Source organism: Homalodisca vitripennis, unplaced genomic scaffold, assembly GCF_021130785.1.
Source record: "Homalodisca vitripennis isolate AUS2020 unplaced genomic scaffold, UT_GWSS_2.1 ScUCBcl_1864;HRSCAF=6016, whole genome shotgun sequence".
NCBI lineage: Eukaryota > Metazoa > Arthropoda > Insecta > Hemiptera > Cicadellidae > Homalodisca > Homalodisca vitripennis.
This window is the reverse complement of record NW_025777989.1, coordinates 1-120,429: the sequence shown is the minus strand read 5'-3', so window position 1 is coordinate 120,429 and position 120,429 is coordinate 1. Positions and strand designations below refer to the sequence as shown.

The window sequence follows — 120,429 nt, the reverse complement described above, 5'->3', positions numbered from 1 at the left end:
TTTCCCAGGACGGGAAACCAAAAAAACCCATTCAAGCGGATGAACCGGAGGAAGTATATGTCAGCATATTTAGAAAGAATCCAACCACGATAAAATTGTCCACATGGACAAAAATAAAAGACGCGAACAATGTCCAATCGGTGAAAACCCCCTATTAACCAAAACATGCAGCCACTTAATAAAATGGATAGACGTTACAGAGGGGGGGGAGGAATGAAGTAAAAAGGTTTCTAGGCCTCTTTGCATGTTTAATGGGTAATGTGCGTTTAACCAACTTTTAAAACCCACTATTGGTCTACAGATCCATTAAATATGCCCACCCCAATTTTTTTGCAAATACAATGTCTCGAACAAGATTTGAGAGCATTTTTTGTTGCGATGTTTTATGCTTTTAAATGAACATCTGAGACAGATTGCACTGAGCAAAAGTTGCATAAGATTAGAATCAAGTCCTAACCCAGCATTTAAGAGAACTGTAACAAAAGTATTCAGTCCTGGGAAATCCCTCTCTTCGTCGACGGAGGCTAAGATTTATGTTTCGCGCGGAAGACTTTCATTTCCGTCAAATATATAAAAAAAAAGCTACATAAGTACGGAAATAAAGTTGTAACGAACTTTGCACATCTGATGGCTTTATTCTGAACATTTTAAATCTATCAAGGGAAAAAAGGTATCGATAGTTCATGAAAATCAAAGGCCACACTTATCAAGTTGTCCATGAAACTGATATGGAAAAATTTCGTTGGAGAAAAAGGGTCACACAGTTTATTTAGATAACTTCTACATACACAGCGTCGATCCTATCAGAAAAACTTGATTCAGTGCAAAAAAAAAAACAAATATATGTTGAAAAACGTTACAAGTCCGATAGAAGAGCAGGTAACCCGCAGGTAGTAGTAAAGTCAAAATTACAGAAGGGAGAGTATATTAGTCAGGCAAAAGGGTGAATGTGACGGTGGATGAAAGTGGTCGGGTGATAAGAAGAACACGGACAACCATTTCAACTACACACATGGTCCTGAAATGGTCCATGTAACTAACAAAAGAGGTACTGATACAATGGAACCACGCCATGGGTCGTAGATTAACAATAAAGGGGAAATGAAAGCGGCAATTCGATCGAAGCGAGACCCAAATGATAAACTTATTACTCAACTCCCCACGTAAGTCACTCAGCTGGGTACGTTTAAAATCTTTTTCCATCTTATAAGATGGTTGCACTATGGAATAGTGGTTTACCTTCATTCAAAACTAAAATGGAAAAATGACTTTAAACCTTGAGTATAGGAATATTCATCATTAGGAACTACATCCAGTTGTCGAGCCTGTTCACACGTACTCCTTTCGTAACCAGTCCTGCAGCTCATTTACCACAGAAGTTTGGAGAAGAGGGAGTAAAGTGCTATGTTTTGCCGGAGTAGAACGTAACAAGAGGCAGAGACACATTTTATATTTGTAACAACTTTGCAAGAAATCAGATGATAAGCCGTTTGTTTTATTGTATGGGCCAAGAAGGGCTGTTTTCAAACTACCACACTAAAAAATGAAGAAACATTTATCTGTTTTTTTTATGTAAGATATTTTTTACCAATAAGAGTAAAACCTAATTATTATGTTTCAATAAAAATATTATCATGGTAAAAACCTTTGTTGTTTTGGTGCTAAAATTTGTAACTAGTTGAACTAACATAAGTGACAAATGTACAAAGGACGCATGATCATCATCACCTGGCTTCTATTTGAAAAATAACTTTATTGAATTTTTTAAATTATTATTTTCCGTGCTAATAGACCCAGGGAAGACCGCATATATGCTTCGTCAAAAACAAAATTGCTTTAATTTAAACAAAAAACAAGTACTTATTATTGTTTAAACATATTTTTATGTTTATTAGGAAGTTATTAGACTAATTGTTAACAATATTACCATTCATGGTCTAGGTTTAAGTCAATCATTGCGAGTCCCATCTAAGAGTGGGGTTATAATTTTTATAAGCCGCTGGTCCCGTGAGTGTCGGTCCCGCGAGCGAACGCACAGATGTGCTTCGCTCGGCTATCTAACGGGTTGTTTAAAAATATTTACCAGTATTGTTTGATAATTGTCATAACATAAATGGTAATGAATCTGCCACCATGTATAAAATATAAATCATAAAACATTTTTTAAAAATTATGTTTAAAAGATGTTTTATACTAAGACATGAATAAAGACTATTGCGGGTTGAACTTGTTTTGCCTTTGAAGTATACAAAACCCAAACAACTATTGGGTAGATAATTACTGTCCCTTTTCTTACTCTTATTAAATAATATTGTGGGAAAATAAATTTACCTCAAGCAGAAATGGTCAAATTTCAAATTTCCATCCTCCAGTGATTAGGAACATTGCTAGAAATTTTTTTTAAAGTAAGCAGGATATGCGGAGCTGCATGTCGCTTTCAAAATGAAATCAGCTTTCTTGGGCCTTTTCCCCATTCCAAGCAAGATTCCCAAGTCTACTTTAAATTCCCACATTAGCATTTGATGGCCGCAAGTTTAGTGTAACGTGGGACCTCTGCTCATGACTTTCCCATGTTTATTTTTTTCCATGATGATTGTCTGGGCTTTTCATAGAATTCGGCGTTGTATTTAAAACAAACTTGTTTTCCCCATTCCAATAAATGGGCATTTGGGGTTTGCTTTATGATCTGAAACATTGAGTATATGGATTAAAATTTAGTTAAGAAATATTAAAAAGACTATCAAACTGTTTTTTAAAAATGGAAAACGAAAACCATCTAATACCAACATAAATTATCCCCCTTTCTAGGAACTAAATAAATTTACATAAATTTGTTTTTCATTTCACAGAGCCTTTTAGGGGTTTTTCCTCTTGTAGAAAGAATGCACAGTCTAATTTATTTTGGGATTTATTTACAACTAATAAAACAATATGGAATAAAATTTTAACAATATAATTATGTGGGAAAATATTGAGTTGAGCTCCAGTTCACTCTTCTTGTTAGTGCAGCGCCTAAGTGTGGAGCAACCGAGTTATTTTTAAAAAGGGGTTAGACTCACTGGTGCTTTTTGTAATCGTGTCTTAAAACATCACAGTGCCCACTCAATTGTGCATCGCATGAGGGCAAATGGAGAAAACTCTTCCACTTAGATTAGACTATTTTTTGTAATCTAGGTGTCCCTTCGATGTCAAAACGATGTGCAGAGTATTGTTTTGAGCTTCCCTTTATCTTTTTGGGGTCTCTTCAGACGAACATGACTTCCATTTCATGACAAGTCCGTGACAAGCAAATCAAATTTCGGGACGCGCTTGCAACTAAGAGGAATGTGATCTGTTTGCTAATTTCAACATTCAATTTCAATCAACCCTCCACCACAAAATTTGCTACATTAAGTTTAAAATTATAATTTTTATTAGTTATCAGATCTAAAAATAAAGTATTATTTTATATAAATTTAATATATTGATTTTTTTGAGTATGTTGATCAATTTGAGGCAGGTTAAAATTCAAATTTTTCATATCAAATCATGCTGTGAAGTTCACCAAATATGAGAAGCCGTGTAATGAAAAAATCCTTTTTTGCAAAGAATCTCAGTACTAACAAGACAGTATTCAATCACAAAAATATATAAAAAATACCAACTTAAGAGTGATTTATAACCTATAAAATTTCAAAAAAATGTTTTTAAGAACCCTCTGATTTTCATTTTTAAACAGTATTAATTAACAAAAAAAAATTTGAATTTCACATTTATTTCCCATACATCATCCTTTATGTAGCAATTAGTTTGTTTTTTTAAGGACAAAACAACAATCAAAAGAGCACTTTTTAAAATGAGATACCTAAAAATTTGTAAAGAAACTATAATAGCTACACAACTGTACCCTTCTTTCCAGTACTTTCTTTGCTGATACATGGAGCTGCTCCATTAGACCTGGACTGATCTCAAGGTCAGATGGTATTTGATTCCTCGATGTCGTTATTTTTAAGTTGTCGCTGTTTAATTTAACCCATATGATACCACTTCAATTTTCATGTCCACCCTACACCTTCCAGTTCAAAGTCATAACAGTTCAAACTTTCCATCAATCTGTCATCCGTCCCGTGAGCAGCTGTTCTGTTTATCTCTGTTTCAGCTTTGGCATGTATCGGGTGTTTTCACCATGGATTTCCAGTTACCTGAGGCTCCTTTAAAACAAAATTCGTATTGTGTTAAGCCTTTTTTTCATAAGAAAAATAAAAAAATTATAAACTAAGATTCAAACATAAATTTGTTAGTGTTTTTTTAAGTGTTTTAAAAAATGAACTGTAACAATATAAATTCTTATGAAATTTGGGATTTATAGTGGTATAGATGTAAGCGTTTTTAAAGCTACAAGAAACATGATTTATTTTTTTAATTAAAACTTTAAATTTAAAATAAAAATTTTGCGGGTCGAAATATTTTTGGGACTTAATTTTAGATAGATTGTGAAATGTCATGGGTAAAATCAAACATGTAATTTCCCTTTTGGCAAGTTAAGCACTGGTTAGTTTTAAAATTTGTTAGGAAGGCAGGGTTGACTGCCTTGAATTGTTTAGAACTTGGGTTCTAAAATTGTGAGGTATTGTTCTCCCTCTGGTTTGATACAGCTGGACCAATAGAGAGCTTCCCAACGGATGTCCTGCAAAGGTGATTGGAAAAAGGGAAGTATTAAGGGCGCCCGCTCCAAAATTTTTTCTCGCCCTTTCTTTATGGTTATTTTTTCGTGAGTAAAAATTTTAAATTGCAGTGTGCCGTTTTTTCCCTTTAAAATTTTTTTCCGCGAGTGATTTTGGAGGTAAAGGGGCAACCACTTTTATTGTACGTTTTTAACATTGAAATAGTCATCCTGATCTGATTTTTTAAAATTAAATTTTTTGTTGTCCCTTTTTATAGGAAAAAAAAAATTAAAAATTCATAAGAAACTAAACGCGAGCAATCTGAATATCCCTTATTCTCGGAGAACAAATTTGACATAATTAGAATCATACAAGTTACATTTGGTTCATGCTTGCAAGAGAAAGTGAATTAAAATTGAACTTTGTAATAATAAACTTTAATTGGATTTTGAAAAAGTAAGTAAATTTATGAATATTTAAACTGGGAAACTGTTTTTTATTGTTACTTATTAATTGAAAATTTTAAATTGAAACTTTTAAAATAATTTGTTAGAGTAGAGAGTTGTAATCTGAATTGCAGAGACTTGAAAGTTAAGGTTCAATAGTGGTAAAGAGAAGTTGAAATTTTATTTTGATTTGAGTGAACTAGAAGTAAAACATTTTTTAGTTTTAGTTATTTCCCCCAAGTGGTATTTCATTCTATTTTAATACTTTATTATTTTATTTTAGAGAGAGGCTCCTGATTTTTAGTTTGAAAGATTTGGATTAATATTTTTTATTCTTGCCCAAAAGGGGAAATTTTTTAAAATTTACCAAAAAAGGGTTTGTCAATTCTTTGTGGAAAATAGATAGTGATAAAACTACTGAAACGTTGAACTTATTAAAAATTTGCCAGTTAAAAATAAATCCATTGTTTTTATTTTTTAGAACTGTGATTTTTATTTTTAGACAAGACCAGATAATATTTAATAGTTAACAAATTTAGTAATACATTAGTACTGTATATTCACTAGAATCTTTACTAATAAAAAAATTATTTTATATCGTCTTGGATGGATATAAAATATGAAAAAAAAAAATGAGGCATTTTTTTTCAACAAGCTCCTCTACATGTAATTAATACTCTGGAATATTAATAACAACAACAATTCCAAGTCAGTTATATAGTATGAATATCCGCTTTCATGTAAATATGAAAATTTGTATTTCTTCATATATATTAACAATTAATTGTAATATAACTTATTTTAATAATTTTAAATTGATAATTTCCAATGCAAGTTTTACATACAAATTGATGGATTCTGACTAAAAATTTTTTCTTTGTCCCCCTTTTCAGTTTGTAGGCTGTCAAAAATTCAGTTCTAAATTTGGGCCAAAATTTTGTGGTTAATATGTTTATATCTGTAACAACAAAACACATTGAACACAGTTTAATGACATAGAAAATAATTTTAGTAAAGGGGAAAACAATGGATTCGCAAAATTTTGGGTTTAAAGCCCTAACCTCAAAAAACCCCCTGACTCCATATGGTTGGATTACTGATAGAATAAAAATGATTTATGGCACAACCTGTGTTATAAAAGAATAGATCTCAACTTGAGAGGTTTTTTGCAACTGTTCTTTTAAAAAATATAATATTGGACATCAAATTTTAAAAAATAAATATCGGAACTTGGTCAAAATAGTTGCATTTAATTTATTGTTACTCTGATGTTTTTTGTATAACACAAAAAAACACGATAAACATTTGTACATGGAGAAAAAGACAACTTCGTTTAAAACCCATTAAGCGATTATTAAGATTGCATTGGTAAGATCTAGACTACTCAGCAGACTGAGATTAGAGTGACAAGTGTTTTCAAACAGCCTAGAACCGTTCTCTAAACTACTCGTATTATGTAATATGCAGAAAGACTCAATAACTAAGTACATAAGATAGATAGTAAATGACGTAATATTAATTATGGAATCAAATAATGGCTATAATTTGTAGTTTGTTTAAATTTTTTTCTTTTACTTATAAAATTAGTTACCTGCCCAGCGATGATCCATTTCTTCGCCCTGAGGAACCTCTTTGCCTACAAGTGTAGGATGAGGTCCTCCTCAGTTTAGGTGTCCATGTTAGGTCAGGTCCACTTTGTCCCGTCAAAAATGAACTTTTTCAGGTATGTGGTGGTCTTTAAACCAGCCAAGTTCATTGTCAGTTTTACGTGGCTGTGCACACCCCTGGAAGCATAGTTCTGCAGTTCCCAAGTTTTCCCTTCAATCTTAATTTCCTCTGGAGACCAAATGAAAACTCTGTCAACTTTAGCAGTTACAAATTCTGCCAGACGGTAGAACAACTTGCAGCTTCTACTTTAAAAGAGGGTTTCCATCAAGCAAAGGGCCCGTCCATAGTTTCCCTTCAGGTTGTAACTTCCGCTTGTCCTCGCAAAATTTGCAGAGTGTCCTATAAAAATTTGTAATTTTAGCTAGTTATTTTAATGAAAACTGATTTACTATTTTAAATAAATAAATGGGGCTTGCCACTGTTTAGATTCATGTAATTAGTATAAAAGCTTCTAAATTAGTTAATAAAACAATCCTCCCCAAGGGGTTTTTAAATTTGTAACTTCTAGTTTAAGTTGTTGTATATCAATCTTTAAATTGTTTAAGAATTTTTGGTGTAATATATTATACAGAATACACATACTGAATTATTATAAAATCTAAAAAAAAAAACATTTCTGTTAAAATGACTTTACCTCCAACCGTAAACAACACCAATACAGACAAAAAAAGAGAAAAGTTACAATACCCTGCATAACAACACCCTTGAAGTTCCTTCATTGAAGGGAAATTTCACATTTAAAAATTCAATAATTATACTTACTTAGTGTCAATAGATTTCCCCTTTAAACCGTAGGTGTTCCTGTTTTGTATTTTATTTTTTACTTGGATTTTTTTACTTAAAGGGTCTTTTGAAGCATCCCCACAATATTCAAACCCAATGGCCCGTAAAACATGCGAAGAGGTCTTGGTCAATTCACCTTTAACCCCTCAAATTCTGAAATAATTAAAAGTTAAATTGCAAGATTAGGGGGAATAAAGAAGAATAAAATAAAGAACATGCAATTGGCCACAGTTCTCCTTTTGTTTTGTAGTTAAAAGTTGATAACAATTAATGGGTTACAAAAATTAATGAATGTTTCCAATAATTTAACTCGCTGACAGAAAAAAGCAAGCTTTTCAAAATATTATTGCTTTTGACAGAGAAATAAAAACCCTTTTACTTTTGGTTTGGGTTAAATGATTTGTTTTTTAAACTAATAATTTATTAATAAAAATAAACTGTACTCCCTTTTCCACCTTCCTACCCTGTCTTCACAACATTTATATAAAACAGATCCAGTCCGCCCTTTTTTCCAGCTTTTTGTATCATAAAACCCTTGACTGGTCAATATACTTTGGTAACAAACAACAATTTGAACTTTTCCAGTGGATCAGCTTGTTTTGTTAAAAATTCCAAATTTCCCAAAAATCAACCAAATGTTTATTTTCCAGCAATCCAACGTCAAACTCTACATCATTCTCTTTGTTGTTTTTGTTTAAGTTCAGCCTTAAACATCTGAAATAAATAACCAAAAATTGAGTAATCTAATTTTAAAAATGGTTATATTCCTTCAACACTGGGGTATTTTTAAAAATCTAGATTTAGAGTTTCAAAAACAAATGCCATCACATAAATAGCCCTTTGACGTGACAACATCTTAAATTAGGTTGGGCTCGGAGTCACTCATGAAAAAAAGTGTAACCAGCCCGTAACGATAACGATGCCCGTCCGGATTGGTTCTCCCGCACGGGATCCGCACACGGGAAAAAAAGCAGATAACTGTGGGTCCCCGCCGCAAACGGGATAAAGCAGATAACTAAGTTTATTCGTGGAAAATGTGGAGTGCTTTAAAGATTCGTCATTTACAACAACTTACAAAAAACAAATAAAGTAAATAATTATAAACATGATATTTCATTATCGTAAACTATGAATTTGATTGATTAATTGTTAGATTGACAACAAAGTTGAGAAACCTGAGTTTATAGGTTATGTCATACTATTTGACAAAATTGGGTTTGATAGTGTTTAAGTAAATTATTATGTTTAAATCACTCTGCAATCAATCGTAAATCAGTCGATTGAAGAAGAAACAGCGCGTATTGCTAGTCAAACATTTAAATAATAAAACAAAATTATAACCTCCCTAACCTGTCATCCACTACAACATGCGAAACCAAACAAAACGAAACTAACCGACCCCAAAACACCACGCGCGGAGTTAGAATTTAACTTGTGTTTAGCAAGCATTTCAAAAATTTTCCCAAATTTTAGTAAATGTTTTTTATTCAACTTTAACCATTTACAAATAACAAATTTTTTAAATTAAATTTTCAAATTATGTACAATGTTTTAGTTAAACAAAATATATTTTCCCTATAGTTTTTAAAATTTGTGCAATTTCCCTTATTTTCATTTCAATTCCTCGTCTTTTTCCTATTGTGCAATTTTTTAATAATATTCAATCAATAAATATACCTACCGAGAATAGCAATAAATCTTCTACCGAGAAAAAGACGTTTGTTCCACGTAAAATCTTCCGCCCGTAAAAAAACCGACTTACAGCAAACCAATAATTTTTTAAAAAATAAGTTTATAATAATTACGTTTTTAAGTATGATGACAAGTATCTCGTGCTTCTGAGGTAATATAGCTTACTAAAATATATTATTTGTAAACGACATGTATTTTGACTATATTTATTTATATAGTTATTGGCGGTGATTATTGCTATGCTACCAGATCCATCAAAAATTTGTTTTATAAATATCTAAACTCCAGTAATCATTTTTAATTTTTCATAATTATAAAAGTTTTTTAAATTTTGGTATGAAAAACTATTGGGATATATTTTAAAACCTTTGTGTTAATAATTTTATACTGTAGTCCCTGTGCACTTTTGTGAGGAATGCTCCCATAGTAAGTAATTTTAAACATGTAAATCTTACAGAAATATAATTATGTTTCAATAGAACATTATTTTGGGAAAACTTCTCTTGCCAATGGTTTATGTATCGAGGTGCAAATCAAATATAAACGGTAATTTTCAAAAATTATATTTATTGAATAATATTATAAACCGAAACTATAACCTTCAACATTTTTTTAATGTAGTCCCTCCTGCATTATCTACACACATCTGTCCACCCGATTGGGAAGCTTGAATTTCCCTGTTCATAAAAAAGAATTGAAAGGGGGCGAGTTGTTACCCAATCGCGCACCAGGTTGTCATAGTGCTTTTTCAACGTCTTCATTGGGTTTTCAAATCGTTTTCCTCCAAGTGATTTCTTTCAGTGGGCCGCAAACAAAAAATTAGTCCACAAGGGGACAGGTCCTGGACTGTAAGGGAAAGGGGGTTTTCGAGAGTTTCCCCAAAGCCCATTTCTTCCCAAATTTTAAAGATCCTTTGGGGTCAACAATGCGTTTGTGAGCCTTGCGTTGTCATGGAGATGGATGACATCTCTAAAAAGGGCAACACCTCCGTCTTTTGTTCCGGTAAACCTGGTTTTTTTGCTGACTGTAGCACCTGTCATAAGAAGCCGCATTCACTGTTTCGTTGATCGTGAAGAAAATCAATGAGTAGAACTCCCCCTTGAGTCAAACAAAAAATTGTATGCTAAGAACTTTCCCGGCAGAGAGACTAGTTTGGTGGCTTTCAATTCATCAACTGGGCAGCCTTCATCCTTTGCCTTCGCAACTCCTTACCCTTGCCATTTTATCGACTTCGGGATGTAATGGTGGACCCACGTCTCCATCACATGTGACGATGCGCCTCAAAAATCTTAACCTTCTTCTGAAATCGTTGCAGGAGTCCTCCCAGCACATCTCCGACCTAGGAAACCCTGTTTTTTTGATTTCCCCGGTCAACAAAAACCACCTCCCGGAACCCAGCCGAGCACTAATTTTTCTGAAGCCAAGGTGTCTGTTGATTTCAGACTGAATACCTACTCCCCGTAATCTGATACCAAATTTTACCGACGAGATTCTTGAACAGTTAACCGGCGATCCCTCACCTCCAGTAAGGCTGTCGACGAACCGCCACTAAATGTTGTCATCTTGTAAGAACTTGACTTTGGCGTCAACCGTGAGTTTCGTTTTCAACACGCTTCTCCTCACGGAGGCCATTTTCCCTAAAATTCTCTGCCCACCGTATACACTCGATTTTGAGACAGAGTAAGCGTCCCAAAACTGTGCCTGCAAACGAGTTTAAGAATTTCGAAGGCTTAAAACAACCCTTTCAATTTGATAAAAATTTTATGACGATGGCGTTGCGCAACAGAAAGGATTACCTCCTCATCGCTCGGTCATGGCTGTAACTGAAGGCAGAAACACAACGCTAGTGTGAAGCAAGCAGTTCCCCCCACCTTTTCCCTTATTAAGCAAAACGACAATCACTCCCACAGCGCCATCACGCCAAGACGTGTTTGGTACAGGTCAACATAGCAAAAATTACAGTTTATATTTGATTTGCCCTCGTAAATAATTTTATTTATTTTTTATTTATAAATTAACAGTTGAAACCATTGCTAAGTTAAAGTGGTAGACAAAATTTTCCAAATAAAATATGACTTATCAGAACTAATCCAAAGGGGGTTTAAAAGAAAAAAAATATTCTAAATTATTTAGAGAGTTTATTTAAAAATTTGTTGAGGTGGTTTATTTAGCTAACATGTTCATGACAACCGCCTAATTTTTCCCCCAGACTTTCTATGATGCCTTAACAATTTTTGTAATAATAATGGCAAAAATTTCAATAAATTCGTTATTTTTACTCGTTTAAACAATCTCAGTTATAATAAAAAGTATATTTGCTTTGCAATTTTTAGCAAAAAATATTTTTATTATATAACGTTTTTGTTTTTTTTTTTTTTTTTTTTTTTTCAATTTTTATTTTTTAAACCATCTGTCTACCTCATAGGGGTAACTAAAATTATTAAGTAAAATTTTTGTGCACTTCCCCGATGGTACCCTGACCATTTGTATGAGCAATTTATTTACAACCACGATAAATTCTGAGTGTATTTTATTTAAGCGTGGCATAAAAATTTAAACCCAAACCACTAAAAAACCAGCCTAAATTTTAATAAAAATGCAATAAAGGGGAAATGCATAAGCAACCCATGTACCCCTAGTCGGGGGCCCGGGCACAATGTTTTTATGAAGCCCCTCGGCATGTTACCCGATCTCGATAACAATAGCATTGTGGGAAAGATTTTAATGAATACACGTCATAATGAATGTGTTTAAAAATGACTAAAATGGACAAAAACTGTCAGGACCCACAAAAATTAGCTGAAAACCACGTAAATTTTTAAAACCTCATTTTAATAAATTTCAATGAAAAAAATAACTGAGAAACTCTATTAAATTATTTCTTTGTTAAAAATTTATTAATGAAGATCTATTTTTATTATTTATTTTTAAATTTATTTATTGTATGAATGGATGATTACTCAATTTTATTCTTATAATGATAGAATATAATAATTCAGATTATATAACTACGTAATTGTGAGTGTGTATGTATAAGCTAACTTACTTGACAGATTTTAGGATTCTGGTGGCATTTTGAGCTCAGCATTCCATCCAAGGACTTATGGGATGTCACCTAGGCCTGACATTGTTTTCCCTCCACCAGAGCATTCAGTTGGGGTACTTTGCCCCCTAAGGTTTTTTCATCTTATAAGAGAGAAGTTGGTAAACTTGGACTTTAGTTGTTGACACACAAAAACGCTCGAGCTTAAAAGGGAAAAGGGGTCTACACTGTTTTCCTAGAGCTTTTGCCTGGAAAGAAAAAAATAACAAAGATCTTCATGTAAAAAAAATCTAGTTTTAGTTTAAAAATTTAAAAAAAAGTGTATTGTAATTTAAATTTATTATGTGTTTAATTACCAGAACAACCATACAGTCTATTACTACGGGGTTAGGCACTGACCACACATCATTACAGTGTCACCATCTGATTTCTCACTCATTGACATGAGACGGTTTTATAACATTTACAACTGAAAAGTTGAAAAGGTGAGGCAACTGAAAAGTTAATTATACTCGCTATTATACACTGAACTAACCATACAAGTGAAACAATGACTCTTTTCCTCTTATAACAGTCTACTAACTGAAATGTACTAGAAATGTTTGTTAAAGACATCAAAATATATATACCCAGACGTCTTTTAAAAAAACAGCCTGAACTGAATCTGTCCTGCCACGAGGGTTTTCAAACCCCATCCTGTGGCCAGTCACGCAAAAAATTTAATTTTCTGTTAATAATAATTGAAGCAACAATTTATTAGTACTGTGAGTTGAGAGATGTTAAAACCAGCTACACTTCTAGCTGAGCTGTTTCTATTGATAATACTATACCTTAATATTTTTCCTTTGTTTATATTATTAAACTATTAAAGTATATTTTAATTTAAAAATTTTGATCACAAGCCAAAAAATTATAAGCCTTCTTGGGAGTATATTTTTCTTTACTATCTTTAATAACCAATTAAGTTCAGAGCTTATTAGTGAGAAAAATTTTGGCTCAACAAACCATAAAAAGGGGGAAAGTAAGTTATTCCCAGAAAATATACTAAACAGTCCATCAGAAACTGCTGGGTTTAGGGGAACATGCCTGCAGCTCTGTACTGCCGCCTAATATTCTTTGTAACAGACTGAGCCTAGCAAGGTGAAGTCTTTGAGCAGGGAAGGAGACAGCTGCACAACACACCCTCCCACAAATAGCCAACCACTCTTTGGCTGCTTCCAAGCCGAGTATAGACTGAGCCAGGCAAGGTGAAGCCTTTGGAGCGTGAGAAGGGTGACAGTCTGCAACAACAACACCTCCACACAAATAGCCAACCACTCTTGCTGCTCAAAACCAGTATAGAACCTGCGTCCACAGTCCCCTTGTGTCACTGAACAACACAAATGCACTTCAAATAGAGGCAACATTAAGTTTGACATGGATTGTAACTATGTACTCTCATGACTTCGAGAGAAAAGGGTTGGTCTCATACACATAAACTTAATTACAATTGGAGCTTAGGTTTCTTACTATGTGTAGAGCCATGAGTAAGTTGTTGTTGCCAAAAAAACCCGCTATATTTACACTGACCTAAGCGTTACTTTTCTTACTTTTTAGTAAGCGTTTCTGTCCTGCTGTTACGAGTGACTAAAGCGCTGCTTCCCCCTTCCCTCAGTTTTCCCAGTCCAGCATAAACATTGTTATTAGTTTTTGAAAAATATTTTTTTTCCTCAGTTTGGTGTGCCAGAACGCTTTGATTCAGACAATGTTCCCCCTATAGTTCCTCAAGTGTTCAAAATCTTTTGCCAATGAGTACAATTTCATAACTGTGGACAAGCAGTCCCCCATATTAATCCTTAGAAGTAACGGTAGATTTCAGAAAAAGCTGTTGCAATATTGCAAAAATTCTTTTGCGACGGGCCAAGGATAGTGGTTAAGGATATTGAGTTGTTACTTTTTAGATTAGCAGAAAATACTGCTCTTAGTAAATGTGGGAAGATGTCAGTCCTCGCACAATTGTTTTTTGAATAGAGTGGTTTAAAGTCAAAAATTGCCTGTAAATACTAAAATGACCTCAAGACCTAAAATAGTTAATGTCAAAACAGAATAAACCTAAATGAAAAATCTCAAAAATTATTTATGACAGAACATCAAAGTCACTTTGGTATTTTTTGAAGAAAGGTGATAATGTTTTTTATGATTCAAATAAGGTACAGAGGTGACTAGGTGGTATAAAAGTAATTGAAAAAGTTTAAGCTTTCCTCTCCCCCAACGAAGCGATGTAGTTGGAAGATAATTATGGCAAGTGGTAATCGATAGAAATAGAATAATGTTGAGAAAATGTTATTATGAAGTTGGTAAAAATAATTATTATTAATTTAAATTTAGTAGAAAACGATGTTGGTAGGGGCCAATGATAACAATATAGAAAATGTTGTTGAAAAAAGACCTAATGTGTTTTCCTGATAGGGCCGAGTGCAAAACCAAAACAACTAGAATGGTGGAGGTCCGGGCTAATCAGAAAGCCTGCTCATTTGAATGACTTTGTTTAGAGATAACTTTTGTTTTGAAAGTATTTTGGTAACATCCATTTTCATGGATTTTATATTAAACTTTTTAATCTGTTTGTGTTTGTTTTATAAAAATCATTTTTATTAAAAAAAAAGGAGTGATGTTACATATTGGTAATAGTGTTGTATAATTTATATAGTACAATATTCTATATTGATATGAATGTGGCAGTGTACCAGTATTTGTAAATGGCACACAGCTCCACGTAAGAAAGATTTTTAAGAAGTATGCTTAGAAAGAAATACATTGTTTTGTGAACATGTGGCCGTATATTTTTAAATCCTATTAAAATCCTAATTAATAAGTAATAATTAAATATCAATCACCTAAGTGATATTAAACAGTGTATTGTATAGTTTTAAGTTTATGTCTTTGTTTAAATATGGAGAAATGTTTGAAAAGTGCGTGACCACATGTTTTATATATGATCACTGGAATGGTGAAGGAAACAGAGGATTTTCCCTCTCGGACATTTTGCCCTTCGTTTAAGTTGAAACAAGAAACCAGTTAACACTAACGTAATTATGTATTAGTGTTAGTTTTCTTTACAAACCTGAAGAATGAGATCAGATTGCAGATCTCGCGAAACGTAGTGTTACTGGTTTTTTCGCCCCCTGTTTCACTTAACGATGGCAAATGTTCTCGGAAGAAATCCTGTTTCCCTTCCCAATCCTTCCATCTGTCCAAAAAAAAAAACAACCTTCCAAACAAAGAAGTCACTGGAAATGTCCTAATACTATTATGGTTTAAAAACATCATAATTTATTTTCGTTTTGATTATGTAAATAAAACTATCTGGTGTTAAAATAGACAATTGAGAAAGCAAATCATCCCTCAAATAGGTCAGTCTTCTATAAAGGTCTTTGAGTGATGGTTTCAAGAAAACAAAACTCTTTCTAAGTGAAATTTTTTACTTGTTTAAGTTCAAACATTATATCTGTGAAAAAATTTCTAAAAAATGACTTTTTGTCAAAATCCAGTTATGATGGAATCCTAAAATCTGTTTTGGTAATTGGTGGTGTCAAAGTTTTGAGCTAAGCATGGCGTGACATATTTTAGGATAAAGACAAACTTTGCGTAAAATCTCAAACAGAACAATAAGACGAGAACAATATGGATTGTTCAACTGAAAAATTGAAGATGTTTTGTCAACAATTGTAAGGAAAATAAATTTTAGTAAATAAATTAATGTGTTTTTTAATGAAAATTAATACAGAAAACTGAGTAATAAAATTAGTATATGTATTACTTAAAAAAAACTCATTGTTCCCAATTCCATAAATATGTTTAATAGGATTTAATAAAACTTAGCAACATTTACTGAGAAGCAATTCTTAAACACTCGGTCCCCCTCTCCATTAACCATAGCAGTTAATTCACCCATTAGCATATATGGATGGAAGACCAACTGAGCTAGAAGACAATGTAGAGGAAAGCTGTTTAAGAAGTAAGGTTATATATCTTCCTTTTGATGTTTAGTTATAAACTTTTTCAGTAACCAGCCATCCTAAATGACAGGACTGGTCCTGAAAAATTTCCCCCCTGGTATAAGAATTCTTAAGAGAGACGCTTATTTATAAGACCTAAAATTTAAAAGGGAAATTTCTATTTGTCTCATTCCCAAAAAGTGGATATTAAAAACTCACCACAAATAACAAAATTTTTCCCCAATTTACAATCTCATAGGTACTCGACAGCCTCATTTGAATATATCAATACCTCTATCTGGAAAATCATTGTAAATTGATAACATTAGCCAAATTTAAGAACTTATAACTGATTTTCAACCATAGTAGACTCAAAATAATGATGCAGGGACTGACTATTTTCCCTAGCAACATTTTAGTCTTTTTGCAATGTAGGATTTCTATTTTTGTTGTGTAGCTTCAAATTACCTTTTCCCTTAAAAAAAAGGCAACAAGAGTGTGTGTATAGTTTCCTAGACCCAGGTCAGAACTCCAGAATGTTACAAGAAAAAGAAAACAGTTGATGGATCTATGTTTTCCTTTTCTGTTGGAGTTTCCATTACTTTTAAACATCAAAGAAATGTACAGTAGACAAGAATAAAGAGAAAAGAAAGGCTCGTGTTATTTTGAAAAAAAATTAAGTGGCAAAATCCCACATATAACTGCTGAGTATTCTAAGATGAAATAAGGGTAATAAATATTTAATTGCTCAAATCAATTAAGGACTAACTTAGTTTTAACTACGCTGTTGGCACTAATGTTGTTATTCAAGCAGAATCAACTTTTACATTCCTCGCAACTGAACCTATCTTAAAAATTTTTTAAAGTTTCCAAATCATGGGATTTCCTGTAAGTGGTATTATTTTAAAACAAAAAACAACTTTAAAAACAATTTGATAAAACACACCATCCTTTTTCAGATTCAACAGGAAATAGGAGTAATAGAAACTATCACTATCATTACTTTGGGATAATATTTCCTATTTTCAGGAATCCCAATATCAGGTGTGTTTTTTATGGAATTTGCATGGACTCATAACTTAAATTGGTTTGAACAAAATAATAATTATTAATTATATGTATCCAGACCACTAAGTGCTGGTTATTTTTAGGATTTGTTTTTGTATTGGATATATGACCTTCACTTCTTCTGAGCAACAGTTTATGGTAAAAAAGAAAAAAAAAAAAATAAAAAAAAACAAAACAAAAAAAAAAAACAAAAAAAAAAAATAAAAAAAGAAAAAAAAAAACACAAAACAAAAAAAAAAAAAACAAAAAAAGAAAAATAAAAAGTCAAAAAAAAAAAAAAAAAAAAAACAAAAAAAAAAAAAAAAAAAACAAAAAAAAAAAATAAAAAAAACACATTTTTAGTTGGAGGAAAGATTTCTTTAACTGTAAAAAACAGTGGTTTTCACACACTGATGTGTGGCCTAGATTAATGGCGTGCAGTAGTCAGAAAGTATTTATTAAAGAATGAACCTGCCAATGCACTTTCATACATTTTATTGTTTATATTTTCCCCAACGTTCAGTGTTGCTTTCAACCAACCGTCAGTCTTTTCTCTAGACAACTAACAATTAGTGTAGTTTCAATGTTTTAAAAACAATATAAGCTAGTGTTAATCACCTATAATTCAATCATAAATATAAGAATAAAACTCATCTTTTTACCAGCTTTGGGTTTAAAGATATATTTAACTAGGCATTTTAACAAACACAAAATTTTAAACAAATCAATGCAAAAACAAGCATTATATTCCCCTGATAAAGACAAATGCCTATTGTAATGATGCAAATTTCTAATGCTTATTAAATCACGGTACAGAGGAAAGTGTTTCCCATGCAAAAGTACTTTATTTTTTCAGAGAGAGTGTCCCGAAATACGGTTCTTCCCTTCAAATTGAGCTTGCTTATATGTGACAAACAGATGATAATTTTGCATTATGAAAATTGATTGTTAAATTTAAACAATAAACAACAACCTGGTTCTTAGTTTTTTTATTTCCTGTAGTTAACTACTCTAATAGAAAACAAAAACATGAATGTATAACTTTTCATATTAGTACTGAGAGTTTATGACATAGTTTAAAAAAACCTTAGTAGTGGGGCCAGTGGCCTTTTCCTGCAGGAGAGTATACAGAGAACAGTTTCCTTCTTTTGCAACCTCACATTCTTTCTTAAGTAAAAATGTTTTTATAGCCTCATGAAAATGTGATAAAGGGGGAAATAGGGGAGAGTGCACAAAATTGTAAAAAGGTGGAGGCTTAAACCCTCAAAATCTATGCTGTAAGTCCAGTTGGAGACTTCATACCCCTCTTGGGGCATCCAGTTTGCCTCCTTTACTTGATGAATTGTCGAAGTTACATCAAACATCATACATCACACTCTTTTGGGAGCCACACTTCCCTTTTTCAGCCAAGCCAGAGAAGCCCAGCAGGGGGATATGAACACACTTTGCAAAATTTTAAATATTGTAAAAATTAAAGTATTTCTGTCTTACTGACTATTTCCATAATCAAATTTTTAAAATTGAACAACTGCCTTTAAAAAAAAATTTAGAATTTAAAAATCTTGTATATTATTCTCTTATATACAATATTATTACAACATTTTATACAGTATAACTATTATGCGATATAGAGACTATTATGCCTGGTGGTTTCCAGAATATTCCCCAGAATGAATTATCTGATATATGAATGGTATATTTCTAGACTTTGTCACTTTTAATGCCCATTTGACTAATCATTTAATTACTTTTGATCCGAACAGTCTGGAGGAATCCTACTGTCCCTGAGTCTATAAAAGACTTATGAAGAAATATGATGAGTATCCTATAATAATTTGAAACTAAAGAAGGTGTATTTCAGGTACATATTATTTCAAACAACGTTCAGTATGAAAAATATTATAGAGATTTGAAATAATACAAGTGGCTCTTTTTTTAGGTGCTGCACTTGTAAGAGAGCTCTTATAGTTCAAAATGAATTATATTTCCGACATTGTAAACACATTAGCATTATCCCTCGAGATAAAAAAGAAAATGAATATACAATATTAGAACAGAGAAGATTACTACAGTCATAAACCATACACTTTCGTCTGTGTAATCTGGAGGTTTGGGGCAAATCTTCTAAGAGGATGTTACCAGTTTGCAATTAGACTCACCTAAATTTTAAAATGGTTTTTTGTTAAAAATATCCTGCCAAACGTTTTAAAAGTGCTGTCTTTTTTTTTGAGGGAAGCAATTTGTAAATTTTGGGTTGTATTCTGATGCAAGACTACTTGGTTAAGATTAGGGTTTACTAAGAATGGCTCTTCACAACCCAAAGCAAAAAATAAATTTTTTTTTTAAATTGTATAAACAATCTTTCTACATGGTGAGAACCATGGAACAGACTTATGTTAGTAAAGTAGAATCTTAAGATAACAAAAAAAAAAAATATTCCATTTATTTTAATTTTTCCCTTATACCATCTTCAAATGCAAGATGAAACTGACAGTAATATACCTATTTCACAGATGTAAAAAAGTAGTAATAGGCAACTGATTCCTTTTGTGTAAAATCATAAATATTAACTTTATTTATTGTGGTAAAAGTAAATAAAGGAGTGTGCTCAGGGAAACTTTAATTTCCTCTTTTTTACTTTAATTGTAGCACAAAAAACGTGGTCTTAAAATGTCATTAAATCTTTCAAAACCATTTTTGTTTACTCGTGTATACCAGGGTTTTTTAAAACACTATATAAATTTAAGAAGTTTTAGAGTAATGTTATTAAGCTGAAAACTTAGTATGGCCACTAAATTTTTAAAAACTGGAAGTGATAATTTATTTTTAAAACCTTTTTTTTTAAATATTGGATCCTTTGCTATACTAACAGGTATATAAATTTTTAAGTTATTACTTTTATGGATTTTCAAATACACCCCAATGTCCCTTTTTGTGTCGGGGGCCCCCTCCCCCCCCCTCACTCCTCAACCCTCACCCCCCCCCTACAACATACCAACAAACTCCCAAAAGCAATTTTTTCCACAAAAATCACAATCCCCCACACCCATATCCTACAAAATCATCTCCATACCAACGATCCCTACCCCCCACACACACACACACCCACACACACACACACACACACACACACACACAACAATCCATTCACCCACGCCCTCCCCCAAACCTCAACCATTTCCCCCCTCCCATCCTCAAATATCTAAACCCCCGTAAAACCTCATTCCCAATTACCATCTTAAAATCCCACAACACCTCCCCAGAAAATCCCCACCGCCACAAACCCCTCACGCAACACACCACCTGATACCCCTTAAAAAAGTCTGCCTGAAACAACCCCCACCCAAGCTACACATTTCCCCCCCCAAAAACCCAAAGTAAACAACACAACCCCACCTTTTCCCCCGTATTTTACAAAGTCATACCAAACATGCACCACTACCCAAAACCACCACTACATAATCACACTTATGTGAATTTAACCAACCCCCCACCCAACCAAATCCAACCACCAACCACCCCCAACCCCCATCGCCCACCACAAAATCACAAATTTACACTTATTTAATACTAGCTTTAACAAATAAATTGTAAACCATATCCCTAATAAAACCACTAACACCAAACTAGCAATTGAAAATTATTAATAATTTTTTTTACCAATCAACTGGGAACAATTTCGCATGTAATTAATAACATATAAAAAACTAAATTGTTCTTCGAAAATTCCCCCTTCCACCTTATGACATTATTTTTTATAGTTGCAGGTGCTACTATTGTTTTATCGCTACAAGGCAGCTGATGAACATAACCAACAATGATGGATACTACGGCGTCTCCCTGTTTATCCCGCATTTCATTTCTTTTCCAAATATAAACAGTTTAGAAAATACAGTTCAAAACTGTTTAATCTCACCGCACTCTTAAAAATATTGACCATTTATTTGTGTTCTCTTTTTCACCGTCTTGAAAAATAAATAAAAAGTAGTTTGTGAAGAGTCCCATGAATGGTGAGAACCTTTCTATTTTTAATATAGACTACTCCATTTGAAGTTTGGTCTACAGTTGTAAGACTTTTACCATATTTGATTCAATATTTTAAAGTTTCAAGACTAGCTCATTTAACTACCAGCCTATTTCAATTTTTACAAATCCAAGATTCAGTTTAAATTCCCATAAAAAAATTCATTTTTGTAATATATTTTTTATTTTTATTATTATATATATTAAAGAGTGAACCATCTACAGACTTTTGTTGAGATTTTAATCGACCTCGAATTAACCAATTGGGTTTTAATACACTTACATTTAATTTACATGCTAATTAATACTCTAAATTCAAATCCAAATTCAATTATAATGGAATTATATTATTATAACTGGACTTTAAAGATAATTTAAATAAAACTTCCACTACTCTCGTGAAAGAGAATTACGTGTGGCGTAGCACCAATAACTCCCTCCCTGGTGAAAAAATTTAATAATTTTCCCTCTGATACTAGATCTATGTCTGTCAAAATTATTTTTAACAGACAAAATGGTCATTTTTAAATCCCTAAATTATTGCCCAATCCCCAAATTTGGACTAAGATAGTTTTTAGTCCTTTTACAACAACAATTATAAAAATGCTTCATTAATACAATCTTTTTGATAGATAATCAACAACAAGGATGGAAGTGACAGTTTACAAAAAATAAAAATAGGTATCTAATATATATATATATATATATATATATTATATATAAATATATATAATATATATATATTATAGTATATATATATATAATAAATAGTGATGAAAGCCAGTATGATTAAAAAATTAAATCAACAATCTGAATTTTTCAGTGTGGAAGTCGAAATCGTTCTTCTACAGAGACTCGTACTTTGTAAGACAACAACTGGGGCAATTGATAACGTGAACACTTCGCTCCTGAGATCTGAACCATGTACAAATAAACCAAGTTGTTTCTCAATCTGAAATCACAATGAGCCTAAATTACAGTTCATTCACCATAAATTTGACTAATAAATATTTAACCTTGAAAAACATGCCACATTAAATTTATTTTAAATTTTTGTACTTTATAATATAATGACTATACCCCGCCAAGAAAAATAAAGTTAAAAGTAAATATTCCTAATGTTTCCTTTAAAAGAATTATTTTACCTTGTTATGGGTTTCACTCATATTCCCATTTTAACACTCCGCCTAAATCAGATACTTTGAGGGTAAAATGTCTAACTCTAGCTATGATTTTCTTTCAACCCAGTTTCCTTTTCCTGATTTTTGAGTTTATGTTAAAGTGTTCCTTTTCATATGATGCCTTGAGATCATTGCGATAAGGGTTTGCAGGTCGATAGTGAATTGTTCCGTCAACAGTCAAAAACCTTTTTACATTGGGCGTGTTTTTCAGTGTTACAGATTGCAGTTCATATTGTCTGAGTAAGCTGGTTTCCAAGGAATTTTTTTCCACACATATATAGCTTCTAAATCAAAAATAAAAATATGAATAATAAAACGCACACATCTGACAGTAAGTCTAAACCCCACTATAACACCAGTAATAGTTTGTTTTATAGTATTTAAAGTCACTAAAAAGGTAAAAGTATTATGAGATTAACTAATTTACAAAATAATAAATTTTTGCATTGTCCTATAAAAATTAGCTGTTAAATAAATAAATCATAATTATTTTAGATGTTAATTGTACACTGATAGTTTTGAATAAACTTCACACTTATATGGCATAAAATATTACTTGAAAGAGGGGGGGTTTAGGTGAACTATTCATTATATTAATTATAAATATTGAATCCTGTAATGTTGAGTTCATAAAAAAACACAACCCATACACACGAGTGCGTGCGCAAACTCGTGCGTCCTAATATATATATAAATTAGCATGTAAGTTATGTATGTCCAATGTAAAACCAAAATGTATAGTCTAATTTTCTTCCTTGGATTATGAATGTAAACTCAAAAACACTATTGTTAATATTTTCCATATATTATATATATATATATATATTAATAATATATAAATATATATATAATATTACAATAGTTGTTTTTGAGTTGTACATTTATTATTTAACTATTGTTAATATTTTATATATATATTTATATATATTATTATATATATAATTATATTTATATATATATATATATATATATATATATAAAATATTAACAATAGTTTGTTTTTTTGAGTTGTACATTTATTATTAACTATTGTTAATATTTTATATATATATATGAATTGTTAATGAATGAAAAACAATTTAAAAGTTATCATCAAAGGTCAAATTAGATAACATGTACAACTTATGAGCAACTATCAGAAGCTTAATAACTTTCAATATATTTTGACTAAAACCTGAAATCCTTACAGCTGACTGTTGCTGCTGTCCCCCACCCCCCCCTTCCTCCCTTTACTTCCTTTTTCGTCCAATCCATCCTTTATCAGACAATGCAGGCCTGTTTTTTCTGGGAAAATTTGGTATTACAAGAATAGGTTCATACTTCTGCCGATTTTATGGGGTCACCGACAGAAATGTGGCACCAATCTTGATGAAGTAATGCTGCCGTATCGGAAGTCAACAACTTAGCAGCTAAGGCTTGCACCAATTCAGTATCAATTGACCACACGCTAAAAAAGAAAAACACTCAATGTATAAAAAAATTTGCAACTGGCTGATCTATTTTGGTTTTCAACCGAACTAAACAGTAAAGCTGTTACATCCATCTGGAAAGTTGTTTAAAAAAGTATTGTCCTTGGTGATGTACATTACATAATGGATTTCAATCACCAAATTTAACTTTAAATGCAATCTAATAGCTATTAGTAAGTAATTTTTCAATCTTAGAAACTAAACAAAAAAAAACCCACAGGCTTGTGTTTACATGACATTTTAATGCAATTAATTATGTTTACTGGTGGATATCGTACCTTACCTTTCAAAGGGTTGTGGGAAAACAGTTTAAAGGAGATTCCATAACAATAAGAGTTGTTTCTGGGGTTTCATTGCTAACCCGTTTGGCGGTCCAGAAGAAACTTTCGTTCTGTCTTTTTCGAGTTGGGAGTATCCAAAAGCACCTCCAGGGATAATTTATCAGTCTCTGCAAATAATTTGTAACTTTAAAAAGTTAACTGATTTAGATAAATGCTGATATCAGTGTAAAGAATAAACAAAGAGCAATTTAATATTTCAGAACTATGTTTTAAAAAAAGGTTTTAACTAGACACTATTCTACGTTTATTGTCCATAGAAAGGGCTGCTGAAGTGATAATCAGTAAGTGACTTCATCCTCCTATTCATGCGGGAGGGAAGCCTTTGCTAGGCTCCGATAAGGCAGGACTGAGAGCGCATTTTGGAAATCATCCCAAGGGGGCCACACTGAACTTCTCCACAGACGTCCAGTCCAGTCAAGGTGTTTAGCTGGTCAAAAACATCCACCGTGATCCTCCCCTATAATACCAGTGCAGGTTTTTTAAAGGCAATGTCCAAGTAACAATTTGTCCATGAAAAATTTGAAATGACTTAACTCAATAGTAAAGTGTAGAAACATCTCTTACAGAAATATTTTATATGGCCAGTTAAAATATGTGGTTAAGCTGAGCTAAGCACAAAAACATAAAAGCTGCATTAAATGAGATTCAGTTGGGTGAAGTTATGGGTAGAATAAAATAATCCAATTTGTAACTTAGAAATGCAACATGACTAGAGAAATTCTCAATTATATATACATGTCAGTAATCTCAGTACTGGGCTTCCTATGATTGGAAACAGTAGCAGTTTGTTGGGAGATATAACACAGGAAATATTTATGTCAACAATGGTTATTCCCCTTCCCTGAAACTACAAGACCACAAGTCACATGTATATTAAAGTTCATCTTAACTGCCTAATTTTTTGCTTACTAAAAAATTTAGATTAAACTTTCTCAGAGAAGACCAATTTAAAATTTTTAACAAGCACTTAAATATATTAAAAAAATACAAAAACCCTCTTTCGTCAAAAACTATACTCAAATCAAAAGGTTCCCCAAAAACTGACATGTTTTTAGAAACAAATCCTTTTAGGATTGTCTGATTAATCAAATCTCTAAAGCCATTTCAGTTGTGGAAAAATTTGGGTTGCAAAAATTGATTAACAACATATGCACATAGAGGACATACTTTTAAGGGGAAAAGAAAAATCAACTTGAAGAAGTTTGTTTTAAACACTTATTCATCAAGTAAAAGTACTGTTTACTTTCCAGAGATAAAACTAGCGCCCCCCCACTAAGATCGTCTGATTATCATTTTTACTCCTAGTGAAAAATAAGTTTTGATATAGGTGTTAAACAATCCTAAATGTAAACATCTTTAGTTTAACTTGATTTAAAGGTCAGGGTAGGATGAACAAGAGACTTCATGTTTTAAAATCTACTCTCACTCAATATACCCTTTCAAAGAAGAAATATAGAGAAACAATGGTATGTTTTAAATAAATTTAAATACACCCGACTCTCAACACATTTTTAAACATTTTTTGGGAAAAATCACACTCTCAGTATTTCCATTACCCGTCCTAAATTGAATTTAACAGGTGTTTCTTCTTCAGAACGTGTCCCCTTTCCTCTCTGAAGATACTTACTGAAAACGTCAGAGTGGGGAAGTTCAAGTATTTTTTCCTGTTTTCTGACGGCAAGGCCCAAAGCTTGACAATCTACTCTCCGTATCCATCAAGTAAACCCTTCACTGTCAGATCTGTCCCAGTGGGAGGAAATGGAGATTGGCAGAGACTTTCATAAACCACATTTAAAAACATCAGCATCGACCAACAAGGTTGGGAGGGCCCGCTCCAAACTCACACTGGAAAATAAAAATTAGCTCAAGTAACTGTTGTTATTGAAAGTTTTTAATTTGCAAAATTAAAACTTAGAAGTTTTTCAGTTATCTATTGCAGATTTTATACAATATTGCCTCTAAAAATCAAATTATCTCTATAGAACTTAATTTTTAAATTTAAATATGACATTTTCAGATCCTAGAGTACAACATATGATGTGCTATGTCTATTGATGCATGTAGCTTTTCTTTTTCCTCGACCAATTTATATTGTGTTTTCACAATAATATTAAAATGACACATTTTTTAAAAATTTAGGTTTGTATTTTCTTGCACAAAGTTTTCCGGCTGGTCTTTCAGTTTTAAAACCCATCTATTTACTGATGTGGTTTTTCAAAGCGAGAAAACCGAAATAAATCCTCAAGATTATAATTGTGTTTATCAATATTCTGACGGTAACGGGTGAACTTCAAAAAAATTTAGAAGATATTAGAAATTTTTTAAATTGAGTAGCAGTTTTGTTTGGCTGGTACTAATAAATATTAATGATTATATTTATATTTTCATTATCTTATACGTTTGTGGGTTTACTTTACCTTGGCACAAAAACTGTAAGGCAACATGTGTGTTTTTTTTTTTTTTGGGTTGTTTCATGGATTGCTTATCAAATCAGCTTTACCATGACCCTTTATGTTCGCTGCATAGTTTACCAATTTGCTTTGATTTTCCAATCCAAATCCAAGTCCAGTTTTGGATTATGTAAGTCCCTGCATCCCGAAGAATGTCCCCTTGAGCTTCTTATAGTCGATCTAAAATATAAGTTCATAAGTTATTTTTTATTCATATCAATGTTGACACAATAATCTAAACACTTTAGTTCTTAAAATAATTTTTTCTGAAAAGTAACTATTAGGTTTAGAAGACTGAGTTTAAATGAATTTTAAGGGTTTTTAAATTGAATATAGGAAGTAATGAATCAAATATAGATAACAATCAGAGCTAATGATTAATGGCTATAACTTTTATAAAGAATTTTAAAGATTGGTTAGTGGAAGAAAAGGTATATAAAAATTGTGTGTACTAACATCATAATTAGAATAGAAATAGAATATATATTTTTATTATGGTTTTAGACAATGTACAATATTACATTGTATTGTAAGTAGTCAATATACAAATTGTTTTTAACAGTATTTAATCTTTTAAAAACTAAATCCATTCACCCAACTTTCCACCATTTGCACGCAGTGCACACATTTCATTACACCATAAAAAAACAAATCAATAATTCGTGGGATTCAACCTCCCAGGATTGCAACACCCGCCGCGAATATCACAATCCCAAGGTGGTGCTCCATGAACTCGGGCCCAACTGATAAAAAGCACAAGAACACCAGTAGGTATTTTTTTAAATTGGGGTTTTTAAAATTTTTTTTATTTGTTTCAATAAATAGTGTTTTCAGGGAAGATGTTTAATGAATTTGATCCCAGCTTTGAGAAGGGGAGGCGTTCAAATGGCTGCTTTTCTAATGCTATCCGAGCTCGAAAGCGCGCCCCGAGCACTTATAGAAAAAACTAATTATGATTTTTTAACTAATATGGTGTGACAGAAAAAACCCTCTACCTAATTTCAGATATTTATATTTTTTAATCCATTATTGATTAATTTAGGAACTACTCTCAACATTGTTCTCTGTCAATAAAAACATATTAGAGTTGTTTTGTACTTCTTTTTTTACCATGGGTATTTGAGTGAACAATTTTATTCAAAATGTATTTTTACAAACTATGAAATAAAATAGGATCTTTAATTAATAAAATGACTTACTCTTTTAAACTTATGTTAACAAAAACATATTAGGATTATTATTTAGAAACAAAATTAACCTAATAAATTATATTTCTTAAAAAATTGAAATACATGTCACAGCCTAATTAATGAGTTTAAACAAATATAACATGGTTGTAGTGGAGATGGAGCGGAGATTGCACTCTAGTGCAAAATTTTACGCTCCGGTAAGAGTTTTGGAAGATGGGACACATGCTGCCATGTTGAAGCTGTATGAAAACCGGTAAGCATACTGACTTGTGTGAGTGTTACTGTATGGGGGGGGGGGGGGGGGGTGGGGGGGGGGGGGGGGGGGGGGTGGTGGGGGGGGGGGGGGGGGGGTTGGGGTTTGGGGGGGGGGGGGGGGGGGGGGGGGGGGTTGGGGTTGGGTGGGGGGGGGGGGGGGGGGTTGGGGGGGGGGGTTGGGGGTGGGGGGGGTGGGGGGGTGGGGTGGGGGGGGGGGGGGGGGGGTGGGGGGTGGGGTGGGTTGGGGGGGGTGGGGTGTGGGTTGGGGGGGGGTTGGGTTTTGGGGGGGGGGGGTGGGGGTTTTGGGTGGGGGGGGGGTTGGTGGGGGGGGTGGGGGGGGGTGGGGGGTGGGGTTTGGGGTTGGGTTGGGGTTTGGGGGGGGGGGGGGGGGGGGTGGGGGGGGGGTGGTGGGGGTTGGGGGGGGGGGGTGTGGGTGGTGGGTTGGGTGGGTGGGGGGGGGGGGGGGTTTGGTGGGGGGTTGGGGGGGGGGGGGGTTGTGGTTGGGGGGTGTGGGTGGGGGGGGGGGGGGGGGTGGGGTGGGGGGGGGGGGGTGGGGGGGGGGGGGGGGGTGTGGTGGGGGTGTTGGGGGGGGGTGGGTGGTGGGTGGGGGTGTGGGGGGGTTGGTTGTTGGGTGGGGGTTGGGGGGGGTGGTGTGGGGGGGTGGGGGGGGGGGGGGGTGGGGGTTGGGGGGGGGGGGGGGGGTGTGGGGGGGGGGTGGGGGGGGGGGGGGGGGGGGGTGTGGGGGGTTGGGTGTGGGGGGGTGGGGGGGGTTGGTGTGGTGGTTTGGTGGGTTGGGTTGGGTGTTTTGGTTGGGGGGGGGTGTTTTTGGGGGTGTGGGTGTGGGTTGGGGGGGGGGGGGGGGGGGGGGGGTTGGTGGGGGGGGGGGGGGGGGGTGGTTGGGTGGGGGGGTTGGTGGGTTGGGGGGTTTGTGGGTTGGGGGGGGGGGGGGGGGGGTGTTTGGGGGGGGGGGGGGGGTTTGGGGTGTGGGGGGGGGGTGGTTGTTGGGGGGGGGGGGGGGGGGGGGGGTGGGGGGGGTGGTGTGTTGGGGGTTTTGTGGGGGTTTGGGGGGGGGGGGTGTTTTGTGGTGGTGGTGGGGGGGTTGGGGGGGGTTGGTGGGGGGTGGTTTGTGTGTTGGGGGGGGGGGGGGTTTGTTTTTGGGTTTTTTTTTTTTGGGTTTGGTTTGGGGGGGGGTTTTTTGTTTTTTTGTTTGGGTGTTTGGGGGGTTTTTTGGGTTTGTGTTTTTTGGGGGTTTGGTGGGGGGGGGGTGTGGGGGGGGGGGTGTTTTTTGGTGTTGGGGGGGTTTTTTTTTTTTTTGGTTTTTTTTTTTGGTTTTTTTGGTTTTTGTTTTTTGTGGTTTGGGGGTTGTTTGGGGTTTTTTTTTGGGGTTTGGGTGGTTGTGGTGGGGGGTTTTTTTTTGGTTTGGTTTTGGTTTTTTGGGTTTTGGTTTTTTGGGTTGTTTTTTTTGGTTTTTTTGGGGGGGGTTTTTTGGGGTTGGTTTGGGGGGGTTTTTGTTTTGGGGTTGGGTGGGGGTTGTTTTTTTGGGTTTGTTTTGGGTTTTTTTTTTTGGGGGTTTGGGGGGGGGGGGGTGTTTTTTTTGGGGGGGGGGTTTTGGGTTTTTTTGTTTTTGGTGTTGTTTTGGGGTTTTTGGGTGTTGTTTTTTGTGGGGTTTGTTTTTGGTTTTTTGTTTTTTTTTTTTTTGGTTGGGGGGGTTTTTGGGGGTTTTGGGTTTTTTTGTTTTTTGTTTTTTTTGGGTTTGGGGGGGGTTGTTTTTTTTTTGGTTGTGGTTTGTTTTTTTTTTGGGGGTTTTGGGGGTTGGGGTTTTTTTTTTTTTGTTGGGTGTTTTTGGGGGGTTTTTGTTGTTTTTTTTTTTTTTGGGTTTGTTTTTTTTGGGGGGTGTTTTTGTTTGGGGGTGGTTTTTTTTGTTTTTTGGGTTTTTTTTTTTTTTTTTTTGTTTTTGGGGGGGGGTTTTGGTTTTTTTTTTGGGTGTTTTTTTTTTTTTTTGTTTGGTTTTTTTTGGGGGGGGGGTGGGGTTTTTTGGTTTGTTTTTTGGGGGTTGTTGTTTGGTTTTGTTTTTTGGGTTTTTGTTTTTTTGTTTTTTGGGTTTTGTGTTTGTGTTTTTTTGGGTTTTTTGGGGGGGTTGTGGGGGGGGGTTTTGGGTGGGGTTTTTTTGTTGGGGTTGTTTGTGGTTTTTTTTTTTTTTGTTTTTTTGTTTGTTTGGTGGGGGGGTTTTTTTTTTGTTTTTTTTGTTTTTTGGTTTGGTTTTTGTTTTTTGGTTTTGGGGGGGTTTTTTTTTTGGGGGGGGGGGGGGGGGGGGGGGGGGGGGGGGGTTTTTTTTTTTTTTTGGGGTTTTTTGGTTGGGTTTTTGGTGGGTTTTTTTTTTTTTTTTTTTGGGTTTTTTTTTTTTTTTTTTTTTTTTTTTTTTTTGGGGGGGGGTGGGGGTGGGTTTTTTTTTTGGTTGGGGGGGGGGGGGGGGTTTTTTTTTGGGGGGGGGTTTTTTTTTTGGGTTTTTTTTTTTTTGGGGGGGGGTTTTTTTTTTGTTTTTTTTTTTTTTTTTTTTTTTTTTTTTTTTTTTTTTTTTTTGGGGGGGTTTTTTTTGGGGGGGGGGGGGGGTTTTTTTTTTTTTTGGGTGGGGGGGTTTTTTTTTGGGTTTTTTTTTTTTTTTTTGGGGGGTTTTTTGTTTTGGGGGGGGGGGGGGGGGGGGGTGGGGTTTTTTTGGTTTTTTTTTTTTGGGGGGGGGGGGGGGGGGGTTTTTTTTTGGGGGGGGGTTTTTTTTTTTTTTTTTTTTGGGGGGGTTTTTGGGGGGGTTTTTTTTTTTTTGGGGGGGGGGGGTTTTTTTTTTGGGTTTTTTTTTTTGGGGGGGGGGGTTTTGGGGTTTTTTTTTTTTTTTTTTTTTTGGGGGGGGTTTTTTTGGGGGGTTTTTTTTTTTGTTTTTTTTTTTTTTAAACATTAATCATCCACGTTGTTTAAAATCAATGCTTGTGTAATAATGGCAAGACTAGCCAGAAAATGGTAGGGCTGCCTTTCTTTCCAGGGAGGTCCATAAAAATTTTAGAAGTGGGTTTTCGACTGTTTTCCCATAAACAAATATGACCAATAAAAATATGCCATTGTTTTTTTAGTGAACTCCCTTAAAGAAAAAGAAGGTACTAAGGAGTTTTCTCCATTTTGATTGATGAATTCTCTGGAAGTTTCACTTCATGTGTACATAATTCTTCCCAATAATGTCACTGCAGTATAGAGAACTGAAGGATGCTTGCTTTATTTCACTTATCTATATTTTTGAGAAACTTAGGAACAATCCTCCAAATATAATTGCATGATGTTATGATGAGGCAGAAAATATGAGTCTATTTTTCTTTTCTTAAATGAAAAGAAATTAATATTCAAATTAACTGCTGTTGTAATGGCAAACTAAATCAATGACCAAAACATTCAAGTAAAAGATTTTTATATTTCTGATATTACTGAATAAGATTTAACTAACCTCAGCTAAGTTGACAGGAATGGCCGAAGAGTTGTGTTGTCAAGTTCAGTGACACAGATCTGGGAATGAAAGATTTTTGTGAGAAGATTCGGTTCATTTCCCCGACTGCTCCTACATTCCAGCGCATCAAGGCTGTAAGACAATTCAAGGTTTTTGGAGAACTTGCGCTGGTCAAAGGGAAACTTCTTCTTGCTAATTATATTAATTACCGAAAAGGTTGTTTGGCTGCTTCTTTTTCAGGATTGGGTTGAAGCTCGGATGTTACGCAAATGAGAAACAATGAAGCTGCCAACTGAAAAATACATTTAGAAAATTATTAATAGTAATACGTAAATATAAATTTAAAACTGTAAAGAATACATCCAATTCAGAGGCATTCTCAATTATAATTCTTTTCAATTTTTAATTTTTGTCTGCCATTTAACCCAGTATGCTCAGTACCATTCTTAGATTATCACCACCCTGGGGATGTAGATAGACTAGCCATTCATGCTGTACCTTCATACATTACCACACACATTACGCATTCAACTAAACAATAATGTATACATAACTAAATTTACTTCCTTCTTGAACCAACCCCTCTTAACTTCCAATGCCAATTCTTTATTTCACTACTTCCCCACACTATCCAATAGTCCCAATTTTGGACTCACTGTGTACCAGACACAATATTTGAAAAATTACTTACTATTACTTATGAGTAATATATACTCTGTACCTTGATTGACAGGTTCCTTGTCAATTAGTTTCCTTCACTATGTCTGCAACTTTAGGAGTAGGGGTTTGCAACTAAGGGCCAAGTAGGCTTGAATTCGTAGCTCAGAGTCTTTCTTCAACATTATACAAAAATTATAGTAGCTGTTTGAATGAACTGTAATCATAAGAATAAATATAGACTTTACAAACCAAAATAATTATTCAAAAACAAAATTATATTTTCATTAAATAACAAAAATAATGTTTATATAGTCCTGTTAAAGTAAATTAAGTCCTGATACACCTGGATATGTCCCAAAACAGATTAAGATATCAATGTAAAATCTTCAACAATACGCATTAAATTACTTTTTTTGAACTTTTTGAAGAATACAAATAGTTCCCTCCCTTTTCTCAAAGGAGGGTAGAGGGGGTCAATTTTAAATTTTAAAATTCCAACTCCTATCTTGTGACATGTCCATTTTAAAAGGTCTAGTCAATGGAAACATAATGAACATTAACAAAAACATCTCTACGACTATCTTAGATAAAAGTCATGGACAAATCCCTTACATTGTAATGACACCTAGAAAAAGACACCTCTTACCCAAACTATATGCACACCAGAAACATTAGATACTACGTAAAGGGATAAGCTGGGATATTTGAAAAAGGGAGGGGAAATAATTTTTACCCTCCAAAACTTCCAAAAAAGATTTTTGTAATAGTTATGGTGTAGATTTTTACATCAATATCTCAATCCGAATATATCCAGTTGTATCATGACTTAATTTACACTCTGAATATAGATAATTAATTATCTGTATGTAAACAAAAGCTTTTTTATAAGGAGTAAAAACTTTTGGTAAAATGAAGAGATCCTACTTTTTAAAATAAAGTAAAAATTAAATTAACAAATAAAACTATTACATAAATTTAACCTTTGTGGTTGGGGGGGGGGACAGAGTCGTGTTCTGGCTTACCAGGATTGCCGTTAACATGCGCAACAGTAGTTTCCTTTATTTGCCACAGTACACGTACTAAAGAGTCATATTTTCTAAAAAGAAATACACTGAAATTAATATTTTTTTGCTTTACATAAACTCATTTATTTGTTACAATGGTTTTTGGGTTTGGTGTGTAAATAACTTCAATCAGTAATAAATTACTAAAATATGATACTGAAAATGTCAGTCATATGTATCAAACAAATTTACTTAATAAAAAAAGTTTCAAAAAATTATTACTTGATCTAATTAAGAACTTTTTCTGTGCTTATTATTATTGTAATGATATGTTTTAGTACTTTTAGTTTTGACAAACAGTCTTAATAAAATTTGATACTTTCAAAATTGATAATATTGTTTTTGACTAGCAAAACGCCTACTAAATAATAAGTTTAACTCCATGGATTTAACTGGAAACAGTGCCCCTTAACACTTAAGTCAATGACCATAGGAAAATTTAAAAATGAATTAAAGGACTGTTCTTATTGACAAAGCTATATATGAAATAGATGAACTACAGCTAAACCTCCTTTAGTTAAATTCTAAATAAAAATCAAGTGTTTGTTATTTTTTTACATGACTAAAATTTTAATTGTAACGTTAATAAAATTACTATAAGGCTTTAGTATTGTATTTGTATATTATGACATGTACCAGTTTCACTATTGTAAAAAAACATGTAAAGAACGTTTTGTACAAATAAATATCTATGTCTATGTCTATGTCATGGTGAATATGATTTGTGAAAAATCCTTCTGGCCAGCCAGGTTTGTCCTGAGCATCTACTCACAGGCAGCCTGAGTCAAATAACCACTGATGCCAAAGGGTTTAAAAGTACTTAAACTAAATTTTATGAAAATCCGGATGAAAACACGTTAGGGTTTATATATATATATATATATATATATATATATATATAATCATTGTGAAAACGGAAAATTATTTACATAAATACTACTTGATTTCAATAAGATTTTTGATTTCCTGAGGCACAATCATATCCTCTTATACTTAAAATTATCTATAGATACAATTAAAAATGAAAAACCTTTATTTCAATTGTTCATACATATAATTTTATTATTAACTTAATTAAAACTGCAACATTGGGGGTTTTGCCTTAACCCTACATCGGGCGCCTAAACGGAGTTTTCCTCCGTGTATTTTTTATTATTTAAAAATAGTACTACTTTTCTGATATTGGCAGTCGTTTCCCGCAGTGTACTTCACGACCATCTTTCGGGGAAGCGAAAACAATAGCCTCCCGCTTATCTTTGTCAAAATCTGTCAGAATGACGTCTACTTCCGTGCGAGGACTGGACGATCGTTCCTCCGTGAGCGCCCAATGTTGTGTTTGTAGTGCTTGGACGAAATCTCTGTGAGCGCCTTATTGTGTTTAGTTTTTATGAAGTTAATAATCCAGTGTGTGCGCCTAAAATGTGTGACCTGTGATGGTTTCTTTTTAAGTTTTTACAATATATTTTTATTTGAATTTTGTGAAATGGAGAATGAAGACGAGAGACTTATCAGTACAAGTACCAGTGTGCTAGGGAACATTTCAGTACTGTTTATGGAGTAGAACATTGTCGTTTATAATAACCAGAAGGAAAATGTTTTGAAAACTTTGTGTAGTATTAAAAAAATTTTTTTTAGTGAAGAATAAATTTTTATTTCAGAGTAATAATTGACATTACATTGTATAATAACTCAAGAATTGAAGTAAGTTGTTTTTTGTAAGAAGTTAAAAAACTAAATTAATTTCAATATATTATTACAGTAGGTTAAACGTTTTTGCAATTAATTGCATTATTCCTTAAATTAAATGATGTTGTTACTATACAATAACATTTTTTTAAGATTTTGAATTTCTTATTTGAAAAATTCATTACATAAGAGAGTAATTTTTATTTAACTTCTAAAAAATGAATTATATTACATTGTAATTTAAATCCGTATGAATATTATAACAAAATAAAAACAGTTTTAAAACGACTATGATATCCATTATTCGCTAACCTGGAGGAAACCTCCGTGAGCGCCTGATGGTGTTTTCTAATTTTAAGCGCCTGATGGAGGGTTAAGCATCGTTGTCACAGAATTTTGGAAGCGTACACTGGGCCCCTATAATAAACTACGAGGTAACGTGGGACCTTTTTCTGGAAGGCAAGGACTTAAAGAACACTGCCGGGAGCTATAGGGAGCAGGGCAGCCAGGTTTGAAGAATGAAACAAATCTCTGTCCACGGAGGTATTTGACGTCTTTCACCCAGAGACCGATGATGGAGAATATAGAGAGATAAAATCCTCTTGGTAATCACAAAAGCAACATATAATCACTAGTAAATCAAAACAGCTGATATAGCAATGAGGTTAACAACCTAACCATCGCAAAAAGACAAGACCAGTCCGTGGCCGAGAGAACAGTTAAAAAGGGGTCGGCATAGCTGCTTGCCCGATCACTGGCCAACAAAATAAAAGTGGCAAATACCACAAAACCACTGGTTATGTACTTTTTTAAAATATCTAACAAACACACTTACCTACTTACTAAAATACAATAACAGAAATAAACTGAGTATTTTGCCATGGTTGTCTTATATACAATAACTAATCTTAACTTACAAACTGGTTTGCTAACGTCAGCATGGAAAGCTTCAAGAGAGCAGCAACACGCACTCTAGACCTGGCTGACCTGTCAGCTGCACATTGGCTGATTTGTTGAGCAATCTCAGCAGTCAGGTGACGAGTGTTGCGTAATCCCTTCAGGCTGGCAATAATCTGTGGTAACAACAATCAATATTAAAACGAAACCTATTATTATTTTATTTCTTCTGTACAAGAACCAGCCAAAGGAGTTTTAGTTTACCTACTGTGGTGGAAAGAGATTTTCTCTCTCCTTTTCATCTTTTAATCTGTCATCAGAAATATTTCTCCTTTTTTAAAATATTTTTTTCATTTCCTATCTCCCCTCCATCAGATATTTTTCCTCAGTTTGCAACAATATTCTTCAGAAAAAGGAAAAAAAAAAAATATAAAAAGAAATGAATTCCTATAACAAGAAAGTTTTACGGTAGATCTGTTTGCTTTTGAGAGAAAGCAAACTTGTGATAGAATCAGGACATTAACATGTCTAGGATGAGTACATATCATGGAATACAGAAAGGAAGGCACTGTTAACCTAAGAAAATGGATTAAGTGGAAAATTATTAAGGAATATTGATACTTAAGCCAGTTTCTCATTGGCTGTAGATATTTCTGAGTTTACAGGTTACAAACGAGCAAGTTATGAAACTTGAAGTGCTCTTTCATACACTTGGATTATGATAAGGCCAATCTCAATTTTTCTGCTGGAGATGATAAAAATAGATAGAAACAACAGGTGGATCTGCTAGAGTATTACCATTTTCTCCAAAATAAGTTATTTAATAGTATTATAATTCCAACATGTTCAACTATACGATACCATAGTTTATTAACTTAGTTTTCTCATAATCACATTTAATTTTGGATCATACATTCCATATTCATAGCTTACCTGAGTAAAAGTAAATTTTAAAACTATCTATTTCTAAGACAAAAAGGCAGCCTTCTAAATAAAGAAAACTCTTGAGAAGAATTGGTTTTGAACTGATTACACAGACCTAAGAGATAAGAACAATAGTGCCCGACTGCTGATTTATATATTTTACTATTTTATGTACTTTTGAAAACAATTTTAGCAATATAATTGTGTTAAAATTTAAGAATTCAATGTCTGTTAAATAATTCAAGTTGTGTATTGCAACTATAAGATTCAAATTATTTACTTCAAAATTAAAGGCCCAAATTTTTGTTGATTCAACTTTATTTAAATTACTTTACCAAAGTATATATAAGTATATATATATGCTTTATACATCTTTTCTTTCTTTTTTCAATATTATAGTAAAGTATAGTATATATTTTTTATTTTATCATAACCAACTATTATTATCACAAATAAGTTATATTTCGAAACCTTTTAAATGCATAAATTAAATTTATGAATAAGTCACATTAATAAAAAAAATATATATTTTTAAAACATCACTTACATTGTTTTCCTTTTCATGGGAATCAACCTTACAGCCTCCAGCCAAGGGAGCAGCCAGACTGGCCAGAAGTTGTTTGTATTCCTGAGAGGTCTCACAGAACTGTGGGTGCTGCAGGCAGAACTTTCCAGCAACAGATCCAATTCCCAAGTATGCTTGGTAAGGTACTTTGTTACCAGAGAGCAGGGGCTTCACAGACACAACAATCAGTGTTGAAGTATGATAATTATAAACATTTATTTGAAGATAGCTGAAGGTTAATAAAGCTATGTTAGACTTGAAACAACTAAATACTTTAGATTTAATACTCTACGCTATGTTTCACTTTCTATTTTGAATAGTCATGGGTAATTTTTGTCTTAGTAAAATAGTACTTTTTGTCATCCGTACATTTTGGGGGAAAACCTATAATTTTCTGAATATAATGTCATGTATAACTTGATAACATAAAAAGTGCTAATATCTGATCCAATAAATGTGACGATAATAATTTCATAGTAGGGGAGAACAGAGTAGCACCAATCAGCGGGTAGCCCCAATCACAGCTCTTGAGAAAAAACTGGTTAGTTAGTTTAACGCAATGTCCGACTAGTGCTGCAACCTTGCTGCAACCCTAGAAACTATATTATGAGTGTGCAAGCGCCTAGCACCATTGCCTCCTTAGACTGTAACAGGTGGAGTGTTTTTTATCATTTCTTTGTAATGTTTTGCAGTTTTTGAAAAGAGGTAAGTGTTTTAACAAAAATATTTGCATTTAAACCTTAGTACGTAGTTAATAGTAATATAGGTTGCCTTCAGAATACCGCATAGTTTATGAATTTGAAACTACTAAATTTTTCAGTAGTGTCACTTGATGTTCCTTGGGGTGGCAACGAGTACTCAAGTGGGGAATTGGGGAATGACTGATCACTTGATTTGGTACTACTACGCTGTAACAGGTCAAATTACGACATTTGAATATTCGCGGGGAATTGGCAGACTGTGACGTCAATGAATCGGCAGACTGTGACGTCAGTGAATCACATGTCGGAATTGAGATTTATTTAATAACGAAGAAATTTATTGAACTTTATTCGGGAAAAGATTTGATTAATTAAAAAGAAGTAAACATAACCAAAATTCGTGTTTTACAAAAAACATTAAATAGAAATTACGCAGAAAAAGCCAATTGTGGTATGAATGACTTGTATATTGATGACGTCATAAAGCACATGTTGCTAAAAATTTAAATAAAAAGCTTTGAAAAAATAATAAAAAGAAAATAGAAATACTTAAATTGATTAATTATAGTAAACGTAATAAATTTCAACAATAAAAAAAAAAAGAATCAAATTAAATTTATTTGTGAAGACGCTGATTTGAACGAGAGAAGGGATGAGTATTGTTTTGAGTCGGTATCCGTCGTTTTATACGGAGATTCCTTCTTCTACCACCAGACTCGAAGCAAGGAGGTTGTGTTAGTTCTCCTGGGATAGTAATGATCTGTTGTATAGTATATTGAAATTTAATCAAGGATGGGATATTGTTTAGACTTTTAAAATTATCAAAGCACTGCAAGGTGAGTGAAATTATAATATGTGTTGAGAGTGTGACATTTAATAAATTAATCTCGTGGTCACTTGGTTTGACTTTCTTTAAATATCCCTTTTATAAAAAGTGTGGAGTGATGTTAAATTTTGTAATCATTACTTAACATATTTTGGAACCCTGACATACACACAGACTTGTCTCTGGTGATAACACCAGAGACGTTCAAATCTAATAATTTTTGAGTAATACCGAGGGGAATACAGCTAGCATTGGGCAAGATGGCGACCGATACCATGATGAGGAACATGGTTAAAACAACGTGCCACTGGTGACAAGGGGCGTACAACTACATGGTGAGTCAATAACTCTAAAGAACTGACTTTCAGCAAATTTATCGCAACCAAAGTGAAGGTGACACACAGCAAATTGGCGTTATAACCTGGGACTCTCATCAAAATTGACATCACTTCAAATTTACATACATCAAAAAGTCGCAGCAAACGAGGGCCTTACATCAAATCTGACATACATCAAATGGCGCACCAACTGGAGGGCTCGAACTTCCACAACTAATTTAAGTAGGTTAGTGGTAGCATATTTTAGACTAAGTGAAAATCACTGTTTTTATATAATTGTAAATTGTATTTTCAGGTGTGTGTCTAGAAGAAGTATGACAAATTATTATTAGTCTATAAGTTTGATAACTTTGAACAACCTAGTTATAATATAAATTAGTAAAATTTTCCTAGTAGGCTAATAAAACAAAAATAAGGCCTAAATTAATAATATAAATTTTCAAATTAAACATAGGCTACAAAATGGAAGGCGAACAAAATAATGAAGGGCCCGCACCAATATTTAGACCAATAGAAATAGATCTTCATAGCTCAGGAGATACAGGGTTTTTAGGTTGGTCATCCCCTAATACAGTAGAACAGGAGGTGTCGACAAGAGATGACAGAAATTCATTAGAGAATGAGGTTAGCAGAGTCAGTAGTCCAGTAGGAGTTGATAGGGATGAAGGTCTTATTGCATTCATGAGGACTGTGATGAATAGTCTGAATGAAAAGATAGATAAAAATAATGAAAAGATGGATAAAAATAATGAGGAGTTGAAGAAAAATAATGAGGAGTTAAAGAAAAATAATGAGGAATTAAGGAAGGACTTGAATGAAAAGATGGATAAAAATAATGAGGGATTAAGGGATCTGAATTATAAAATAGATCAGAATAAAGAGGAACTAAAAACGGAAATTCTAAGAAGTAATGAGCAGTTAAAACGAGACATGGAACAGATGAGAGGTGAGTTAAACAATAAAATAGTAGAGATTACGGAGGTTATGAGAGTAGAGATAAATAAAGACTTAAATACTTTAAATAAAGACTTAAAGAACTTGGAGGAGGGGGGTCAGACTTGAAATAAACGAACAAGCTGAGAAAAACAAAGGTGAGAGGAATAAACTTAAAAGTCAGGTTAGAGGAGAGGTTACAACCGAGATAAAGAAATTAAAAGATAAAAGAGAAGAAGATATGAGGGAAATTGAGAAAAGGTTTGTACACATTGAGGATCATAAAAAGAAAATAGATCAAAGATTAGAAAAGATAAATAAGAGATTTTAAAACAAGATTAGATGAATTAAATGGTAGGGTAGATAGGGGACAGAGCTAACTTAGAACTTGACCAGGATACAGAAAATGGTAAGGCGAGTAGGGATGTAGAAAACAAGTCAGTAACGGGCAGTAGTTTACAGGAAATAGAGGACATGGGAAATAGGGTAGAAAAATCCCTGAATAAGAGATTGGATGAATCTTTAGGGAAATTAGAAAACAAACAAACACAACTAGAAAATATGATGAGAAATCAAAGCATGGTGGGCATGAGAATAAGCCAACCAGCAAACACAGAAAATATTCTTATTGGAATTTGATCCAATAAAAAAATAATGTACATCCTATGGAATTTTTGGAAGCTTGTAAAAAAAATATATAGAGAAAAATGGAGAAGGATGGGACTTCCAGGTATTGATAATTTTAAAATATATGAAAAATGAAGCAGGAAAGTGGGGGCGACAGCATATAAATAATTGGAAAAACTTTGAACAATTTTATAGGAGTTTTAAAGGGAAAATATTGGTCCATAGGAGAACAGAAAAAATTTGAAAAAGAACTAATGGGTAACGGTACATACAGGGTTGGATTTGATAATCTAGTAACCTATGTATTGGAATTTTATAATAAAAGCCAGTATTTAGAAACTAGAATTGACATGGGAACATTCCTAGCATATATAAGCAAACATGTTCCTAGAACTATAAGTAGTGCAATTGCTGCAGCCCAAAATGTTGAAAGATCAGAAGATCTAGAAAACCTGTTGAATCAACTTAATATACTGAATAGTGACACACATAGAAGTTATGACAGATCATTTGATATGAGAAATGAGACAACACTCAATAAAAATGTAAATCAATACAAGAATTTAGGACATAGAGATGCACCATATAGAGGGACACAAGTTAGAGGGAATATTAGAGGAAATAATTTGACTAGAGTAGGCTCATACTACAATAGGAACACATATAATAGGGAGAGAGTAGAGTTTGAGAATGATAGGAGAAGACAAAGTAATAATAGGGGTAGAGACACAAATGATTATGGAAAGGAGAAAGAAAGGTATGAAAACAACGAAACGAGGCATCAGAGAGATCAATATGAATATACAAGGGGAAGAGGAAGTATGAGAGGTAATAGATGACTAGAGGAAAACAGGATGGAAAACAAATGGGTAGGACAGGCTAGAATGAAGGAAAACGATTGAGAAAAAGGAACCTAATTTTGAGGGATACCAAATGATAGGAGATTCTCAACTTAGGAGATTTGGGGAGAAAATAATGAATTTAAGAGGTGAATATAGAGAGAAAGGAGGGAAGAGAATTAACTTATGCATAGGAGGTCAGACAATTGAACAGTTGACCAGAGAGCTAAAACATGCAAATAATTTAGAAAAACAGCTAATAGTAATGATAGGTACAAATGATTTATTAAGGGATAAAGAAGTAAAAAATATTTGTAATGATTATGACAAACTAGTAGAGGTTTTACTGGAGAAAGCTGATAAAATAATCTTGGTAACCATTCCACCCATACCAAAGTTAGGTGAGAATGACAGATATCATTTAAATAAACTTGAAAGAATAAATGAACATATAAAAAGTAAAGAAAATAATGAAAAAGTTACGGTTTTAGAAGTGGCAGAGAAGTATTATGATAACTATGATAGTACAGACTGTAATGTGAAATTATATGAAAAGGAAATATTCTATAAAGGAAAATGGTGTGAAGATTTAATACATCTGAATAAAGAGGGTCTAACAATTCTAGCAAATGAGCTTAGAAATCTGATAAGGTCAGATAAGAAAAAATCCGGACTAAGACTAGGGGTGAATACAGCTTTTATACCAGAGAATGACATCTTTGATGAATTGACCAATGAAGATAATTATAATAAAATTCCCATAAAACCAGTAGCAGAAGCACTACCTGAGATACTTGGAAAAATAAATAAAGAGGAGTATCACATGATAATAGATTCAGGAAGCCAGGCGACAATAATGTCAGAAAAGTATTATAATGAGATAAAAGAAAGAAGTGTACTTGAAATTTTAGAGCTGCCGGTAACAAATTTAAGTATAATAGGAGTAACAGGTATTAGAAGTAAAAAGATTGATAAACAGGTCATGATAGAGGTGGAAATAGAGAATAAACTATTTCAAATAAATTTTCTAGTAGTCAAAGCAGTGAACTTGGGAATAATACTAGGATGTGACTTCTTTAGAGAACACAATGCAAAAATTGACTTTGAACATGGTAAGATAAAGTTGGAGGTAGATAAAGAAGTATTAAATGTTGAATTTACTGAATCAAACTGTGAATCAGAGGATATAGTCAATGGTATAAAGTTAATTAGGTGCAATTACATAAATACATTAATAAGTGAAGATGAGCTGAAAAATTCTTGGAACAACATAGAATTTCTATGTAAAACACATAGAGAAAATATGAAGGACAAAGTTAATGATGAGAAGGATAAACAGGTTTTAGAAATATTAGAACATTGTGAAGTAAAGGAAAATGAAGATTTAAATAAATTAAAAAGTATACTGATGAAAAATAAAGATATTTTTTCAGATGAACCAGGCTGTATAAAGAATTATGAGGCCAAATTAAATATAACAAATGAAAAGCCATTTGTAGGAAGATCCTATCCAATACCTTATTCAAAGAGGGAAGGTGTAAGAAAGGAAATAGAAAATATGTTAAAAAAGAGACATAATAGAGGAGTCTGATAGTCCATATTCTAACCCATTGGTGTGTGTAGTTAAAAAGGATCTGTCATTAAGAATATGTCTAGATAGCAGGAATTTGAATCAACACATAATACCAGATAGGGAATCACCAATAAACATAGATGATGTATTGAAAAAGTTTATAGGAGTCAAATACATGACATCATTAGATTTATCACAGGGATTTCTACAAACACAATTAAGTAAAGAGTCCAGAAAATATGTAGCGTTTGTCTTCGAAGGGAGGAATTTACAATATAAAAGACTACCATATGGTTTGAATGTTAGTACTGCGTTGTTCATTAAAGGGTTAAACAAAGTATTAGGTCATGACTTGACAGAATTTGTAACTACATATGTGGATGATATATTAATCACTTCAAACACATATGAAGAACATTTAAAACATGTAGAACAGGTCTTAAGTAGATTAAAAGAAGGAGGAATAACAGTCAAATTAAAAAAATCACAATTTTTAAGAAAAGAGATAAATTATTTAGGATACATTATTTCAGCTGAAGGAATTAAAATGGATAAAAAATAAAATTGAACAGATAGTGAATTTTAAACGACCTACAAACATAAAAGAACTACAAATGTTTAATGGATTATGTTTGTATTATGCAAAGTTTCAAAGACATTATGGCAATTTAATAGGACAGTTAAATCATTTATTGAGTAATAAAATAGAATGGAAGTGGACAGAAAAAGAAGAAAAGGCATTTGGACAAATTAAAACTGAATTTTTAAATGCAGTCATTTTAAAACATCCAGATTTTAACAAACCATTTTATTTAAATACAGATGCAAGTGACCTTAACATTAGTGGAATATTATATCAGTTAGATGAAATCGATGAGGAACAGGTGATATCATTTTATAGCAAGGCTTTAACACAAGCGCAAAAATTTTACACGATCACAGAAAAGGAACTGTTAGCTGTAGTATTAACTTGTAAAAAATTTAGATCATATTTAATAGGACATCCCAAAGTGATAGTGAGAACAGATCATAAAGAATTGACATTCTTAAAAAGTTGTAAATTAACAAATGGTAGATTGTTGAGATGGGCTTTAGCATTACAAGAGTTTAATCTTGAAATAGAATTTGTTAAAGGGAAAGAGAACATTCCAGCAGACATACTGTCAAGGATTACACAGAAGGATAGTCAAAATTCAGTAGAAAAATACAGTATCAAGGTTTTGTACAACAAAATTGATTTAGGTTTTAAAAATAGTGAGATAAAGGAAATATTAAAGAATCTAGATAAAAAACAAGAACAGGATGAGTGTTTTGAGAAATATAAAAAATATCTTAAATGACAGTGAAGGAGTTCATTATGGAAAAATAAATAAAATATTTATGGAGTATAGAGGGATAATTTTTAAGAGAAAGGATGAAAATAGTGATGTATGGAAAGTATGTATTCCAGAAGGTATTAAAAAGGATTTAGTTAATTTTACACATTTAAAATATGGACATTTAGGAGGTCATAAAATATTTAATATACTTAAAGAATATTGTATTTTTAAGAATATGGAAAGAAGTGTAAAGGAACAGTTAAAAAAGTGCATATTGTGCCAAAAGAGTAAACATGGGAATGTAAGACAAGAAGGTAGACAAATGAATATAATATCTCAGAATGTGCTAGACTTGGTGTCAATAGATTTGATAGGTCCATTACCAAAGGGAAGAGGAAATGTACAATACATATTAACAATGGTAGATGTTTTTTCAAAATTTGTGAAATTATATGCCATAAAGAAACCAAACAGTAGAAGTGTATTAAGTAAAGTAACTAAAGAGTTTATACCTCAAGTAGGAAAAATGAAACCAATAGTCAGCGACAATGGTCCATGTTTTAATTCAAATTTGTGGAACACAACTCTTAATAACTTAGATATTAAAGTTTATCACAGTACACCTTATCACCCACAAAGTTCAATAGTGGAAAGGACAAATAAAGAAGTAAATAAAATTTGTAGGATATATTGTCATAAAAGACACACTCAATGGCCTGACATTCTGTTACTTGCTGAATATGTGTTAAACAATTCAGTACAGGACACCATTGAAGCAATACCATATGAAAGTAATGTTTGGAAGAAGATCTGATAATTTTCTAAGTAAAATAATTAAGTTCCCAATTGAATGTAAATTTAATCATTTGAATAAAATTAGAATGGTAAGGGAAAACTTAATAAGTAAGGCAGAAAAAAGGAATAAAAGACATGATGAGAAATTAAATCCAATTAAGTATAGAATAGGTGACAAAGTATTAGTAAAAAACTATATTTTATCAAATGCATTAGATAAGAAGATTAAAAAATATTTCTTACTTTATGAAGGACCATATGTAACCGCAGGCATTAAAAGAGAAAATGTATATGCAATAAACAGATTAGACAATAATGAATTCTTTGGGATCCGTAATGTAAGAGAACTAAAGAGATTCATAGAATAAGAGTAAGTCAGATTAGTATAGGGTTGTATAAATATTTAGAATAAGATGTGACAAGGATAATGTAATATAGTAGATAGTATATGTAATATGTTTCCAGTAGGAGATGACAATATAAGGATATTACAATATTGTTTATCAGTAAGAATATATTTAGGAATTTTACAAGGTATTTGTGTATTATTATAACTTGTGAGTGTATAATCTGATAGAGTTAACTTGTATTGAACATTATGTTATGTGAAATGGACACGTTAAACATTATATTCAAAACATATAGAGGTTACAAGTATTTAATTTAAAAGTATTTAAAACTTTAGTACTGTTCTTATATATATATATATATATATATATATATATATATATATATATATATATATTCATTGATATTTGTATTAATTGTATTGATTTATATGTGCACTATAATTTGTCTAATCATTTAATATTAATTGTAATTTGTGTAATAGATTTATATGTACACTGTAATTTGTGTAAACATTTAATACATTATAATTTGTGTAATATGATTGTAAGCTTTGCTTTGATATTTTACTTTCTTTTAAATGAATACTTTTAAACAAAATTATCAAAAAATTTAAATAATAGCTTAATTGGACAAAAATTTAAAAGATTTAATTGGAGGAGAAATATAAATTGATAACAAATATGTGATCAATTTATATTTGGGGGTTGTGTAACAGGTCAAATTACGACATTTGAATATTCACGGGGAATTGGCAGACTGTGACGTCAATGAATCGGCAGACTGTGACGTCAGTGAATCACATGTCGGAATTGAGATTTATTTAATAACGAAGAAATTTATTGAACTTTATTCGGGAAAAGATTTGATTAATTAAAAAGAAGTAAACATAACCAAAATTCGTGTTTTACAAAAACATTAAATAGAATTACGCAGAAAAGCCAATTGTGGTATGAATGACTTGTATATTGATGACGTCATAAAGCACATGTTGCTAAAAATTTAAATAAAAAGCTTTGAAAAAATAATAAAAAGAAAATAGAAATACTTAAATTGATTAATTATAGTAAACGTAATAAATTTCAACAATAAAAAAAAAAAAGAATCAAATTAAATTTATTTGTGAAGACGCTGATTTGAACGAGAGAAGGGATGAGTATTGTTTTGAGTCGGTATCCGTCGTTTTATACGGAGATTCCTTCTTCTACCACCAGACTCGAAGCAAGGAGGTTGTGTTTAGTTCTCCTGGGATAGTAATGATCTGTTATATAGTATATTGAAATTTAATCAAGGATGGGATATTGTTTAGACTTTTAAAATTATCAAAGCACTGCAAGGTGAGTGAAATTATATGTGTTGAGAGTGTGACATTTAATAAATTAATCTCGTGGTCACTTGGTTTGACTTTCTTTAAATATCCCTTTTATAAAAAGTGTGGAGTGATGTTAAATTTTGTAATCATTACTTAACATATTTTGGAACCCTGACATACACACAGACTTGTCTCTGGTGATAACACCAGAGACGTTCAAATCTAATAATTTTTGAGTAATACCGAGGGAATACAGCTAGCATTGGGCAAGATGGCGACCGATACCATGATGAGGAACATGGTAAAACAACGTGCCACTGGTGACAAGGGGCGTACAACTACATGGTGAGTCAATAACTCTAAAGAACTGACTTTCAGCAAATTATCGCAACCAAAGTGAAGGTGACACACAGCAAATTGGCGTTATAACCTGGGACTCTCATCAAATTGACATCACTTCAAATTTACATACATCAAAAAGTCGCAGCAACGAGGGCCTTACATCAAATCTGACATACATCAACGCCACACGGGTTTTAATGACTAGGGTGTATGTTTTAAAATTTCTTTGTTACACGAGATTTTTGTATGATTGAAGCAATTCATTTTATTACTTTGTTATAGATGCTAAGGAAGTGGAATCGAACCTCAACTAGAGGGAGTTGGAGGGAGGAGCAGCTCCAGGAAGCTCTTGAAGCAATAAATAATAGTGCTCCAATGAGATCTGAGTTCATATATCCAAGAAAATGAATGTCTCTGCATTTGAAGACAAACGGACCTCTTTGTGCTGAATATGTTTGCTCCCGTAATGGATTTTATCAAACACACTAATGCAAGTATGACTAGTAAAATACTTTTAATCCTACACAACCACACAAGCCACATCTTGCTAGAATCATACAAAATCTGTTATGGTAACAGGGTAACCATGTTATTCATTCCCCCACATAGCTCTCATCGAACCCAAAGTTCATGATGTCACATTGTTTTCTCCTCTGAAAACCACCTTCTGTCGCCAGTGTGACTTAAGGATCAAGTCAAGTGCATTGGAAAAGATAACACCCTATAATATAGCAGGGCTGTTCAATGCAGCCTACTCTAAAGTGGCTACGGTTGGTAATGCTGTTTCAGGATTTAAGAGCACAAGAATTGATCCCTCAGACTCAAATATTTTATAGAAGAAGACTTTCTGGCCTCAGAAATGCTCATGCACTATCAAGAAATTCCTGATATTAGCATTGGGAATGATGAACAAAAAGGATCAGGACAACAAACTCCACAATCCAGCAACAAGAGACCACAAGTCAACAACAAGGTAGAATTTGTTGACATACTACCAAACAGCAACTGAAAATCGAAAAGTCACATAGAGCATACAAAATTCTGCTTAGGGAGTTTGCCATAAACTTCAGCCCAAAGTATGGTTGTGCCCTGTGTACCCAGTCCAACAAAAAGCAAGACCTTTGAAGAACTACGAGTAAGTACTGTTTAAAAAAAAAACAAGTAAAACTATTTTTTCAACACAATTTTATTTCTACGTAAAAGCTCAAACCTTAAACTACTTTTCGACATAGTTCCACACACCGATGTTCAAACACTTGTCATATCGGGTGATCAATTTGGCTATACCCTCTTCGTAGAAGGTTCCCGCCAATGAATGTAGCCATGACTCCACAGCAGTTTTCATCGTCGGTTTCAAAGCATTGGCCACCTAGCTCGTGTGCAGGAACAAGTGGCTGTCAAACGTGCCAAGTCCGGGCTGTACGGCGGGTGATCGAACTGCTCCCAACAAAATTGTCAAACACATGTTTGAGTGTTACTAGCCGTATGGGCCTAGCATTGTCACGGAGCAACACAATTCCGTTACTGAACATTCCTCTCCGTTTTTTTTAATTGCCCGCCTTAGTTTTCTTAAGGTTTTGCAATACCTTGCCACATTAATGGTTTCACCTCTTGGGAGAAATTCAATCAGTAAAACACCTTCCCGATCCCAAAAGATAGTGCACATGAGTTTTGTGCAGATATTGTCGTCTAATTTTTGCTTCTTCAGGGATTGCGTGTGTTGACACTCCATTGACTGCTGTTTGAATTGCAGTGTGACATGACGGACCCAAGTTTCTTTACCTGTCACAATTTTGTTTAAAAAATCCCTACCATCATCACTGTACCATGTGATAAAAGTCAAAGCACTTCCGAGTCTCTTGGTTTTGTGCACGTCAGTGAGCATTTTTGGAACTCATCGGGAACACAACTTGCGATAACCTAACCGGTCCGTAACAAATTCGTATAAAAGAGTGCGTGAAATTTTTTCAAAATCGTCAGATAGCATTTACACAGTGAAACATATCTTCTCTTAGATTTTTTTGCCAATTGCCCTTACCAGATCATCAGTGATAAGAGAAGGATGACCGCTCTGATTTTCATCATGCACGTTTGTTCAACCGCCATTGAACACTTTAACCTCCTTTCTCACCATTCCTTCACTCATCGTATCTTCCCCATAAACATCTCGAAGTTGATGATAAATTTCAGCCGGTTTCACATTGCTTGCATTCAAAAATCTTATAACAAAACAAATCTCACAATCGGCGGGATCACTTGTCTTAAACATTTTTAATATTCAGACAAAACTGAAAGCACACCGTAGAACAACTAAAATGGTGTGATTCAATAGCCAGTGAACAAGGACAACTAGTGAGCATGCGCGGAACACAGATTGCAGCGCTATGGCGGCAGTAGAATGAAACGGTACTTACTTTCTGAACACGCCTCGTAATTTCTTTACCTGTGTCTTAAAAAAGAAATATGGAAAAGATCAAGAATGGACCTCTTAAGCAACATTCTCAGCTCTTGACTGCAAATCCACAAAAGAATATTTTAGATGCCAAAGAAGAGAAAAGGAAAAGGTGATCTTGTCAATAAGAAGAATAAACCTGCAGCAAAAGACAAGATGAACATTCTGAAACATGTTAAAAATACAAAAGACAGCAAACAAAATAAAACACTGCAGAAAGTCTTCAAAGTTTGATGATTCAGACTCTCATGAATATTTGGACATACAGGAAGATAAAATTTGTGATGATGACGATAATAGATGACATGCCAGAATGTGAAAACAAAGAAGCATTCATTTTTGTTTCATTTGTGAAGAATTTGGGAAAATCAATGAAGAGTGGTACAGATGCACTAACTGTGGTCTATATGGGTCCATGCCCTGTGCAGCAATTTTGACTCTCCAGAAGACTACATCTGTGACCGTTGTTGTAAGTTTTCTTAAGCTTTTTAAGTCAAACTTGGAGTTCTAAACATCATTCATACTGTCTTTGAGTTGAGTTTTTCATTATATATTAAAATATTTCCATTACAATTTTTTGTTGTGAAAAATCTTACTTCTTTTTTCTCCATATGAATTACATCTGTAATAAGAGTCACTGCAAGGGTCTAAAATTAATACCTGATATTTAGCTGAATTTCTAGCTTAGGTGATCAATATTACCCCATCATCCCCTATGATTGTGCTACAGTATACCAAAGTGTGTGATTCAAATTCTCATTCATTGTAATTCTCATAATACACACACAATCACTTAATGTATGAGTGTAGGCATTGCTGACTCTTTTGGTAGGCATTATCTTACTACTAAAACAATGTATAAACAAAATATACATACATTTTTCATTAACAATATTAATATTTAATTATATTTAAATATACTAAATTCATTCTGTGTTTAATATTATCTGTTTAAATACAAAACTTGCATAGCACACCAAACTCAAATTTCAATCAACCAACTTACCATTAAGGAAGTGAGGGATCCTCTTGAGACATGTTTAACAAAGTTGAGGTCAAGATACCAGAGAAGGGCTGATTCCTCAGGAATTCTTTTACTACTAAGTAACTCTGCTGCAGCCTCAACTGATTCTGCACTCCCAGCATACAAAAGACCATCCAAGAAGAGGTTTCTAAAAATAATAATATTTCAATATGGATTAGTGAAATAATCATCAACATTAACCTTTTATTGCACTCAGACATACAGAATTATAAACGAATACTATACCATTTATTTAATTCTAAAAAGTTAAATTCCAATAACTACTAACCGTAGTTATTGCTTCAAATGTAAGCACTTCTTGAACATATAACTTACTTGGCTGTTTCGCCTTGAGCTGCAGAGTAAGCTGCCAAAATATTAACTTTGTTGCCTTGCTCAATGACATGAACAAGGTTAGCAAACTCTCTGGCTGCTTCAGGTGTGGCAACAGGATCTATTGCATTCACTGCCTTCCGTAGTGCAGCAGAAATAGTCCCTTGATTCTTAATACCATCTGAGTCATGTACAGCTTCATAGAAAACTCCTTTCGGGCTATTGAATTTTGCTGTAACAACCATAACATTATTAAAAATATATAACACTTGAAAAACCATGCTTATTACTAATAAAACAAGGTAAGAGTACACTACACCAATAGGTGTGTTGCGTAACAGGCTTTGCTGAAGTTCATGCATAGCTTCAAATGTATAAGACATTTCATCCTCGAGATGTATTGTGGACAGATATCATGCATAAAAAAAATTTAGTACAAAATAATTTAAATTATATAGATGGTCTTTCTTGAGACATCTTGCTACACGATACAAGCACATTTTTGTTTATTGACTTATGTTTCAAAGCGGTGTTGAAATAAAAAAAGTTCTGATGAGGTAGAGAGGGTACTACAATGCAAGAGTGTGCTGCAATCAAATCTTGCCACTGACTTTTAACATAATAGACTTTCCACTCCATTATTATAGAGTGGAATAATCGACTTTTAAAATCATAGACTTTTAGAGTAATTTACTTTAAAATAATATACTTTTAGAATAAAATAATAGACTCCACTCTATTATTGTTTCTCTTTACTGCATGAGTAAGTTATATAATATGTTATTATGTCATATGTTAAAATCTTAAATGCTTTTACTCAGCTTGTTTACAAATTTAATCATTCTTCTATTTTATCGCTGCTATCATGGTTACCCATAAAATTAAAGTAATGAAGTGCCATGTACCATAATCAAACTTAGTGTTTCGTTATGAGAAATGAAAAAAGATGTCATGCAGACAGATAGAAATGAAAATTTTCCAGTCCAACGAAATTAATAGAGTTTGCTAACACTCAACCAATAATGTGGCAAAAAGTTATATCTCATATGTTATTTAATCTAAACAACAATCACCACCAGTGTGTCTGTCCACCTTGATGGACTTACTACCTTATAAGACAAATATCTAAGTGGTCTGAGCCACTATTACTCATATGTTGGGACTGCTGAGTTACATTAGTTCAACCCAACTTTGCAAACATTTTGGTTTTTTTTCTGGTGAATTCGTATACTTAAATAATCACTGGTATGGTCAATTTGGTGGTCACATTAAAAGTGACCAATTTAGCCTGGATGATCATGAACAAGTTATAATAATCGATATAATCTTAAAGTAACATATGAAACATAATATGGCAATATACTGATTTAAACATGCTTGTCTTCTAAACAAAAAACTCTCTGATTTATTTATTATTTTATATAAGGGAGTGATATACAGCAAAAAATTAAATATAACCATAAAATAGTTATATTGTTAAGAAACAAAGTTAAACCAAACAAATCCGCAACACAAGCTAATCATATTAACATACAAAAAGCATAACTTCAAATAATTGGTATGATCATAAGTAGGTAAAATGTGACAATTTAAAAAGTATATCACCTGAAATTGCACCACGCCTTGAACTTTCCAAGGTGAGAGTGTAGAAGACCTTGACTGTTGCTCCTGCCTCAGGATTCATCAGAGGTCTGTAGTTGTATGTTTCTGTTCCCTCAGCCCTCTGTAGAACTCCATTCTCTATGTCCTGGGAGACTTTTAGTTCGGAACCGAGCAAAGGTGATGTCTCAAAACTGCCAAACTAAAAAATTATAATCTATGAATAATGCACATGCAGAATATTCATGAATTAATCACTTATCTTAGGATTTGAGGCATTTATTCTCTTGCTTACTAAACACTGTTGATATCTGAACACCCTATAGCTTAGGATAAGCTATAACAGATATCTGAACTTTTCCTTGGTATATAGTACTAGAGATTGATGTGATTTAAAATAATTCTAAAAATGGTGCTACTTTAATTAGGTATACTTACACTACTCTGGACTGCCTGGTACGGAGTTGTTGGAAATGGGAAATTAAACTCCTCTCGGAGAGCACATCTGTTCAAGTTCTTGAATTTTTGGATTTTGACCTTTGAGCCTTCATGAGATATAGTGAACTCAGTTGGGCAAATTCCAAATATATCATTCTGTCCAAAAACAAATAAATAAATGTAAATCTGTGTATATCATAACTATTATTCAAAGGGAAAATTCTATTTCTTTATTTTATCAGTTTAAAATATAAATATTCTCAGGTTACTTAATTTCAAATACAGTTGTAAAAAGAACTTACAGAATTATTTGAATCTTAGAAATAGGTTTATATCTGATCAATTAATCATTACTTCACCTTGTATTACTACTAATAATTTCAAGATGGTGTTACATTTTACCACCTCCTTAAACAAATCATCTCCAAAAACAGAGAAATATTTTAAATTGAATAACTCATGGAAGATAATTTTATTTTAATTACTGTATATTATTCACACTGACCTCACTAGCAGACCCACTGTCTTCATCCTGGTTCTTGACTGAACTCAAGAGAGAGATGACAGCTCGCTTGATGTTCAAACTGACTCCCTCGTCATCAGCCTTAGCACACAACTCATCCAGCTTTCCGTCACTATACGAGAACCTGATTGGCTTGGAACAGTCTGCATTCAGCCCATCGTATTCCTGGAACACAGAACTCATGATATTACCATAGTCTTTTGTTACTCCAGAATTATGTTCACAGCCAGGTGACAATAATTGAGAGCTGTTATATTTTCAATACAATCTGATACAAAAGATATAAAACTAAATATTTCAGAGACTGTGTTAAGCAGTAATACAATTTCTGATGTTTTATTTATTTTGAATGAGAATGATGTAATATTAAATTTGTTAGTTTAAAAGTGTTACTTAATTTTTTTGGCATATTTAGACATTTTGCCAACATACAAACAGAAATAATTATTACACAGTCAAACCCCCACTAATTCGAACCTATTTAATTCAAAAACATCTAAAACACAAATTATTTTCTGTTTCCCTGGAAAAACCTCCTTTATTTGTTAAGAACTTACATTGAAATTTTTTGGGTTGCTCATCTTACCTCTAGAATTAAAATTCTGACCTCTACAAATCGAAGTTGACCTCTAAATTTTGAATAATAGTATTTTCAATCTCTACATTTCAAAGTGCTCAATCTAATATTGAAGATCAAATTACATTTGAAGAGTTTGTAAATGTTGACGCAGATGTAGCAGTTTATGGAACTATGACTGATGAAAGAAATTATGAACCAACAGTAACAGCAAAGGAAGCAAAACAAGCATTACATTTGTTGTAAGTTTTTCTTGAACAATAAGTGATATTGATGATGGTGTGTTCTCTTCTATTGTGAGCATTGACAATGCAATTGACTTTCAAATGTTGCAGTCATTAAAATAATAAAAAATAACTGACTTTGAAAAAAATACAGTAACTGACTAAAACATGCATTGTATGTCCTTTAACAGTACAGTATACATTTTTTACCTCTATAATTAGAATTTCATTATATATTACCTCTGTAATTCGAAACCTCTTTAAATCAAAACCTCTACAATTCGAACGAAACAGTGTTTCCCCTGAACTTCGAATTAGTGAGGTTTGACTGTATTTATAAAAATTTATACTAAATTATAATAAGTTTAACCATAATTAATTTACTTATTTCTTGCATTATTAAAATAAAATTTCACATTATTTCAATGTTAGTTCTTGGATATAGATGTTATTGCTTGGATGTTTTTTATCTTGAGCAGCACTATAAAACATCATCCATATAAATAATATGATTTTTTGCCATTTCTATTTCCAAAGAGCAATTACACGACTGCAATACTCTGGGTAAGAGCTTGTTCTAATATGAAATTTGTTACTTTTTTATACCAACACCTTGTGCTTGGTCTCGATAATACAGGCTGTGCTTCAAGTTTCCATTCTTTTCCATTTGTCACTTTAACCTTACGGCTGTTTGATATACATATGCTACATATCTTTGCTCCAGCTATGATACAAGAGAGGTTAAATAAGTTTAGGCAGGTTTTATTGGCACCTTCAATTATAAGTGGCTAGGCCATGATGTTTCAACATTAACTTCAACAAACAAAAAGAAATTTTGTGTCAATATTTTCTATTTTTTCTTTAAAACACAAATTTTAAACGTTATATATTTATTCTGCGCCCATGAGCAGATGTACAAAAATATAAAAATAAATTAAATACATTTTTGAAATTATAGATAATTACAGCTTATGTAAAAACTAAGATAAAATAAAAAGCAAGAAGCTCACATTGCCAAAATATTGCTCTGCATGCTACTAAACTGCCACCGTTTACCAGATACTCATCTTCATAGTTTGTCAATTTAAATTTAAAATCTTAAGAAACTAAATTTTGTTTACCAGGGTTTCAAATGCGTAGTAATTGTTTGTAAATAACAAGAATTATGCTTTTACATTCCGAATGTTTTAATAAATAAGCGTATTTGTATAGAAAATTATGTGTCATGAAATATTTATTAATTACTATAATAATTCATTTCATCAACAGCTATCTAAATCTGTTAGTTTATATAACAGAACCTACTTTTATGTGGAATTCCAAAGCATTCTCCAAAAACAGAAGTAAAATTAAGTTTAGAAAAGAATAAACTGATTACTAGGGTGTCTTTAAACTTTTTGACAAATCCTTGTATGAGCCAGGTCTGGCTCTAATTAACTAATGTTTTTTCTGTGTATAAATTGGAATTTAGTTGTAAGTACTTTGATAGTGATGACAATATAAAAATACTGTTAAACAATAGGTGTAATCTCTGGTGGGTTATTTCTGTGTGTAAGGTTTGGATTATAAGGTCAAAACCTTCTACAATAAGTTCTTGAACACACATTGGTGAAAATTATATTAATAAAATATAATTTATTCATTCTTTTATGTAAAAATAATATTAATATGAAACCTGTTAAAATTAAAATGGGATTGGTTTTACCACTGGTACTCATACTTTCTAGATATATCTTGCATACTATAACTATAGTTTTTATAAGCTTCTGTATATTTTAAAACGTGTATTAACTTGTTGCACACTTACAGTAGCCTAATCCTATTTTTTTAAAGTTTTTACACCTCTAACTTACACTTCCTAAAACTCTAATCAAGCAATATGGAAATAAAGAATTACAAAATAGAAAGTTACAACATATTGCACCACACAGTAGCATATAGTGTGTTTTAAATTATTGTGCCATACTACAACTACTTTTTAAATGTGCTTAAAAATTTACACAAGAACAGATAAAGTTATCACTGGTATATGGATTGAATTAAGCAGAATTTTAATTACCTCATAATCTGGTCCTTCCACTAATAAGTTGGATAATCTGAGGACATGCTGACATTTGGATTCCGCAAAGACTTCAGCAGTGGCGGATATTTGAAGTGAAGTAACATCATCTGGTGAGCCAGGGAGATGCATTGTCGTCTGTCCTTGCAGTTGGTATTTATAATAATTTCCGGGCAGGAATGGGCCTCCAGCTAATGTACAGAAATAATAATTCATTTTATAAGTGGTTACTAGCACCATTGAGAAACTAGCTACAACATTATATTAAATGTCTATGTATGACTATTATATATCTTATTATTAAACAAAGTAGGTTATAATTAATTACAAAAGACTCAGGATTAACTTCAAAACATTGTAAAACTAAAAAAATGAAATAAAAAAAATGTTTTTAGAGCTTTATGGTAAATTTATGTGTAAGGAACATTTAATTAACACTAAACTAAAACCATTATGTTCAATAGTTCCTGAGATCTAAAAATGGAAACAATATTAATGCATACAGTATTAACATTAAACATTATTATATCAAGCTGTAGTAAGTTTAATAAACGTTTCAAGATTAAATAAATAATAAAGTCAAGCCAAAAGTATTTAAATCCACATTAACACATTCATTGCAGACAGCTCAATGTGGACTGAGGGGGCTGTGGGAGCATGATAGATCCTTATTGGGCATGTAGTGTAAATTAAAATGCCAAGCCTCAATGTGGTCCTGTTCTTTCATTAGGTGGCTGATACTGTCCTACATATTCTGAGTATTCTAGTACCTACCTCTATTTTAAATTTTATTGTTTATTATACATTCTTGTGTTTATTGTTAATTTATTACAAAATAAACCTTACTGAGCCTAGCAGTATTTCAGGTTATAGTAACATTGTACAACTAGTATGTAACTTCTTGAATTTTTCAGAATGTACATGTTGCATGTTGGGTGGTTCTTAATCCAGGTACTAAGACTTCTGCATTGGATTTTCAACATCATTTTTGACAATGTGTTTCGTAAGGAATTTCTACGGTAATAAATGTTTGGTGAAGATACAGTACTGTTAGTAGAAAAGAAGACTTTGTCCTGCTTGAGATGGTAATTCTTGTGGGCATTTAACAAAGCAAACACAATACTACCATGGCAATAAATTAGTTGTGTATGAAAAAGAAAAAAACCATGCAGTTAATGTTGAAAAGACACCACAAGAAGACTTCCAGATGTAGAAGTTAATTTTGTAAAATACTTTGGCATAATATCAATGACAACTTAGCATGGATCACCACATACTCTCTGTGTAAAGAATCTTAGCACAGAACTGTTTATTATCCGGAGAATGAAGAGCATCAGTAACACAGCAACAGTTCTGACTGCCTACTATAAAACTATACGAATCAGAACATGACATTTGCAGTGTGGGAAGACACAATAGTGGGAAACCTACAATGTACTGATATACAAAAAATGAGCAACCAGAATGCTTGTAGACTTTCTACCAAGATAATCTTGTATGGAAATGCTCAGAAACTTAAAATCCTCACTGTACTGAACCTTTACATACAAGCTACAGTTATTTACAGAATCTGTGTACAAAATCATCTCCAGTAGCAAGAACTGGCACCAATTACCACACCTAAATACCAGATATGCATCAAACTACTTCTGTCTGTGCATCATGTCACTCAACAGAGAAACATCAGACAAATACCAAGCTGTGTGGGAACTAAACTGTAGGTCTCTCCACCAGAGGAGTTGAAGAAGACAGGAAAGAAGCCACTTTAGGAACAAATTGAGAATCTGGGTGTAGCAATAGGAAATAGAACAAATCATTGTTAATTTTAATAACAGTTTATCATATGAGGTACTATTTAAATTTGTGCTAGTTATCAGTAAAGGTGATCAGTCTGATATTGAAAAGCACTCTAAATGAAACCCTCAGCACTGCAGTAAACATTCTAAAACAAACTGAAACTTACTTACTCTAACAATTTGTATACAGTGTAATGAATACACAATTGAATTAAAAGCATAAGTGCTGAGCTTGATGGTAACGACTATACATAAAGACAAAAATGCAAACACTATATATCTTCTATAAAAATGGGAAGATATAAAAACACTACTATTTCACTTTCAATATATTCCACTATCCCAAACAAGCCTGGACTAGTATAGGCTAGTGCCTTATGTCAATCCCACTGTACTTTGGTAGAAATAAAGATCGGCAAGAGATTGGTTGCATGACTACATATAAATGTACACAAAATCTACAGAGTTTGGATAAATCAATACACAATTATACCTCAGCTGTATACAGTTAGTCAAAAATGAACTACCATGGCAATGCCAGAAGATGGCATTTTCTCTATTTTTTCTAACAGCAGGCATTTTTTAACAGGTGTTTTGAAAACAAATGGATATGCAGAGGTGAACCTTATGAAAAACACAAACAGGAAGTGTTAACATACATTCCAGCACACATGCTGCAAGTCTCAGTGACAGTGACAGATGTCCGACTGCGGTTAGAGAAATATATATCAAACACAGGAGTTTTTGTTGAAATGTAGTTGAATAATCATAGGGAAGGGACCTTATGGATTAAGCTTTAATTTTATGCCAGTCACAATTTTCACCATAAATGATAAAATGTTTTAATGAAAATTATAAGATAGGTATTGATTTATCGACTACCCTGTTACAGTAGTATTAAAATACAAAATAAAAGAACATTATTGGGTTATAATCAGTGTTCTATTGACATAGTGTTCTATTGACATGTGACTTGCCTATGTATTTTTGTTATGAAATATTTATGTGGCCAATAAATGATTCTGATTCTGATAGGTAAAAAATAGTCAGTGATGGCATCCTGTAGGTCACATATGGACAAACTGATGACATCACTAAGTAGTGAGAGCACTACTTGAAGGTTTCTAGATTTCATGGGCTCTATTGATGTTTTCTAAGTTAAGGCCATGTATTACTTCAAATGACTTATAAATTCATAGGACACTCTTAATGAAGCAATAAGTTTATACAAGTAGATATTTTCATAAAAAAATTAACACAATCTTATATATATAAAAATCTTGAGTCACGATGTATGTTGCCAATAAACTCCAAAACGACTGAACCAATTTCAATCAAAATTTCACATGTATCCGTAATTTAGTCTAACTTAGAAGATAGGATAGTTATTATCTGAATTATTCGCTTATGTCGTGAATATAAACGAATAAAATGAAGAAAAAGTTTTCAAAGCGCCTGCACATTATAACCTGCAATTACGAGATAGATACGTATATTAAACAGTGAAACCACTATTTGAAGGCGCTAAGTTATGATGTATAATTGTCTAAACTAAATTTTTGGTTGAACTTAAAGGTTGAGTGGTAGGACCACTTTGTAATAAAATACATTATGCATGTACAATACATTTTTGACATATTTTCTTGATCGTGACATCAAGGTAAAATCTACATCGGGGTTGGAAATATAATTTACTTCAACCAGAAATGCTCATACGAGGGCAAAACTTACGAAAAGCGTGCGAAGCCGCGGGAAACAGCTAGTATATATATATATATATATATATAAAGTTTTAAATAATATTATGTTGTCATTCTTACATGTTTGGACAATTAATGCAATAATGAAATAGATAACTTTTAATGAATGAAAATAAATAAATAGTTAACTAAACAAACGTTAAACTGTCATTGATGTCATAGATAAAACAATTTATTTATTAAATATATATAAATACTGTATATATATATATATTATATATACAGTGCTCGATTTCTAGAAATTGAGGTACCGGAACTAAAACCTGCCAAGACTTATCCCCCACCCCCTTCTATTATATATCATTCCATCACCACAAAACAGTGTTTGCCTGTGTAAAGAATTAGGTTCTTGAAAGGAAAACAAGAAGATTTTATAGAACTCAAACTTCTTTTATTAACATAAATAGCAGTAGAGCAATACAGCGTTACTTTTTGTATTCGGATTATTTTTAAATATAGTCCAAAACTTTAACTTGTTTTAATCGTATTTCTTTTCTCTTGATCTCTTGTAACTTTTGACAGCTAGCGCTGAGTGGTGTCCAGAAACAAGCCAAGTGTCAACGTACTTTTCTTGTTGAAACAGCTGGAGAGGAGGTCCATTTATTTTTACAAAACAACAGGCCAGACACCGTTGTAATTTTGAGTGACAATCTCAGAGGTGTTATTATTAAATTCATTTGAGAGAAACCCTCTTTCACATTCACTTGATGAAATGGCAACGGAGTTGATCGACTGCTCGAGCCGACAGAGGCTGTCTGGTAACGTTCTGGAGTAGATATATTCTCTGAAACCCGTTATTAACTGCCTTTCATTAAGCTTAAACCTGGAAGCAAGTTCCCTCATTTAGTTTTCTCCGAACGTTGTTGGGATGTCTTCAGGCCAGTTTCTAGTGTCCATAACTTTGAAAGTTTCTGCTAACTTAGTGTCTTTTTCATTTAACAGTCTCGCTTCAATAGACGTTTTCAGTACTCCGTAAAATATTTCCGGGTTCATCGGTTGGTCGTTTACTCGACCAGCTTTTGTTTGGAGAGGAACACTGAAAAAAGACAAGTTGTCAACTGCTTCTTGGGCCATTTTAGAGTATAGACCAGGAGTTGTTTTCCTTTCTTCGAATAAAGCAACTACGATTTGCAATTTTCTATTTGCATAGCTCAAATCTGCGTTGCAATGCTGTAAAGCTTCACTTAGTTCTGAAAGCTCTTGTAAAGCCATCAAACCCAGGTCTAATATGAAATTTATATCTGTGATTTTGTTGAGGAGGCCAGAAAAAGTACTTCTTTATTTGTTGTCTCTAGTTGTATCATTTGAAGCTTCTTTGAAGTGTTGTACTAACGCCTCGTAGGACTCCCATACAGCTGAGACAGATCTGAAACTAGATGCGACCCAACGGGTGCTCAAAACTCTTCAAATTTTTAAAGTTTCTGCCTCTAATAGATTCGCACAGTTCCGGAGTTCCCTACTGTTCTTTGGTGAGGCGTGATAGATAACATAGAGTTTAGCAATAAAGGATTTCAATCTGCTTACTCCTGAAACAGATTTAATAACGTCTGAAACTGACAGCTCAAGTCTGTGGTTTGCACAGTGCCAGACAAAAATAGAAGGGAATTTCTGACAAAATAATGCCCCAATTCCTTTGTGTTTTCCGAGCATGGTAGCAGCACCATCACCAGTTAAGCTTGTCAAGTTATCGCTTAAAAACTGCTCAGATAACCCATTTGAATGAAGGCAGTTCATTAAAGAGTCAAATACTTTCTTTAGCGGTAACGCCATCAAGTTCTACCAGATCCAGAAATACGTTAGTGGAGCCACACATACCAGTTTTTTTCAAAGAACACCGGACGTATACAATAAAACTTGACTTATTACTTAAGGAAGTGGATTCATCAATTATCAGACCAACTTTTGTCTCATTCTCAATAATTTCACTTACGAATTTTTTCTTCATTTCCTTACTGATGTGCAAAGCAATGTTAGCACAAGCTTTGTCAGAATGTAAAATGCGACCCATGTTAATCCCGTTAAGTTCTTGTAAATCTATTTCTGTTTCAAACTCATTAAAGGATTGATTTTCTTTAACAACCCTGTATGCCGTTCGAAATATTTTTTCAGTCACTTCTTTTTCCTGGGAACGCTGTTTCAAGATATTTTTCTCCAATGCTCCGTCTTTAGCTTCGGATAAAATTTCATCTGCTGCTTTATGGCCAGCACTCTCTTTGTGGCCATGAATTTTTTTCCTTAATGAAGTTTGTTTTTTCTCTTTTGTGTCTCCATAACTGTCTATCTCACCATATGCCCATGCTTTTGAAATTTTCATGCCTGTTTTTTTCTTTACAGATAAGATCCCAACTTCCTTACTAGTCCTACATCCTAACATTCCATTTTTAATAAACAACCAGTCATACCTTTTGCAAAATTCTGTTTTTTGCGAGTTATTCCAACAATCTGGCAAGTCATTGTTGCATTCAATCTGCTGTTCTTTTTCTTTAGGGGGTTTCACATTAATTTCAAATCTGGTTACATTTTCACTGCTAGAAGATGGTTTTGACGTCTATGAAATCTGTTGTTCATGGTTGTCTGGACATACAACAGTTCTTTTAAGTCTTCTACTGTCACCCGAAGACGAAAAGTAATCTGTTAATTTTTTGTTTATTTTACTTCACTAACAAATACAAACACATAAAAATATGTAACCTCAATGAAGTAACATAATAAATGCAAGAAAACCACGTTTTCGATGGAGAGGCGCATACACATTTGAAACCACTACTACTGAGCAACTGAGCGAATGCATAATACGACACGTCGACACAGCCAAACGGGCGGGTCTATACGTCGCTGATGGAGGAGAGGGAACATGTGGGGGGGAGTTAGTAATCGGGCGAGTCTATATGCTACTGACGGAGGGGAAGACGCATGTGGAGGAGGAAAGATTAAGAGGCTTCTGGCGCATTTTAAAAACTGTAGGCACTTCGAGATAGCTTCGTGATACATTTGAATGTTTTATTATTGATTGCGAGGTAAACTATAGTAATCATATATTTTAAGAATTTGGTGTTCATAATAAATTTGGTAATTAACTCATCAACCAAAAATTTAGTTTTGGTTTCAGTGGCTTTTTGGTACAGATTATTATTATTATTATTATTTTTTTTTTTTAAGGATAGAGGTCCCGGAACGCCGTTCCGCCGCGTTCCGTCTCAAATCGAGCCCTGTATATATATATATATAAAAACTGTCATTGATGTCAGTTTATTTATTTATTAAATAAATTTATTTATTTATTTACAATTTATTTATTAAATATATATATATATTTAATAAATAAATTGTTTTATCTATGACATCAATGACAGTTTAACGTTTGTTTAGTTAACTATTTATTTATTTTCATTCATTAAAAGTTATCTATTTCATTATTGCATTAATTGTCCAAACATGTAAGAATGACAACATAATATTATTTAAAACTTTGTCTTGTTACAATATTTGTTTTATTTTATTTCATATTTTTATTTGATGCATTTATCTCCCAGTTATTCTGAAATATTTTGTTTTATTTTATAAGTACAATTAATTAATTTTATTAATTCATTTAAATTTCAAAATTTATAGGCAATTTAAAAACTGTTTTTATGGCAATCAAACTTACGTTATTATAAAATTTTACAAAAATTATTGCTATTTTTGATGTTTACAAATTATTCAAAGAGATAAAAATAGATATAAGCTTAAATAGTTCCAGTAATTTTGTTGAAGTACTTACCACCTCTGCAGTTACCCTTACAAGTTGGATCTGAAAATAGAAATATGTAAATTAAAATGAGATTTTTATTAATGAAATGTTTATAAACATAATTTTGGATTGATAGTAACTAATAATCAGGTCAATCTATATACATATGTTGTTTGTATCATCTGTTGCATGAGTCTGTGATAGCATCAGATTTCAGAAGCTACACTAGGTGGAAGGTGAAATGAAGGAGAATTCAAATTTGCACCCTTCAAATTACCCTTCCCACCATAGGTACACAATGTATATACTTATAATAATTTTTATCTTGTAAGATTTCATGACAATATGAGTTTCTAAATATTTGAGTGTTATAAGTATTAACATGCCAACCTTGAAAGTTACCATGCCATCAGTGTTGTACAAAATGTCTTAAGTAATAATGTATCTTCAGTTTGACATTTAAATATGACAACCACAAGTAAAATATAACTTTCATGAGTTTGCACACATCACCAATATCATTGCTCCTAATTTTATAACTCCGCCAGAATGGCCTGGGAGTACCAAGCATCAACGCACACTGGAAATTGTGCATAGCATCTTTATCTGTATTATGGTATTGGGTACTATGATTTCAGGAGCTATGATGCTACACCACCAATACTGCTAAGTATCAAGGTTTAAGTACTGAGTATCGCAAAAGACCCATCTCAAGATATAATACTAAAAAATTACATTCATAAAATTATGCATGATTAACAATTTTTGAAAGATGTAAGAATAATTTTTTATGAATTTATTATTATTATTAAACTTTAATTAATTGTAAACTAATTATGTCAAATTAACCATTGATAAAATAATGAAAATTGGAAATAATTAATTACGAAGCAAAAGGTTTTTCATATCTTATTACAATATCTCTTTTAAAAGTAATAAATTGGCCAGAATTATAAAACCAACACAGTTATCCAATTATACAAAATAAGCTAAATTAGTGCTGTTTGCTCAGGAATAATTGATTGCAAATGACGATATTGTTACAACAGCCCAAAAGGCTATCTTCAGCTAAAGATCCAAGGTTAAAGGCTAAGTCAACTCTATCAATAGAGTTAGGTGCTCAGTTCAGTGGTATTATGACTCCTATAAAAAGGATTATTTGATCCAATTTAAAATCAGAGGATAGCAATAGCTACAATAATTGGTATTATAAATTAAATTGTCAAAAAGATAAACCTTTTTCTGACATACTCTTGCAACTCAATTCAGATACCATATACCATATTTATTTTGAAATAATTATGAAAGTGATCAGAGTACTCTTGGCAAAAAAATTACAACTTATCAAAGAGTATAAAAGTTACATAACTTAATGCACAGTAATTGTAATCAAAGAAGTTTAATGTGTATTAAATAAATAATTATTTTATTTTTTAACTTATGTGATTATGAACATATGACAATACAACAAAAAATTCATTTGGTTTCAAAAAAACTTTATAAATTCATTTGGAATACGTTTGGAATCTGTGAAAACCTAGTGCATAAAGATATTTCAATTTCTGGTGTCCCTTGTTTTTAAAATGAAAATATTCTAAATCTTCATGAACATTACCACCACTATGAAAGAAATAAAACGGCACTTTGCATAGTAAATTACTAATCAGTGATATTATATAAACATTCTAGCATTAAAAAAATTTTAGTATATGGCTTTATGTCTTAGGATAGTTGACACCTAGGAACCTTGAGGAGTCAGTAATCCAAATTTACAATAAACTGTTTGTAATTTCATTAATTTTTATTTGAACCATACTATGAAAAGATGGCTGTTAACAGTTTTCTAAGTTATGTTAAAACCTCCATAGGCAAATAATTCTACTAAGAGGATAAAATACAACAAATAGATGAATTTAGGTACTTAAATTAGAGCAGCCTACAGGAAGTCTAAAAAATACATCAAATGTGGTATCAATTTGACCTGGCTCATTGAAGTTCATGAACTGAGATAATCGAACTGTTCCAAAGCTAAGAATACAGAATAATGCAAAGCTCTCAGACTAGACTGTGCAGAACTCGTGATTTACAAGGATTAATAATAGAAAGAGATTAGAGTAAGGCAAACCAACTTTTAAAAAAGGAATGAAAACGCAAATTACTACAGTTATAACGTAGAAGTATAAATACTAGTAACTAAGTTACATGTTCAAGATTTTGGTACATTATAGAATAACTGAGCCACATTTTTAAAACAGTAAAAAGGTTTTAGAGCAAGAGTTGTGGTCATTTTGGAAAAAGTTTTCTAAAAGCAACAATTTGGATTGTTGTAAGAGGGTTAAATATGCCCATAGATTCTGTGAATGAGACTTTTGAGGCAGGAATTCCAGTTAGACAGGTACCTTGTTGTGTGGAAGTCAAGAAGCTACCCAAATAGAGAGGAATCTTGATAACAGAAGAACCCTTGGAGTTGGGGATGTAGAGGCTGGAGAGATCCTCAGTTAGAGGTGACTAACCATTACACGTTTTATTTTTTTATAATTGTGACTAAGCCCATGATCACAGTAGTAATAACCTCAAAATATAATATATATATATATATATATATATATATATATATATATATATATATATATATATATATAGATAGATAGATAGATAGATGTAGAATGTGACAAATATTTGAACACACAAAAAAATATGTGAAACAATTATTATTTATTATTTTTTGCTTAATAGTTTGCAAGTTATTATAATTTTCAGATTTCTGATTTTATATATATACAGTATATGACCAATTGCTACTTGAATATTGATGTTGTGTACATTTTGTATTTAATTTGAAATCTTTTTTAGTTTTGTGGCTCATTTTGAATTTTGATCTACTGAATGTTTTTCATTTATTAATTGTGTGTCTGTATGTTACACAAATGTACTCCTTGGTTTCTTTTACCAAATTATACTTCTGTTTAATTTTAATTTTCATCATTGCATCAGTAATTTTAGGTTGTATCAATTTTTTTACCAAGTATTTTATTATTGATTTTTCTTAATACAAAGGAACATTTAAGTCTGTGTGTTTAATAAATTGAAACACAATCATTCTGTGATGCCGTCTATGGTTTGAGTAAACTTTCTACGAATTTTTAACATATGTAATTTTCTACTTTCTTTTAAGATAGTCAGATCTAAAAGGATTACATGCTTTTTTGAGTTTTGATTGTGAGTTTTATTGTGTACAAAAGAGACTTAAGTAATATAGAAATTGATTGGCTTTGTTATCTTGGTAACAAGCATTGAATGTCATCACCGTATCTTAATCTTGTTGTTAAAAGTATTGGCTTCATTAATAATTTTGCTTTCTTCCACTTTGTGAATATGTCTACTAGGAGTCCTGATAAAGGAGATTCCATAGCTAATCCACTGTCTGGTTTATCAGTCAGGTTATCTTTTACATTTTTGCTAAACAAACTTCTTAGTTTTTAATTAGTATGTTTAATTGATAATAACAATAATAAAATCTAATATACAGTATGTTACGTTTAGTGACGCCAATGTACCAAGAATGCTCAGGAATTAAACGTTTTTGAAGTTAAAGTTAAAAAGAAGAATATGGCAATTTTTGTGATCATCCACATTTAAAAATTAGTTAAAAATTAATTAAAATATTTACATGCATCCTCTTTATATCTATTACATTAGGGACAGTATGCAATAGTTGACATTTTCACAGAAAATCTTTAACAAGATATAGCATTTATTTTTAAAGTATCTCCTTGATTTATTTTGGACAATTTCATATCGTAGCTTTGGGCAAGCTTCAGTAACATAAATTATCTATAAATAAAACATAAAAATTATCATATAAAATATATAAATTAATATATAAAATAGTTATATAAATTATTATATAAAATAATTATATAAATTATTACATGAAATAATTATATAAAGTGTCAATAAATTATAAATTTCAATAACTAATAACGAAGAATAATCATCATTTGGTTAAAATAATTTTTTAAACAAGATAGAAGTGCGCCATACACCATTTTTTGCATAAAAATCTCTACTGAGGTTGCACGCAAAATATTTTATTCTTGAGATATATTGCGGACAGACAATCATACAAAAAAGACATTTTTACATCTCCCTCCTCTGGTAGACAAAAGAGAAATTGTACCAGCCAAATCTTCCTTGAGATAACTTGCAGGTTGTTATGTTACATGTTTTACTGAGAAATTGTACCAGCCAAATATTCCTTGAGATAACTTGCAGGTTGTTATGTTACATGTTTTACTGAGAAATTGTACCAGCCAAATCTTCCTTGGGATAACTTGCATGTTGTTATGTTACATGTTTTACTGAGGAATTGTACCAGCCAAATATTCCTTGAGATAACTTGCAGGTTGTTATGTTACATGTTTTACTGAGAAATTGTACCAGCCAAATCTTCCTTGGGATAACTTGCAGGTTGTTATGTTACATGTTTTACTGAGGAATTGTACCAGCCAAATCTTCCTTGAGATAACTTGCAGGTTGTTATGTTACATGTTTTACTGAGAAATTGTACCAGCCAAATCTTCCTTGGGATAACTTGCAGGTTGTTATGTTACATGTTTAACTGAGAAATTGTACCAGCCAAATCTTCCTTGGGATAACTTGCAGGTTGTTATGATACATGTTTTACTGAGAAATTGTACCAGCCAAATCTTCCTTGAGATAACTTGCAGGTTGTTATGTTACATGTTTTACTGAGAAATTGTACCAGCCAAATCTTCCTTGAGATAACTTGCAGGTTGTTATGTTACATGTTTTACTGAGAAATTGTACCAGCCAAATCTTTCTTGGGATAACTTGCAGGTTGTTATGTTACATGTTTTACTGAGGAATTGTACCAGCCAAATCTTCCTTGGGATAACTTGCAGGTTGTTATGATACATGTTTTACTGAGAAATTGTACCAGCCAAATCTTCCTTGAGATAACTTGCAGGTTGTTATGTTACATGTTTTACTGAGAAATTGTACCAGCCAAATCTTCCTTGGGATAACTTGCAGGTTGTTATGTTACATGTTTTACTGAGGAATTGTACCAGCCAAATCTTCCTTGAGATAACTTGCAGGTTGTTATGTTACATGTTTTACTGAGAAATTGTACCAGCCAAATCTTCCTTGGGATAACTTGCAGGTTGTTATGTTACATGTTTAACTGAGAAATTGTACCAGCCAAATCTTCCTTGAGATAACTTGCAAGTTGCTATGTTAAATGTTTTACTATGTCATATGTTAAAATGTTATATGATTATACTCATTTTGCTTACAAATTTATTTATTCTGTAATTTTATCCTTGCAATCATGGTTACCCATAAGACCAATATAAAAATGTTCACTGTACTCAGCCAAGTCCTATGGAGTAATATGCTCCAATCTCGAAACCGATGTATATAAAAATGAATATTCATTCAAAATTACAAGTCTATAGGCCAGTTCCTTTTCAAAATATAGTGTGGGTAGGAAAATAGAAAGAACATTATTTTCAGCCTCTTGGGTGATAGGCTCTGTAAATGATCAGCCAGACATAATATGTAAACATTAATTATCAAAATTAATATACAAAACAAAAAACATTTAAGCAAACAATCAATCTTTGGAAAGCATTAATTTCACCTTTCTTATAAAATTTACTATTATTGGTTGAGCATTAGCAAAGTCTGTCACTTGAGCCCTGTATGTACCTACAGTACCTATTCCAATAATTTTTTGACCCTTGTAGAATCCAATTTATGCCAGCGTCCAGTAACTTTAACCATGGGAACAGTGTACAGTGAAAACTTAAAAGTGGACTCAGACATCCACTTAAACTAATGTTGTGGATAGACTAAAGAAAGATTTTCTAAAAAGATTTATACACAAAACATTTAATGAAAATTAAATATGAGATGTTTTTATTATAAAAGGCAAAATTAAATAAATTTGATAAATAAGATTGAAGATACATTATTAAATTAGTAATTTTTTGATTCTGACACTCACTTCTTAAAAACTTTTTGAGTATTTTAAAATTTCAACAGACACTTCAAACTGATATACAATTCTAATATGTTTAAATATACCTTTATATTTCTTTATTGAAATTTTCCAGTAATATAATTTGTTTTAGTTCAAACATAAAATTTGTATAAAACAAAGTATACTCCTATCTTGAAGATCTAAGAAGTAATAAATTAATAAATTAGGTAAAATAATTAGTAGCTAAATAAAAATAATAATATATATTCCAGCGGTGGCTATAATAATGTATGTTTACTTATTTGTCCAATATATTGGTAAACATTTAGTACATTTTAGTAAATTTAATACATTTTATTTTGGAAATAATATTTATTCCAGTATCATAATAAGTAAACAATCAAACATTCGAAATCTTATACAGTCAAGCAGCTTAAAGTGTACTAACCAAAGTTTTTTTTTATTTGTTGTCTTTGGAAAACCTTTTGTATAATCTAAAAACTTCACTTAGTATCTACAGTAATATCCATGTCTAGATTATAATTTGTATATAATGAAGTATACCTCATAGTTTTAACAGACTTCCCATTCATAGAAAATTGTATTTTACTGATCCCTAAGGTAGACTACCATAATACTATTCTTTAAAAGAGAAAAATCACTTCAGTTTCTCTGTACAGGTATATTACCAAAATAATCAAATTTCACATACAATTTTATGAAATTATTTTTTTTTAAAGTCAACAATTAAATTCAAACAATGATCCACAGATTTTAAAAAATTCACTTATCATCAACATTTGATGAGATGGTATTAGTTAAAAATAATAAGAATAACTTACTTGCAAAAGAAGGGACATAGAAGCAGTAGAGCAAGAGCAAGCAGAGTGCCCCCCGTGGCACCTCCATCGTGATGACACAGGACACTGACACTGAGAATTGAGCTCTAGCAGCTTTATAACCTCTCACTCACAGCCTATCACTGAGCAGAATCTGTTGGCAGAGGAAGGAACAGTCTGTTAGTGGCCACTGTAGAAACACTAGCTCTATTTGAATGATGATTAAACTTGCATTTAGGGTCAAAAATTAAAGTATTTATCTTGCAATAAAACTTTTAATACATTTTCTGAATGTATTAACATTTTAAGAATGTTTTTTCATTTTCTTACAAAAAGGTTTTTAAGATATATAAAACCAGGTGTTAAAGCATGTTTAAATGGAGTTTTCAATTATCTTTTTTACTGAACAATCCATTTGTACAATTTTGAGCTCACAATAAAATTGTATTACTTTATTCTCTGTTAAGTTGTATTTTATAGATAATAATTGCTGAGGGGAAGAATTACAAAGGACAAAACCTAGATCCAATAATCTTGGGGTTTGACAAAGAAAATAATTTCTCCCTTAAGTAGGGTAACAGATAAACAATGTCTAAATTAAGTGAATATATTTTTATCACCTAAATAAAAAAGAAAACATTTGTAAACTATACGAACAAAACTAAATAATTGAGTGATTAACTGTTAAATCTTCTGAAGAATTTACAAATAACTTTATCAAACTTCAACATTTACACTATAAACGTACCTTTTCTTTATCAAAAATTGACTTTATAGTAAAAACAAAACTTTGATCTTCAACAATTTTGATAATTTGATATGGTATTCAAATAACAGTTCAAAGAGCAGGTCAGTTACATGTTGTCTGGCAGATTTGATATATAACTGTGTAGAGCTGATTCATAATGTGTTATGTTCTTATATTTTCTCTGTGTTTAAAGAAAACTACAAGAAATTACTTCGGGCAAAAAGTGGCATTTGTATTTTCTGTAAATATATATTCATTTGAGATAAAATCAAGGTAAAATCATATAAAAATTGAAAAAATATATTACTGACTGGGATGAAATATCTACATTATTATAAAGAGTAAAAAATACTTGTATACTTGGCATAACAATTTTGTCATTTACATAGTTTGGTTGGTTTTTCTTTTGAGCAAGGAGAACTTGTGAGGACAATGTAAAGTATGCTGTAGTACCACAGATAGTAGACAAGGAACTGCAGCTCAATTGGAAGGATATTCAGGAATTTCAAGTTCAATAATGTTTTAACGTGCTAAACTGATACTTTGAAGAAATCATGTTTTTTTAGAACTATCCAGTTTGGATGATGGAGTGACATTGAAACTGTTGTGGCTTGTTCCAGTAAAAGAAATTGGTAGTATGTTGAACAGAGCTCATGCCACAACTGTTGTTTTCTATTATTTGTCTGAGATATTTGACTTTACTGGACATGATATTCTCATTCAAAAACAAGAAAAATATGGAACTAGTACCAAGAATTCAGACCTGTTAAATATTAGTTGAATAATAGTAATGGGAAACAAAGAACTTAAATCTTGTATAATTTTAATTGTATTTTATTAAAATTAAAAATATTAAGTATGGGGACAGATACATGTTGAAAACTCTTAAGAGTTGCTCAAATTATACATTAGGTTAAATTTTGTTCTTAGTATATATTATTGGTATTATTGAAGGTACTGTAACTTAATTAAATTTGTATATATGAAAAGACTTTTTTTATATCAAGATATCAAAAATAATAATACAATGAAATGAAATATATTTTAAATGGTCTACAACCTAACAATTCAGAAAATGCACATGACATTTTTTAATAAGCCAAAATAAAATCAATTTAGAGTAAATATTTGTGAATAATATTATATTATCAAATTATAACAAAACAGAAATGTTTCAATAGATGAAATTGAAATGAGAATTATTTTTTTTACAAAGTTGAAACTTGTTTTACAATTCCTAACTCCAGTTCTTGGTGATAGAAACATTCTTATGGGAGTTAAATGTAAATCTCAAAAACAGTTTAGAGATTAATTTAAAATTGTTTATTACAAAACGTTTGGTAAATATTATATAAACATTTGAGACAACTTTTTGCTTTCTCTTTAGGTTCATAAAAACAAAGCTTTTATAGTTTGAACAACTACCATATTGAAACGAAATGGGCACCAAGCTGACCAACAAACTTAGCTGAGATATAAGATACATTTTTGTAACAAGTTTCAAATTGTTGGGCTTTTTTTGGGACAGTTATTGTTTTCACAAGCCGTGTTATGGTTTTGGGTTATGGGGGTAATACTTGGTGAGGTTATGCAGAACCTTTCTTTAGATGCTACCATAAGGACAATTGCAACAAGCCGGTTTTGTACACCAAGTCTTCTTAAAAGACTTGTTTTAGCTATAAACTGTAGAACATAAATTATTTACAACAATATTTTCATAATGAAACACAGTACTGAACTCCTCTAAGAATATTAATAAAAAATTTACAATGAAAATATTTATTTAAAAGACAAAAATACTGAATGCACTAAAAATATAGTGTTTTACATCCTACAATATACAACTAAATTATTAGAATTTACTTCTTTTTACCTAGTCTCAAACGCTTTCATAAATTACACCAAACTGTAACTAATTTCTTTCTGGAAATGTTTTCAGAAAGGTGAATGATATTTTTACAGAAAAAGTTTTACCTACTCAATTAAAGAATTTTTTTATGACCTGGTCACTGTGTTAACTTTCTTTCTTTGGTATTGTTAGTTCTTAAGTGTATATACATTTTAAAGTCTAGTTGTAAATTAACTTATTTGTAATGTACTCAGTTTATTTTATTATAAATTGTATTCTTGTATTTGACAAGTTACCTGTTTAACACAGTTTATGTCTGCACAAGCATGAAAATGTATCGTGAAAATAAATTTATTCCGATTTTGATCCTAAAAGAAAACATGATTCTATGAGTAAATTAATATTAATTTTATAAATGCAATCATTTACATCTTTTATAATTTATATAGCTGATATACTTTTTTTAGTCTATTTGCCTATTTATAGTAACAGTTGTAATTTTGTTACACATAGTAATATATTGTATAAGTATTATCTAAAATTATTTATTACAGAAAGAGTATCAAAAACATAAGCCAAAGTAGTTCTGTATTCAGCCAGAAAGTATTTTAATTCAATATTTGACCCAACAAAAGAATAAAAACAATGATTATCTACTATTATAAAACAAAGTACTGAACATCTGAATTAGATATTTGAAATACTGTTTACAAAAGTCAATTTAAAAGTTTTAGTTTAATATACAACATGAAATAATGCCATATCAATTATTGTAATAATTTTATGTTTCAGATTATACAAACTACCATACATTTAGTTAATGGACAGTAAAATTCTTTTTGGAAGTGATATATTATTTAAAGATGATGAATAAAGATCCAATTTTAATTTCTCTCAATAATGCCTGCATTTACATCTTAAGATTAACAATTAGAATATGTTATAATAGAAGCTTCTCTTACCCTCCATACCAACTGAGCTCAGAAGCTTCTGGGGAAGTAATGATTAAGAACTGACAAAATGTCATTAGCTTTGTGGTCTTTGGTCAAAGTACAAACCAGTTACTCATTGAGTGCATGTTATTTGTCAGATCAGCCAAGTTAGCTGTTAATAGTTTTTTAAACAGCCTGTACTTTGATTCAATTGCCTTGTTGCAACAAATTAAATAAATTTCTCTGAATACATAGTATTTATCTTTGCTTTATACAATAGTTGCTTGTTTGTTCATTTTGTTTTCTATGCCAGTAACATTTTTATCTTGTTTACGTACAGTGTATGTGAATTCCCACACTTCTATGACCCCCAATGATAAAAATCATTTCTCAGAGCTTAAAACAATATTGATTAAAAATATTTATTACCATACCTGTTTTTAGGATAGAAAGATTTGATAAACAAGAATTGTTACTTCTTATAACTTTATTGGTGGGATCGGTTCTTAAATGAATCATGGCTATGATGATCTGAATTTCTGCAATGTAATAATCAGAAGTAAATCTTAAGATGTTTCTCTAACACCATATAGATTGAAACTCAATAAAAGTAATTGTTAGCAATGGATATAAACAAAGAGCATAGTCTTATAAAAAATATCTTCAACTAAAAATAACTATACAACACACTGTTATTAGTAATGTATTAAGATGATTAACCCTAGAACTGGCAATGGTGTCACTCTGTACTGACAGCTCTATTGCAACTGCCACAAAGATTTTTGTAGAATGTATTCCATTTCATACCTGTCAGCCCAAATGTAAACAATTATATGTCTATTTTTCATATATATTAGAAAATATTATAATAACAATAACTTTTTGTTAGTTTCCATTAAATAAATGTCCAAACAAAATTGTTTAAAATGTTTTTGTAAATGTTCTGTTGTGTGTAAGTTTGACATAAAAATTTTAAATGTATAACTTATTCCAATTTTTTTTACCAATTCTGAAAATATATAGTTATGCTAACCTTTAATCTCAAAACTTTTTTGTTATATGGCTTGTACGAAAAAGCGTAAGAATTTACTGTTTTTTTTTATTTATTTATTTTATTAAACTAGGTTGATCTTTAAAGAAATAATATCTTTTATGGGTAAACATAATCTTGACTGCATTTCTAAGTCACTAAAGAGTCATTGGATTCCACCCTGCGTTTGTGGCCTCCCTGTGATAGTGTTCAAACCAATGGTAGGACTGAGGGTAAACTCCACATTTACATCCAGGGCTAAAGAAATTAGTTTTCTTTTTTGAGATTTTACTCACATATGGCACACAAGAATTAGTTCGAGTTAGGGAGTTTCGCGAGTTCATGAGCAGGGCCAAAGACATCACCAGGAGAAAGAACAATTTCTCTGTCTGACTGGCACAATTAGGAGAGAACACTTACTAGGATATAACATCTGCTACATGATCTGTCAGGTTTACCTCAATGTCAGAATAAACTTCATCACCACCAGAAATAGGATGATCCAAAACGAGCTCTCTAAAATCATATGATCAGTCTCTAAAGCTTTCACCCATAACAAACAACTAAAGTTATAACCTAAGAAAGCTAAACCACAGTTATAACAACACTAAAACGCTATAAAAAATATTTTCCCACAAATACTATTGGATCTGTAACTCCAAACACAGAACTCAGCACTTTTTTTACAGTTTCACAACAACAATATGGATGGCGCAACAATGTGGCTAGTGCGTATTATGTTCACAACAGCTGACCGTTGAGAACAATATCCAGTGTTGTACGATAATCAAAATAAGAATATTAAATTGTTACTATAGTTAATGCTTTTTCAGAATATATAAAATAAATATAATTTATATGACCTTTAATACCTAAAATTTAAATAACTGTACATCTCTACTTTGGCAATGAATATTCGTTGTTGCCAGTTCAGACGGAACTTTGGTGATGAATATTCACTTTATCCCACCTGTAGGGTTAAAACAAAGAAATTGATAATATTGGCCATATGGATGTAGTTAATAAAGATGATTTTTTTCATTTTTTAAAATATTCACTATTTGTTTACTATTACAAACAACTTATATTTAAAACAAAGTTAATTAATTGTACTAATGGAGGAACAAAATTAGTTATAAAAAATAATTTTCATGTAATATGTGCTGCTAACTCATGAAAATTATAAACTTCCTGACAGTATTATCATTGTTCAAGTGTGTAATTTTAACATGTTTTTAGCACAACACCTAAGTATAGCAAATATCAATTCAAATAGTGTAATAATTGTAATAATGTTTATAGGTCTGTTTACACAATTTATTCAGTATTAATTTGCAAATAGATCTGTCTGTTGTCCATAAAAAGACGTGGTTTTGTAGATGATTCTGTAATCTGTGCCCCATAAAAAGTGTTTATAGGGGATGCACTGCCTTCCAAAAAAGGTTATATGAATGATATAAAACAATTTCATAAACTTATTATCTCTGGAAATCCCCTGTTTCTGGGAGGTCATGGTCTCTGAAAGCTCCTGACATCTGAAGGATTTTAACCTCTACACATTCTAAGACTCTGGAAAGCTCAAATCCGTGGGATTTCCAGGTATATAGGAGCTCCTAGTTTCTTGTATCTCAGCCATTAGCAGATCTTCTTGAAAAATTAGAGATCCAAGCAAATTGGAGCTTACAGTTACCAAGCTCCTGGTTACTTGGAACTCCGGTTCTCTGTAAACTTTAAGCTTCCTATTTTTTCAGCCTCTGTTACTTATGTTATTTAGAAATTTTCAGTCTTTAGAAGTTCCAATAGAAGCTCCGTGATAAATGATATTAACTTTGTAAAGTGATTTTTCATATCAAATTGAAAAAAAATCACTTTCTTTAGTCACACTCATTGAGTTCCTCTAGTTTCACTCTGTAATGGCTGTTGACTAGTTTTGTTGCTATTTACTCTCTGCTTCTATAATGTCTTTAACCATCAAACCCAGCTAAAACAGTTTTAAACTGGATAAAATTATATCTACATGTCTCCAATGAAACAAACTATACCATAAACATATTGAAATTTCTAATAAACTTCATCATTTGACGTTAGCCACTTATAAAGTAGTCAGTCATCACCTGCCGCAAAGTTATAAAAAGGTTAAAAAACTATAGTTAATAAAAATTGGGTTGCTTAGCAACTGCACGCCTGTTTCTCTGTAATGGTAATCGACTCAAATCAAGTCATTTGTGTTGATAAATTATATATATATATATATATATATATATATATATATATATATATATATATATATATATTTAGGGCAAAACTGAGAAACTTTGAAACTAGAAGAATTGATCTTTCAATTTGGCAGTTTGTGAGTTTTGTTTGCTATCATTGGTTTCGGTTCCAGATGAAGAAGAAATGTAACATTGGTGTATTGTTACTGTCATATCAGGTATTGCCCAGGCTGAAAACACTGATTGAAAAGATATGTAGTGTGTTTTCACAAAGACTATACTGTCTCTGTATAAAAAATAAAAATAAATTGCTGATAATATTTTATTTTGATTATATTTTATGCTAAAACCTAGTAATTATTATTAGAAACTTGTAGGTATGTGTAGTTTTGTTAAATATAAAACAATATTACACTAAATTAACCTTTATCCCAGCAAGAATAAACATTTACAAAATGTATTATATGTCAATATCAAGCTTAGATTCTTCACTATTTGGGCAAAACTATTAAATTTGCAAAACAAGTACCAACATATAACACAATTTTTACCAAATTTTTTATATTTTTAAAATTCAATATTTTTTTGTTGCCAAGACTTATAAATTTTAATTTCAATTATATGTTCTAATTATAGAGGAATATCTCTTTTGAACACCGTCTACAAGATATTTTCAAAAATATTACTATCAAGATTAAGTCCTTATACTGAAGCAATAATTGATGAACAGCAATCAGGATTTATGAAAGGCAGGTCCACAATAGATCAAATTTTCTTACTTAAACAGGCAATCTCAAAGTATTATGAGTTTAACAAAGGCTTCTATGGAATTTTTATAGACTTCAAGAAAGCTTATGACAGCATAGATAGGAATGCTCTTTTCAAGAAGATGGAAAAACATGGAATCCCGCAAAAACTGATAAGACTGTCAAAAATGTGTATAAGTGACTTAAAGGCCAAAATAAGAATAGATGGAGAAATGTCGGAAAACTTCCTTATCAACACGGGAGTAAGACAGGGAGATGGGATTTCTCCCACTCTCTTCAACCTGGCTGTAGAAGAGGCATTACAGAATGTTAAAAGACTACAAAGAGGGGTTAAATTAGGAGTGGACCTGAACGTAATGGCATTTGCGGATGATGTAGTGATCTTGTCAGAAATTTTGGATGACCTCTCCACACTAACAAAAAGTTTTATTAAAGAATGTCAAACAGTAGGCTTAGAGCTAAATGAAGATAAAACTAAAATTATTCATTTTGGAAGACATGCTGGAAATGTGAGAACAAACTTAAGCATTGACAACTACTCGATTGGCTGTGTAGAAAGTTTTAAATATTTGGGTGTAACAATAAACAGCAAAAATGTGGAGGATATAGAGATACAAAGCAAATTAGCTAATGCAAATAGGTGTCTTGGGGCGTGTACAAAACTCTTTACGTCAAGATTGTTGTCACAATGCTCCAAAATAAGAATTTATAAAACAATCATTCAACCAGTCCTAATGTATGGAAGTGAAACATGGACATTAACGAAGAAAAATGAGGGGCGGTTGATTGTTTTTGAGAATAAAGTTCTCCGAAAAATATTTGGACCAATATGTGAGGAAGGAGTGTGGCGAATAAGAAAAAATAGAGAATTACGCAATGTATACCAAGATCCTGATATTGTGGCTTTGGTGAAGGCAAAGAGAATTGGCTGGCTAGGACATATACATCGGAGACAGGAGGGCACAAGGTTAAAAGAGGTCTACCAGGCGTGGTACCAGCAGGAAGGCGCCCTTTGGGTAGACCAAAGATAAGATGGTGCGATCAAGTGGTCGAAGATGTGACCCGGTGTGGAGGGTCTGTGGATCTGGCGGAAGACAGGGTGGCGTGGAAGAGGCTCATAGACGAGGCAAAGAATCGACTGAGATTTGTTACGCCCCGGCAGTAAGTAAGTAAGTAAGACTTATAAATTTATATTACCTAGTAGAACATTTATGTGGAACTAATATGATATAACATTTGTTAGGTTTGTTTAGTAAATTAGTTATTGTTTGTATATGTTAGTGTAATATGTGCACATTATATATTTTCACGTGCTTTCAAGTGTTTAATATTTAATTAAAATAAAAAATAAATTCTGCATCTTTTGGCTATTCTGGACTTCCAAAAAAACAAAAAAAGTTTGGTGCACTACCAGGGAGCTTGATATTTGTGGTTTTGCGCTAAAATTGCTCAGCATCCACTAGTGTTTGAAAGTATTTTTTTGTATGAGTTCTAAAAGTTTTTCAAGTTTAATATTAAAGTTTTCCATACTTTATTTTATATACTTTAACAAAAGAAAAAAATAATACTAATAAGTGTACATTTGCAAAAAGCATGTAAATTTTGTAGTAGTTAAGAAAACTCTAAGCTAGTATAGGTTACTATATGGTCAGTTGGAGGTTTAAAAGCAGCAGGCATTTAATACATTTTACTAGAAGTTAATAAAATTATGTTGGATTTGAATCAGCTTTAATTTAAAAGCAACTATATACTATACAGTAGACAGTTTCTTTATTTACATAATCTTACTTGGAGATCATATTATTACATTAGTAGTCAGTAGTAAAAACTAGCGTCTTATTCCAGTGTTACTTCTTTTACAAATTCGTCCACTGAGTAGTAGTGTCTCTTCATCAGCCAATCTGTCAATCACTTCTCTTCAATTCTTCTGGCAGTAGGTTGAACAGCTTTGCTCCAGCATATGTAGGATGGATTTTTTTGTACAGACTAAGGGTGTTAAGACAAAGTTTGAGGCATGTCTTGTGTCATGTTGGTGAATGTCCTGATGTCTTGGATAACTTCTTGTACATAAAGTTCCACAATATTATCTGCTAGATACCTATCTAACAGCTCATTTTTGTTGAATGAGGATGTTTTCTAAATTTGTGGAAGTTGTTCCTCCCCAAGAATTATTTATGCCATTTCTTACACAATACTCAAGAAAGGCAAAATAGGCAGTTCTTTTTGCCTCTGGAGTATTTTTGCTTGAGTTTATGTACGAGAAAGACTCCTAAATAGAGGTTTTTGCATAACTGGTCTACATGGAATTGACTGGAGTCAATTACTATACCAAGGTACTTTAAGTTAGTTTTAGAGCCGATGCTAGCTATCAGTACTCATGTTTTTGGTTTTGAATACTACCTGGTCTGTTTTTTCTTTGTTTAGGACTAAGTGGTTGGGAACATAGTACTCTTTAGTTATGGCAAAAGCTCTTTTTTTGTTAATTGATAGTTGCTTTTTAATTTCTTCTGAAAATGTAATCACAGTATCATTTGCATACATTAATGATTCACAGAATTTTGATCAGTAAGTGGGCATATCATTAGTTAATAAAGGGAGAGGTACTGGTCCCAAGATTGACTTTTTTCAACTATGCAACTGTGATTGAGGCAGTAAAAAATTTAGTTGAAATATAAAAATAGACCAGTAACAATATAATCATTTTCTATTTTTTTCAATAATACACTCTACAAGTTCTTTTAGAGTAGTAGGTTTTGATCTCTCTATCAAGAACCATGATTTTTATTTGTTCATGGTGGTGTAGGATGAGCTGTTCCAAGACTATTATAAAATCTCACATTCTACACAAATCACATTTGAAAATATTGGTGTAAGAAAGATTGGACAATAACTATTTGCTTCTGCACCAGATCCATTCTTGTAATTTTGATACACTTTAGCAATTTTAAGTTAAACTGGAAAAATTCCTAGCTGCAATGATTTACTTCTTATAATTGTTAAAGGAATACTCAGATCTTTTCTATAAAATTTAGCTAACTTGGGAGATATATAATATATCCCTGTTGATGTTTTAGGTTTTAAAGTGCCTATGGCTATCTCTAACTTATTTCTCTCTACAAATTTGGACTGGAATGTCTTTGCTGCTATTAATGTTGCTTGTGATTGGTTATATTTGAATTGATGTTATTGTTTTAGAGTCTTTTCCACTATTGAGATGAAGTACCTATTACAGTGATCAGCTATCTCCACTGGATCTTTAATGGTATTTCCGATTAGTTGAAGTTGATTGGCAAGATTAGCTATAGCTGTATTAATCATTTGCAAAAGTACTTTAAGCCTAGTTTTATACAGGCTGTCACTCCTTTTATATGGTTTCTCCTAAAGAAGCCACTGGTCTGGGAATAGCCAGCTATAGAGGTGTTATCAAGGTGTTCTTTAGATAGTACATGTTCTGTCATTATTAATATATCTGGTGTTTCACTTAACAGGAAGTGGGAGAGCCTCTCTACTTTGTTTAACAACTAGTAAATATTTTGTTTTGCAACTTTTAGAGAAGTTAGCTTTTTATAAGTGCTGGAGGTTTGACATGCCTTTGGAAATTTAGATATATTTAGGTTTTTTGACAAGATTTTAATTTTGTTAAATTGTTGGATGCTTCTCGTACAAAATATGTGTTACATGGTGTTGTGTTAGTGACTGTCAAATAGATTAGGCTCAGAGGATGAGAGAATATTTTGGCTTGTACTATGTGTAAACAGTAGTCTGTTTGCTCTGAGACTGATTGGAGATTAGTGCATTAGTGATTAGTCTGTGCTGTCTTGCTTCTTAATGTTCCCTGCACTCTCTATATTTTAATGTTTCTTTAAGTGTTCTTCAAAAAAGTAATATATTTTATGAAGAAGTGATAAACCTCTTCACTACTCTTTTATTTTGAGTTTAGTGATGGAGAGTTTCTAAGATGCATTTTAAGTTTTACACTGCCAGGTAAATTGGAGATATTGGATTCTGAGGTCAGGAATGTATTGTCTGTCAAGGTCATTATTTCTGTCAATATTTCCAGTTTTTCTTTGCAGGTTTAGCAGGTTCCTGAGGTCAGAGATTGGCTGCATTCCATTTAGGTGCTATTCAGGTTTCATTTGCAGTTTTGGCTTACTCCTGAGGTTAAGGGTTGGTTTTGTTCTGTTAATGACTTTTTCTGTTTTTGATTATAGATTTGTCTGGCTGCTAAGGTTAAGGTATTAAGTTTCTATCTGATTAAGTTTTTTTTTATATCTGATGGATCGAGCAGAATTGGAGTAGGGCTGTCCTTATTTACTGGACACTTCTGACTAAGAGACGCAATCTGTATTGAAAGATAAGTAAATAAATTTAGAAGGAATAAAGAAAATTGTTTTTGAATTACCCAACAGTTAGCCAAATCAACATAACCTTAAAATACACCAAAACTTAATGCACTCCTTTCATACAATCCAGGATAGCTAACTGAGGATACAGGAAATTTTGATAACTCTTTTAAAAACAAGAAACGGCTAAATTTAAATCAAAGTCGTCTTCGTCAACAGTCAAATATGCTACACTTTTAAAATTGTTAAAAGACTTCCAATTACTGCCAAAGTATTAAATCAATTTGAAACCTTAGATGAATTTTAAAAAGAATATTGAAGAAGCCCACAGTCTAGACTTTAAACCTATTCCAGCAGAAAAACTACAAAAAGACAGTGTCATAATTGTGTACATAATAGTTTTGAAAATTGCACAAAACCTGTAATCAGTAGTAAATGGAGCAAGAATTAAACTTTGAGACCACCACAGTAAAGATAACACATGGAAAAAGGATATTTTTTATGGGTGTTTACAAACCACCAGCAAGCCAATGTTCATATACCCCTTAACATATTCCCTTAATATGCTACCAGAAGTGATAGAAAATACAAAAGCAGAAAACCACTTTATCCAGGAGATATCAACATTGATTGCTTAACACCAAACAGTAATACAAGAAAGCTTAACAACACCTTAGCGAGCCACAGAATTCAAAGATTACTTCTTCCCCAACCAGAATAACCCTCAATATCAAACGATTTCATCTGTACCAACTTAGGTGATGGGCTAAACATGGAAAAAGTAAATGCTGGAATATCTGACCATACAGCACAACTTATTACAGTAAACTTTTGACTGAACACGTCCCACCAACCAACACTACTACGGTTTTATTTCCCCTTAACATTGAAACATGCAAAGGTGTACCTTTAGAAAACCAGTAGTGTACCAGCAACTATTGCCCAACATCACTCCTATCAACCAACATTCTCTAAGGTAATTGAGAGAGTGGTTTTAAGAAGATTAATACATCACTGAAAATATCAATATCTTTTAATAACCAGACAAAAGGGATTTATTGAGGAAAAATCAACCACCACAACAATTGTAAAACTTGAATAATTTAGTTGAATAATTTATAATTGACAATCTTGAAGAATGACATTTTTTACGAATATTATGCAAAACTTTAGCAAGGCTTTTGATTGCCTGGGCCATGTTCTAATAATGCACAAACTAGAAAAATTAGGTTTAAAAGATCGAGTTGGATCTTAGTTCAAGAGCTATCTCGAGGGAAGAACACAAATTGTTGAACTAAGACAAACATATGACAATGTAAGAGGTAAGTCCAAACCCTTCTTAACGAAATAACCCTCAAGGCTCTCATTGGGTCCTGTTATTTTGATTTTACTGACAAATGATATGACACAGTATCTTTGAAGAATACTGCAAACTACTGATGTTTGCTGATGATACAACGTTGCTGCTGGCCAGAAAGTCGCAAGAAGCTTAGCAATTGACTGTGCTTGACATGACCAATCAATTCCACCACAGAAATGACAGCTGTGAATACTAGTAATTAGTAATACTAAACAACTAGTATATGGCAGAAGAGGAAATGAAATCCCAGACTTACTGGATTTGGAGATTGAAGTAGAAACAACATTTCTAGGAATCACAATAGATGGAAAAATTTCTTGGAACCAATATTTTTAATCTCTTTGAAGCAAAATAAACACCAGTTTATATATCTTAAAATAAATAAAACATATTTCATAAAGAAACAGTAAAGTGGTGTATCATGCACTCTGAATTTCATCTCTGTTATGGCTTTCTTACTTAGGGAGGAACATCTGCAGGAAATCTCCATCGAGTTCTACTGCTATGAAAGTGAGCCATTAATTTCCAACACTAAAAACTATGACAGTAATTTAACTTTACATCTAAGAGGTGATACTTGGTGATACTGCATGTAGACCAAGAAGTACTGCAACGAAGATCATTCAGACATACAGCTGACACCAGACACACCTCCAGATGCCAGCTGCGTATTCATCACAGTTTATTGTATGAGAAGAAACTCTCATATTTAGGTTGGAAGATGTACAACCTACTTCCAGAGATGATCCAAAGCAAAAGCTGAAAGAGTCTGAAGACTGCCCTAAATGAATGGTTTATAAAATATCCATTGTTCTCACTGGATGAATTCTACCAATGGAGGGATATTTATGCTTGAAGACTAAAACTTTAAAAATTGTAAATTGTTATTTTTCTTTTAATATGTTTACACCAGTATGATTCTCTAAGTTTTTATAGATAAAGAATGTTTTGACTTAAAAGAATCCTTGAGACGGTTTGTTTTTATTTCCTGATTTCTAAGTATATTCTGCTGCAAAGTAATAGTTTCTCAAGTTTGCCTATCTGTTTGATATAGGGATTGTTCTAGTTTTAGGTTATACTCTCATAGACGCTTTGGGTATCTTGTTGGAGTTCCTTCTCTTTTATTATTTGAGCCTAAACATCTGCGTTTAGTTGTAGTAAATGTTCTATTTTATAAAAATGATTCCTTCCTTCAAGATTCAAGATAGAAAACACAAGATATTTTCCCTTCTTTCATTTTTCGTTTCTTCTCATTTCTCCCCCGCAGTACTTAATTTGGATTGTAATTTGTGAGTTACTTCTTTTAAAAGCAAATTTTCTTGCGCTATGATGACCCAATTTTGACCAAACTATTTGTAAGTTATCAACCCTCTCCCGCTCGCAAGGCATGAATCGGCACGGCCACGACATAGCCACTGCAGTCTAAACAGCACAGATCGGCATGCACTGTTTTATCTACTAGAGCCGATAAGTGCTGCTCTCGAGTAGCAATAGTTTGTACTACTACGGGTTGTGTGCTATCAGGAGACCATTTACTTTACTTTTACAGTAGATTTATTCCATTATTTTGCTATTTATATTAGTTGTGCGGAAACAATGGCGGGTTGTAGTCGTACACTTCGTGACAGTGAAATCGATCTCGTTATTAGTAGTGATTGCGACGATACATAAGTGAGTGTAGTGATGTACCAGAGCTTTGTGAAGTGGTTGGTGGCATTGAGGATGTAGTTCGGAGTGATCACAGTGGCAGGGGCAGTGACAGCGAGCCAGACAATGACCTTCACCAAGTAACTGCGCAACAAACAACCCGGCGCCCAGCTGTCCGTGTGCCCCCTCCCTGGTCTCGTACAATCATCTTCATTGAACCAATATATATTAAAATAATTAGTATATATAATTATAGTTAATTACAATGACAGAACGTATGTAAGTTGAGGCGCCGCGTATTTTGACCGAGCACGACCGGCAGAGCAAATTAATTGAGGTTACAAACACCGTGAGCGCCTGGAAACAATGCGAGCGGGAAAGGGTTAAATGGTGCCTGAGTTATTTAGTGAGACAGGATCAGATATCTCTTGATTTGAGAAGATAAGTCTTTGATATACATTTTGTACATTGCTAATTTTCAGTTTCCTGAAATTTCCAGTTTTTAACTCTTTTCTGCAACATTCTGGCATCCTGCATTGTACCATTTTTTACCCATCCCCGTAAATTTTATACGTAACAATCTTACGCCAATATCGCAAGCATCATATCGATATTTTTAACAATATTATAAGTTGTACATGTTACAAATATATCCTTTAAACAATGTTTGTTATAGATAATGGATTATTTGAAAGGATAGTAGGATTTCAGACATTTGCCATACTTATATGTTACAAAAGTACAATACTATGTTGTACTTTTCATAACAAGTATATCATTACTGAATTGAGTAATCGTGATCATTCCAACATGTAATGTCAATATGGAACCATCGAATAGGCTTGAAATGAGAGATGGGGTGAGGCCTGACCCAGGCCTTACTAAGTTAATTATATTTAAATAAATACAAATCACATTAATGGAATGGGGTAAAAGCAGTTCAGATATAAAAACTCTGTTAGTTTCCAATTAGAAACAAATCTATTTTACAGAAAAACTCAAATTTGTGTATACATTTTTCCAATTTATGAGCGTTTTTCAACATTTTAATAAATATTCTCATTATTAAAACATAGATGCAGTTTTCACAATTTTTATGTAATATATGTCTTGCTATTGAAACATGAACACTTGCAAGAATGTCGCATATTAATACATTCTTGTCAATATAAGACTTGATATTTCTTATTCTTCCTGTGGTGATATCTTAGCAATGTTTATTTTTCTTCTCAGCTGCCAACCTACATCCAGGTTATCCATTTTTAGTGCCAATGTTTGCTCCCATGTGGCAAAGAGTTAATCTTATTCTTTAACACTTTTGTTTAGTGATATGTTTGTTCACAGAGTCCAGAACATTAGTTTGACCTTTAGCCTCAGCTGCTCTCTTTGTCATAAGCCAACTGTTATACAACATTCATGAGATAACAGAACAAATAAAGATATCATTTTTTCATTTTGTTTTTGTATCTTCCATTCATCTAGTCTATGTTATCTAAGCCTCCCATGTGTTTGCTGTACAGAGTGATAACATTTGAACAATCAACAAGATTTTTAATTTTCTTTTTCTTCTCATTGAGTTGTTTCACCTTTATGAATAGGCCAATGGCCAAAATGAGTAGTATTTAAATGATTATGCCTAAAGTTAAAATAAAATTTTGATTTTTCTGAAAAATTTAGAAATAAAATTTAGTGACATGTGTAACTAGAAACTATATTAAAGGCGATTTGAGCCATTTTTCATTGTTGGAGAGTTTCCTAAGATGAAGTACAAGGTTCTTTATAAATAAGTAGAAGTTTGAATAGATAAATAAAATATTATTTGAATAGTCAAGTTAAGTCTACAAGGACAGTATAAGTGCGTGCGCTACTTAGCTGCCAGCTGCACATTTGAGGTTTCACTTTAGACATAAGAATAAAGTTTAAAACTGCATTATAAATAGCCCCTTGTCTCAAATCCATAAATATTTCACTTCAAAAACTTAAATTCTAGTGTCTCAATGCAAATAAATGTTTAACAATATGGTTATCTGTTAATATGATGGAATATGCTTTATATTGTAAATAGAGTTTCTCATATGGAAATCCATACTATTGTGTTAAAATCACAATGCAAATGAATGTTTAAAAATATGGTTATCTGTTAATATTATGGAGTATGCTTTATATTGTAAATAGAGTTTCTCATATCAAAATCCATAATATTGTGTTAAAATCACAATCGGCAGATAACATTCCCTCACATTCTAATGTTGGTAGTTTTTCCAAAGTGGTAAATCATTTTTAAGCTTCGTGCAAGGTGTATAAAAATTTACATAAAATTTAAATATGTAAGGATATGATTCATGTTGTACAATATTTTGTTATACTGAAATATAGATTATTTATAACATGAAGAAGTTGATAGTTTACAAAAATAACTGTTTTAGCTTATTAATGAGTTTTACAAGGAAAGATTTCTGTAAAAAAGGATGGATCCATCAGAAATTTAGTGTAGAATCTGTTGGTTTCCTAGTGGTTGGTCATTGAGAACAGATCTGTTGTGGCCTATATTCTGTAGTTCACTTTTAATGATTCGCGTTTGTCTTATAAAGATGTTTTACAGATAGTGTGCATGGAGTTGAGACACAACATGTTTTTGTGATCCCTGACATATGCATGTCACAATGCTCTGGTATAATTCGTTCATTTTAATCTAAATTGTACTTATGTGTTAGTTAAGTGATTCACCTGAAGAAGAGATCTGATTACTTGTCTTACTAAACAATGGAAAATACTGTTATCTATAAAAATCTTCTATAATTAAAAACTGAGCATTACAAACAAATATTATATAAATCCTTGTACTTATAAGCTACATCAGGCCACTTGTACTAGATTTGATCAAACAGTCTGACCAGGCTGTCTACTTCTAGGAAGGTTAATGAGTATTGAGTAATTATGAGAAAAATAGCTCCATTTATAATAAATAACATTGGTTTATTTTACAAATACTTAGTTCTTTCAAATTACATAAATCTCTAAACTACAATTACAGCAATGATAACATCATACTGTAAAAGGTCGTTATTTTACAATGATATTTCTATATACTAATAAATATAATTATCGTATACTATTGGATTTTATAGTAACCTTTTAAAATAATTAATAACAATACTCTATTCATATTTTTACATGTAATGTTTATGCTTGGGTTTGACGATGATAGAAAAATCCTGATAATTTCTCAACATGTTTCTTAAAACCTTTATAATATCAAGGAAAGTTTTGGCTAATGCCAATCTTGAATTATTTCTGCATACTCTATAAGTGCTAGTTAAACGTAATCTAGGTCTTACTTTAAACACTAATAATCAGTGGTTTATTTTTAGTTCTATATTTTTTATTAGGTATAATCAAATCAATAGCTTACAATTCATTGGCATCTTTCTGTTTATTATTTGTATTAAAGTATTAATTTAATGTAAAACTTTTTTTGTTTCAGTAATTTTTATGTGTAAGCTGTACTAACACGGTTCATTAAAATCCACAATATACCAAACTTTTCAAAGAATATAAATAACTAGTAAAAGATATAACAAATACAATTACAGTTTGCTGTTGAGATAGTTTCAACTAATAGTTTTTATTGTTTCTCTGAGTTCCATTGACAATGCTCACAGCACAAATAAATTACAAATTGAGATTTACAATCACACATGTCAACGTAAGATTTAACGTAAATAATATAAGTTTAAAGGAATATTGACAATAAATTTGTGTATAAATTTGACACTGTTACTTAAGCCTCATAATTATTTCTACACTTATAATTTAGACTATGGAGATAGAAAATAGAGTAAGACCTGTATATTGAAGATCATAAAAAATAAAAATTACATATTAGTATGTACCAATATAGTATTTGACCAAAATTAAAAGTTCGATAACATAACTATGATTAAATTTATTATCAGCAAAACATTATGTTACATAAAATACTTGAATTAATAATTCACTAAAATTCTATACAGAGTGATCTTGAGTAGCCCCAATAACCAGCCCGCACTATGGCATCTTACACAGTCAATGTGTTAAAGAACATACCTAGGCGTAACTAGTAATTAATTAGTTAGTTACATAATTTTTATACTAACTGTACATGTTAATAAAGGATCATTTATAGAAACTAAACTAAAAGATATCTTATAAATATTAAACAAAGAAACCTAAAAAAACTACATAAATGCCTTACCATTTTTATATGAATTGTTACACATTTTGAGAGGTGTTACTATGAGCATATGTATCTATTTTAGTTTTAAGGTCATTAATGACATAGATCAAATCAAAAGATTCAATAATTTGAATGAGAAATGAGTTTAACCTTTAATTCTCTTGAAGTTCCTCTGTAAAAAAAGTTGAATTATGATTAATATTGCCTTATAAGAACAATACAATTTATGGCATCTAGAAGTATATAAATAAAGGTTTAAGGATGTCAACAAAGTTTATACCTTTTGGGTACATACTTTCTGAGTATTCTGTTAGTTATATTAGTTTCCACTTTGTTTAATGTCATCATCCTGGTGATACGACAAAGAGCTATCTGGTTCAGTCTTAATCTTAATTTCTACATGCACAAGAATTAGTTCTATGTTGGTGCATGCTCAACCATGGGGTTTGGCTGTGCTTCATTTTAGCCTATCATTCAGTTAGCTGATAAAATTTCTCTTTTTTATGTTGGGAAATGTAAAAATGTCTTTTCTGTAATCTTGTCTGTCCGACTATCTGTTCAAATGACATCTCAGGATTGAAATGAGCTTATAGATTTCAAATTTGTCATGCAATCTCAGCGAAGTCTATTATACATGTGCTGTGGCATCTCTTACCTTGTTACTAGATAAATAGCTCAAGCATGATAATTTTAGTGATATAGTACTTCACCTACATTTGATATATCATTCGTATAATTTGTTCATTCTTACACTTCACTGAAAATTAAACTAGCAATTAAACATACTAGGAACTGACATTTTAAAAATGTGAATTGAACTAAAATAATCAAATGAACAAACATCTAAGTAAATACTTACAGAAAGAGGTTCCTTCTCTGTCCACAACATCCGCGTGGTAAACTTCAATAACATCGGCCGGAGGCATTTCACGAGGCACGGTCAGCATCTCTCAATGCGACGTAAGCGGCTACTGGCGGGGATGGTAGTAAAGACCCTTGAACTGCTGAGACCCAGGGTGTCTGCGCCGCCGCTGCACATCGTCGCTGCTGCGCCGGCCCCCGCCGTCCCGGCTCCTGCTGCTGCCGGCGGGGAGTCAGCTGACACCCTCCATCAGTCCTCCAAGACTTCAACATGCCACCTACGCGGAAGCACTCAGGGGGTCACCAACGCCAGGCAGTGTTGACGAAAATGGACGCTCTCCTGAACAATAAAACTTGGAGAACATTGTCAGAGTGAAACCGGTATAGGGATGATTTCGAATCCAGCCGTAAAACAAAACCAAACACGGAAAAATCTTCAAAAATCTCAAAATTCCAAATTCACAAACGAAAATTTGATATTTGTTCATCAGAATGCCCAAATTGCAACCAACAAAATTGATGAATTGGCAGTCATGTGGGAAGAATTAAATCCCGATGTGTTTATAGTATCTGAGCACGGTTTCATAGATGACAACATCCATCTTTTCAAAATTCCAAATTTTGAATTGGCAAAACATTTCTGTCGAAATCGTTTCAAAGGGGGCGGTGTGGCAATTTTTGTGAAAGCATTTTCAAAATTTGAACCTTTCAAAATTAACAACATGATTGAAATGAATTTTGAAGCCGAAGGCATAAAAATCACGTCAAACTGTTTGGGAAAAATAGCAGTCATCGGGTTATACAGATCACCCAATGGCTGTAGCAACTCCTTTTTTGAAAATTTTGAGCGACTTCTTAATTACCTGTTTTTAAATTCTGTGAAGTTCCTAATAATGGGAGACTTTAACATTAATGTAATGAATCCCACCGATCCCCTAACCCAGCGGCTTCGCGATGTTTTAAATTCTTTCAATCTAAATTGGTCCGTGAATTCACCGACACGAGTGACAGCTACGACGAGTACTGCCATCAACAATGTTGTCACAAACATTCCTGACATCATAGTCTCTGTTTTGAACTCTGCAATCTCTGACCACTTTGCGCAGGGGGCCGTGATCCATGGGTGCAAACTTGAAAGTCAAAATTCAAAATTTGAAATTGCAAGAGTGATTCGGCCCCAGAACATTCGCCACTTAAACGATGTTTTGGAAGCTGAGCCCTGGCAATTTTTGGATAACTCTGGAAGAGTCGATGACATGTATGCGGCATTCAGTGATAGTTTCAACTATTATCTGGATGTTGCTTGTCCGTTCAGAAGGACCAAAGTCAATCACGCACCTAAAAAAGGCACGTGGTTGACAAAGGGAATTCTTGTATCTCGAGAAAAGCTTAAATTCTTTCACAAAATTTTCATTGGAACCCAAAACGAACATTTCAAAATTTTTTTCAGAAATTACCGAAGGATTTATAAAAAAGTCATACGAGCTGCTAAAGCCTATGATGTTAATAAGGCCTTGGGTAACTGCGAAAACTTCTCGAAAACAGCTTGGAAAATCATAAACGACTTTTCTCGAGATACACACCAGATAAAAAACACCAAAGAAATCGCAATTAAAATTGAAGACAAAATTATTGAAAACCGAGCTCAAGTGGCAGACGAATTTAATAAATACTTCTCTTCCGTGGCTACAGTGGGTTCGGCATTAACTGAACCACGGTTCCACGGAGGAGATGCTGTTGTATCGGTTGCATCCATGGCCCTGACTCCTGTGTGTGAGGGGGAGGTTGCACGAGTCATACAGGGACTCAACTCAAAAAAATCTTGTGACACAAACGGGATGTCAGTGTGGCTACTCAAACACTGCTTCAGGCATATATTGAGACCACTCACAAAATTGATCAACTTTTCTTTTGAAAAAGGAACCTTCCCATCACTTTTGAAGACATCCAAAGTCATTCCGATCTTCAAACAGGACGATCCTTGCCTTGCAAGCAACTATCGTCCAATCTCAATTCTTCCAGTCTTCAGCAAAATTTTTGAAAAAATTTTCTATGAAAAGCTTGCAAGCTTTCTAGAAAATAACAATATCCTAAATCCGGAACAATTTGGATTTAGGAAAAACAGATCCACAATAGACGCTGTGAACAATCTTTTGGACAATGTTGTCGATGGATTGGAAGGACGAGAACATGTGCTCAGTATATTCCTCGACCTATCCAAAGCGTTTGACTGTGTGCATCATGAAACACTTTTGCTCCAGTTGGATAAATGCGGCGTTCGGGGTCTCTCGCACTTATGGCTCACTTCTTACCTCAAGGATCGAGACCAGTGCGTTGAGGTATCGAACGTCGTCTCAAACAAAATTAAAATGACCCATGGTGTCCCTCAGGGCTCCATCCTTGGGCCTCTTTTGTTCCTAGTTTACCTCTGCAGACTGAATTCAGTGATCCAGCATGGAAAACTAGTTCAGTATGCTGACGACACAACTCTCTGTATCAAAAACAAATCAACTCAAGACCTGGAAATTACATCCTTCATGGAACTGAATGCATGCATTCAGTATTTTGATGAATTGAACCTGAAAACAAATCATTCAAAAACAAATGTCATGTGTTTTAGCCTTCGACAAAATGATCACGAAGTTCAGCCTGCCGTGTTTGTGGATGATGTGCTTTTAGAGGAAACTAACTCCACAAAGTTTCTGGGAATGTTCCTAGACAGAGGACTGACCTGGGCTGATCATGTTGACAATGTATGTGCTAGAGTGGCCTCAGGCATATATGCCTTGCGGCACCTGGCAAAGTTCTGTTCCCCCAGAGTTCTGAAAATGGCATATTTCGGCCTGCCTGATTCATCCGCACTTTGCGTATGGAGTGAGACTCTGGGGAGGTTGTGCCAAAAACAAAATGGAAAGAGTTTTTCAAGCTCCAAAAAAAGGCAATCAGAATCATTGCAAATTTAAATTACAGAGAGTCGTGTAGGGAATCTTTCAGGGAGTTAGAATTGCTGACCTTTGCCCTGCCTTTATATTCTGGAGGTGATCACGTACTGCGGATCAAAGTGTGATTTGGTTCGTGGCGGTGACGTTCACCACTATGAAACAAGAGGCAGGGACAACTTCCGAACTCGGCAATACAGACTGACATTATCACAACATCTCCCTCAACAAGTTGGTGTCAGACTAATCAACAAGCTCCCTGAAAGTGTCAAACATTCCGCCAATCAACATCAATTCAAAACTCGTCTTAAATGCCTTTTGGTGTCCAAAGCGTTTTATTCTGTCGATGAATTCATGGTCAGCAGCCGCTGGGATGTCTAAATTTAACTTGGATCTGAAGTCAGTTTGAATGTGTTTGAGTGAATGCATGAATTGTAAGTATGAATGTGTTTTGAACGTCTAAGTCTGTGGTTTATCTTACTTACTTCTGACTTTTGCAATACAATGTCCATTGTCAAAATGCAATAAAGAGATTGATTTGATTTGACTGTACTACTATTGTGGTAATAATCTGATGTTTTGTCACATGAGGCACGAAGGCACATCGAGTCCCTTCTTGCATTCCACTGAGGCTCTCCGGGTTCTTCTTCTTCTTCTATGGGGCGGCCCTATTACCATGCACTCTTTAAACACTAGTCTTCGAAGTGTAATGACCGTTTAGGGCATCTTAAAAACAACCGTTATCAGGTCGTTTTTAAAAAACGACCTGCCTAACTTTATGCTAACAGAACCATAACTCTGTTAACATCTGGTCATGATTATGACCTGAATAATATAATATTTGATGACATGAGGATAATTTATGTGAAATACACTAAATTAAATCAGTCCCAACATAGCTTTGCCTACATTGGTACACATTTTTTCATTAAGTTACCTCATAATGTGGAAACAGTGTGCACTAAGAACTTTAAGAATGTTTTTGTTAAGTGGCTGAAAATGAAAGCCACTATTCACTTGAAGAGCCTAAAGTGCCTAAATGATTTTAACGATATTGAATTTTAAACAAATTAAAAAAAAAATTGAACTAGTTATAAGGAAATTTTAACCTAGTTATAAGGAAATTTTAAACCTAGTTATAAGAAAGTAGTTTAACGAAATGTGACAAATGGTGTAGCTAATTTATACCAATCCAGTGAAATTGCTAATTCTTATTGTGGGACAGCAATAAACAATCTTAATTCTTGAACTAGATTAATAACAGTGACAGTAAGTGTGTCTTTCATGTAGACAAAAGTTTTTATTTGAAATCTGACTCTTTACCTGCACAGTCTTTCTTGACATATCCATGGTATTCAATTTTGTCTGGTCCATATTGAGCCTCTAGAATGTGATCATATTCTAAGCCTTGTGTCTTCATGTGACTCTTCAGTGTCAGTGGGTGTTCCAACACAAAAAACAGCGACATTGAAAGCTGCAGTTCAATTTTCCTCTCATATTCCATAGTTTCTAGACATTAAATTGAGAATTATTAATTAAATAATACTATACTAATAAATTAAATTATGGTAGACATGAACAATTTCACAATCTAAAACTCGTTATATTTAGTTTTTTACTTTTCTAATTACATTTTTAGACATATGGAATCATGTTCGATTAAAGAGATCCAAAAAATGCCCTCAACAAAGAAGCTCAAAACGAAATCTTTGCATCGTTTTGATATCAAAGACGCATACAGTACAACATATAGTGTAATCTAGGTGAAGAGGTATTCTAATCATCTTATCAGGTGCACAATTGAGTGCACTATGATATTTAATACATGATCCCAAAGCACTGGATTTGACTGTACTACTATTGTGGTAATAATCTGATGTTTTGTCACATGAGGCACGAAGGCACATCGAGTCCCTTCTTGCATTCCACTGAGGCTCTCCGGGTTCTTCTTCTTCTTCTATGGGGCGGCCTATTACCATGCACTCTTTAAACACTAGTTCTTCGAAGTGTAATGACCGTTTAGGGCATCTTAAAAACAACCGTTATCAGGTCGTTTTTTAAAAACGACCTGCCTAACTTTATGCTAACAGAACCATAACTCTGTTAACATCTGGTCATGATTATGACCTGAATAATATAATATTTGATGACATGAGGATAATTTATGTGAAATACACTAAATTAAATCAGTCCCCAACATAGCTTTGCCTACATTGGTACACATTTTTTCATTAAGTTACCTCATAATGTGGAAACAGTGTGCACTAAGAACTTTAAGAATGTTTTTTGTTAAGTGGCTGAAAATGAAAGCCACTATTCACTTGAAGAGCCTAAAGTGCCTAAATGATTTTAACGATATTGAATTTTAAAACAAATTAAAAAAAAAATTGAACTAGTTATAAGGAAATTTTAACCTAGTTATAAGGAAATTTTAACCTAGTTATAAGAAAGTAGTTTAACGAAATGTGACAAATGGTGTAGCTAATTTATACCAATCCAGTGAAATTGCTAATTCTTATTGTGGGACAGCAATAAACAATCTTAATTCTTGAACTAGATTAATAACAGTGACAGTAAGTGTGTCTTTCATGTAGACAAAAGTTTTTATTTGAAATCTGACTCTTTACCTGCACAGTCTTTCTTGACATATCCATGGTATTCAATTTTGTCTGGTCCATATTGAGCCTCTAGAATGTGATCATATTCTAAGCCTTGTGTCTTCATGTGACTCTTCAGTGTCAGTGGGTGTTCCAACACAAAAAACAGCGACATTGAAAGCTGCAGTTCAATTTTCCTCTCATATTCCATAGTTTCTAGACATTAAATTGAGAATTATTAATTAAATAATACTATACTAATAAATTAAATTATGGTAGACATGAACAATTTCACAATCTAAAACTCGTTATATTTAGTTTTTTACTTTTCTAATTACATTTTTAGACATATGGAATCATGTTCGATTAAAGAGATCCAAAAAATGCCCTCAACAAAGAAGCTCAAAACGAAATCTTTGCATCGTTTTGATATCAAAGACGCATACAGTACAACATATAGTGTAATCTAGGTGAAGAGGTATTCTAATCATCTTATCAGGTGCACAATTGAGTGCACTATGATATTTAATACATGATCCCAAAGCACTGTGGAGCAACCGAGATTTATACACATAACATAGCTATGGCTGAAATGGTTGATTCAAAGTGAATGTTAAATTTAGTTCTAATTCACCTTCTTTTTAGTGCAGCATGTGAAATCTGATGCTGTCATAGACTTGACTCATTGAATGTAGTAGAAAAGTAGAGCCACGGATAAGTGTATTAGTAGTGAAAAGTATTAATCATTTGTTAGTAAGTAGTGTCATTCCATAAATTAAAAATATAGTTTGTTGTAATTCTTTTCTGATGCTACTGGAACACATTAAGAAGAAAATTTGGATTATTTACCTGTTATATGTTCGCTGAGCTTGAACTCCTCATATTTACACTTGTCACCATTGCAATATTTGTTCACTGTCTTAACTTCGTGCACCCCATGAGCTTCATCAGTGAAGGCTACTGTGCGGGAATAATATGAGTACTTTTCCAGCCTTCATGTCAAACACTACCTGCACTACCTGTACATGAAAAAAACACTCCTTCAAAATACTTTACTTAGTTTAAAGAGACTTGAATAAAATAATTATTACAGTACAATAACTTGTTTATAATTAATGTTAATACATACAGAGAAAGATTTTAAATATCAGACACTTTTTAGTAAATATTGTAAGTAGTTTAGAAATAATGCTTATAGATGAGTTTTTTCGGTAGTTTATTAATGGTTCTTACTGGTGCATTTAATATTACTACTGAACTCAAGATGTTAATAGTAGAATTGCTGTATAAAGAAAATGTATTAATAACTTCTTACCTCTGGGATTTGTTTCTTGATAGTCTCTCTTTGTGACTATCTAATTTATTATTTATGTAAAGTATAAAATATAATAGAGATATGAATTAAAATACAGGGTATTTAAAATAAATAAAATAATAATATTACAAAGTATTATTTTTGTCTAAACTATTGATTGCTATGCCTCGGCTCGGCTATTGGAGAAATAAATGCATAATCTAGTTTTATATTAATAGCCGCTAGATGTTAGTTGTCTTCTGTTTTTCTTTGTAACCGTCATATGTAAAATGGCTCCTCCGCAGCAGAAATCATTTTATGTTCTCGAGTCTGTGAAGTGCAATTCCGTGATTACAGTGCAAAGAAATATCAGGCTAAGGTACAAAATTAATCTTTTGAACGGGTTAGAACATTCAGAGATTGTATCAACAGTTTGTAGATACAGGATCTGTATGTAAAGGATGTATACGTCCTGACCACCCTCGTGTTCCTGAAGTAAATGTTGCAAGAATTTAAACTGCTTTCCAACTTAGTCCTTCAAAAATCAAATTGTCATTCCAGTTGGGGGTTACAACTGCATACAATGACAAATTGGCATTTTCTTAAACGTCATTTGGTTATGAAGCTGTACAAGATACAGTTGTTACAAGCTCTGCATCCTGATGATTAATACAAACGTGTGGCATTTTGCAATAAGATTCTTGATGCTATTGACAATGATAACACTTTTGCACAACGCATTGTGTTCAATGATGAAGTGATTTTTCCTTGTTAATGGTCAGGTAAACAAACACAATGTTCGAATTTGGGATCTACAAAACCCACATGCAGCCACTAAACATGTACGAGATTCATCCAAAGTCTTTAGTGTGATATCCTGATCATCTGTTAACGGCCCATTCTTTTTTGATGGAAATATGGTTAATGGTCAACAGTATCTCGGTACATTACAAATCTGGTTTTTTCTGCACAAAGACAACTTCATTTTTCAACAAGATGGGGCACCCTGTCACTGGAGTCGCCAAGTGCATGAATATCAGAATGAAACTCTACTGAACCACTGGATTGATCGTTAAGGAGCTGGTGACAGCATGTCTCAACTGGGTACCCGATCACTGGATTTGACACCCTGTAACTTCTTCCTGTAGGGTGTTGTTAAACACAATATCACCACTCCCAAAAGAACCTGGAAGAGTTGAAAATACATACTGCTATAACATCAGCGAAGAAGGACATGCTAGCCTGAGTATGGGAGGAATTTGAGTATCAATGTGCTATTGTTCTTGTCTCTGATGGAAGATATATTGATCGTCTGTATTTTGAACTTGAGAGGTTCATAAATGTGTATGTAAAGTTTCATATTGGTATGTCTTAAAATTTAATAAATATATGCATTCGAAATACAAATATACTTTTTGAAACACCCTGTCTAATTAGCATGTGTGAACTCTTCTATCTGCAGCCTTTTTCCTCAGTCTCATTAAATACAATATACATCATAGAAAATAATACAAAGCATTTCAAGTGTGATACTCAAGGTTATAGCTTACTTATAAATGAACTGTTAGTATGCTAACAGTTCATTCATAAAATTTTATTTTTGGTTATTTGCTTTTCATATTATGTCCAGATTGAGTATATACAGGAAGATAATGTCCCTCCACAATTTCTAGGTTTAAAACTAAAAATTAAGAACATATTATTCTGAAATTTACTTCATTGAATTTTTTTAAAAGTCAATAAACTGTATATTAATAAAAATTGCCATTTTATTTTAGTCTATATTAAGATTAATTTCCATCATTTTCACATTATTATGTAAAATATGTTTTTGTCAGTAACTAGCAATTAATGTTTTAGGCCTATTTTATGTTATAAAATCTTTATCTTTCCACATGGAATACACTTCTTATTTTTATTATACTGTGATAATCTCAAAAAACTTACCTCGTTTTGATTTACTTTCTCTACATCGTATATCAATTTTAAATGAAGTGGACAACTTTCTTCACCAACCTTCAAAAAAACCTTTTCCCTCATAAAGAGTGTCTTCTTTTGGCACCCTTGTAAAGCTGAAAAATATTGTGCAAACTCATTTGGAACAATAACATTCTGTAACATTATATTACTAATGATTTCCTATTGTTTAACTGTGTTATGTTATATTCTGTAGGTTGCTTGAAATATTTGATCAACTAGGTAGAATTTCTAAAAAAGGAGTCACTCATCTTACCATTAAAACAAAACATTAGGGACTCATCATGTAAAAATACCAGCATATGATGAGTTTTTCCTTTTATTTCTTTTATCACTAATAGTGTAAATTGAGTAATATATTATTTTCATATAAAAACCGTTTTGCATTGTTATTAATTAATTTATACATTTAATACAAACATTAATAGTTTAAAATTTTCATTCATTATGTATAAGAGAGAACAGTACTAGGTCATAATTTTAGATATAAAAATTCATCCCAAAAGAAAGGTTCACTTCCTCCCCTTTGAGATGTGTGCGAGATCATTTAGCCCTGAACCACACTGCTAAATATATTATTGAATTACAAAATGATCTTATCTCTTGACATGAACTGTCTCAATGTGATTTCATAAGCAGACTGGCTCCCCACAAGAAAGTTACACTTCTAGCTGGTTTATTCCTTTCAGTTGAACCTACAAGGTACAGCAAAAATCGGTGTATTACTTAAATCTGGGTAACCCTATAGATGGAACAGCACATATCACTCACTAACCACAAATGTCTAGATTTGGGGTGGATCGATAGACCATTGCAGAGGATGACTGTTGGAGTGGGTTGAATTCCCTTAACACTTTAAATCCCGGTTCTTAGTAATATTTATATGTGCTGTCCCAGCCATTTCAAGGGTTTTTTTTAATTGTAAAAAAATTGTAAGTTATAGTTTCTTAGCAACCAATATATCAAATTAAAAAGCAGAAAAATATAAATAAAACTATTAAAAATGTTACTTATCTTTTTGAAGTCAATACAAATCTTGAGTCTATAAAAAGTGTGTAAAATACTGAAGAAAAAAAATTGAAACATAACTCATAAATTTATTTGCACATTTTTCTTCTTGACTATTTTCTGCTAACCTTAACATATTACACATCAAAATAAAGCCCAGAAGTTTTTAGTCCAAATATATGTATATATATCCAAGGTAAATATATCAACTTTTTTTAAATCAATGAAAATGTTGAGTCCATAAAAAGTGTGTAAAATATTGAAGAATAAAAATTGGAACATAAAGCATAAGTTTGTTTATACATTTTTCTTCATGATTCTTTTCAGCTAACCATAACATATTACACATCAAAATAAAGCCAAGAAGTTGTAGTTCAAATATATTTATTTATAATCAAGGTAAATAACACAGATGAAAAGTTGAATAGAGAGAATGTAGTCCTATTTACAAGTAGTTAGCTTTAGTGTGAAATAATTTGAAACATTCAGGAAGGCAGAGGGCAGTGTCACACTCTGGGCAAAACCACACAGTTTCTTTTCTTCCGGATTTCCCTGTGGTTTGTTTATTTTTCTCTGAACAAACTTTACACACTCTTGTTGGATGGACCTTCTTATCAGTCGGAGGAATTTTTTCGGGAAAATGTCTGCCTGTAAGTCTGTAAGTCAGAATCTGTATGATACAATGTATCAACGATAAGCTTCGTTGTTTTGGGATCCAAAAATTCACTCATTTTACGCGTGTGAGTTCAATAACATAATAAAACAACACTGAGCAACACAAAATCCTAATTGTATAAATAACTATAACTAAAACAACTTTTATTTCACTGTAAAACACAAAGCGAGTAGACGTACAACGAGTACAGACGCCACGGCACGGCACTAGCAGACAAATACGTAGTTCTTGACTAATGTAAGATAAATAACATAATAAAAACTATAACTGAGCACTCCAAATACTAATTTTATAAACAACTGTGGCTAAAATAACTTATAATTCACTGTAAAACACAAAGCTAGTGCAGACGTCACGGCACCAGCTGACAACTGCGTAGTTGGTGACTCGGCGTCGTATCAGCTGTTTGTTACACACAATTTCTGTTATAATATTTTTTTGCTTGTAACCGTTTATAAATAACCAAAGACTAATAAAATTAGTCTAATATGACTTGCTAAACATAACACAACCTCTAAGAACGTCAGTAATGCGAATTACCAGTCTCCACGAACTAAAAATAGACTGCCCGGCCTGAGCTCGGGCTTGGGTCATTGACGATATTGACACAGCCCGGCCTGAGCTCGGGCTTGGGATTCAAAGTGTTAATGTTCAAAACTGTCGCTCGCCTGCACATGAGGCATTCCTTTCCCATGCCCACTTTGACTTGAGAGGCTGGGCAAGACCTGGCCTTCCCCTCTCCTAATGGGATCTCAGCATGGAGTGGCTCCTACTCCAAATCTTACCTATCCTGAATATCCTGTCACTTAGGAATCAAGTGCAAAAATCTTTTTAGGACTAGGAGATTCTCAGCTTCTTGTTATAAGTGAAAAATTAGTATCAAGACTTCAATACAATCTATCAAGGATAAATCTAAACTACAGATATACAAAAATAATTATGGAGAAGATGCCCAGTGTCTAGAGTCATCTTATGTAGTCAAGCAACTCAGATAACATTTTCAGTCATTTCAACCACTTTTTTACCACCGTAGGAGAATAAATACTCTCAATTTGCAGCCTCAAAAGCAAACTGTACCTCTTTTACCTGCTTCAAACAATATATTAACTCATTTACCTTTCACTAATGAACAAAAATTTGAAGCCATAATAAATAGTTGAAACCAAAAACTTGAACCAGGTTTCGATGAAATCTCAGCAAAAAATGCTAAATTTCTATAGTAAAGCCCTGATTCCACCTCTATTCAGCATAACAAATCCATCCCTTGCCCAAGGACACTTTCTTTTAGACCTAAAACTTAGTAAAGTATACCCCAAACTAAAAGATGAAGACCACACAGTAGCAAGTAACTATATGCCCATATCATTTGTTTCATTCTCCAAGATATTTGAAAAAGTAGTTTTGAAAAGACTAATGGACCATTGTGAACTTTAAAACCTCTTAACAGAATAAACTAAGGGGACTCCACTCACTTCAATAATCATCCTCCAAATTACTATAAATCTACTGACCAAACCTTTCACAAATATCTTGACATTTGTGGTAAGTGATGTCATTCTTGTAGATCTGTGGGGTAGCTCAGATGTAAGTGACATATCAGTTTTTTACTGTAACCAGTCTATGTTCAACTGGAAGGAATAAACCAGCCTGAGGAATCAATAATCTTAATAAATTTAAAATAGAATTAAAGGTCATATTTGATTTTTTAGTTTACACCCATTAGTGTAATTTGTAAAAATTGTACGCTACTGTTCAATTTACTTACTTGTAAAATTAGGAATAAAAGATTTGATTGACTGATATTAAAAGTTGAAAGATGATTAAAGAAGGAATCACATAACAGAGAACAAATTCTGATATAAAAATATACATCATATGTATATACAGTTTTTTTAATTTTATGAAATAATTACTTGTGTTCACATTAAATTATACACAAAAAATATAATAATAATGTATCAATAATTTACATGCAATAAATAGAGATTTACCTGCCAGAAATTAGTTTCTCATTAGCTTTTCCACGGAAATAAATAGTCTTAACATCTGATTTTGTAAATAGTCTGCCAGCCTCAAATTCCACTTTATTCATGTTAAGTTTTGGACTGTCAATAAATAGTTTTACAAATACGTCATCAAAGCTCTTAACATTCATTTCACCATTGACATCTAAAGTACCACCACCATTTGTAATCCACTCAACTTTGCTTTCTATTAAATAGTGTGCTTCTCCTCCTAATGTTTTCAATTTTCCGTAAAATCTAGTCTTTCCTTTTGGTAATTCTAAACCAATGTCAAGGGAAGGACATGTTCTACTCTTTGAATACAGAGCGTGAAAAGCTGTCTTCTTGCCATTTCCTATAATGGTGATTAAAGTTTCTGTAGATTCATAATCATTCTAAACAAAACAAAACATATTTTTGATAAATAATACAATTTGAACAAAACAAAAACATATTACAATATAAATGCAATCAAGATTAGAAAATGAAAAATTCAATTAAAACACAATCATCACAATTTGGTACTGTTATTTCAAAGCCCAATCTGTTGTTAAAAATATATTTAATTGCACTATTGTGGTTTTAATAAGTAAATTTTAAATATTATTTGTGATAATAAATTGATAGCTTCCCATAAACACTTAAGGGAGCAAACACTAACACCAGATATTCTATAAACTGTCAACAAATCTCTTTTGGAATAGAATTGAACGTGGTTTTGTACTAGTTTAAATACAATTTGTTTAGTAGCAGTACCAATTCCTTAGTGCATAGTTTGGAGATCTAATCATTCACATTGATTGTTAGATAACAGGGACCCCTTAGTCACAGAAGTTTACTTAAACAAAGAGCAGATAGCGAGTTACTTATATAAGGGAATTTCTGTGAAGGCTCGGCACACAAAAACTTGTATGTCCACAGTAGTTGAGTGGTTAATTGAAAAGATTACCAAATATCCATGGCTTTTAATGTTAGTAATACTAATGATTTATAATATATATATATATATATATATATATATACAAAATAAACAACCAAATATAGACTAATAATTTGAATGAAGGTTCCATGTTATGTAACATTACAACATTAACAAAATCTATTACAGATACAACCTTTACCTTCGAATTAGTAGACTACAAAATAATCAAAGAGTGAAGATAATGATCAATTATTCTTACATTCTTATTAAATAATAACATCACCAATAATAATAATATGGTCAATTTACCTTGGATTAATATCAATTTCAAACTTCCCATGATCAGGTACATTGCTAGAAATTTTTAAATAAGCAGGCTCTGATGCAATATCTTCTTTCAAACTGAAGTCAGCTTCCTCGCCTTCCCATTCCAGAGCAAGATCCAAGTCTACCTTCCTCACAATGTCATTTATACTGTAACTTAGGGTATGTGGGCTTTGCTCATGAGTTTCCCATGATATTTCCCCATGATGGTTTGCCTGACTTTTCGTAGAATTCAGCATTATATTTAATAAACTTATTCCCATTCCAATGAATAACATTGGCGCTAGTGATCTGAAACAGTGAGTATTTACTATAATGAACAAGAAATTTGGAATGCTATTAAAGCGTTTCAATGAGAAGTAATCATCTATCCAACATAAATTATTTTATTTGAACTGACAAATTGGCTACATTTTACTCTTCACAGATCTTTTAGGATTTTGCCTTTAAAAAGTGCAAAGGATGGTATGATATAAATTTTTTAGCAAAAGATTTTCTTTCATTTTGGAATCGTAATATAATTTTATATTTTATAGGATATCAAGATATATTATTATTTTTTGTTATACACTAGACTCTCACTAATCTGGCAGATACAGACCACTGTATTGCTGGATTAACGAAAACATCGGATTATTGGAAGGCCATTAATATAAATGCTTAAAATGTACAAAATGTGTTTTGTTTTGTGACATTATTTTTACAAATGTAGTAATTGGGTTTTATCAGTCCTGTGTACCACACTCGAAGTAAACAACCTTAACTTACGGTCTATTGCAATGCAGTTAAAAAAAAAAACACTGGCACTGTAACGTGAACAGCGGGTAAACCATGAGACAATTGAGCTGAGTTGTTTGTTAACACAGTTTTTAGTAATGTGTCTCAACTCGAATCCCCCACTTCACGCTCGTCAAAATACGCTAAATTACTGGAGTGCCAAACTGATACAGTGCCAGATTATAGATGGTCTACTGTATAATTTTACAAGGTTGAAACTTGAGATTGTTGGCATTACGCACTTGTGGAGTTCACACATCCATGAGATATTGTATTGAAATAATCCTTTTCAAAGAGAGTCTCAGGATAATTAAGTATGCAGTAATACAGGATTACCAATTCAAGAGTAAATCCTGTTTTTTGTCTTACATTATTATAAAAAGAGAAACTTTACATTCCATGTCAATTAAAAATATCAGAAGATAATCAAACAACACAAAGTCATTTTTAAATGTTACATTACAATTTCCTATAAACTACAGAAGCTGAAACTGTTACCTTATTTGTATTATTTTCTTTTTTTGATTCATGGAACATGTGCCACTTAAATAACCTGATCGCAAGTTCAGACGGTAGTTTGATCTCAATGTCATTTTTAAGTTGGTCCTGGCTGATTTCCCCATTTGAAGCCACTTCAATTTCATTGCCAACCTTCAGTTCAAAGTCATAATGAGCAGCAGGAAACTTTCCATCATCTGTCATCCGTCCCTTGAGCAGCTGTTCAGTTACTTCTATGTTCATCTTAGAATATATTGAGTGTTCACTAAGGATCCAGTTAATGAGCCCTTTAACATATTGTATAAAATTAAACTCCTGCCTAAATTACATTGTTTATAACAAATAAAAGTACATGTTTAAAAAATAAATTAAAATTTTGTGCATTTGTGTAATTTACTGATGCAATGCAAAAATTTCATGAAATGGAATTATATTACAAATACAATTTTGCTAACTCTCAAGCAAGCATGAAATGTGTGTTGTAAATAATTATTACCAAAATCAACAGGTTCTTAGCATAATAGAGTGGAAAGTACATTTTAAGTTTGAAGCAAAATTGTGATAACCATACATTCTTTGCTGTAAACTGTCTTGCTTACTGGAAACGGGAGGTCATAGTTTGCAGTACAAAGCTCAAAACGCCAATTTCATATTCATGTGCTGATGACTGGTTTAAAGAAATTCCCTTTTAACTGTTCAATACTGTTATCGGTTGTGTATTTCTTAATTACTATACAACATAAACAATGTTAATAAAATTACTAAAGATATTAATCTTTTTACTTGAATAGTTTTCAAACATTAAGTGATATGTAATGTGAATAAATACGACTATATGGATGCATTATATAAGTAATTCAATAACAAGAACCGTACAGAATGTAAGTAATGAATACATATTATACTACTAATTCATTTATATAGGTGTTACTTTAAAATTAATAATATACTCTCATCCAAAGAAATGTTGTATATACCCTGACTAGCTAGTGCTAGTCAGCACTCACCCTTTGTTGTTCAAAACATGTGCTCATTGCTGCAGAAAAATGAAAAAGTTGGGTGGAGTCACCATGTGTGACATGTCCTATATTACTAATAATTGACCATTAAAATAATAAATTTTGTAAGGCTGAGGTAGATTTTAATTTATTGTTAACTTGCTTGACTTACTTTGTTTTATAAGCCACCCATTTGCATGGATTACATTTTTACACCTTCTTAGTATGTTTTCACTTGCAATTCTTAAACAATTTGTGCTTTTAAAGAAATTATGAAAGAAGTTTATGGTGTTCCTTAAGGCCATGCCAACAGTACTTCACGTACTAAGATTCTGAAATCTGATTTTAATCCCTACTTCCACTCCTGTGACCCATGAATGATGGAAGTTATTAAAAACTTCATTGAACAAATAAAAGGTTATTTTCATTCAAATAAAGTTAAAACAATACAACATACAGAAATCGGAGACAAGAACTTTAAACACCCTCCCATGAGTGGATTTATCCTAAAGAGATCTTTAGTCTTAAATTTATTAACCCTATGCGCTCGAAAGGCCAGCAGTACTGGCCACACCAAGGTTGCAGACACCTCGTGTTAGTTTTGCCGTAGTTTGTCCTCGCAGCTCGTATGGCCAGTACTGCTGGCCGCGCTTTTATTATTGACAGCTCGGCGGCCATATTTGTTGTTTGCCTCACCAGATCGGAATTATTTTTCAATTTCCTCCGCGTTATTTGCATAGTAATTTAAATAATTTTAATAAATTTAAAATGTTTAAAGAAGAATTGAAAAATAATTTAAAATTTATTTTTAATGAATATTTCTATTACAAAGATAAACTTACATTTGGAAAATTTAACTCTTAAACGTATATTTTTAACAAAGATATGTAAATAAAATGTTATAAAGTATGCCTTTAAATTTATGTTACACTCAAACATAAACTATTTTACAATATTCTTAGTCTTTAAATTTTTTTACAGAATGAAATTTTTCAAAACATCTACAGATATGTAATCCGGGTTGGCTAGCACAAGTCTTGCAGTAAAATTTACTACGTTTTTTTTCTTTGCCAGCCCTTCTGTCACTGGATACTGCGCAGTCTTTCGTACATAACTTTACTGCCTGCACTGAGCTTTGGCGCTAAAACGATTGAAATGAAGGCTTGGTTGTTTAATTCAAAAGCTGCTCGATAGGTTTCAGCACTCACCATTCATTATAAAACAAATAGAATATTAGAAAATAACTGCTATGTTGAGTGGCCAGTGGTGCTGGCCTTACGAGCTATGGACGTATTATATATTGGCCAGTACAGCTGGACATACGAGCTGAGATAATATTACAGCAAAAATTAATCCGCGCTCCCGACAAAATGGCGGTGGCCAGTAGAGCTGGCCATACGAGCTCCAAGGACAAATAACAAATACTACCTTCGAGCGCAAAGGGTTAAATAATCTTTTGGATGACTTGTCATGATTCTGATTTCAACAGATAAGACCTTTTTGCAAAACCAACATAAAATTGTAGAAAGGAATTCACATTTTTAAATGATCAATCTACCTAACCAAATTATAACATGGTGCAGTGCCTACTAGAGAGTAGCCAACAGAGCACAACTTATAGTACGTTTACTTTAGTCCATTTATAGAAATGTTCATAACTGTAGAATATATTTATTTGCAACATCGTCCCTTGACTTTTAGAATGTTCAATAACAATATGTTGTTTCCTTTTAATAACTTATACTACAGTTAATTTTAATGAAAAATGTATGGACATTATGGTTGGGGTGGAACAGTAGCTTGTTGAATTTGTTGGCCATTTTATGAAAAGGGTCAACTTTCAATTAAGTTGTAAAATACCTGACATATAAATTTTGCTCAAATGTAATTGGCTTCCATCTTCAAACTGTTTATAGCCTCAAGACTAGCTAACAAACTTATTCAAGCAATGTGTAAGTACTGTATTAGTACAAGTTTAATTTTAATCAATTATAATTTTAGCAATTAATTATAGTCATCTCTATTATTTCCACAATGTTACTATGTCCTATTCAAAACTTTACATGGGCACTATCTGGAAAACTTTACGATATATAAAAAAAACATGAAAGAAAAATATTACTGTAAATGAGTTAAAAATTTTAACACCCTTTGGTTGCATTGCATTATAACTTAAATATAACCATTCTTTTTCTAAAATTTTAAAGGCTTCCTCTTCAAAAATTTAAGAGATAAAAAATTTTCAAGGATGAAAGTTGTTTTAAAATTATCTTATATTTTTTTAATTTGTCATGTTGTGACTATACTGTAAAACAGTGGAATCATAATTGTTTTAAAATGTGAATGTCCAACATTTTAACACTTTTTATTGTTTAAACTGGCTAATGAAGTCACACAAGGTACTATGTGCAAATACTATCTCTGTACCACATTTAGTATTGATCTATTAAAAATTATGGCAGTTATGGTGTTCACAATTATTTCCGCAATGTCACCTACTATGCAGAACTTTGTATGGTAGCTATCTGAATATTTTATGAAGTATGTAAAAACATGTAATAACAAACAATTACCATAAATGACATTGGAATTCTAATACATACTTTTTTCTCCACAATGCATAATAACTGAGATATAACCATTCCTTCTACAAAAATTATTTTATCTATAAAACTAGTTACCTGCCCAATAATGGTACATTTATCATCCTGGTGCAATTTCTTGGCCACAAGTTGTAGTACCATGTCCTCTTTGTTGATTGCCATATATGTCAGGTCCATTTGTGTATCAAATTGCATATTCTCAGAATTGGTTTTCTTGCCATCCAGTTTCAGAGTCAATTTTTGTGGCTGTGCACTCCTGGAGGCGTAGTTTGCAAGTTCCCAAGTTCCTTCAATCTTATTATTTTCAGAAACCAAGTCCAAAGATCTATCAATTTTACCAACCACTATTCTGCCAGATGGTAGAACAACTTCAGCTTCCCCTTTAAGAGTTCCATCAAGCAGAGTACCTTCCTTAGTTCCTTTTATAATTACTTCTGTCTTATGCTCCAAAACTTGTAAGTTGTTCCTGTAAAATATCACAAGTTAGTATTCTGAGACCATGTTTACCTATTTAAATAAATCAGAGCTTTCCAAAGCTAGCCCCTATGTTTTTAAGTTATAATTTTAGTTTCAAGTTGTTGTTGATTGTGAATTAATAAGAATTTAGTACAAACCTGGATTATGATCCAGAATACTTGTACTAAACTATTATCTAATCTAAGAAAAGATGTTTGTCAATATTACTGGTCTTCAGTCATATACAACATCATTGGTGACAAAATATGAATAAACATTCATGTAATATACCTAAAATTATACTTACTTAGTGTAAATAGATTTTCCAGTAACTGAAGTATCCGTTTAAACATAAATTCTTTTACTACGGTCTTTTTTGGCATCCCATAATAGTTCACCAAAGCCAACAAGATGGGATGAAGTCTTAGTTAATTCAACCTTGCCCTCAATCTGTAATAATATTTGAATTCAAGTAATATCATATAGTGATTATGAATAATAATAATGATTAGCGCAGTTTACTTTTGTTTGGTTGCAAAAAGTAGAACTTGCTATTTTCTACTAACTGAGTAATAATTAAATATATCTAATCAATCATTCACTGCTGATAGAAATAAAGTAATTGAAGTTCAAAATATTAATATGTTGACTCATAAGAATAATGTTGTTTTAATATTATCAAACCTACCTTTCTTCCATTCTTCAGAACATTAATATAGAAATGTTCAATTCCTTTTCCAACTTTTGTGTAGAACAGTCCTTTACTATCAATATATCTCAACAAAAACAGCTTGTACCTGCCATATGGATCCACTAGTTTCTTAAATTCAAATTCAAAATCAACTACATGTTCATTTCCAGCAATCATCTCAAATTCCAACTTAGTTTCTTCACTGTTGTGTTTTATTTCATTATTTACTCTGGAATAAATAAAAAAACCAAATGAGTACAAATAAAATTAAAAGCTAAAATCCACATTTAAATTATTAATAAAACCGTAAAATTCCTTCAGCAATGGGAATAATAACTATTTTCACTATTTTCTTTTGGATTTACAGCTGTTTTTTCACTGGTGTATTCTCCTCAATGAGTTTTGATCTAATATGTTGAATCTATGTAGTTTATTCCATAAGACATTGTCAATCTTATAGAAGTACTAAATGAATGTAAGATATAAGATGAATCAAGAAAGTTAACAATATTAAACTCCTTTTGTTTAACTGAAAGTTTTTTATTGTCTGAAAAATGAACTTTAAAATGTATTGTAAATTACTGTGTTTGGTAAACTGCAATCACATTACAATTCTCCAATTTTCCACAAATACTTGACTTTTATTAAGACCTCAATTTGTATTAAAAACTGAAAAAATATTTAGATGATTTTTAAATGGCAACTCTTTTAATCTTGTTATGCAAAACTACATACAAATTGATATTATGAAAAAAGAGCTAAAAGATATAATATTATCTTATCTTTTATGATTTGATGAAAAACTGAGGTACCTATATCATTGTTCAACAGTAGTCCTATATTATTTACCTCTTATATATGGATTTATAAATATACTTGTGTAAATATATATTTCTATCTTATTGTAAAGATAAGAATTTATTTTGTACATAAAAGAAATTAAATGTATTAAATGTTCTGGTGCAAGGATAGACGTGTTCAGACGTGTCCCAAGATACAGAAGATGGCAATTTTTGTAATATCGTTCAGAATAGAAAGTCTTGAATATGATTTAATATAACTGAGAATGTACACATTAAATGTCCATTTTATTAAGAGGATATATGATGACCCATACTTCCAAGTAAATCTAAGGTAGAGCACAATGTAGCTATGTGTTTGCCTACTCCTTACAATATCCATACATGTGATATGATGTTCTAACTGTACCAATGAGTCAGTGATTACACCCTGAGGAAATTATTTTGGAATTACAAGTGTCCTTGGTGGTAAAAATGTTTCCTTTCTCCTCTACATTATGTGTTAAGCCTTAAAGTAGTATATTTTTACATGTTCATATTCACAAAGGTGGTTGATATTTCACTCATGAGCCTAAGTCCCCTAAGCCCTAGTCCCCAAAGTTCTGCCAATGGTTTTAGTTGGTATGGCAAGACGTAAGTAGAAATAATGATAATAGTATATTATTGTTTCTAGATTTACAAGTTCTGAGTTAAGCTATGAACAATGTGATAGTTATGAAAAATTACTTTGAATGGCATGATGAATTGATTGCTGAACCAATTTATTCCACTTTAAGTCAAATCAAATCAGATTTTTATTGCCGGAACATTCTATAATGCATGGCAAAAGTCAACTTTTTACTTGCTAGAATTTTGTCATACACCCCACAATAGATCTCATTCAGACATACAATTTACAAATTTACATACATCAATTCATTCGCCAATGATTCCCACTTCCAGCGACGGATTCAGTCAGTCTTTTTAATTGGTGGTCTCCCAATCAAATGCTAAAAACTCGTCTACATTATAAAATGCTTGTGACACTAAAAAGCGTTTCAAACGAGTCTTTAACACCTTGGGCGTTGGAGCATTTTTTATTGAATTTGGTAATTTGTTGACGAAATGAACACCTGCCTGTGAAGGCAAGCGTTCATAAACCACCGTTCTGTGCCTACCAGTTCGGTAGTTATCTCTGCCTCTAGTCTCATACGCATGTATGTCCCGGCCATTCGTCATGGTACATTTAGACATACAAAACAAAGTTGTTTCCAAGATGTAGAGACTGGGCAGCGTCAACAGTTGTAAATTTTTGAAGGCTTCCTTGCACGACTCTCTAAATTTCAACAGAGCGATAATGCGGATCGCTTGTTTTTGCAGCTTGAACACTCTCATAAATTGATTGTTTGCACAAGCTCCCCACAACACCAACCCGTAAGTGAGATGGGGGTAAATCAAGCCAAAATACGCCATCATTAGAACCTGAATAGGGCAGTATTTGGCTAGAGACCTCAAAACATAAATGCCTGAAGCCAATTTGGAGCAAACGTGATCGATGTGATTATTCCAAGTCAACCCTCGATCTAGGTATATTCCCAGGAATTTCGAGCAGTAGACTTCTTCCAGCATTGTGTCAGCCAACATAACAGCTGGCTCGTCATGCCTGTCTACTGATCGCAAAGCAAAATTTAGAAAATTAGATTTTGCAGAATTTGTCTTAAGATTGAGGCTGTTGAAATGTTGGACGCAGTTGTTGATCTCAACAAAACTTTGCTGTTCCAGAATCAATTTTGATTTGCTTGTGAAACAGAGAGTCGTGTCATCAGCATACTGTACAAGTTTTCCGTGCAGAAGTGATGAACCTACGTCATTGACATAGATCAGGAAGAGAATTGGACTGAGAATTGAGCCCTGTGGGACACCATAGCTCAGGTGAATTGGTTCAGATAATTTGTTTGCGATCTGGACAATTTGGGTTCTGTGGCTTAAAAATGACCTGAGCCACTGGAGAGGCACGCCTCGGATGCCATGAGATTCAAGTTTGTCAAGCATTGTAACATGGTCAACGCAGTCGAATGCTTTCGATAAGTCTAGGAACACACTCAATGTGGGATCCCGACGTTCTAGCCCCTCTACAACCATATCGACTAGACGTACAACTGCGTCTATTGTCGACTTACCCTTCCTGAAGCCAAACTGGTCTTCAGATAGCTGGTTGTGCTTATTTAAAAATTGAAGCATTCTTACCAAGAAAAGTTTTTCGAATATTTTGCTCAAAACTGGCAAAATTGAGACAGGCCGGTAATTGTGTGGGGAGTGGGGATCATCTTTCTTAAAAATCGGGCTCACTTTCGCGGTTTTTAGGAGTGAGGGGAAAACTCCTTGTTCAAAAGAGAAATTTACTAATTGGGTTAAAGGTTTCACAATATGCTTTGAACATGTTTTTATTAGCCACATCGACATTAAATTTAAATCATTTGATTTTTTGGCTGGGAGCTGCTGAATTATTTTTTCAAGCTCTTCCTCAACAACAGGTGCCAGTGCCATGGAGGCTACTGGACACTGTCTCCGTCTTGGGATTCCTTGTGGCGGTGATGGGCAAGGGCCTTGCTCATAAGCAACAGATCCAAAGAATCTGTTAAGCCTATTCGCAACCTCAACCGCGTCCTCCACAAGTCTGTCACCATTTTTTAATTTGATTTGATTGTTGCATGATTTGTTTTTATTGTTGATGATGTTCCAAGCAGTTTTAGAAATATTTTTTGAAAATATGATTGATTTAGAAACATCATATATATGCCTTTGCCGCCTGGATCACTTTTCTGTAAATTAGTTTGTAATTTCGAAAAAATCGTTTGAATTTTCTTCATTGTGTGATGTTTTCTGAATTTCTGAGAAAAACTTTAGTTTTTCTCTAGAAATTAAAATTCCTTTAGTGATCCATTTCTTGTTTACCGTTTTGGGACAAACTTGTATGGTTTTGAGAGGACAGTACATGTTAACATGAAAGTTTAGTGTATCACTAAACATTTTAAAATGCTGTTCTACCGAAAGACTTGATTCTTGGAATTTCCAATCTTCTTTGGAAAGGGAAGTGTTGAGGAGAGCGATGTTTCCTGGCCTTAAGTCTCTTATTGTTTTAGTGATTTTGGGCTCCCTCTCGATGTTTACTCCACTAATAATAGCCTCTTGGCCATAGTGGTCCGAGATAGCTGTATTGACCACGGACACTGCGACACTTGGGAGATTAGATATGATATTGTCGATTGTCGATTGTGTAGACTGTGTCACACGCGTTGGCGTTTTGACCAACAACTCAAGGTCGAATGATTTTAACAAGTCGACAAATCGTTTGGTGGAAGGGTGAATAGTGTCCATCGCATTAATGTTAAAATCGCCCATTAGGATATAACCCTGTTCATGGTCAGTTAAATCCATCAGCAGGGCTTCAAAATTTGTGAAGAAATTTTCCTCATTGCCATTGGGAGACCTGTAGATTCCGATGACGGTAAATTTTGATCTGTTCGAATTGAATTTTATCCCAACTGCTTCAAAGTCTTTTTCTATAGTTTTGACAAGTGAGAAGGGAGAAAAAGAATAATTTTTTTTGACAAAAATGGCGACTCCTCCTCCTTTGGAAAGTTGTCGGCAATACGAATTAGCCAATGTGAAATTTGGAATTTGGCATAGGTCGATGTTCTTGTCATTAAAACCGTTCTCAGTTACAACAAGTACATCTGTTTTCGTTTCTTCACACATTAATTGAATTTCGTCAAGCTTGTTAGTGGCAGATTGGGCATTTTTGGTGAAGCAGTCGGATTTGAACCTGATTGAGAAATTTGGAATTCGTCTGTATTTGTTGGGTAGCGTCAGTCAATTTTGCTCGTCGGCCGTCTGTGGGGTCCCTAAAAAAACACAATCAGCTTTATCAGAATTCACAGGAGATGATGAAGTGGCAGGTGAACAGCTGGTGACGGCCTCGGCATAGGTCTTGTTGCAAGTACGTGTCATCGCGCATGCTGGAGTTGACACCAGCGCGAGTCTCGAAGGAGCTGGTCCTGGCGTCTCAGGCAGAGGAACTGGTCTCGAGGGAGGGAGTGGACACAACAGTCATCGGCTCCACAGGCAAGTCTACATACAAGTACATAATATAGGTATAATTTATATTACAGCGTTCTTAACTGTACAAACTTACATTTAGAAAATCAGGATTAGTTTTCTACAAGTATTTTTGTTATCTGGCAGAAAGGTGTAACAGCATAACTAAAAATCTGGAATTCAAAGAGTTAAACAAGGTCTTACTAACTAATAAGGAGTTAAATATAACTTACTTGACAGTATTAGGATTCTGTGGCATTTTAATCTCTGCATTCAAGGATTGATAGATGTCATCAGATTTTACTTTTAACTGCACCAGAGCGTTCAGTTGGTACTTGCCACCAGGTTTAATCTCTAGAGAGTTGGTAAACTTGGACTTAGTTGCTGACTCACACTTGTGATTGAGGATAAGTTCTACACTGTTTTCTAGAGCTTTTGCCTTGATGAAAAAATTACAAACCAAGTCATTAAAAAATAATATAATTTTGATTCTAATCAAATTATTGCATTATATTTAGAGTTTTTTTTTATTTATTTACATTCAAACACTTTTGAAACTAATGTATGTACCTTGTGATATAAGCCACAGAAAAAAATCGCTTACATATATAAGATAATTAGAGTTTATAGTATATATAAATTACATTGGTTTTAGCTTTGTAATAGTTGTTAAAATTTAGTTAACCCTTCCCACGCCGTAGTCGGATATATCAGAATGGCAGACTGACAAAAACGCCAATTACAGTTATATCCAATATTATAGACCATGTCTTTTGGATAGTTTTTTAGTTCACAAAAAGCCTTCGAAATGTCCGGTGTATGCTCCATACTTATCGTGGTTGACAAGGAAGTATTTATAAACGACCTTCACTCAGCGGCAGGGGGACGGGAGCGCCCCTTTTTCTAACTCTGACCACCTGCTTGTCAGTTCTGTATCTCCTACAGAGCCATAACCAAACATATCTGTGGCATGTATTACTGCTCCTTGGTTGTGCGCTCGTGCGTGTGTCTATTATGCATCTAGTTATTATTCTTCATTGTGTGGTAGTCCTGTGATTACATTCAAATATTTATCTTGTTTTATAGTAAAATGTAATAAATTAAATTTTCAGTTTGATTACATTATACAAACTTGAAATTTATTTGAAATAAACAGTTTTGTAAATAGTTCTTTTTTATTTTTATCAATAAACACACTAATTTTAAGTAAAATTCCCTGTTTTATACTTTTTTTGCTTTCAACTTTTATAATTTAGTTATAATAAAAATTAGCTTTGAATTTTAAGAAAGAACATTTTTTACTTGTCTTGGCATTATAGGAAAGGTAATGGATTTACTAGTGGTGTGCGAAGGATTAATACATTAGTTACAATACAACACAACTATAAGATAACTATCCTACACTGACTACATTAGTAGCCCATAAGAGACTAAGTACAATGCCATATTATGTTAAGATTTAGTAACAAAATAATAAATATTAAAAAACAGATCTAGCTGGCCTCACACACTTTTTGGAGTTACCAGCAGGCTGAACTCATCTGCCATTATCATTTCTCAGGATTCCTTGGGGGCTGATCAAAAGAGAAAAATCACTTTTGCTCTCAAATAGTTAATTAAAATTTTGTAGACCCCTTCATAATGAGCACTCTAATTGTACTTTAGATATATTTTAATTTAAATTTTTTTGAAACAATTGTGAACATCCAAGAACTTTGAACTTTGGGATCAAAAGGGTAAATTGACATTTTTATATAACCTACAGTGTTTATGTAAGATAAATATAATGAAACAAACATAAAATAAAATGTAATTAAAGCTGAATAAATATTCATTTATATTGCAAAATAAAATAAATTGATAGTATAATAGTGGTATCCGGCAACGTGTCGTGAGGCCCAGGATACAAGCTAATTTTGTAAATTAAAAGTCTCTAAAACGTTGTATTTATTAACAAACAGTGATGTGCTGCTTTGCTGAGTAAATCTTAAGTGAGGTATTAAAAAACTTCAAGTCCTTGTTTATGTATTTTTTTACGCTAGTTTGAATGGTGGTATTAATTTTGTAATCAATAAAGTAAAAAATTATTGATCAATGCAAAAAAACCTGTTTTTAAAGTCGTTTTTCCCTAAAATTACATTTTATTTGTGGAATATTTCAAAAGCCTTCCTCGTGCATCCATAAGAGCCCAAGTCCAATTGACATAAATGTACCAAATTTCATCAAAATTGGACCAGTAGTTTTTGCTGTACATCGGGACACACAGACAGACATATATACAGACATTTTGTAAAAGTAAAACCCATTTTTTTACTCTGGGGACCTAAAACGGATAATTCCATTAAAATTTCAAATTCGATTTTTTTACAATCACGTCAATCACAATACTTTCTCTATACTATAGTATATGTGAGAAAGTAAAACTTCACCTATCACTCTTCACACGCAGACATCTTAATTAAAACAGTCGTCGCATCTCAAGCCACTACACTAAAAATAACTAACTATCATAAAGAACAAGAACTGATTAGCATAATATACGATTAATATACGAGTCTGACAGTTACAATAATGAGTAAAAAAATATAAAACCAAGACGTGCTTGTAGTTAACAGCTTATATAGATTCACATCACAATCACAACACTGACAACACTTCACGCGGGGACGCGGTCAATGGCCGACAACCAAAACACCTACACAGTGACTACTGACTAAACAGGTGCAATGCAATTAGCTACTGTCTCGTGGAGTGGCTGGCTGGACGAGTTCAATCATTTGTCAAAAGGGGAGTCAACGTCGCACCCCGGACCTAGTTGACCTTGGCCACCCGCCCCGCCGAGCGCCAACACCACCCGCCGCCGCAACTTTTTTCTTTTGTGTACTTAAAATTTATGCGCCCCCTAAAATTTTGCGCCCTAGGCCTGGGCCTAGTGGGCCTATAGGGAAATGCGGTACTGACCATTGCACTGAGCTAATTAAGGTGTTTTATCACCTAAAATAATTTAATCATAACCAGTAACTTAGAAGAATCTCATTTCTCAAACCAGTTTTCACTGCTATTTTGAAAATAATGCTTGTAGAAAATTATAATTTTTCTTACAACTATGCCTTTAAATTATAAAGGTATACACCAAATTTCAAATTATTACAACAAGCCATTCTAAAATAAAAATAGTGAAGTGAAAAACATTGCGGCTATTTGGGTAGTTATTGAGTTTTAAAAGTTTTAATATGATATTTTGGTTTGTCTTTGGTTCAGGAATAATACCTGAAAATATCGGTAGAGCGTTTTGGAACACTCTGTATATACATTAATTAAATTTGTATGAATAGGAATAGCCTAATTTGATTTCAATAACCACTAAAGTACAAAAAAGACTTGCTCTGGCAGGATTCGAACTCAGATCTCTTACTTGTCGGGGGTGTGCGCTACCACTTCACTACAGTGCCCTTACTTTTTAGAATTCAATTATTTTGTATTTGGCCGTTTCTGTCACGTATGTGTTTAAATAACTAAAAAATCACATGATCAGAAGATAAAATACCTGTCAAACGACTACAGTGTCCCAGAACTATCTTTACTAAGTTTTATCATACTATTGCTCAGCTCAAGACAAACACATTTTACTATATGAACATTGGTGTCTCTGGTGCTTAGTTTTCCATCTGTCTGGCTTTATGTTTTTTTATTATAACACATAATATCTTAAAAACTAGTAAATTAAATCCTACAAAATTTGGGTTAAATGCTTATTGTATCAAAGCCAACTTACTATACAAAATATGATATTATCATTAATATTTTAAAAGCGATAGCCATTAAAACTTTTTAACTTTGAATACCTTAAAAACCACCAATTTTACTAAAGAATTACAAGAATAACATTTAGGTAATGGATTTTACTTCAAACATTTTGACACCTAAATTATTTAAATCAAATAATAAATAACTGGATAAGAACAGATTTACTGTGACAAGAAATCACCCACACCCAGGTTCTCAGGGAATAGCCAACAACACCAAATCAAATAAATGACAACTCCAGAACACACATATGCCGATACATATACCCATATGCATATTTGAATATATATACTCAAACATATGTGAAGAATTTGAATAATACATTTATTCCACACAGTAATACAGAGAGGAAATAATAAAAGTGCATTACAAGTTGTCTTACCTTCAAAAGTGGTGGGTGCAGTTAAAGGAGATTCTATAACAATGAGAAGTTGTTTCTGTGGCTTTGTGCTGCCTTTGACACTCAGAAGAAATTTTCTATCTGTATTCGAATTAGGAGTATCCAAAAGCACCTCCAGAGACACTTTATCTGGTTCTGCAACATTTGTAGCTTTCAAAATTATTCATTACGTTTTTTTATTTAGCTTACTGTTAAGTGAAAAGAATTTTCAAATATTTCTAGAACAACAGTTAATTTAACAAAATCAGTTCTTACGTTTATTGTCGTAAAAGGCCTTGAAATTGGTAAGCACTCAATGACTCATCCTCCTTCTCAAAGCGGAGGGAAGCTTTGATAGGACCATAAGAAGGACTTAGAAATTTGAGCCCATCCAGGGGTACACAGGCTTCTCCGCACATCGTTACTCCAGTCAAAGTGCTTAGCTGGTCATAACATCCACCATAATTTTCCCTATAACATCATTGGTGTTGAATTCAATATTCAGCAACAAATCTATGAAAAGTTTTAAGTTAACCACATTAAATGGTAAATCTCCATGTGGATTTTGTAGATTAAACTTTAGTACTACCGTTATTATAAAGTGAACAGATTAAATTAATTAAAAAAATTAAAAAATAGGTTTATTACTAATAAGTATATACTGTGTTCAGTATAAAATACTATATTTCTACATTAAAAATTCTTGTGTGAAGTAACTTCATTGCTGTTTTGAAGACATTACACTGGAGTACAATTGAGAAAATATATTGTTAGCATTTATAAAAATAGTCAAAAAATTAAGCAAACAATAAAAAATCAATATCAAATT

The 120,429-nt window shown here is 32.6% G+C and overlaps 3 protein-coding genes and 1 long non-coding RNA gene across 6 annotated transcripts; all 4 read right to left on the bottom strand.

The window, feature by feature from the left end:
• Positions 1 to 13,402: 13,402 nt before the first annotated feature.
• LOC124371708 (apolipophorins-like) lies at positions 13,403 to 74,478 on the bottom strand (the record flags this gene model as incomplete). The annotated part of the gene is made up of 12 exons (XM_046830044.1): positions 74,365 to 74,478; positions 70,809 to 70,959; positions 63,990 to 64,019; positions 56,671 to 56,861; positions 53,793 to 53,975; positions 53,288 to 53,443; positions 52,856 to 53,051; positions 51,254 to 51,482; positions 50,900 to 51,065; positions 37,471 to 37,656; positions 36,020 to 36,175; positions 13,403 to 13,555 (listed from the first exon to the last, which is right to left on the bottom strand). Coding segments are annotated over exons 2-12 (1,713 nt in total), but the record flags the coding sequence as incomplete, so codon positions are not given.
• A 14,170-nt stretch (positions 74,479 to 88,648) lies between these two features.
• LOC124371707 lies at positions 88,649 to 95,218 on the bottom strand. 2 transcript variants are annotated; one of them, XR_006923269.1, is made up of 3 exons: positions 95,037 to 95,218; positions 90,773 to 91,114; positions 88,649 to 90,085 (listed from the first exon to the last, which is right to left on the bottom strand). XR_006923269.1 is itself a non-coding variant. In XM_046830043.1 (3 exons), exons 1-2 carry the CDS (start codon positions 95,215 to 95,217, stop codon positions 90,841 to 90,843), a joined length of 393 nt encoding a protein of 130 aa, XP_046685999.1. In that variant the 5' UTR covers position 95,218; the 3' UTR covers positions 88,649 to 90,085; positions 90,773 to 90,840. The 2 variants fall into 2 exon arrangements, 1 of the variants encoding a protein (XP_046685999.1); XM_046830043.1 differs by having other exon boundaries at positions 90,773 to 91,052.
• Positions 95,219 to 96,158: 940 nt separating this feature from the next.
• On the bottom strand, positions 96,159 to 111,022 carry LOC124371706. Of its 2 annotated transcripts, XR_006923268.1 has the most exons (9): positions 110,535 to 111,022; positions 110,154 to 110,296; positions 109,469 to 109,856; positions 105,790 to 106,076; positions 104,500 to 104,805; positions 103,257 to 103,663; positions 99,552 to 99,676; positions 97,160 to 97,329; positions 96,159 to 96,526 (listed from the first exon to the last, which is right to left on the bottom strand). XR_006923268.1 is itself a non-coding variant. In XM_046830042.1 (3 exons), exons 1-3 carry the CDS (start codon positions 110,543 to 110,545, stop codon positions 106,029 to 106,031), a joined length of 447 nt encoding a protein of 148 aa, XP_046685998.1. In that variant the 5' UTR covers positions 110,546 to 111,022; the 3' UTR covers positions 105,451 to 106,028. The 2 variants fall into 2 exon arrangements, 1 of the variants encoding a protein (XP_046685998.1); XM_046830042.1 differs by lacking the exons at positions 96,159 to 96,526; positions 97,160 to 97,329; positions 99,552 to 99,676; ... (1 more) ...; positions 104,500 to 104,805; positions 110,154 to 110,296 and having other exon boundaries at positions 105,451 to 106,076.
• A 4,631-nt stretch (positions 111,023 to 115,653) lies between these two features.
• LOC124371709 lies at positions 115,654 to 120,067 on the bottom strand. Its single transcript, XR_006923270.1, has 3 exons — positions 119,877 to 120,067; positions 119,604 to 119,756; positions 115,654 to 115,853 (listed from the first exon to the last, which is right to left on the bottom strand). It is a non-coding gene; the product is annotated as an uncharacterized LOC124371709 (long non-coding RNA).
• Between the last annotated feature and the right edge of the window lie 362 nt (positions 120,068 to 120,429).

Coding starts and splice junctions, on each gene's coding strand:
- LOC124371707 (XM_046830043.1), bottom strand. CDS start 95,217: ATGGAATATGAGAGGAAAATTGAACTGCAGCTTTCAATGTCGCTGTTT. Junction 91,053..95,036: donor TGTCAAGAAAGACTGTGCAG/GTAAAGAGTCAG, acceptor GCTTCCGCGTAG/GTGGCATGTTGAAGTCTTGG.
- LOC124371706 (XM_046830042.1), bottom strand. Junction 106,077..109,468: donor AATGTACCATTATTGGGCAG/GTAACTAGTTTT, acceptor AATATGTTAAAG/GGCTCATTAACTGGATCCTT.